Source organism: Indicator indicator, chromosome 26, assembly GCF_027791375.1.
Source record: "Indicator indicator isolate 239-I01 chromosome 26, UM_Iind_1.1, whole genome shotgun sequence".
Lineage (NCBI taxonomy): Eukaryota > Metazoa > Chordata > Aves > Piciformes > Indicatoridae > Indicator > Indicator indicator.
Window position 1 is genome coordinate 15,073,818 of NC_072035.1, and position 113,140 is coordinate 15,186,957.

Genomic DNA, 113,140 nt, shown 5'->3' on the forward strand with positions numbered 1-113,140 from the left:
CCTCATGTTGCTGTGCCACGTGTGGGAGGAGCTGGTGGAGGGTGGTGGCCCATTGCATGGTTCTGGCAGTCACCATGAGAGTCAAATTAGAGCAAATCCCCAGAAAGTAAGAGAAACGAGCAGCCCTTGTCTAAGGAGGAGAGCAGCAGTGGGAGTCTGGCCCGTGGGGGGTGGTGGCATGGAGGGAAGGCTGTGTGGTGGCTCAGTGTAGGAATGGGAAGGAGCCACACAGGGTGATGTGTGGTGTGATGGTGAGGCTGGGAAGCAGGGCTGGCTGCTGGGTGCCATGGCAAGGGGAAAAGGAGGTGAGTGGGAAGTGAGGGCTCTGGGTGAAATTCAGGCCTTGGTGGGCAGGGGAGGTGCCTGTGCCCAAGAAGATCCTGAGCTGCCCCATGGAGTGGGCTGTTGCTTGGTGGGACGTGCAGGAGGGGCTGTGGTGGGCTCTGTGCTTCACTTTGTTTGCAGGGTGTGTCCAAACCGGGTCAGCTGCTGGGACTGCTCCAGGGGTCCTGTTGGGCCTTGTGTTAAAGTCAATATTTTGCATGTACAGAGAACTGGCAAGGAGACAACTCTGCGGTGGAGAGGGCATGGTCTGGGACCAAGGGTTGTTATTTTCCACAGAGTCAGAGCCAGCTCATCCCTGTAAGTGTGGAGAGGGCCACCTGAGCCTCCAGCTGCACCCTGCTTTTGTGCAGGGGATGCATCCTGTGGAGCTGGAAAAGGCACCTGGTCCTCCTTGCCCTGCAGATCCAGCAAGGCTTCCAGGAGAAGCTGGAGCTGCAGCTGCTGCTGCCGTGTGTCCTCTGTTCCCAGGCATGCCTGGTGTGCATGGCAGTGCCTGCTAGGAGGTGAGGGCCTCAGGAGCTTGGGGCTGTGTGTGGCCAGGCTTAGAGAGAGGAAAGTTTTGCTTCCTTGCTTTTGAAGATCGATTTTTTTTTTTTTTGGCCCAGAATTAAGATGTTAAAAACAGCAGAGTGCAGCAATGGGCCAGGATGTCTCACCTGAGCAGTGAGTGTGGTAGAAAAAGGCCACCACTGATAGACACTGGGGACCTTCCTAAGCTGCAGGTGTCTGCTGGGACAGTGTCCCCAAGTACAGGTGCCTCCTCCACTGACTTTCTTCTCCCGGCCAAAAGGGCCTTCTCTCAGACCTAGGGATGTTGTGGCAGCTGATGGGATCTAGGCCTGCAGGGCCCAGGGGAATTGGTGACACCCAGTTCAGGTGTCCTAATGCTGAGCAGGAAAGAAATGACTTTGGCATGGACTCTTCAGAGACATCTGCAAGGCCAGAGAGGGGATTCTGCCCCTCTGCTCTGCTCTGCTGAGACCTCACCTGCAGGGCTGTGTCCAGCTATGGGGCTCCCAACACAAGAGAGACATGGACCTGATGGAGAGGGTCCAGATGATCAGAGGGCTGGAGAACCTCTGCTATGGGAGAGTTGGGGCTGTTCAGCCTGGAGAAGAGAAGGCTCCAGGGAGACCTTAGAGCTGCATTTCAGGATCTGAAGGGGACCTCCAGGAAGGTTGGGGAGGGACTGTTCAGAAGGGGCTGTGGGGATAGGAGGAGAGGCAATGGTTTGGAACTGGAGCAGGGCAAATTCAGGTTGGACATCAGGAGGGAGTTGTGCACAGTGAGGCTGGGGAGACACTGGAACAGGCTGCCCAGGTCTGTGCTTGAGGCTCCATCCCTGGAGACATCCAAGCTCAGCCTTGCTGTGTCCCTGTGCAGCCTGCTCTAGCTGGAGGTGTCCCTGCTGCCTGCAGGAGGGTTGGCCAAGATGCACTTGGAGGGTCCCTCCCAACCCAGTGCAATCTGTGAAGCTATGAATCCATGACAATGGCCCAAGAAAAAGTCCTGAGTTCTTCAAATGGGAACAATATCACTGTTAGTCCAAAAACTCTCTGCAGTAACTGATAATGCCTGTGGAGGACAAAGTTCTTGAGGAAGGCACAGGCCTGTGTTTGCAGAGACAATAAAAAGAGGATTTTACTGTATGCAAGAGCAGTTAAAAAGCAACTTGGAGCTCCAGGACGTGGCCTCAGAAGACCTGTGCTACAAGTGACCAAACTAGAAAAACAAAGCTGCCACAGGGAGGAGATAAGGGATGCAGGACACAGCTGGATTCCTCCTCCTGCCACAGCAAGGAAATGTGGCCAGCAATGGCCTGAGGAACCCTGGCAAGGTCCATGCTCAGTGCTGCAGAGGAAGGTGAAAGCCCCCTGGGGCCCTCTGCCAATCTTCCCAGGGGGTAAAAACTTTCTGCCAGCCCCCAGAAATGTACCCTGAGCGTGTGAGCAAGACCAGCAACCTACCCTAGGGCTGCCCTGGCTCCAGGGTGCACCAGCACTGCCTGATGCCTTCGGTCCTTCCCCTGGAGGTATCACAGGAGCTTCCAAGCTTGGCAGAATACTCCACAAGAGACACACCTGGGAAAGGAGATGGCATTCCCAGTTGCTTCAGGGGACTTGTTGGGTGCTCTCAAGTGTTGAGAGAGAGTGGCAAAAGCCTGCTGATCCCTGCCAGCTCCCAGAAGCCTTGGAGCCTGGGTTGATGGAGCTGTCGCAGAGGTCGTGCAGGCATCTCCACCTGTGAGAGGGTGGAGGCACCAGGCAGTGGTGCCTGCAGAACCTGTTCTCAGCAGAAATCAAGAGAGGGAGGATCATAGGATCACAGGATGTTAGGGTTTGGAAGGGACTTCAGAAGATCACTGAGTCCAACCCCCTGCCAGAGCAGGACCATAGAATCCACAGGTCATAGGTCACACAGGAATGCATCCAGATGGGGCTGGAAAGTCTCCACAGAAGGAGACTCCACAACCTCTCTGGGCAGCCTGTTCCAGTGCTCTGGGAAGCACCAGTGAAGAAGTTCCTCCTCCTGTTGAGGTGGAACCTCCTGTGCTGGAGTTTCAATCCGTGGCTGAACACATGATCCTGAACTGCCTGGTAGACTGGAGATTGGTTGCTGGTGATGTCAGGATGCTGCCATCCTTGCCTGGGAACCTTGAACTGATGCTCATATTCTTGAGCCTTTAGACCTTGGGAACCTGAACTGTGTGCCCAGCAGCCCCAGGGCTGGCTTGAGGCTGGCCCAAGAGGAGGATAGGGCAGTGCAGGAGGTGCAGCTGTGGGAGGCCACGGGGCTGTGGCCCTTCAAAGCCTTGAGGGTCTGGGATTGCAGGACCCAGAGCTCAAGATGTTTCCTGTTCTGGTAACCACAACTGGGGTCCTCAGCAGCTGGCAGCAGCTTCAGCATCTTTAGCTTCTCCATCCTCAGGGCCCATGTTCCAGCTTTCCTTCTCTGAGAGCAAGCAGTAGGTTGGCACCAGAGCCCCTCCCTTCTCTGGCCTAACACCCAGCCCTTGTGGGAGGAGATTCCTTCCCTTTTCTTCTTGCTGGCATTGGGAGTCCTCAGATCACCAGGGCGAGGAAATGGGAGAAGATGCATGGAGGAGAGGCAAGATGCGGGACTAGGGCTTGAGGGGAGGGGTTTAGTGGGGTGGTAAGACCCCCTCTCCGGAGAGTCTGTTTGGGGGACTGGGGGAGGATAACAATAGGCATGGGATGGGCACTTGCACTGGGCACAAGGAAAGAAGATGAGAAGCAGCAACCCTCTCTCCCCACTTCTCCCTTTGGTTGCACTCAGGACTGACTTGGGCAGGGCCAGCAGGGAACAGTGCATGTCTGTGCTCAGTGCTCCACGTGGCAAGGTCTCCAGCTGATGTCTCCTGCTGGAGCTAGCTTGGATTGCAGACTGCTCTGGGAGATGCCCATGTCACTGGGCATCAGTGCTCAGACATATGCCAGGGTCCCAGGCAGGCAACACAAAGCTGCCCCCCAGCACTCAGCTGGAGCAGGAGCCTGGGGCTCAGCAGCGAGCAGAGAGGTAAATCCAGCACCAACAACTGGATGATCTCTGGAGGTCCCTTCCAACCCCTAACATTCTGTGCTTCTGTGTAATGTGCACTGTGCTCTGCCCTGCCCTAGAAGTTTGTGGGTGGCTCAGGCAGCCAGAGCAGAGCCTGTGCCTCTGAAGGGCCCAGAGGGACCATTGGTGGGGAAATGAGGAGATGTGAAGTGGGCCTGAAGGTCTGGCTGCAGATTGCAGGCTTTGAGGACCAAACAATGCCAGGGCATCTCAAGACAAGTGACTGATACTCAGGGGCAAGAGCTCAGGCATTCCTCACAAAGTCCCTTGTAAAACCAGCCAGACCAGATGGAGAGCAGTCCCATGGCCATCGGACTGCCTGTTCTTGGAGAAGATGGAGGTATCCTCTGGTGAGGTATATTCAGGAGCCAGCCTTCTGCCACCTTCCCAGGTGGTTGAGGGGTTTCTGCTGTGTTCCCCTCAGCATGAGCAGCATCCTGAGGGCTTGAGGCCAGGAAGGTCCTGTTGGCTCAGTGTCCACCTTGAGACAGGGATCTGCTGGAAAGAGTTCAACAGAAAGCTATGAGGATGATGAAGGGACTGCAGCATCTCTGCTGTGGAGAAAGACTGAGAGGCCTGGGGCTGCTTAGCCTGGAGAGGAGAAGGCTGAGAGGGGACCTGATCAATGTCTATTAATATCTGAGGGGTGGGTGTCAGGATGAAGGGGCCAGGCTCTGTCTGGTGGTGCCCAGTGACAGGACAAGGAACCACAGGGAGAAGCTGGAACCCAGGAAGTTCCACCTGAACATGAGGAGAAACTTGTTTGGAGTGAAGGTGCTGGAGGCCTGGAGCAGGCTGCCCAGAGAGGTTGTGGAGTCTCCTTCTGTGGAGCCTTTCCAAGCCCACCTGGCTGTGCTCCTGTGTGCCCTTCCCTGGGTGCCCCTGCTCTGGCAGGGGGGTTGGACTGGATGCTCTCTGGAGGTCCCTTTCAACCCCTACCATTCTGTGATCTTATGATTCTGTGACTGGGCAGCCTGCAGGACCTGCCTTCAGTGACCCTGCTTGGAGGGACTTCCCCTTGGCACTCGGGTCACAGTGGGCACTTGGACTCGCTGCCGTCCCCCTTCCCTGCTGTACTGGTGCTGCTGGCTCCTGCCTGCCGTGGCTGGGGCAGGCAGCATCTCTGCTCCCCTGCCCTGTATCACCCACAGCTGCCTGTCCCACTTCTCACGGAGCTTTTCTCCTCCCGCTGCAGGTGGCAGCCGACGCCTGGAGCCCAGCGCGGCCTGAGTGGGCACTCGACCATGCCAGGCTGTGCCCACGCCCTTGCCCAGCTGCCTGCTGCCCATCCCACCTGGCACCATGGGAGGATGCTTCTCGAAGCCCAAACCAGGTGACTGCCTTCCAGTGCCCTGCCCCACCCCACCCTGTCCCGTGGGCAGAAGTAGGTCAGTGCCAGCGGGTGCCAGCGGGGAATGTTAATTCTCGGCTCCTGCGGGGAGGATTAGCAGCCCTTAATCCCCACTCCGCCCCCCCCCCCCCCCAAATTCCTCACTGCTCTCACTTGCCAGGGCAGGGAGCTGTGTGGTGGCTGCAGCAGTGCAAGGGTGGTGGGCAGGCTGGAGGAGAGCTCAGCACATGCCCTGCAACTCTGTCCAAACACCTGCTGCCAGCTCTTCCCTGTCCCATCTCCCAGCTTCACAGAGTGCATCGAGCTGGAAGGGACCCTCCAAGGGCATCCTGTCCAACCTCCCTGCAGGCAGCAGGGACACCTCCAGCTAGAGCAGGCTGCACAGGGACACAGCAAGGCTGAGCTTGGATGTCTCCAGGGATGGGGCCTCAAGCACAGCCCTGGGCAGCCTGTTCCAGTGTCTCCCCAGCCTCACTGTGCACAACTTCTTCCTCATGTCCAACCTCAATCTGCCCTGCTCCAGTTCCAAACCATTGCTTCTCCTCCTTTCCCCACAGGCCCTTCTGAACAGTCCCTCCCCAGCCCTCCTGTAGGTCCCCTTCAGATCTTGAAATGCAGCTCTGAGATCTCCCTGGAGCCTTCTCCTCTCCAGGCTAACAACCCCAATTCTTTCAGTCTGTCTCCACAGTAGGGGTGCTTCCCTTGTTCCATCTCCTATCCCCAGCACCCTCCCTGATTGTGGCTCCCCATGGTGCCTGGGAGCAGAACTGTCCCCCCCCACACCATGTCTCACAGTGGGTTTGTGTGACAGTTGTCCCTGGACAGACGGATGTCTGTGGTTCCAGCACCTTCTTGCTGTGGCTGTGCTGATCTCTGGCCAGTCCTTAAGTTGGTCCCAGCTGGAAGACGATGACCAGGGAAGGACGAGGACCACCTACTACTTGGTTTCTTGGTGCTTTCTCAGTGTCACCACCCAGGCCAAGTCCTGAGGCTGCTCTGCTCTCTGGATTTTATTTTTTTGGTGAAGCTTCTCCATGTGTGTTGCGTCTGGTGGGGAAGGCAGCTGTAGGCACCTGGCCATCAATGTTCCCCTTGCCCTGCATGCTCCTGCCACAGCTGGGCATGGTGGGCTCCCTGCTCTGAAGTTTGGCTAAGGTGGGCACAGGGAGACCTGGTGGGGAAGTGTTGACACCAAGCCTTGTCCTGAGTCCCTGCTGGCAACAGGAGCATAAAATTCCACCATGATCTCTCCAGGGTTCACCACAGCCAGCAGCACCTGCACCACCCCGGTGATGCTCCATAGAGACCAGTGGGGAGGCTGGAGCAGTGGTGAGGACACACCTGGAATATTGCATCCAGTTCTGAGCTCCCCAGTTCAAGAGGGACAGGGATCTGCTGCAGAGAGTCCAAGAGAGGCTCCCAGGATGCTTGAGGGACTGGAGCAGTGCCCTGTGAGGAGAGGCTGAGAGCCCTGGGGCTGCTTAGTCTGGAGAAGAGAAGACTGAGAGGGGATTGAAGAAATGTTTCTAAAGAGCTGAGGGCTGGGGGGCAAGAGGCAGGGGCCAGGCTCTGCTCACTTGCCCCCTGGGATAGGACAAGGGGCAATGGAGAGAAAGTGCAGCACAGGAGGTTCCACCTCAACAGGAGGAGGAACTTCTTCCCTGGGAGGCTCCCAGAGCACTGGAACAGGCTGCCCAGAGAGGTTGTGGAGTCTCCTTCTGTGGAGACTTTCCAGCCCCCTCTGGATGCATTCCTGTGTGACCTGTGCTGGATTCTATGGTCCTGCAGGGGGGTTGGACTGGATGATCTTTGGAGGTCCCTTCCAACCCCTAACAGCCTGTGTGTGAAGCTCCCTTTGGGGAGAGCTCCCATCCTGCAGCTTGGTCTGGCCACATGAAGGGGAGCTGAAGGATGACCCTGTCTGGTTACCTGCTTGTGCCCAAGAGCAAGGGGAACCAGAAAGTGGCACTGATCTGTCAGATCCAGCTGCATCCACACCCAGCCCTTGTGGGCAAAGAGAAAGTCTTTTTTGGGGACTTTTTATTGTCAATTTGTCTTCATTGCCTCAGGCAGCAGGGGAGATTTAGACTGGAGATTAGGAAGGTGGTGAAGGTGGGGAGACTCTGGAACAGGTTGCCCAGGGAAGTTGTGTCTGCCCCCTCCCTGGAGGTGTTCAAGGCCAGGCTGGATGAGGCCTTGAGCAACCTGGGCTGGTGGGAGGTGTCCCTGCCCATGGCAGGGGGGTTGGGGACTGGAGAATCTTTAAGGTCCTTTCCAACCCAACCCATTCCATGAGTCTATGAATAAGGTGGTAGTGTGGAGTAGGGACAGAGCTGGATCCTGCTCTGCAGGTCCTGTAGAGGGATGGATGAAGGCTCCAAGAGTCTCTCTGGTGACAGTAGTCACCAAACCATTTTGTGGATCTATGAACTTCAGGTTGAAGGACTTGAAAGGTCAGAGGGGTCACAGAAGCAGTGACCCCCACCAAGCATCCACTGAGTGAGGTCTTCTTCTTAGGCTTTGCAAGGCATAAGGAGAGCATAAAGCAAGGATTTTGCCCTTGTGCTGTGATGCTTTCTGGGTGGCATTTGGCACTGCCAGCTGCAGCTCTCTTTCATGAAAACCCACACTGCTGCTGTCCTGCTTTGGGATGTTTTAAAAGGGGTGGAAACCCATCCAGGAATCAATGTCTTTGTTGACTGAACTTGTGAACAAAGTCTGCTGGCAGCTTCCCTTCCTTTTGCCTAGCATCAGCAGGATTTGTGTTTAGCCTTGGACTGGTGGAGGCAGGGAAATGCTCTGCTCTGCAGGCACATTTCTCGAGCTGCAGGTTTTCATGTAGGGCTGGATTTGCATAGCCAGGGCCAAGTGCCTGGAAATCCCATCCTGCAGCTAAGGCTCTCCCTGCAACTCTGGGCTTCATTAGCACTCTTCAAAGGCTCTTGACAAGCGTTTCCCTTTCCCCCACCAGCCCCTGCTTAGTGCAGCGCTGACTGTGGTGCTTCCTCCGCAGCCCTGCTGATCAAACCTGCCAAGGCAGTTAGGTAAAGAGAGGCATCTGCAGAGCCCCAACGTGCTGGCAAAGAGGGCTGGGGGATGGTTTGTCCTTCCTGTTTCTTGTAGGAGCTGTGCACCATCACTGGTGGTCTTCTCCAGTTCCAGTGGCATCCTGGTTTGCATCAGAAGTGCTGTGTCCAGCAGGAGCAGGGAGGGGATTGTCCTCTTGTCCTCAGCTCTGGTGAGGCCACAGCTTGAGTGTAGTGTCCAGTTTTGGGCACCTCAACATAAGAGAGGTGTGGAGGTGCTGGAGCCAGGGCAGAGGAGGGCAAGGAAGCTGTGAAGGGCCTGGAGAAGAAATCTGGTGAGGGGTGGCTGAGGGAGCTGGGGATGGTTAGTTTAGAAAGGAGTAGGGTGAGAGGAGACCTCATTGCTGTCTACAGCTATCTGCAAGGAGGTTGTGGAGAGGCTGCTGCTGGTCTCTTCTCACAGGTCATGAGAACAAGAGAGAATGGCCTCAAGCTGCCACTGGGTAGGTTTAGACTGGACATTAGGAAACCTTTTTTCCCAGCAGGAGTGGTCAGGGATTGGAATGTGCTGCCCAGGGAGGTGGTGGAGTCCCCAGCCCTGGATGTGTTTAAAAGTGGTTTGGTGCTTGGGGATGTGGTTTAGGGGTGAACCTTGTAGAGTAGGGTTCTGGGTTGGACTTGGTAATGCTGAGGCTCTTTTCCAACCTGAATGTTTCTGTGACCCTGATTTCTGTTAAAAAGCCACCTGTTGCCTGGATGAAGGAGAAGCAAGTAAGGCAGGGACAGAGCAGAGCTGTTTCCCCCATCACAGATTCATAGAATGGGTGGGAAGGGACCATAAAAATCACCCAGTTCCAGCCCCACCCTGCCATGGGCAAGGACACTCACCACAAGACCACATTGCTGAAGGCCTCATCCAACCTGGCCTTGAACACCTCCAAGGAGAGGGCATCCACAATCTGCCTGGGCAACCTGTTCCTGTGTCTCCCCACCCTCACTGTCAAGAATTTCTTCCTAATCTCCAATCTCAGTCTGCCCTCTTCCAGCTTCAGTCAGTGCTGTTTCGACATGAAAGGAGCATTTCAGGTGCAGTCTGGTGTCAATGTCAAAAACAAATACTCAGGAATTTTTATCTGCTCCATCACTGTGGCCAGCAGGGACAGGGAGGTGACCATCCCCCATGGGGAGCTACAGACAGGGAGGTGACAACCCCATGGGGAGCTACAGACTTGGGGATGTGTGGTTGGAAAGCTGCAGCTCAGAGAGGGACCTAGGGCTGTTGGTTGGCAGTCAGTGCCCAGGAGGCAGCAGTGCCCAGGTGGCCAAGCAGGCCAAGGGCATCCTGGCTTGGGTTAGAAACAGGGAGGGCAGCAGGGACAGGAGGTGACCATCCCCCTGTGCTCAGCACTGCTGAGGCCACACCTGAGGGTTGTGCTCAGCTCTGGGTCCCTCACTGCAGGAAGGACATGGAGGGGCTGGAGCCTGTCCAGAGAAGGGCAAGGAGGCTGCAGAAGGCCCTGGAGCACCTGGGCCATGAGGAGGGGCTGAGGGAGCTGGGGGTGTGGAGGCTGGAGAAGAGGAGGCTGAGGGGAGACCTCCTTGCTCTCTGCAGCTCCCTGAGGGGAGGTTGCAGTGAGGAGGGGGCAGCCTCTGCTCCTTGGGGGCAAGGGACAGGCCCAGAGGCAATGGCTCCAAGCTGCAGCAGGGGAGGCTCAGGCTGGAGCTCAGGAACTCTTTCTGCCCTGGAAGGCTTCTCCAAGCTTGGCAGAGGCTGCCCAGGGCAGTGCTGCAGTGCCCATCCCTGGAGGGGTTCCAGCAGCTGTGGAGCTGGTGCTGAGGGCCGTGGCTCAGTGGTGCCCCTGCAGTGCTGGGTGAGGGCTGGACTGGATGAGCTTGCAGCTCTCTTCCCACTGGATGTTTTCTGTGACTCTGTGATCTTCCTCTATCTGAAGGAGACCCTCAGGCCCCCTGAGCACCCCCAGCATTTCCTGAGCTAACCTTGGCATTGCACACACAACTGCTGTCTGGCAGGAAGACCTTTGGATGAGCAGATCACTGCTACAAGAGCTTTGGGAGGGGTTGGGAATGGATGGGGAGGGGGTAGGGCCCTGTGAGAGTTAATAACTGTGCTGCCTGTACCAGAGGCAGCCCTGCAGACAGGCTGCTGCAGCAGCTCCTGACCCCATCCTGGTATTTAAATGTTTAATGTGGAGCTCGTGTTCCAGCAGCAGGGATCTGCTGCTGCTTCCAGTGCTGCAATCCCGTGATGCCAGATCCTCTTCTGAAGCTTCCGCTTCTCAATCTCTGCAGAGTTTTGGTTTGTTTTGTTTTTTTCCCCCCTCCTGGGTGCATGATGCATAAGCAAGGAGCTGCCAGCTGGCACCGTGTGGGATGCCAGTAGCTGCTCCCAGCCAGGCAGCCAGGCCAGGATGGCATGGAAAAGGAACCCTCGTGTGCCTTGGAGCTGCAGCAGCCCTGTCCCTGCACTGGGCATGGGAGAGGCATTTGAAAAACCTCTGTGCTGGGCATGGGAGAGGGGTAGGCAAAATCTCTACACCAGGCATGGGAGAGGGGTTTGCAAAACCTCTACACTGCGTGACCCTGCTCTGGTAGAGAGGTTGGATTGGATGATGTCTGGAGGTCCCTTCCAACTCCAAGCAGGGTCACCCAGGGCAGCTCACACAGGAACACAGCCAAGATGGCTTTGGAAAGGCTCCAGAGAAGGAGACTCCACAACCTCTCTGGGCAGCCTGCTCCAGGCCTCCAGCACCCTCACTCCAAACAAGTTTCTCCTCATGTTGAAGTGGAACTTCCTGGCTTCCAGCTCATCCCTTTGGCTCCTTGTCCTGTCACGGGGCACCACCAAACAGACCCTGGCCCCTTCATTCTGACACCCATCCCTCAGATATTGATAGGCATGGATCAATGTTTGACAAACCTCTGCACTGAGCATGGGAGAGTCAGGGGGGGTTGGACTGAATCACAGAATCAACTAGGTTGGAAGAGACCTCCAAGATCATCAAGTCCAACTGATCACCCAACCCTATCTAATCAACCTGACCATGGCACTAATTGGATGCTCCAACCCTTACCATTCTGTGATTGATTCCCAAAGGAATCAATAAAATATGTTTGTTTTGGTGCCTTTCAGCTCCTTCAAAGTCGGAGGCAGAATGGCAGCAAAACCTCCATCTTAACTTCGACAAAACTTTCTGTTTGTTCCTGCAGTTGAAGTGAAAATTGAAGTTGTGATACCTGAGAAGGAGAGGAGCAAGGAGGAGATGTCTCCCAATGGGAAAGCTAGCCCCCTGATCTACAAAGTCAATGGCACTGCCCGGCATTACCACCTGGAGGAGCATCCCGTTGCCAGCAATCCCTACCACAACCCAAAGGATGTGGTGGAAGCTTCTGTGTGCCACATGAAGGACCTGGAGAATGGACAGTAAGTGCCTAGAGTGTCTGCAGGTAAAAACCTAAGAGGCCTCACAACTCAAAGTGAATCCCTTCTCCCTGTTCTCTTGAGTTCCTGAAAGTCATGGTTTAGCTTAGTGAAACAATGAAATAAAACAGGGCCACCAAAGATGAGCAGAAGGCTGGAGAACCTCTCTTAACAATGACAAACTGAAAGAATTGGGGTTGTTCAGCCTGGAGAAGAGAAGGCTCCAGGGAGACCTCAGAGCTGCATTTCAAGATCTGAAGGAGACCTCCAGGAAGGCTGGGGAGGGACTGTTCAGAAGGGGCTGTGGGGATAGGAGGAGAGGCAATGGTTTGGAACTGGAGCAGGGCAGATTGAGGTTGGACATGAGGAGGAAGTTGTGCACAGTGAGGCTGGGGAGACACTGGAACAGGCTGCCCAGGGCTGTGCTTGAGGCTCCATCCCTGGAGACATCCAAGCTCAGCCTTGCTGTGTCCCTGTGCAGCCTGCTCTAGCTGGAGGTGTCCCTGCTGCCTGCAGGGGGGTTGGACAGGATGCCCTTGGAGGGTCCCTTCCAACCCAATGCAGTCTGTGAGGAGACCTTAGAGCAGCCTTCCAGTACCTGAAGGGGGTCCACAAGAAAGCTTGGGAGGGACTTTTCGCAAGGGCTTGTAGTTACAGGATGAGGGGCAAGGAATTAAAGCTAGAGGAGAGCAGATTGAGACTGGAGATTAGGAAGAAATTCTTTAGAGTGAGGGTGGTGAGACACTGGAACAGCTTGCCCAGGGAGGTCATGGATGTCCCCCCTTGAAGGTGTTCAAGGCCAGGCTGGATGAGGCCTTGAGCAACCTGGGCTGGTGGGAGGTGTCCCTGCTGCCTGCAGGGGGGTTGGCCAAGATGACCTTGGAGGGTCCCTTCCAGCCCAATGCAATCTCTGAAGCTGTGAACCACAGATAACTGTTCCTTTCCCCCAGAAGTTCTGCCCTTCCCTGCATGATCTGCCCTGGGACTTGTCTCAGGAAGCTGTGATGTCTACCAGAATGGCTGCAGGGGCTCTGCTTAGCTGGCCTCAGGCAGCCCTGATGAGTTTTGCTAGGCCGCAGCAGTGGCACCATGCAGCATGGGCAGCACCACAGAGCAGAGAGGCTGAGTGGCCATCCCTGCTGCAGTGCCTGCCTCTTCCAGATGAGCTCAGCTCTTTCAAGCTGCTCATTCACCAAAGATGCAGCTTTCCCTTTTTTTTTTTTTTTTTTTTTTTTTTTTTTTTTGCTGATGGCAGCAGCTTTCAGTTCTGAGCAGCTTCACCACCCTGATTTCACATCCCTGTGAAGCCTGCAAAGTGCTTGTTGGGGGTCAGGGTGCTTCCCAGGCTGTTTTTTTTTTCCTTTTCTGGGGTAGATGTGGCTTTCATGCTGCATCTTTTGTTGGACTGGTCGCCAGCATCACAGCAGGCTCAGTCCTTCTGGGAAAGGAACCAGTTGGAAACAGCTTTTGTTCCAGTGAGAGAGTGATATCAGGTCTGTGGAACACAGCAGGAGTCTGGCATCTCTTTGCTTTAAACTGAACTACCAATGTTCTAGAATAATCCAGGTACTGCAGCCTCCTTTGGGCTAAACTTGGGGGTGCTGGTTGCTGAGAAGCTCCCCAGGAGCCAGCAGTGCAACCCAGCAGGCAGCTGTGTGCTGGGCTGCAGCCAGAGGAGTGTGGGCAGCAGGGCAGGAGAGGGGACTCTGCCCTTGGCTCTGCTCTGCTGAGACCCCACCTCCAATCCTGCCTCCAGTTCTGCTGTCCCCAGCATGAGAAGAACACAGAGCTGTGGAGAGAGTACAGAGGAGGCCACAAAGATGATCCAAGGGCTGGAGCAGCTCTGCTGTGAGGACAGGCTGAGGGAGCTGGAGGTGTTCAGCCTAGAGAAGACTCCAGGGGAACCTTAGAGCTGCATTCCAGTACCTGAAGGGTTCCTACAGGAAGGCTGCAGAGGGACTTTTCCTAAGAGGGACAAGGGGGAATGGTTTGAAGCTGAGGGAGAGCAGGGTTAGACTACCCTAACACAAGAGAGACATGGACCTGCTGGAGAGGGTCCAGAAGAGGCCACACAGATGATCAGAGGGCTGCAGAACCTCTGCTGTGGGGACAGGCTGGGAGAGTTGGGGCTGTTCAGCCTGGAGAAGAGAAGGCTCCAGGAGACCTCAGAGCTGCATTTCAAGATCTGAAGGGGACCTCCAGGAGGGCTGGGGAGGGACTGTTCAGAAGGGGCTGTGGGGATAGGAGGAGAGGCAATGGATTGGAACTGGAGCAGGGCAGATTGAGGTTGGACATTAGGAGGAAGTTGTGCACAGTGAGGCTGGGGAGAGACTGGAACAGGCTGCCCAGGGCTGTGCTTGAGGCCCCATCCCTGGAGACATCCAAGCTCAGCCTTGCTGTGTCCCTGTGCAGCCTGCTCTAGCTGGAGGTGTCCCTGCTGCCTGCAGGGGGGTTGGACAGGATGCCCTTGACAGGTTCCTTCCAACCAAATGAACTCTATCTGTGATCCCATCATGCTGTGCAAGCAAAGAGCCATCCCAGAGGAGCCTTTCCTCACTCTAAGTAGCCTGAGGGATTTTTCCAAGATGCTTCTCCTGAGTATTGTGCTGGGCAGGGTGTGCATGGCATGGGCACAGCAGTAGAGCAGGGCACTGGCACAAGCCCTCACTCACCTCTGCATGGTGTCAGTGGAATCTGCCAGCACAAGGCACTCTTTCTGCCTACCCTTTCTATCTTTCAAGGTCCAAGGTGGCATCAGCAAAACCTGTAAAAGATACTGGAGGATCAGCTGTAGCACTGCTGTACCCAGGCACCACCCCAGCAGGCTGACTGGGAGAGGTCAATAGCTGCAGGCAGCAAACAGCCCCCAGTTCTCCCTCAGCCCCTGGGCAAAGGTCCTCCACAGGGCACAGCTGAGCTGAGCTGGGGCTTCCCAGTGGGGAGTGGGGCAGCAGGAGCAATTCCCAGGTGAGGAAGTAGCTCAGCAGGGATCAGTAAATCATCATCCAGAGGGAGTGTGGGGCTGGGAGCCTTGCAGGGGGCTGCTGGGAGCCTTGCAGGGGGCTGCCTGCTGCCTTGAAGACCCCACGTCTGGGGTGGGGTTTGTTTTTTTGACCTTCTGGGATCATGCAGTTCCTTGGGTGAGTTGTAAACCTATCCTCCTATCTTATCTTATCTTCCCCTGGAGTTATGGTTGTCATTTAACCCCAGTTTTTATCTGAGGAATGCAGTAGGGCTTGTCCTACTCTAATCCCCTTCTGCTGATGGAAGGTCCTCCAAGTGCCAAGTGTCCTAGGCAGGGAGGGAGCAGAGTTGCAAAGCTGGGGACTGCGGCTGCCAAATTATTGGGGCCAAGTGGCTCCCAAGGGCAGATGTGGTTAGTTCTGCTGCTGGATCACAGGATCACAGGATATCAGAAGTTGGAAGGGACCTCCAGAGATCATCAGGTCCAAGCCCCCTGCCAGAGCAGGATCACTTAGGGGAGTCTGCACAGGAATGCATCCAGGTGGGGTTGGAAAGTCTCCAGAGGAGACTCCACAACCCCCCTGGGCAGCCTGTTCCAGGGCTCTGTCACCCTCACTGCAAAGAAGTTTCTCCTCATGTTGAGCTGAAATCTTCTACGTTCTAGTTTGAACTCCTTGTTCCTTGTCTTATCACTGTGAACCACCAAACAGAGCCTGGCCCCCTCCCCTTGCCCCCCACCCCTCAGCTATTGATAGACATTGATCAGATCCCTCTCAGCCTTCTCTTCTCCACACTAAACAGCCCCAGGGCTCTCAGGCTCTCTTCACAGGGGAGATGCTCAAGTCCCCTAAGCATCCTCCTGGCTCTCTGTTGGATTCTCTCCAGCAGGTCTCTGTCTCTCTTCAACTGGGGAGCCCCAAACTGGACACAGGATTGCAGCTGTGGTCTCAGCAGGGCAGAGCAGAGGGGGAGCAGAACCTCCCTAGCCCTGCTGGCCACACTTTTCTTGCTGCACTCCAGGATCCCATTGGCTCTCTTGGCCCCAAGGGCACATTGCTGTCTCAGGCAGAACTTGCTGTCCACCAGCACCCCAAGGTCTTTCTCTGTGGAGCTGCTCTCCAGCAGGGCAGCCTCTAACCTGTGCTCAGGGAAGATGTGATGAGTCCTGCTGCTGGGTTCACCTGAGGTGGCATGGAAAGGGAGCATTTGCTGGCTAGTGAGATGGGTGATGCAGGTAGAGCAGGCACCTGCATGAAAATTTGCCCCAGGTGGTGCTACAGTAGTGCTGCCAGGCTGAGCACTGGCCTCACCACCATGGCTGCAACAATCATAGAATCCTAGAATGGTCTAGGTAGGGAGGGACCTCAGGGGTCATCAGCTGGGATGCCTCCCAGCTAGGCTTGGGTGCTCAAGGCCTCATCCAACCTGGCCTTGCAAAAGCCACAAAAATCCCCTGGGCAGGTGGGGGAGGCCCTCAGTGGTTCCCAGGCAGGCCTGGGCAGCTGGCTGCTGGGGGGGCAGTACCACCACACTGGTGCAGAGGTGCAGGGCTGCAGGTTGGCTCTCACCTGAGAGCTATGGGAGTTGGAGAGGGTTTGCCAAAATGCTGCTCTTCAGCACTAGTGACATCATCAAGCACTCAGCAGCTGGGGATGCTTCAGAGCTCTTTCATTGAATCACAGAATTGTTTGGCTTGGAAAAGCCCTCCAGGGTCATCCAGTGCAACCAGCAACCCAACACCACCATGGCCACCAAACCACGGCCCCAGTTATCATGGCCACACGTTTTTTGAACCCCTCTAGGCATGGGGACTCCACCACCTCCCTGGGCAGCCTGTTCCAGTCCCTGATCACTCTGGCAGCAAAGAAATTTTTCTTCATCTCCAACCTAACCCTCCCCTGACACAATTTCAAGCCATTTCCTCTTGTTCTGCCACCTGAGAATAGGGGGAAGAGACTAACCCCCACCTCAGCCTCCTTTCAGGTAGAAAGCATTGAGGTCTCCCCTCAGCCTCCTCTTCTCCAGACTAAACCAGCCCAGGTCCCTCAACTGCTCCTCACCAGCCCTGTTCATGTTCTTACAGACAAGGTAAGGTGCATGATCTGCAAAGAGATGCTCTTGGTTGGGACAGGGTGAGCGGAGCCTCAGCCTGTCTTGGCTGCTTGAGGACAAGGTGACTGCAGCTGATGTGACCCAGAGAGCCTGAAAAATGCAGAGCTTTGTGTGTAAAAGATCCCTGCTGTGCTAATCAGCTTTTGTCCAGGGTCCCACAGAGCTGCTGTGGCCTTTCAAAGTGCACCTGAAGCTCTCTGGGGGAAGGCTCAGGGGCTGAGTTGGTTCCTGTGCCAAGCCCAGGGCTGAGGAGGAAAAGCCCCTTGGAGCTGCAGAGCTGGGGCCAGAGGTCCAGCACAGGCAAGCAGGTCTGTGTGAGCTTCCCTCTGCAAAAACAGCTGAGGGAACCAGCAGGGAGGGAGGTGTCTGCTGTCCTGAGGCGTTTGTCAGGAGAAGGTGACACTGGTTGTTGATGCTGGGATGTGGCCAGGACCAGACCCCAAGGCTGGAGTACATAAAAGGTCAGAGCTACTTCTGCTGGGTTTCCATGCTCAGGAATGCTGAATTTGCTTTGAATCAACACAAGACTGGCAGGGAACAGCTGAGCTGCTGAGGCCAGGAGGGGAGGAGGCATTGCAGGAAGCACAGTTAGGTTTCTGGATTCCCACCACATGCTTTATTCTGATACCTTCTCCTGGGATGGAGATCACCAACCACTTCCTGAGCAGCTGGGGAGGTGCTTTGCCTCACCTCTTGGGACAGTGGCAGGTGAAGAAGCTGCCATTCAACAGCCCAGCTCAGAGGCCCCCGGGGTGGGAGCAGCGCAGCCACCTCCTCAGCTGCTCAGTCACAGCAGGGGCTGAGCCACAGCCCTAAGTCCCCTGAAGCTAGTGGTGAGCAAGTTGAAGCTGGTGGTGAGCTTGGTGGGAGCAGGGCTGGGCATGCAGAGCAAGAGGGTGGTGCCTGTTGCCCAGTGGGTGATTCTCTGCTAAGTATTTTCCATGCTCCTCCTCCCCAGGATGCGGGAAGTGGACCTGGGCTGCGGGAAGGCTCTGCTCATCAAGGAGAGCGGCGAGTTCCATGCTCTGGGACACAAATGTCCCCACTATGGGGCTCCCCTGGTCAAAGGTTAGTCTGCATCCCAGCCCAGGAGACTAAGCAAGGGCATCCCAGTGTTGGCAGAAGAGAGCCCAGAGATACAGAATCACAGAATCACAGAATCAACCAGGTTGGAAGAGACCTTCGAGATCCTCAAGTCCAACTGATCACCCAACCCTCACTAATCAACTAGACCATGGCACTAAGTGCCTCATTCAGGCTCTTCTTTAAACACTTCCAGGGACATTGGCCCCCACCACCTCCCTGGGCAGCCCATTCCAATCCCTCTTATTGTGAAGAACTTCTTTCTAAGCTTAAACCTAAACCTCCCCTGGCACAGCTTGAGACTGTGTCCTCTTGTTCTGCTGCTGCTTGCCTGGGAGAAGAGCCCAACCCCCACCTGGCTACAACCTCCCCTCAGGTAGCTGTAGACAGCAATGAGGTCTCCCCTGAGCCTCCTCTTCTCCAGGCTGAACACCCCCAGCTCCCTCAGCCTCTCCTCACAGGGCTGTGCTCCAGACCCCTCCCCAGCTTTGTTGCCCTTCTCTGGACACAGTCCAGCATCTCAATGTCCCTCTTAAACTGAGGAGCCCAGAACTGGACACAGCACTCAAGGTGTGGCCTGAGCAGAGCTGAGTCCAGGGCAGGATGACTTCCCTGCTCCTGCTGGCCACACTATTGCTGATGCAGGCCAGGATGCCATTGGCCAGCTTGGCCACCTGGGCACACTGCTGGCTCCTGTTCAGCCTCCTGTCCCCCAGCATCCCCAGGTCCCTTTCTGCCTGGCTGCTCTCCAGCCACTCTGTCCCCTGTTGACAGTTCTGTCAACAGCTGCCAAGCACAGGGTGGTGCTGTGCCCCATGCTCAGTGTTATCTCAGCAACTTCTCATGGTAGGAGAGCACAGGCAGAGGGCTGGGGGTGGCACAGACCTCCTGGGAGTAGTTTGCCACAGGCCTGGTTTGCTGGTGACCCCAGCTTGCCATTGCTGCTCACGGGGCTGGGGCTTCTTTGGGTGACTTTGAAGCACAAAGTGCCAAGGGCACCATCCAAGTCAGCTTCTGCTTCACTCTCTAGCTGGAGCTGAACCTCTCCTGGGTGGCATGGAGTGGCTGCAGCTCCCTGTCCCCAAGCAAAGCCTGGGGCTGTGGGCTCTGAGGGCTCTGCTTATTGTTTCCCAGCTGCAGCAACAACTCTGCTCTGCCATGTCTCCTGCAGGGGTTTTGTCCAAAGGAAGAATTCGCTGTCCCTGGCATGGAGCTTGCTTCAACATCACCACAGGAGACATAGAGGACTTTCCTGGCTTGGACAGTTTACCCAGGTTCCAGGTGAGACCTTTGCTCTTGCAGCAGCAGAGATCACAAAATTACAGCATGGTTTGGCTTGGAAGGGACCTGTCAAGGCCATACAATCCAACTTCCCTTCAGTCAGCAGGGACATCCCCAAACAGAGCAGGTTGCTCAGAGCTACAACCAACCTCACCTGCAATGGTTCCAGGCACAGAGCATCTCCCACCTCTCTGGGCAGCCTGGAACAGGCTCTCCCCACCCTCAGTGTCAAACATTTCTGCCTTCTCTCCACTACGAGTCTCCTTCTTTCAGTTTCAAACCATCACCCCTTGGCCTGGCACAACAGGCCCTGATCAGAAGTCTGTCCCCAGCTTTCTGAGCAGCCCTTTCAGCACTGAAAGGCCACCAGAAGGTCTCCCTGGAGCCTTCTCTTCTCCAGGCTGAACCAGCCCAACTCTCTCAGCCTGGCCCTGGACAGCAGAGGGCTTCCAGCCCTCCCAGCATTGCTGTGGCCTCCTCTGGTCCCTCTCCAATATGTCCTTGTCTGTGCTGAGGACTCCAGAGCAGGCCCCAGCACTGCAGGTGAGGTCTCAGCAGAGTGCAGCAGAGGGGCAGAATCCCCTCCCTGCCCCTGCTGCCCACACTGCTGGGGATCAGCCCAGGACAGGCTGGGGTTGACAGTGCTCAGTGCTGGCTCATCTCCAGCTTTGGACCCCCAGCACCCCAAGGCCTTCTCCACAGGGCTGCTCTCCAGCCCTTCATCCCCCAGCCTGGACTGGTTCTGGGGACTGTCCAAACCTAGGTGCAAAACCTTTCAGTTTTGGCCTCACTGAACCTCTTGAGATTCACTCTGGCTGACTTCTCCAGCCCCTCTGGATGGATCCCATCTCATCCACCAGAGCACTCAGTTTGGTGTCATCTGCAAGATGGCTGTTTCCATTGGGATAAGCAATGCCCTTTGAAGATGTGGAGCATCTGTTTTCCAAGCACATTCTGTAGTGGCCAGTGGAGAGCAGCACCTTACCTAGCAGTTCAACCTCCTCCCAGCAGCTCCCCTTGCATCCAGCCATGGGCATCAGACACCTCCTGGGAATCACAGGCTCACAGGGTGTTAGGGGTTGGAAAGGACCTCAGGAGGTCAAGTCCAACCCCCCTGCACCAGAGCAGGACCATAGAATCTAGCACAGGTCACACAGGAACACATCCAGATGGGTCTTGAAAGTCTCCACAGAAGGAGACTCCACAACCTCTCTGGGCAGCCTGTTCCAGTGCTCTGTGACCCTTACAGTAAAGAAGTTCTTCTTTATGTTGAGGTGGAACCTTCTGGAACCTGAGTGTGGAGGTACAGCATGGGAGGTGCCTTTAGGAGGAGTGGGGTGGGCTTGAGAACTGAGGCTGTGAGCCTGAGAGAAGTCAGGTTCCACAGTGCCCACCCAGGGCATAGTTGCTGTGAGACGGGAAACAGCCCAGAGCCTCCGACTGGGCTGAACCCTGCCATGACCAGAGCCACCCTGGCAGGAGAGCTGGTGAGGTGGCTGCTCTGTTTGGTAGTGGTTGCACACAGGAAGTCCTTCTCCTTCCCATGCTGGAGGTATTCTCTGTCCTGCAAACCAGCACTGTTGTGTGGCCCTCAGGTGAAGATCGAGAAGGAGAAGGTCTACATCCGAGCCAGCAAGCAGGTGAGAGGGGCCACTGGCATCCCAAAACCAAGGCCAAGGTTTGGCTTTCTGCTCTGTGTGCATGGGGGGTGGGAAATGCTTCCTTTGGGCCCTCTGGGAGGTCTGGGCAGAAGGACACCTGAACATCCAACATGAATGAGGCAAAGATCCACCCAGTCCGGTCCTGTCTCCAGCAGCAACCTCTGGCTGCAGCCCAGCACGCAGCTGCCTTCTGGGCTTCATGAGGGCACTGCTGGCTCCTGGGGAGCTTCTCAGCAACCAACACACCCAAGTCAAGTCCAGCACCTTCTTGAGAGGCACACAAGCTCTGCTTAGGTGCAAGATAAGCTTCTGATGGGACTTCTGCATCTCCATCTCACCTGTTGGCTGCAGAGCCACACCACGACCCCCCAGAGTTGTCTCTGACCCAGCTCTGTCTAGCTGGATGGATTTGCAGAAGGGGAGCAATTTCTTTTTCTTTTGTAGCCTGTAAAGGGGTAGTGCCCTGGGTGGTGGGAAGGTATTTGTATGAGCACAGCTTTGGAGTCCTCGGCTGCAAGGGCCCAGTTGCTTCCCTCTCTCCAAGCTGGTTTATGCCAAGAGTGTTGCTGTCCCCTTTTCTGCTCAGCTACCCAGGTTAAAGGTGAGAAAAGAGAATGATTTTTCCTCTTGTTGTTGGTGGCACAGGCTCTGCAGACACAGAGGAGGACGAAGATGATGGCCAAATGCATCTCATTGAGCAACTACAACCTGAGCAGTACCAACGTGCTGATCATCGGTGCAGGTACCGGGTGGCAGGCACAGGGACTGCCACAGGTGTCCCCTCCTGGGGAGGGTGTGCAGAGAACAGGGGAGCTGTGCCCTGCATCTTCTGTCACTCCTCCTGCATGACTCCCCCACACCAGAGGGGCTTCCTGGGCCTTTTTGTCCTACATGGTCCAGAGGTGTGCCTGTGCCTGTGGTCCATGGAGCTTTGGAGTCCCCTGTCACGGTTCTTTGTAGCGGGTACCCTAAACCCTCTTCCCTCTACATCCTCCCCAGGCAGCCCCTGATTTCCTTTTCACTTGGAGTCTGCACATCACCACCTCATCCCACTGCAGCTGCCTGCAGCTCCAAAGCTTAGCACCCCGAAGTGCTTCTCTGCAGAGAAATTCTTCCACTTGCCCAGAAAATACCAAATCCCTGCAAGAAACTACAAACCTGATGAGCTCCTTTTCCTTCTCTCTTGTCCCAGCTCCATCTGTGTCATGCAGCTTTGGTAGAAAGGTTGATGGGGGTGAATCCCACCTACCAAGTTTGCCTGTTTCTGGAGTATGCTGGATGCCAGGGCTGGACCATGGTGAAAAGGAGGGTGGGAGGAGGACACAAAGTGTCCAGCATTGGAACTGGGACTGGGTGGAGGGAACACTGCAATCACCTGCTCCTCTCATTGCAGCTGGAGGAGAGGGGAAAAGCAGCCAGGGTAGTTTTTCCCCTTGCTGCTGGGCAACATTTTTCCCTTCCTTGTGTCCCTGCTGTTTGTTGACTGAAAGTCAGGGTGTGACATCCCTGCTCCCCAAGGTCAGCTGGGCTGTCCTGCTGTGCAGTAGGGCTGGGCAGTCACCAAAACCCTCAGCAAATGTTGTGGTTTAAGCTTTCCCGGAGTTGAAAAACCCAAATGGAACAGATTTAAGTTTGCCTCCCCTCTCCCTTTTTTTTTTTTCCTGGTAGGGAAAAGCAAATTAGGCAGGAGAAAAGAGAGGTGACATTAGGAAAAAAACAGTCTGGAATTGATTTGGAAGTAAAAAGGTTGAGTTTAACAAAATATAAAAGGCATTTGAGTAAAAGGAAAGTTACAAAGCTTTAAGGAAAAAGAAAAATATATAGAAAGCCAGGCACAGCTGGCAAAGGGTTCTCTGGATGCAAACGCAGATTCTTCTTAGATGCAGTCTGTAGCAACATGGAACAGGCCCCACCACCTGGTTACAGCAACAGCAGCAGGAGGTCTGTCAGGCAGGCGAGGGCAGGAGAAGAGAGAGAGGCAGGAAGTGGCTCCCCCTGAAAAGGCTTTGGGGGCAAGAAGTGAGTGGAATAGACTTTGACTCCCCCACCCTGGGAGGGGGCACCAAGTCTCTTTGCCCTCCTGGGTCAGGTTTCTTTGTCCACCTGGGCGCTAGGTTCTTTTTTAGGCCACACAGCCCCCCTCCCCCCAGCTGCGTGTAACCTGGCAGAGCAAGGTTACTTCACAGGCAATGTTAGCCACTGCTGAAGGAACTTTCTCAGGCTTGCCCAGCAGCTAAATCTCCAGGTCTCCTAAAGACCAAGGGTGGTTCTGATGGGTGGGAAAGGAGATTTCAAAGCTGGGGTTGTGAGGAAGAAGTATTGAGAAGAGGCTGCCAGTCCAGCACTGCATCAAGGACTAAGACCCAGCCATGTTCAGGAGAACGGAGGGCAAGGTCTCATGTGAGGGCTATACTGGCATCAATGCAGCATCAGGCCTGGCTCAGCATGCTCCAGGCAGTGTCCATGGAAGGTCCACCCACCTCTTCCACTGTCCCCTGCCTCCATCAGCAGGGGGGGGTGTTGCTGACACGCTGTATTAGTTTGGGTTAAATTAACGAGGTGGGAATTATAAAATATAGTTATTTTATTTTCCCAAAACCCCCACCCCAAAACTCTGTACAAAACTGATGAAATTATTTACAGGTTCTATTCGGTTGTGAATTCTTCCAGGATGCTTAATGGCAATTTTGACACAATTTAGAGAGTTCAGAGACTGGAAAAGCTCTGACACAAATAGCTTCACCCACTGAGAAACCAAAGGCCAACCAATAACCCTTAGGATGATATGATCAGGCCAGGTTTACTCACAAGCATTAGAGTAGGAATTTGGAGATAGTCCCTAGCTTGCTCTCTCTGCTGACAGGCTCCAGAAATTGTTGGTTTGTAATCGAGTTTGAGGCTCAGGCTTTATCCCAGGGCTCTGGACTAGACACTGGACAGGGCAAGGCAGGACACTCGAGACGACAAGGCTTGAAGTGAGGCAAGGCTTCAGCAGATGCAAGCAAGGCTTCAGCAAGCAACAAGAAAGCAGATCTGAGCAAGGCAGAGCTGAGCAAGGTAGATCTGAGCAAGGCCCCTAAGCTACCTAGCCACTTGTATAGATACAAAATGCCAGAGGTGCCTTGGGCCAATGGGCACTGAAGCTAACATGGAGCCACCCAATGGGAAGCCTCCTGCCAGGCTATGACCATCAAAGGCAGAGGCCAGGACCTGGTCTCTGGGGAAGCTTTTGTGCTCTGACCCCAGCTGGCATCTTTCATTGCTAGGGGAGAAACTGTGACCCCTGCAGCACCCCACCAGTGAGGCTTTCTTGGTTGAGGTCTGGGACTCCACACATGAGCTCTCAAGTCTCCCCAGTTTGACCAGGGAAGAATGGACATGCCCATCAGGCTGCCTGATGGCCTCCTGGAGGGGGCCAGCATGCCCCAAGGTAGATGTTTGCTTGATTTAGGCTTTTTTTCCCCAGGATCAAAGGATGTTAGGGGTTGGAAGGGACCTCAGGAAATTGAGTCACATCCAGCTGGAGGCCAGTCACTAGTGGTGTCCTCCAGGGATCAGTTCTGGGCCCCATCCTGTTCAATATCTTTATTGATGATCTGGATGAGGGGATTGAGTCAGTCATCAGTAAATTCGCAGATAACACCAAGTTGGGAGCAGGAGTTGATCTGTTGGAGGGTAGGAGGGCTCTGCAGAGGGATCTTGCCAGGCTGGACAGATGGGCAGAGTCCAACAGGATGGCATTCAACAAGTCCAAGTGCCAGGTGCTGCACTTTGGCTACAACAACCCCATGCAGAGCTACAGGCTGGGGACAGAGTGGCTGGAGAGCAGCCAGGCAGAAAGGGACCTGGGGGTGCTGGGGGACAGGAGGCTGAACAGGAGCCAGCAGTGTGCCCAGGTGGCCAAGAAGGCCAATGGCATCCTGGCCTGCATCAGCAATAGTGTGGCCAGCAGGAGCAGGGAAGTCATTCTGCCCTGGACTCAGCTCTGCTCAGGCCACACCTTGAGTGCTGTGTCCAGTTCTGGGCTCCTCAGTTTAAGAAGGACATTGAGATGCTGGAAGGTGTCCAGAGAAGGGCAACAAAGCTGGGAAGGGGTCTGGAGCACAGCCCTGTGAGGAGAGGCTGAGAGAGCTGGGACTGTTTAGCCTGGAGAAGAGGAGGCTCAGGGCAGACCTCATTGCTGTCTACAACTCCCTGAAGGGAGGTTGTGGCCAGGTGGGGGTTGGGCTCTTCTCCCAGGCAAGCAGCAGCAGAACAAGAGGACACAGTCTCAAGCTGTGCCAGGGGAAGTTTAGGCTGCAGGTGAGGAGAAAGTTCCTCCCAGAAAGCCTAATTGGCCATGGAATGTGCTGCCCAAGGAGGTGGTGGAGTCACCATCCCTGGAGGTGTTCAAGAGAGGATTGGATGTGGCACTTGGTGACATGGTTTAGTGGTCATGATGTCTTGGGTGATAGATTGGACTTTGATGATCCTTGAGGTCTTTTCCAACCTGTGATTCTGTGAGTGCAACCCCCCTGCACCAGAGCAGGACCATAGAATCCAGCACAGGTCACATAGGAATGCATCCAGAGGGGGCTTGAAAGTCTCCACAGAAGGAGACTCCACAACCTCTCTGGGCAGCCTGTTCCAGTGCTCTGGGAGCCTCCCAGGGAAGAAGTTCCTCCTCCTGTTGAGGTGGAACCTCCTGTGCTGCACTTTCTCTCCATTGCCCCTTGTCCTATCCCAGGGTGCAAGTGAGCAGAGGCTGGCCCCATCCCTTCCTTCCTGACATCCAGCCCTCAAATATTTACAGACAATTATTAGATCTCCTCTCAGTCTTCTCGAGACTAAGCAGCCCCAGGGCTCTCAGCCTCTCCTCACAGGGCACTGCTCCAGTCCCTCAAGCATCCTGGGAGCCTCTCTTGGACTCTCTGCAGCAGATCCCTGTCCCTCTTGAGCTGGGGAGCCCAGAACTGGATGCAATATTCCAGGTGAGGTCTCAGCAGGGCAGAGCAGAGGGGGAGGAGAAGCTCCCTGGCTCTGCTGGCCACACTCCTCTGAATGCCCCCCAGGATGCCATTGGCCTCTTGGCCACCAGGGCACATTGCTGACCCATGCAGAACTTGGTACCCCCCAGCACTCCCAGGTCCTTCTCCATAGGGCTGCTCTCCAGCAGATCCCCTCCTAACCTGGAGTAGTTTCTTCTTCCTTCCCAGATGCAGGAATTCTGCACTTCTCCTTGTTGGTCCTCATTAGGTTCCTCTCTGCCCAGCTCTCAGCCTGTCCAGTCGTGTGTCTGTGTGTGTGTGTCTGTGTGTGTTTGAAAACAAGCAAATAAAACCCTCTCAAAGAGATTGATGCCAAATCCTCTGTGCTGAAGCAGAGAGCCAACTTCTCGGCTGTGTGAAGCAGGGAGGTCTCTCTGCCCTCCATGTGTGGCTGTACCCCCCAACCACCCACTGAGTGCATAGAGGGGAAAGAGCAAGAAGCCTCCCCTGAGCAGGGCAGTGTCAGGGTCTGCGTGGCTACTTGTGGCCATCTGAGCTTGTGCAAGGTGTGCAGGCATTTTGCAGCACTCCTCAGGAGTACTTCTGTCAGCTGAAGGAAAGGCCAGGGCTGATGTCACACTCCACATAGGGTCCACCCTTCTGCCTGCTGCAACCACCCCCACCTGCAAGCTCCTTGCCTTGGGAAGGGCCAGCTGGTGGGGGTGTTACAGTTTGAATTAGATTTCCCTCCTTCCTCCAATAACTTATTCTTTTGGAGATCTGCCTCAAAGAGCTGAATCAAAGGGAGGAGGGAGGGCGTCCTGTGTTGTTGTTAAATTGTGTGTATATGTACATGTATATAAAATACCACAGTATATGAGAGGTTGGAAGGGACCTCCAGAGATCATCAGGTCCAAGCCCCCTGCCAGAGCAGGATCACTCAGGGGAGTCTGCACAGGAATGCATCCAGGTGGGGTTGGAAAGTCTCCAGAGGAGACTCCACAACCCCCCTGGGCAGCCTGTTCCAGGGCTCTGTCACCCTCACTGCAAAGAAGTTTCTCCTCATGTTGAGCTGAAATCTTCTACGTTCTAGTTTGAAGCCATTGTTCCTTGGCTTATCACTGTGAACCACCAAAAAGAGCCTGGCCCCCTCCTCCTGACCCCCACCCCTCAAATATTGATAGACATGGATCAGATCCCCTCTCAGTCTTCTCCACACTAAACAGCCCCAGGGCTCTCAGGCTCTCTTCACAGGGGAGATGCTCAAGTCCCCTAAGCATCCTCCTGGCTCTCTGTTGGATTCTCTCCAGCAGGTCTCTGTCTCTCTTCAACTGGGGAGCCCCAAACTGGACACAGGATTGCAGCTGTGGTCTCAGCAGGGCAGAGCAGAGAGGGAGAAGAACTTCCCTAGCCCTGCTGGACACCTTTCTTGATACACCCCAGGATCCCATTGGCTCTCTTGGCCACAAGAGCACATTGTTGTTCCATGCAGAACTTGCTGTCCACCAGAACTCCAAGGTCTTTCTCTGTGGAGCTGCTTTCCAGCAGGGCAGCTCCTAACCTGTAGTGGTGCCTGCTGTTATTTCTCCCCATATATATATGTGTGTGTGTGAATATACTCTGTGCATGTTTATTGTCCTTTTGTACTGTTCTGTTTCCTTTCATTGGTGAAAACAATTCCATCCTGACTTCCAAATCCTGAGTGTGGTGCGATTTGCTCTCTCTCAGTGGTAGATGTACTGAAAGAGTAAGTTATTGGCACGGAGGAAGGGATGATCTGATTCAGCCCATAACAGGGGGTTTAGGAGCAAGAGGCTCAGCCCCTCCACATTTACAGCTGCCTATTCCCTTCCTCCTCCTCCTCTTCTTCCTCATCCTCAGGGGCAGCTGGCCTGGTCTGTGCAGAGACACTGCGGCAAGAGGGCTTCTCAGACAGGATTGTGATGTGCACCATGGACAGACACCTGCCCTATGACAGGCCCAAGCTCAGCAAGGTTTGTAGCCTATGGCATGTTCCTCCCCAGATCCAGCACTTGCCCTAGGACCTTTCCTCCTGTTCCTCATGGCAGCAGCAGGAGATTTTTCTTCCTCCTTATTTGTCCTGTCTCTGTTTGCCCCTGGAATTTTTTTTCCCCTTCTTTCAGTTTGTTGAAGTAGGGAAACACAAAAGAGTTGTCCAAGCTCTGAGCTGAGAGCTTCTCCAGCACAGAAACAGAGGCATGCTTCAGAAGTCCAGCAAGAGCTGTCTTGGCCATCTTGGACCTGCATTCACACACACACACACACACAGATTCACACACAGTGCATTGGGTTGAAAGGGACCTTCCAAGGGCATCCTGGCCAACCTCCCTGCAGGCAGCAGGGACACCTCCAGCTAGAGCAGGCTGCACAGGGACACAGCAAGGCTGAGCTTGGATGTCTCCAGGGATGGGGCCTCAAGCACAGCCCTGGGCAGCCTGTTCCAGTGTCTCCCCAGCCTCACTGTGCACAACTTCTTCCTCATGTCCAACCTAAATCTGCCCTGCTCCAGGTCCGAACCATTGCCCCTCATCCTATCCCCACAGGCCCTTCTGAGCAGTCCCTCCCCAGCCTTCCTGGAGGTGCCCTGAAGATTTAGAAATGCAGCTCTGAGGGCTCCCTGGAGCCTTCTCTTCTCCAGCCTGCATAGCCCCGATTGAGACTTGCTGTGTCCCTGTGCATCCTACTCTAGCTGAAGCTGTCCCAGCTGCCTGCAGGGGGGTTGGACAAGATGCTCTTGGAGGGTCCCTTCCAACCCAATGCAATCTCTGACTCTGTGAATCAAGAGCTTCACCATCTGTGGTTGAGGCCCTGTGGCGGTTTGAGCTCTGACTGGAGTTCAGGAGCCCAAATGATAATAGATTGAGATTCCTCTCCCGCCCCTCTCCCTTTCTCCCAGCAAGGTGGAGAGAGAGGAAAAGGGAAAAAAAAAAAGGGTAGGGGAGAGAGGAAGTAAATTCATCAAAGAAATAGTCTGAAGTCGGTTTGGAAATAAGAGAAGTAAATTTTCTTTTTTTTTTTACAAAAGGGAAAAAAAAATGTGTGTGTATATATATATATATCAGTAACAGGGGGGGTTCACAGAGGTGAGGGATAAGGGTAAGTGGGAAAATATACAAACCCAAGCCTGGATGGCCTTGTGTTCCCTTGGATGTCAGTGGATTCAGTTGGGAGAAAGGAGGCCCCAGCCAGGTGGTCAGTGCAGGGGGCAGTGGCAGCAGCAGGGATCTTTACCAGCAGACGAGGCAGGAAAGAGAGCAAGCAGTGAGATGTCTGCCCTGTGATAGGCTTGTGGACAGGAAGGGGGAGTGGAAGAGACCACTTTGGAGTCAGGGGACCCCCTTCTCCCAGCAGGGGAGGGGCCAAGTCCCCCCCGGATTAAGTTTCTTTTGTCCACCTGGGGGCTGGGTTCCTTCAGCCCCATCCAGGATGGGTGTAACCCAGCACAAGTCCCAATCCCTGCAGACATCCCACATCAGCCTTGCTGTGTCCCTGTGCAGCCTGCTCTAGCTGGAAGTGTCCCTGCTGCCTGCAGGGGGCTTGGCCAAGATGCCCTTGGAGGGTCCCTTCCATCACTGCTTCAGCTTCTGAGGGACCTCCTGCTGCAGAACTTGGGTGCTTTTGAAGGTGTGGACCTTGGTGTGCTGGTTCTGATGTCCTTTGACTCCTTCAGCTCCCCTTTTCCCTGGCAACTGCTTGTTTTCCAAATAAGGATGCTTTCCTTTTGCTGCAATGAGCTTGTGTGGGTGTCATCAGGACCTGCAGCTAGAGCTGCTTTGAGGACCTTTGGAAGAACTCCCTGGGTGCTGCCTTAGCCGCTGCCATGCCGAGCAGCAGGGGAGGAACCAGAGCCCAGTGCAGCATCTTGTGATGAGGTTTATTGGATCAGGCTTTAATTCCAGCTCCTGGAGACAAACTCTGTCCCACAAGGACTTAGTTGAAGCTGCTGCTGACTGGTGTTGGTGGTGGACATTTCTCCACCCAGCAGCTGACAGCAGGTCAGCTTCTTTTTGCAGTCAATGGATTCCCACCCGGAACAGATCGCCCTGCGCCCCAAGGAGTTCTTCTGCAGCTATGACATTGAAGTCCTGACTGAAATGCAGGTAAGGAGAGTCCTGTGTGCACCTGCAGGCCCTCTGCTGCAAGTGCTGGGACACAGAGGCCGTGCTTAGGAAGTGTGGCAGCTGTCCCCTGCTCTTGGTTCCCTGAGTGCCATGGCAGAAACCTTGGGTGTCCCCCTCCCTGGTTTATGCCCCAGAGCAGAGGTTGCCTGTAGGTTTTCAAAGCCACTGCTGCTGCAGTTTCCTCCACTGGTAGGAAGGACTCTGTGCACACTGCTCGGTGACCATCACTTCTTGCCTGCCTTTTGCAAGCATCCTCCCTTGGATCTGCAGTGACCAGCTGGCCTCTGACTAGGAGGCTGTGCAGACAGCCATGGCTAAAACATCTCTCTCTGCTATTTTATTTATAGAATCAATCACAGAATTGTTTGGGTTGGAAAAGGCCTCTAAAATCATCCAGTCCAAACAGCAACCCAACACCACCATGGCCACCAAACCATGACCCCAAGTGCCATGGCCACATGCTTCTTGAATACCTCCAGGCATGGGGACTCTACCACCTCCCAGGGCAGCCTCTTCCAATCCCTGACCACTCTTGCAGAAAAGAAATTTTTCCTCCTCTCCAACCTCAACCTCCCCTGGCACAATTCCATGCCATTTGCTCTCCTTCTATCACCTGAGATTAGGCAGAAGAGACCAACACCCACCTGGCTCCAGCCTCCTTTCAGGGAGCTCTAGAGAGCAATGAGGTCTCCTCTCAGACTCCTCTTAGAATTATAGAAACAGTCAGGGTTGGAAGGGACCACAAGGATCATCTAGTTCTAAACCCCCTGCCAAGGGCAGGGACACCTCACACTAGAGCAGGCTGGCCAGAGCCTCATCCAGCCTGGCTGCAAACACCTCCAGGGATGGGACCTCAACCACCTCCCTGGACAACCCATTCCAGGCTCTCACCACTCTCATGGGGAAGAACTTCTTCCTCACATCCAGCCTGAATCTCCCCACTTCCAGCTTTCTTCCATTCCCCCTGGTCCTGTCACTCCCTGACACCCTCAAAAGTCCCTCCCCAGCTTTCTTGTAGCCCCCTTCAGATATTGAAAAGCTACAAGAAGGTCACCTTGGAGCCTTCTCTTCTCCAGACTGAACAGCCCCAACTCTCTCAGTCTTTCCTCATAGGAGAGGAGCTCCAGCCCTCTGCTCATCCTCATGGCCCTTCTCTGGACACCTTCCAGCACCTCCAGATCCCTCTTGTAATAGGGGCTCCAGAACTGGACACAGTACTCCAGGTGGGGTCTCAGCAGAGCTGAGCAGAGGGGGAGAATCCCCTCCCTTGCCCTGCTGGCCACACTTCTCTTGATGCAGCCCAGGCTCTGCTTGGCTCTCTGGGCTGCAAGTGCACACTGACAGCTCCTGTTGAGCTTCTCATCCCCCAGCACCCCCAAGTCCCTCTCCTCAGGGCTGCTCTCCAGCCAGTCCCTGCCCAGCCTGGATTTGTGCTTGGGATTGCCTGGACCCAGCTGCAGGACCTTGCCCTTGGTCTTGTTGAAGCTCCTGAGGTTGTCCTGGGCTCACCTCTCCAGCCTGTCCAGGTCCCTCTGGATGGATCCCTTCCCTCCAGCCTGTCTGCTGCACCACACAGCTTGGTGCCATCAGCAAACTTGCTGAGGGTGCACTCAATGCCACTGCCCATGGCACTGACAAAGATGTTGAACAAGCCTGGTCCCAGGACTGAGCCCTGAGGGACTCCACTTGTCCCTGGCCTGCACTGGGACATGGAGCCATTGACAGCCACTCTTTGGGTGTGACCATCAAGCCAGTTCTTTATCCATCTTGTGGTCCACCCATCCAAGCCATGTGTCACCAGTTTGGAGACCAGGCTGTGGTGTGGGACAGTGTGGAAGGCTTTGCTCAGGTCCAGGTCAATGCCATCAGTTGCTCTCCCCTCATCTATTAAGGTTGTGACCTGTTCTTAGAAGGCCACCAGGTTTGTCAGGCAGGATTTGCCCTTGGGAACCCCATGCTGACTGTACCCAATCACCTCTTGACTATTCTTCTGTCTCAGTAGTGCCTGCAGGAGAATCTGCTCCATGATCTTAGCAGGCACAGAGGTGAGACTGCCTGGCCTGCAGTTCCCTGGTTCTTCCTTCTTCCCCTTTCTGAAAATGGGAGTAATGGGAGTTTGCCCTTTTCCAGTCAGTGGGGACTTCCCCAGACTGCCAGGACTTTTGGAATATAATAGAGAGAGGTTGAGCAACCTCCTCTGCCAGTTCTCTCAGTACCCCTGGGTGTATCCCATCAGGTCCCATGGACTTGAACACTTTCAGGTTCTTCAGGTGATCACCAACCTGCTCTTCACTTATGATGGGCTGTTCTTCCTTCTGCTTCTTGCCATTAGCTTCCATGACTATTCCAGGAGTGTGGCTGGAGGCCCTTGCAGTGAAGACTGAGGTAAAGAAGTCCTTGAGAACCTCAGCCTTTTCCAGGTCCCTTGTGACCATTTCACTGTTTCCTTTCTGAGGGGCCCACACCTTCCCTAGGCTTCTTTTGACCATTAATATACCTGTAGAAATTCTTCGTGTTCCCTTTGAGCTGCCTGGCTAGATTCAATTCAAGCTGTGCTTTGGCTTTCCCAAGCAGGTCTCTTGCTGCTGGGGCAGCTTCCTTATATCCCCCCATTCCAGCTGTCCTTTCCTCCACTCCTTGTAGAGTATCCTTTTAAGTGACTGAACACCCCCAGCTCCCTCAGCTGCTCCTTCCCAATCCTGTTCTCCAGGCCCTTCCCCAGCTTTGTTGCCCTTCTCTGGCAAAAAGCCCTCCCTGCTCCAGCCCCTCAATGTCCTTCTTGGAGTGAGGGTTCCAAAACTGATGCCAATGCTCAAGGAGATCTTCAAGGATTTCCTAGTACATATGATAGGTGGAGCAGTACATAGAGGGTGGCTACCAGGAGGATGGAGACTCCCTTTGTACAAGGAGTCCCATGGGAAAGGCAAGGGGTGATGGGGACAAGTTACTGCTGGGGAGATTCCCATTGGACTGCAGAAGAAAATGTTTGCCCATGAGCACAGTTGGACACTGGGATCATCTCCCAAGGGAAGCAGTGGAATCCCCTACACTGGGAAGATTGAAGGCTCAGCTCACCTGAGTGCTGGGCCAGCTCATTCCAGTTCCACCATCACCTGGAAGGGTTGGACCAGATGATTCTTGGGGCCCCTTCCAAGCTGGCATCCTGTGATTTGGGAAAAGGCAACCAGGCATATTTGAGGTCTTGGCTGGCAAAGCTGTGGGTGGGAAGCCAGGGGATGGAAACCCAGCAGATGAAAGTTGGTTGGTCTTGGAGCTCAGTGAATGTCTAGGGTGGGTTTTTTTCCCTCATCCCTTAACTTCATCTAGGAATGATTTCAGGTTGCTGCTGTGGACATCAAGAACAAGACAGCTGTGTTCAAGGATGGATTTAAGATGGAATACAACAAGCTGCTGATAGCCACTGGAAACACGTAAGCCATGGGCATCCACTGGGAAGACCAAGGGAAGCTGTTTGGTCTGAGAAAGGGAAGGAGCTGTGACTGGGAGTGAGGGACTGGGTGTGGTGGTTGGACTGGGCACTGGATTTGTTTGCCAGAGTGCTTGCAGGAAAGGTGAGGAAGGTTTCTTGGATAGGTCTGTCTACATCTGTCTGTGTCTGTACATCTACATCTAGATTTATATCCAGGCATCCCTGCATGGTGGGGGGTTGGAAGGGACCTCTGGAGATCACCCAGTACAACCCCCCTGGCTAAAGCAGGGGCACCCACAGCAGCTTGCCCAGCATCACAATGGCCAGATGGGGTGGAAGCTCTAGAGAGACCTCCAGGAAGGCTGGGGAGGGACTGTTCAGAAGGGGCTGTGGGGATAGGATGAGGGGCAGTGGTTTGGACCTGGAGCAGGGCAGATTGAGGTTGGACATGAGGAGGAAGTTGTGCACAGTGAGGCTGGGGAGACACTGGAACAGGCTGCCCAGGGCTGTGCTTGAGGCCCCATCCCTGGAGACATCCAAGCTCAGCCTTGCTGTGTCCCTGTGCAGCCTGCTCTAGCTGGAGGTGTCCCTGCTGCCTGCAGGGGGGTTGGACAGGATGCCCTTGGACAGGATGCCCTTGGAGGGTCTCTTCTAGCCCAGTGCCAGCTGTGAAGCTGTGAAATGTGGCACCCTGGCTCTCTTGTGCTGCTTCACACCAAGGCACAAAACAAAGCAGATGAAATGCAGCTCCTGCTGAATTGATCACCTGGGGAAGAAATGCTGGAGACCAGCCAGGGCAGGGACTTGTGTTGCACCCTGATGGGCCACCAACAGCTGCAGCATCTCCCAAGTCCTAGAGACTGCTGCTGGGCTGTGCAGTACTGCAGCCATGATGCCACCTCAGCAGCCACCTGGTGAGGTTCAGAAGAGGATGAAGCCTTTAGGCAACACTTTCCAAACCCTTAAGCACAAGCTCCAGGTACTCTGGGTTGATGTTTTGATGGTTCCTAAACGATTCAGGTGACCTGTAACCCATTTCCAGGTGTCAGCTGGCTCTGCAGAGGCCAGCTACTTAAAAATCTCTAGGCTGCAGTCAGTGTGTGGGGAGGCTGGGCTGGAGCTGCCACAGCATCAGCAGCGTGGCCTCAGAGCAGCTCCTGGAGCCTGCATCTGCAGGGCATCATGAAACTTTTACTACCTGGCTCCAGAAGGTCTGCTGGAGCACAGAGTCAGCTTGCTGTGCCTCATGAGGCTTCTGCAAATTCCATAGCATGCCAGCAGTTAAGCACCAGCACAGTATAGCAGCACAGTGCTCTACAGGAAGCTCAGCCCAACCCAGGATGGGGACCTTGAGCATTTCCTGCACCACCTAGGTCTGTGGTCATGCTCTGACCAGTGTGCACCAGCATTGGGATTTTCCCCATGCTACCTCTCCAGCACAGAGAAAGGTGGAAAAAGGAAAGGCTGAGACGCTGCTGGAGCCCAAGGAAAGAATTCTGCAGTCCCTCTTGCCACCATGGCCCAGCTGGCCAAGAAGCCCAACAGCATCCTGGCTTGGATCAGCAATAGTGGCCAGCAGGAGTAAGACAGGGATGGTGCCTCTGTGCTGGGCACTGATGAGGCCAAATCTCAAATCCTGGGTTCAGTTTTGAGCTTCTTACTCCAAGAAGGACATTGAGGGGCTGGAGCAGGTCCAGAGAAGAGCAACAAAGCTGGGGAAGGGTCTGGAGAACAGGGCTGGGGAGGAGCAGCTGAGGGAGCTGGGGATGTTAAGCCTGGAGAAGAGGAGGCTGAGAGGAGACCTCATTGCTCTCTACAACTGCCTCAAAGGAGGTTAGAGCCAGGTGGGGATTGGTCTGTTCTCCCAATGAACAAATGATAGGACATCAGCAAAAGGCCTTAAAGGGAAGGTTTAGGTTGGACATGAGGAATCATTTCTTCCCCAAAAGGGTTGTCCAGGCCTGGCCCAGGCTGCCCAGGGCAGTGGTGGAGTCCCCATCCCTGGAGGTTTTTTTTCCTTTTCAAAGCCCCAGAGATGCGGTGCTGAGGGCCACGGTTTAGTGGTGCCCTGGCAGCACTGGGTTCAGGATTGGGCTTTAGTGATCTGAAAGGTCTTTTCCAACCCAAAGGATTGTGTGGTTCCATGCAGAGCAGCTGCATCACTGCCACTCTGTGCTTTCCAGGCCCAAAGCTCTCAGCTGCAAAGGCAAGGAGGTGGAGAATGTCTTCAACATCCGGACACCCGAAGACGCCAACCGTGTGGTGAAGTTGGCCACCAGCAAGAACGTGGTGATTGTGGGGGCATCCTTCCTGGGTGAGTGCCTGCTGGGTGAGTGCCCTGCAGCTGGGTCAGGGCAATCCCAAGCACTGATATAGGTTGGGAAGGGACTGGCTTAAGAGCAGCCTTGAAGAAAAGGACTGGCTAGAAAGCAGCCCTGAGGAGAGGAACTTGGGGGTGCTGGGGGACGAGAAGCTCAACAGGAGCTGTCAGTGAGCACTTGCAGCCCAGAGAGCCAAGCAGAGCCTGGGCTGCAGCAGGAGAAGTGTGGCCAGCAGGGCAAGGGAGGGGATTCTCCCCCTCTGCTCAGCTCTGCTGAGACCCCATCTGGAGTACTGCGTCCAGTGCTGGAGCCTCTATTACAAGAGGGATCTGGACATGCTGGAAGGTGTCCAGAGAAGGGCCACCAGGATGAGCAGAGGGCTGGAGCTCCTCTCCTATGAGGACAGACTGAAAGGGTTGGGGCTGTTCAGTCTGGAGAAGAGAAGGCTCCAAGGTGACCTTCTTGTGGCCTTGCAGGAGCTGAAGGAGGCTACAAGAAAGCTGGGGAGGGACTTTTTAGGCTATCAGGTAGTGATAGGACTGAGGGGAATGGAAGAAAGCTGGAAGTGAGGAGATTCAGGCTGGACGTGAGGAAGAAGTTCTTCCCCATGAGAATGGTGAGAGCCTGGAATGGGTTGTCCAGGGAGGTGGTTGAGGTCCCATCCCTGGAGGTGTTTGCAGCCAGGCTGGATGAGGCTCTGGCCAGCCTGCTGTAGTGTGAGGTGTCCCTGGCCATGGCAGGGGGTTTAGAACTAGATGATCCTTGTGGTCCCTTCCAACCCTGACTGATTCTATGATTCTATGACTTAGGGGTGCTGGGGGAGGAGAAGCTCAACGTGAGCCTGCAGTGAGCACTTGCAGCCCAGAGAGCCAAGCAGAGCCTGGGCTGCAGCAGGAGAAGTGTGGCCAGCAGGGCCAGGGAGGGGATTCTCCCCCTCTGCTCCACTCTGCTGAGACCACACCTGGAGTACTGCATCCAGTGCTGGAGCCTCTGTTCCACCTCTGGAGTTGCTGGAAGGTGTCCAGAGAAGGGCCATGAGGATGAGCAGAGGGCTGGAGCTGCTCTCCTATGAGGACAGACTGAAGGAGTTGGGTCTGTTCAGTGTGGAGAAGAGAAGGCTCTGAGGTGACCTTCTTGTGGCCTTCCAGTATCTGAAGGAGGCTACAAGAAAGCTGGGGAGGGACTTTTGAGGGTGTCAGGGAGTGACAGGACCAGGGGGAATGGAGAAAAACTAGAAGTGGGGAGATTCAGATTGGATGTTAGGAAGAAGTTTTACACCATGAGGGTGGTGAGACACGAGTACAGGGGCAGGATCACTGACCTGATGTAGTCCCTTGTGGGATCCCCCAGATCTCCCCACAGAACAGTTCCAACACCCCCTTCCCCCTAGGCAGGAAAAAAAAGGCTGCTCCTCCACTGCGGCCGGTGCTGGTGATGCAGTATGGCGCCAGGGCGGCGGGGACCTGCAGCCTCTTGGCCCTGCTTCTGTTCCCCAGGGATGGAGGTGGCTGCCTACCTCGCAGAGAGGGCTCACTCCGTGTCCGTGGTGGAGCTGGAGGAAGTCCCCTTCAAGAAGTTCTTTGGGGAGAGAGTTGGCCGTTCTGTGATGAAGGTGACCTCGCGTTCCTCTCTTTGGGGGGTGGGGCTGGGGACAGGGCAGGCTCTGTTCCTTTCATTTATTGCACCAATGAGTTTGTTACCAGAGCTGGGATGGTGGCAGTCAGCAGGAGGAAAGAATGGGCTGTAGCTTCCCTCTTGTGGTCCATCTGCTGTAGGGCACCTTGGGGACAGAGGTGGTGCCAAATCCCGGGGACCTTGCAAGGGTTGAGGAGTAGCCGGGAGGGTGGGCAGGGCAGTAAAAGGGGGCACAAGGAACATGGGTGACTTGGGGTCCTGATCTCTTCTGCTCTGTCCCATGTCCACCCCCCTTTCCAGATGTTTGAGAGCAACAGGGTGAAGTTCTACATGCAGACAGAGGTGTCAGAGCTGCGGGAGCAGGAGGGCAAGGTAGGGTATGGGCAGGGGCATTGCCACAGCATCCTCTCCACTTTCCCTTCACCACTGGGCTTTTGCCCTCTTCTCTTTCCAAGCCCCTCCCACCCACCCTCTTTCCCCCAGTTCCTATCCCTGGGTGTAGCCCCCAGGAGCAAAGGTGCTCCAACATGGGAGGAGTGTGGTGGTTTCACCACTCCTGTGCTCCTCCTGCTGCCAGTGTAAGGAGCTGCGGTCTCCTTGCACAGCAGAGTTGAAGCTGCTGCTGCTAAGGGGTGGTTGTGTGGGGGCCCTAAACCTCCCCTGATGCTCCCCTGTGTCTCCTGCAGCTGAAGGAGGTGGTGCTGAAGAGTGGCAAGGTCCTGCGTGCTGATGTCTGCGTCGTTGGCGTGGGTAAGGGGGCAGAGCCTGCAGGCTGCTGCCGGAGAAACTGGAGGCAAAGTGGCATTGATGAGGCCCCAGGGGTGGTGCTGGTGGTGCTGTGCCAGCCCTGTTCAGCTGCCACACCTGAAGCAAAGCTGAAAGGTGCCCAAAGAAGGATGATCAGAGGGCTGGAGTAGCTCTCATTTGGAGAGGAGAAGGCTCTGAGGTGACCTTCTTGTGGCCTTGCAGTATCTGAAGGGGGCTACAAGAAAGCTGGGGAGGGACTTTTTAGGGGGTCAGGGAGTGATAGGACCAGGGGGAATGGAGCAAAACCAGAAGTGGGTAGATTCAGATGTTGGGAAGAAATTTTTCCCCATGAGGGTGGTGAGACACTGGCACAGGTTGCCCAGGGAGGTGGTGGAAGCCTCATCCCTGGAGGTTTTTGCAGCCAGGCTGGATGTGGCTGTGAGCAACCTGCTGTGGTGTGAGGTGTCCCTGCCCATGGCAGGGGGGTTGGAACTGGATGAGCCTTGGGGTCCCTTCCAACCCTAACAATTCTATGATTCCATGAAAGCTGAAAAAGGCTTTTCTAGAGCCTCCAGCCCAAAATGCAACTGAAAATGTGGTTGGAAGCTGGCAATGGCTGCTGGAAAAGCACCCATTCAGGCCAGGCTTATCTACTCTGGGTGATGGTTTTTTTACAGACTCCCCAAACTGAAACTTTTTTCCCCTTTGTTTTTCTTTTCACTGACACTGCCCTGGAAGAGAGGATTTTTCTCCTTTACAGTTGGGGGGGAGGGGGGAGAGAAATCCCTTTTCTCTCTCTGTAACCTTTCCCCAGTGATTACAGGCCAGTAAAAAAAAGTGCCAGCCCAAGGTTAATTCTGCTTCTGTTGAGTTCTTGACTGCTCTGGTCTCTGAAGGCTGGAGGGGGAAAAAAAAAGCAGAGAAGGAAAATCCAAGCTGAAGAAAATGTTGAGGGCTGGCTGGAGTCCTGAGGGCTCCTGGGGCCTCCTGTTGGTTGTTTTTTTTTTTTCCCTAAATGCTTGTAAAAGACAAATGGATCAAAAATTATCTCCAAATGTGAGGAGAAGGTGACAGGCAGGTTGCAGTGGTGCTCTGATAGCTTGGAGAGCAGTAGGGACCCCAGGGGTGTGGAGGGTCTGGTGGTGCTGGGGAGTCTGTAGGTGCTTGCTCCCTGCTGCTCCTGGAGCAGCCTGGGGACAAATGAGTTGTCTGGGCAAGGGGACATCTGTCAGCCTTGGAGGCAGCCCCACAGGGCTTCTGTGTCCAGCCCCTGCCTTCTCCCACAGGTGCAGTGCCAGCAACCAGCTTTCTCAAGCAGAGTGGCATCAACATCGACTCCAAAGGCTTCATTGTGGTCAACAAGGTGAGCCTGGGGAGCACCTCCTGCCAGGGGGAAGAGCAGGAGAGAGAAGCTGAGGGATCCCACCTCTGCTGATCAATATCTAATGGGTGAGGGGGGTAGGAGGATGGGGACAGAACTCTTGTCAGTGGTGCCCAGGGACAGGACAGGACACATCTGGCACAAACTGGAAGCCAGGAGGTTCCATCTGAAGAGGAGAAGAAACTTGTTTGGTGTGAGGGTGCTGGAGGCCTGGAGCAGGCTGTCCAGAGAGGTTGTGGAGTCTCCTTCCTCTGGAGAGCTTCCAGACCCCCTCTTGGCCATTGTGATGCTGGGCAAGCTGGGTGTGCCCTTGCTTTAGCAGGGGTATTGGACTGGATGATCTCCAGGGGTCCCTTCCAACCCCACCATGCTGGGATTCTGTGATTCTGCTGTCCTCTGAGACGAGCTTTCCTGGGGCTTCAAGCTGCTGCCTCAGGGTCATTTCATCCACCAAGATACAGAGATGCTGGGCCCTTCATGCTAAGATTATTTGAGACTTTCCCAGCAAGGGAGGGGTTTGCAAATCCCTGCCCTGGATACTGTGGCTTGGATCTGGCTCTGAGATGTCCTGGGAGAAAAGAAATTGAGAAAGATCCATCTTTTCAAGGACCCCAAAGGGCCTCATCTCTCCTCCCTCCTACCAGTGCCTCCCATGGGAGTGGTGATGGTGCTGACGGGGTCATGAGCAAGGCTTGTGTCCAGGGGGCTGGGACTCCCTGCCACCCCTGCATTTATTGCTCATATGTGACATGAGTCGGGCTCTGTTTGCAAATGCCATCTTCTCAGAGGCTCCAGGACACCAGTCAAGGTCTCTTCTGACCAGTAACCCCTTGGCAGTGGCATGCTGCAGGTCCCAGTACCTGAAGGAATCCTATAGGAAGGCTGCAGAGGGTCTTGTCCAGCAATAGGTCAAAGGGAAATGGTTTGAAGCTGAGGGAGAGCAGGGTCAGACTGGAGCTTAGGAAGAAGTTCTTCAGTACAAGGGTGGTGAGACTCTGGAACAGGTTACCCAGGGAGGCTGTGGATGATTCCTCCCTGGGAGTGTTGAAGACCAGGTTGGGTGAGGCCTTGAGCACCCAAGTCTACCTGAGAGGTGTCCCTGCCCATGGCAAGGAGGTTGCAGTAGATGATCTCTGAGGTCCCTTCCAACCTGAGCCATTCTGTGAGCCTCTGAATTTCATAGAGTGATTGGGTCAGAAAAGACCTTAAAGATCCTCAACTTCAACCAGTACCTAACCTCAGCACTACATCTGGACATCTTGTACACTCCTCCAGGGGTGGTGATTCAGCCACCTCCTTGGGCAGCCCATTCCAAGGGCTTGACAGCCTTTTTCCAGGAAGAAGTCTCTTCTAAGGTCCAACCTAAACCTCCCCTGGTGCAACCTGAGGCCATTTCCTCACCTCCTATTTCTTGGTACCTGGGAGAAGAGACCAACTCCCTGTGTGGTCTGCTTGGACAGTGTTCCACCCAGGGCTTCCACAGCCAGGCAGAAGTTGTCTCTGTGTTCCTGGAGACAGTGGAATCATAGAATCACAGAATGGTCCAGGTTGGAAGGGACCTCCAAAGCTCGTCCAGTCTCACCTCCCCACAGTCAGCAGGGACATCCCCAACTAGCTCAGGCTGCCCAGGGCCTCACAGAGCCTCACAGTCAATATCTCCAGGGAAGGGACCTCAACCACCTCCCTGGCCAACCTGGGCCAGTGTTCCACCACCCTCAGAGTAAAGAATTTCTTCTTGATATCCAATCTAATCTGATATCCAATCTAAATTCTCTAGCTTGAAGCCATTGCCCCTCAACCTGTCCCTGCAGGTCTTTGCAAATAGTCTCTCTGCAGCCTTCCTGGAGCCTCTTTCACGTACTCAGGTCTCCCCAGAGCCTCCTTTTCTCCAGGCTGAACACCCCCAGCTCCCTCAGCCTGTCCTCATAGCAGAGCTGCTCCAAGCCCTGAGCATTTTCCTGGCCCTTCTCTAGACCCTCTCTGTCCTTCCTATACTGAGAGCTCCAGACCTGTACACTTTACTCCAGGTGAGGTCTCATAACAGCAGAGTAAAGCTCTAGAGCAGTTCCCTGTTTCTGCTCCTCTAGGGTGAACCCCACCCCTCCCAACCCTCACCCACCACTGCTGCATTCTTCTGCTTCCCCCCCTGCAGATGATGCAAACCAATGTCCCCGGAGTCTTCGCAGCTGGTGACGCTGTCACCTTCCCCTTGGCCTTGAGGAATAACAAGAAGGTGAATGTCCCTCACTGGCAGATGGCCCACATGCATGGTAGGTGCTCTTTGGTCCCTTCACTGTGCACCAGCAAACTGCAGATGGCACTTGCAGCCCAGAGAGCCAAGCAGAGCCTGGGCTGCAGCAGCAGAAGTGTGGCCAGCAGGGCAAGGGAGGGGATTCTCCCTCTCTGCTCTGCTCTGTGAGACCACACCTGGAGTACTGCATCCAGTTCTGGAGCCTCTGTTCCAAGAGGGATCTGGAGGGGCTGGAAGGTGTCCAGAGAAGGGCCATGAGGATGAGCAGAGGGCTGGAGCTGCTCTCCTGTGAGGACAGACTGAGAGAGTTGGGGTTGTGCAGTCTGGAGAGGAGAAGGCTCTGAGGAGACCTTCTTGTGGCCTTGCAGGATCTGAAGGGGGCTCCAAGAAAGCTGGGGAGGGACGTTTTAGGGGGTAGGGAGTGATAGGACCAGGGGGAATGGAGCAAAGCTGGAAGTGGGGAGATTCAGATTGGGTGTTAGGAAGAAATTCTTCCCCATGAGGGTGGTGAGACACTGGCACAGGTTGCCCAGGGAGGTGGTGGAAGCCTCATCCCTGGAGGTCTTTGCAGCCAGGCTGGATGTGGCTGTGAGCAACCTGCTGTAGTGTGAGGTGTCCCTGCCCATGGCAGGGGGGTTGGAACTGGCTGATCCTTGAGGTCCTTTCCAACCCTAACAATTCTATGATTCTAAAGGGCTTTTGTAGATCCCCCTGAAATTCCCAAGCCCTTTAGCAAGAGAATGAGACAGGTGGCAGCAGGGGACCAAGGTGGTGGAGCTGAATGTTTGTAAACATCTTATCCTGTCTAATATCATAGAATAAGAGAAGGGTTTGGGTGAGAAGGGACCTTTCAAGGCCATCCCATCCAACTGCCTGCAGTCAGCAGGGACATCCCCAACTAGAGCAGGTTGCTCAGAGAGTGTCCCAAACCACCTCACCTGCAATGGTTCCAGCCATGGAACATCTCCCACCTCTCTGGCCAACCTGGGCCAGGCTCTCCCCACCCTCAGTTTCAAACATTTCTCCCTTCTGTCCACTCTGAATCTCCCTCTTTGAGTTTAAAACCATTACTCCTTGGCCTGTCACAACAGGCCCTGCTCAAAACTCTGTCCCCAGTTTTCAGATCAGGCCTTTCAGCACTGAAAGGCCACCAGAAGGTCTCCCTGGAGCCTTCTCTTCTCAAGGCTGAACAAGCCCAACTCTCTCAGCCTGGCCCTGGGTAGCCTGCTCTAGTTGGAGGTGTCCCTGCTGACTGCAGAGGGTTGGACAAGATGCCCTTTAAGGATCCTTTCCAACCCGATGCAATCTGTGACTCTGAGGTTTTGAGTCAGCAGGAGCAGTCCCAGCCCAGCCTTGTCCCACACACCACCCTCCCTTTATGGTGCTGGTTGCGCTTTGCTTGGTTTTTAGCCTGAGCAGAAGGTCTTGGTCTCCCTGTCCTCTGGGATTGGAGGTGTTAGATCACAGGATCACAGGATGTTAGGGGTTGGAAGAGACCTCTGGAGATCTTCCAGTTCATCCCCTGTACCAGAGCAGGACCAGAGAATCCAGCACAGGTCACACAGGAATGCATCCAGAGGGGGCTGGAAAGTCTCCACAGAAGGAGACTCCACAACCCCCCTGGGCAGCCTGTTCCAGTGCTCTGGGAGCCTCCCAGGGAAGAAGTTCCTCCTGCTGCTGAGGTGGAACCTCCTGTGCACTTTCTCTCCATTGCCCCTTGTCCTATCCCAGGGTGCAACTGAGCAGAGCACAAGTAACTGAGCACAAGCAAGCAGAGGCTGTCCCTGTCCCTTCCTTCCTGACCCCCAGCCCTCAGCTCTTTAGAAACATTTCTTCAATCTCGTCTCAGTCTTCTCTTCTCCAGAGTAAGCAGCCCCAGGGCTCTCAGCCTCTCCTCACAGGGCACTGCTCCAGTCCCTCAAGCATCCTGGGAGCCTCTCTTGGACTCTCTGCAGCAGATCCCTGTCCCTCTTGAACTGGGGAGCCCAGAACTGGATGCAACATTCCAGGTGTGTCCTCACCAGGGCAGAGAAGAGTGGGAGGAGAACCTCCCTGCATCTGCTGGACACACTCTTCTTAATGCATACCCCCCACCGAGGATTCCTTGCCTGCCTCACCGTGCCCCTCGCCCTTGCAGGCCGGGTTGCTGCTCTCAACATGCTGGCGCACGGCGCGGAGCTCAGCACCGTGCCCTACCTGTGGACCGCCATGTTCGGCAGGAGCGTTCGCTACGCCGGTGAGAGCCTCCCTCCAGGGCTGCCCTGCAAGCCTGCTGCTGCCGCTGCTCTGCCTGAGCTCCGGGGCTGCCCTGCGGCTTGCTGCTGCTGCTGCTCTGCCGGAGCGCCCACAGCCACCTCCCCTGCTGCCGACCTCTGCCTGGGGTCTGCTTCCCTCCCTGAGGACGCCTGAGGGGTTTGATACCTCCTCTGGAGCAGGCGGCCGTGGGCACAGGGCCAGAGGGAGGGCTGTGGTCATGAGGGGTTGGGGGTCAGAGTCTCCCTGAAATGGTACAGGCCCCCTGAGTTAGCTCAGGGCTCTGGGCAACCTGATGTAGTGGAGGGTGTCCCTGCTGAGTGCAGAGGGGGTTGGACTGGGTGACCTTTGGAGGTCCCTTCCAAGCCAGACCATTCTCTGGTAGTTCTCTGAACAAGATGGGGATGCTCTTTGGTATAGCCTCACCTGCTGGTGCTGGTCTCTTGGTAACTGCTGGATGCTCCTGTGTAGCTCTGGGTGGACACATTCTGTCTTAGGGGCTAGACCTGGAGTCAGGGAAGCTGCTGCTGAAGCCACTTCTCTGCCTTCCAGGCCACGGGGAAGGATTCGATGATGTTGTCATTCAGGGGGATTTAGATGAACTGAAGTTTGTGGCATTTTATACCAAGTAAGTGTTTGTCTTCTGTGGGGATCCCAGAGCTGGACACAGCCCTGCAGGTGAGGTCTCAGCAGAGCAGAGCAGAGGGGCAGGATCTCCTCTCTCCAGCTCTGGCCATGCTGCTCTGGATGCAGCCCAGGCAGCCATTGGCCTTCTGGGCAGCCAGTGCCCATTGCTGGCTCCTGTCCAGCTTCTCCCCACCAGCACCCCCAAGTCCTTCCCTGCAGGGCTGCTCTCAATCTCATCATCCCCCAGTCTGGGTTATCGAGGGTTGCCCCAACCCAGGTGCAGGACCTTGCACTTGGACCTTGTTGAACCTCATGAGGTTCTCAGCTACCCCTCTAGCCTGCCCAGGTCCCTCTGGCTGGCCCCCAGCCCATCCTTTGTGCTCTCACTCACACCACTCAGCCTGGTTCACTTGTCTCCTTTTCCATGCTCTGTGGGGAACAGCCTGTGGAGCATCTCAGAGGTGGGCACTCTGCCCTCTTAGAGGAGGTGATCAGGAAGGGGATGTGGAGCAGCACAACAGAGTGTCCCCCAGGGAAGTCCTGACTGCCCACTCCTCTACTTCCCTGCACCTGCTGAGAGCTTTCCTGATGCCCAGGTTTTTGTCCACCACCAGATCCACCTTGGCAGGTGTTTTCCCACAGATACCAGGGTGCCCAGAGCTGTCTCCACCCCATGCGCAACCCCAGTGATGTTTGCCACACAGCATCAGTGACAGCACAGTGGGGCCAGCCCCAGTGCCAGCTCTGAGCCCTCTCCTGTCCCTTGTCCCCCCCTGCCAGCCATGGTGTTTCTCTTTTCTTCCCTCTTCTCCCCAGCGTGTTTCTTTTTGGGTGATGGAGCTGGGGCGGCCTGCGGCTGCCCTAACTGCTCTGCTGTGCTCTGCTCTGCCTTGCCCTAGGAGTGATGAAGTAGTGGCTGTGGCCAGCATGAACTATGACCCTATTGTGTCCAAGGTGGCTGAGGTCCTGGCTGCTGGCAGGACCATCCGGAAACGAGACGTGGAGTGAGTAGAGGGGCTGCAGGCAGCAGCAGTGCCTGGGCAGGGGGCCATGGGGTACAGCACAGGCTGAGCACTGTGAGACAGGACCCCAGCGGGCACTGGGCAGCTCTTTCCTGCTTCTCTCCACTTCATACCCTTCTCACATCTCCCTTTCTGTGCCCCACATTCTGTGCCACTCCCAACGCTACTTTCCAGCTGCCTGCTCTAATGGCATCTTGCACACAGAGAGACTCTTCAACACCAGGATCCAAATTACAGAATCATAGAATCCCAAACTGGTTTAGGTTGGAAGGGACCTGTTGAGGCCATCCAATCCCACCCCCTGCAGTCAGCAGGGACATCCCCAAACAGATCAGGTTGCTCACAGCCCCAGACAGCTTCAGCTGGAACAGTTCCAGGCACAAAGCATCTCCCACCTCTCTGGGCAGCTTGGGTCTTGGCACCCTCAGTGTCAAACATTTCTGCCTTCTCGCCACTATGTCTCCTTCTTTTAGTTTCAAACCATCACCCCTTGTCCTGTCACAACAGGCCCTGCTCAAAAGTCTGTTCCCAGCTTTCTCATCAGCCTCTTTCGCAGTAAAAAGCCACCAGAAGGTTCCCCTGGAGCCTTCTCTTCTCCAGGTTGAACAATCCCAACTCTCTCAGCCTGGCCTCACAGCAGAAGGCTTCCAACCCTCTGAGAAATCCTGACCCAGACATGATGGGGCAGGAGCTCACTGCCATCAAGTGGAGAGGGTGGGTGAGGAGCATGCTGTGATGCATGGAGGTGATGGCAGCCAGGAAGGAGCCTTTAGAGTGGGGGTGAGAGATGAGGAGGGAATATGGGTCCCTGTCCCTTGGGGTGTCCCTGGAACATTCTCAAAAGCTCAGGGAGAGAAGCACTCCTAGTCCCTGGGCAGCCCTGAGCCAGCTCAGACACCTCTGGATGAGGAGCATGTCAAGGGTCCTCTCAGCCACCAGTGCCCAGGGCATGGCTGTGCCAATCACCTCCAGTACACTCTGCAGCGGTTCCTGGCCACCTAGCTTGCTGCTGGGTGGAGGTGGCATCTCATGAGGCAGTCTGGTGGTGAGGGAGCTGCTGTCCCCCCCCCCGCCGTGGTGGGGGCCGAGTGAGCCTGGAGGAGGCTGGTCCTGACTGCCTTTTCTCTCTGTCCCCTGCTGCTCTCGCACGCGTTAGGCTGTTTGTCCGTCACGGCAAGTACGTTGGGTTTGGAATCCCCGGGGGAGCTGGGTGTGGAGGGCTGGCAGGAGGGCCCCTGCCTGGGCTGTGTCGCCAGTTCCTGGACGCTGGGACACTTGGTTACAGCTGCGGGCTCGTTTCAGAGCGCTCCCCGGCCGCACTGCCGCGGTGCTGGGGGTGGTGCCGGTGGTGGGAGGAGCCGCCCCGGGGTCGGACGGTCACCGCTGCTGCATCCCTTGTCCTGCTCTGGCAGAGGGGAAGGGGTTGGACTTGATCTCAGGAGGTCACTTCCAACCCCTAACATCCTGTGATCCCCTTGGAGGGGTTCTGGTGTGGAGATCTGATGGGGATGGGACTCTGCTCAGCTGTGGAGACAACCTCCCGTGGAGGTGGCCTTCCGTGGCTTGGCAGCTGCATGCTAGGAGGGTGTGTGGTCTTACAAGAGCACTGCCTGCACTCCGCTTTGTGTGGAGCTCAGGATCTTCACGGGAGGGTTTGGGCAGCTGTTGTGATCTGAGAGTGAGGGTGGACGATCGGGCACTGCCGTCCTGCCCGGGCTTAGCTGTCGCCTGCCGGGATTGGGACTGCTGACCGAGGCCAAGGGCGGTGCCCGGGCACGGTGTGCACCTGCTGGGCACCACCTCGCAGCGCTCCTGCTGGCTTTTTCCTTTTCCAGAACGGGAGACATGTCCTGGCTCACCGGCAAAGGCTCCTAACTCTGCTGCTGGCCGTGCCCTCCGGATGCCACTCTCGCCAGGGGCAGCAGACGGGATGGCAGCTCCACGGGGACACAGGGGCACTGCAACTGAGCCCTTTCCCTTCGAGACCTGGACGAACCCCGCGCCTGCCAATTGGCGCCACGACCTTCCCGGCAGACCGCCGCCGGCTCCTCTGCCCCGGCGCCTGCCGGGCTGCGCTTCCCGTGGGGCGCTGGAAAAGCAGCCTCCAGCGACAGCAGGCACTGGCAGCAGGCATGGGCGAGGCAGGGGTACTGCTGAAGGGCTGAGGGGTCCCCAGCGGGCGGGTCCCCCCCTCAGCGGGTCCCCCCCTCAGCATGGCCCTCGCCCCCGTAGCCGGCGCGGGTGCCTGTGGCTGCCCCCGGAGCTCTCCCGCATGCTGCTCCTTCCCGGACCTCCTCCGCTGCCAGCAGCGCTCCTCCCCGACGCCGCGGCCCCCAGCTCCGCATGGCTACAGCACCTCCCACAGATCTCCCTGTGCCCACCCACCCTGGGGAGCGCCTCGGGGCGGGGCAAGAGATGGGGGTCGCACCGGGTGGTCTCCGTGCAGCCTGTCGCTGTTTCTCCCATCCTCCCTTCTCCAGGCTGGTGGCCCCCATCCAGCCACCCCAGCAGAGGTGGCTCCTTGCCGAAGCTCTGGTACTCATCAGTGTCGTCGTCGTCCGTCCCCCACTTCCCCCCATCGGCTTCTCCCCCCTCCCAGCATTTCCCTGTGCCAGAGCACAGAAGGGCTGGAGCAGGGAAGATGCTCCCCATCTCTCAGGGACTGGTTTGGACTTTGCAGCTGCTGGTGAGTCCCTGAGGGTGCAGAGGTGTGACAGCCAGCCTGCAGCACCCCAGGCTTGGGGCCACCCTTCCAGCCAGCCTGCAACCCACACCCCACCCCACCCCCCCCCAGGCTTAGTGGCCACCCTTCCAACCAGCCTGGTGCTGCCTCTTCCCTGGAGGGCTGCTTCGGGGGTCAGTGCTGCTTGGCTGAAGGAAGGGCACCCGAGGGTGGATTGCTGGCTGCCCTCTGGCCTCCTTGACCTTCCTCCTGCTGGCTATGGACAAAGCTCCACTTCCCAGCTCAGCTTTCCCTGTCGATGCTTGGCTACTGTGTTCCCTGCCCCTTGCTGGAGGAGGAGCCTCCTCTCCAGCTCAGGAGTGGACCTGGCCAGCCCACAGCCCTGTGTCCATCAGCAGGGCGGAGCTCCGGGGTGAGAACCCCACTTGGAGAGCCTCCAGTGCTCTGTCCCAGGGGAGGATTTTTTTCCCCTCCCCCCTAGCAGTGTTTTAGCCTGAGCCCAAAGCAGAGGATTTCTATTTTTGGTCGATTCACCCCCGTGAATTAAAGCAGTGCTATTCTTGGGGTCTGCTTAATCTCTGATACCTTCCAAGGTTTGGGGTCATCTCTGTGCATCAGCCAGCAGGCTGATCAGGTGAAGGCACCTCTTCTGTGGAGGCTTCCCATTCGTGTCCCCCTCACCTGTGTTTATTTCCAATCCCCACAGAGGTTGTGGCAATAGAAATAGCTGGAATCCAGCCATATCCGGCTCTGGGCTGCCCAGTTCAGGAGAGACAGGGATCAGCTGGAGAGAGTCCAGTGGATGATGAAGGGCCTGGAAGATCTCTGCTGTGGAGACAGACTGAGAGGCCTGGGGCTGTTTAGTCTGGAGAGGAGAAGGCTGAGAGGGGACCTGATCCATGTCTATAAATATCTGAGGGGTGGGTGTCAGGATGAAGGGGCCAGCCTCTGGGTGGTGCCCAGTGACAGGGCAAGGACCAATAGGGAAAAGTTGGGACCCAGGATATTCCACCCGAACATGAGGAGAAACTTGTTTGGTGTGCGGGTGCTGGAGGCCTGGAGCTCCTTCTGTGGAGCCTTTCCACCCCCACCTGGCTGTGTTCCTGTGTGAGCTGCCCTGGGTGCCCCTGCTCTGGCTGGGGGGTTGGAATGGATGCTCTCTGGAGGTGCCTTCCAACCCCTACCCTCCTGTGATTCTCTGATTCTCCTTCTTCCTGTCCTGTGTGGCACACTTTCCCTGTTCCCAGGGGCTGGCTACCCTCATCTCAGCTAGACCTGGTTTGAGCTGAACAGTGATGGCCAGCCACCTCCCAGTGATTCCTCCCAAGCGTGACTTTGGAGGCTGGGAGATGTTTGGTGTTACAAGCTGCAGCTAAACACCCTCCCCAGTCTAGCGGTGACTCTCTTCACCAGTGTCATCCTCAGATGTCATGCCCAGTGTCACACCCACAGGGTCAAATAGACCAGAAGGGCCTCGGGGGGCCTTACTACTCATCCCCTGCCCTCGCTGTGCTCAGGATCCTTGCCCACTGGCAGGGCTCCCAGCAGGGTTTTTCCCACTTCACACAGTTGGTGATGTAAGGACAGGGGAGAGGCTGCCCTGGACCAGGCCATGAGGCCACAGTGGTGGCAGAGCTGCTCAGGAGAGGCTGGGTCCTTGGGTGTGGAAGCCCTTCCTGGACTGCAGTGGTCTCACCACACCTTCAGCCCCAGGTGAGGGCTTTTGGCAACACATGGCAGTGGGCTCTGCAGCTTTGTTCCGACTCTAGCAAGCAGAAGAATCTTCCTTTGATTTGGCTTCTAGTGCCCCTTGCTAGTGCCCGGCCCTTAAGGACCACATTTGCAATGTCCTCTTCATAGTATTGGCAGCAGCTTCTCTGATCCACCTTCTGGGGTGGGTTGGAGGCCAAAGACCATGAAATGAGACTATGCCTGTTGGGTAGGGCTAACCCTGGAAGGCCCCAAAGCACCATCCCCTTTCCCTGCCATTCGCGTCCATCTCAAGCCACACTTGTGTCCCCCACTGCCACCTTCAGTCCTGAATGGGGCCTGGGGCCACTGAGCAGTGGGGAACCCCATGGGGCATTGCCATGAGCTTAGTGTTGGGTGAAATGCTCCATGACTCTGGAGGCTCCAGTGAAGCCTTTCTGTAGAAGGACAGATGGGCAGAGCCCAACAGGATGGCATTCAACAAGTCCAAGTGCCAGGTTCTGTACTTTGGCTACAACAACCCCATGCAGCACTACAGGCTGGGGACAGAGTGGCTGGAGAGCAGCCAGGCAGAAAAGGACCTGGGGGTGCTGGGGGACAGGAGGCTGAGCATGAGCCAGCAGTGTGCCTAGGTGGCCAAGGTGGCCAATGGCATCCTGGCCTGCACCAGGAATAGAGTGGCCAGCAGGAGCAGGGAAGTCATTCTGCCCTGGACTCAGCTCTGGTTAGGTCATACCTTGAGTCCTGTGTCCAGTTCTGGGCTCCTCAGTTTAAGAAGGACATTGAGATGCTGGAATGTGTCCAGAGAAGGGCAACAAAGCTGGGGAGGGGTCTGGAGCACAGCCCTGTGAGGAGAGGCTGAGGGAGCTGGGGGTGTTCAGCCTGGAGAAGAGGAGGCTCAGGGGAGACCTCATTGCTGTCTACAACTGCCTGAAGGGAGGTTGTAGCCAGGTGGGGGTTGGGCTCGTCTCCCAGGCAAGCAGCAGCAGAACAAGAGGACACAGTCTCAAGCTGTGCAGGGGGAAGTTTAGGCTGGAGGTGAGGAGAAAGTTCCTCCCAGAAAGAGATATTGGCCATGGAATGTGCTGCCCAGTGAGGTGGTGGAGTCACCATCCCTGGAGGTGTTGAAAAAAAGGATTGGATGTGGCACTTGGAGCCATGGCTTAGTTGCCAGGAAGTCTTGGGTGATAGGTAGGACCTGACGATCTCTGAGGTCTTTTCCAACCTGGTTGATCCTGTGATTCTGTGAAGGGCACCATCCTCTTCCCCGGGCATCCTAGTGCCAGGGGAGGCTCATGAAGAATTGGGTTGGCACTGCCTGACTGGGATCTGGGGTGTGGTGGAGCAGAGAGCTGCCCACAGGGGTTTGGGGACAGCGCCGTGTCCCTGTCACGGTGAGGGGTAGGACCTGCCGTGGAGAGGAGGGAGCCCGCATCCCTGTGGCTCCCTTGTCGGCTTCATGTCCCCGGGGCCAGGGGGGATTTTCCCTTCCACACGTCCTCCTCCCACCTCGGCAGCCCTGTCCCCGGGAAGCCGCTGGCCAGCTGGCCCTGCGCATAAGCCTGACCTGGCATCCCGCTGCTGACCTCCTGGCTAATCCCGGCTGAGCCGGGCTGGGCCGAGCCGGGCCGGGCTGAGCGGGGCTGGGTGGCCGCCATGGCTGCACGCAGCCCTCTGCCCCTCAACCTGCGCCGCGGGCTGGCAGCCTTCAGCGGCTGCCTCTTCATCAGCAACAAGACGCGGGACAGCGGCGCTGCCCACAGCTACCACCCAGGTACGGCCAGCGCGGCAGCAGGAGGGGCACCTCGGGGGGATGGGGAGGAGGGGGCTGCTCTTGCTTCCTCACAGCGACCCTGCCCAGCACAACACCAAAGTGCCGGCAGCTCCCGAAGGGTCCCTGCACCCTCCCACCCGTGAAGGGGAGACAAAAGAAGGGTTTGCTGCAAGCAGCCCTTCGTGCCATCCAAACACCCCTGCCCCTGGCATGGCAGAGGTCATCACTCTCCCCCTCTGTGAGCTGACAGCCTGAAGAGGCTGCCTCTGGGCAAAGACCCCCGGGGGTGCCCACCCTGACCATCCTGCCCAGCCCACGAGGTGCTGGCCAGCCTGCAGAGGCTGCCTCTGGGCAAAGCCCCGCGGGTGCCCACCCTGCCTATCCTGCCTAGCCCACGAGGTGCTGTCCAGCCTGCCCCTCCAGATGCTGCTCTACTTCAACGTCTACTACTTCCCAGTCTGGTGCCTGGCCGAGGGGATGATACTGCAGCTGAAGGTACTGCTCCAATCACCCTGGGTATGCAGGGGTCATGCTGAGCTGGGCCGAGGTCAGAGGAGAGCAAATGCCCTGGCAGAAGATGAAGTTGGCTGAGAGGATGGTTTGCCTCTGGCTCTTCCAAGTGGGCATTGTGAGAGTAACCCCCGAGCTTGCCAGGCAGGGAAGGATAAACTGGGAGGGCAGAGTGGGCAGGGCTGGGCACCAGCACAGGTGGGAGCTGGGCGTGGGGAGCAGGGGCTGGGAAGCCGGGCATGGAGAGCTGGGCACGGGGTACAGGGGACAAGGCTGGCTGGGACGAGGCTGTGTCCCTGTTGCAGTACCACCTGCTGCCTTGGCACTACCAGTTCCTGCTGGTCACTGCCTTCCTCATCCTCTCACTGGCTGAGTGCTCCCGCCTCTACCTGGGCTACGTGGGGAACCTGCAGCAGAAGGTAAGAGCTGTCCCCTCTGCCCTGGCCACAGCTCCCCTGTGCTCAGTGGGGGAACAGCCCTGCTGGGGAGCTGTCACTCTGCTGGATGGATGTCCCTGCACTCAGGACCCGAGTGCCCATCACTGCCCGTCCCTCCTGGAGCGATCCTGGGAGGGAATCACGAGTGCGGGCGGGAGCTCGCACGGGAGATCCCCTGGCTCCCTACTGCCCTCCTCCCTGTGCTGGGGGTGTGACGCTCCAGCCTCTGACCGGATCCGGACACAGCTCCCCGTGGCAGGGCTGTGGCCGGTCCCCAGCTGCCGAGTGGTTGATGCAGGGAGCTCCTGGGTCTTCCCACCCCACCGTGGCCCCTGCGCTCCAACCTCAGCAGGTTCTGCTCCTGCAGGTGCCCGAGCTGGCTGGGTTCCTTCTGCTCTCCTTCCTGATCCAGCTGCCCCTCCTGCTCTTCCTGCTGACGGACAGCCACGTCCTGGTCCTGCCGCTGGAGGTGGCTGTGCACAGCCTCCTCTTGGCCTTCCTCGGCGCCGAGATCGCAGCTGCCTTCCTTGCACTGAGGACCATGACCAAGCAGCTGGCTATGCAGTTCTACCTGCAGCAGCTCAAGGATGGCAGCAGGGGACAGCTGGCACAGGGGAGCAGAGGAGGGCTGGCAGGTGGGACGGGGTGATGCTGTGTGACCCCCCCCAACCATGTATGGTCAGTCCCAGCACGGAGCATTAAACAGTGCTTGGGCCCCAGGTTGCCTCCAGACACTGTTTTTGAGCTGAGCAGCTGGTGGGGTTCATAGGATGTGAGGGGTTGGAAGGGACCTCTGAAGGTCATTGAGTCCAACCCCCCTGCCAGAGCAGGAGCAGAGAATCCAGCACAGGTCACACAGGAATGCATCCAGAGGGGGCTGGAAAGTCTCCACAGAAGGAGACTCCACAACCTCTCTGGGCAGCCTGTTCCAGTGCTCTGTGACCCTCCCAGGGAAGAAGTTCCTCCTCCTGTTGAGGTGGAACCTCCTGTGCTGCACTTTCTCTCCATTGCCCCTTGTCCTATCCCAGGGGGCAAGTGAGCAGAGCCTGGCCCCTGCCTCTTGCCCCCCAGCCCTCAGCTCTTTAGAAACATTTCTTCAATCCCCTCTCAGTCTTCTCTTCTCCAGACTAAGCAGCCCCAGGGCTCTCAGCCTCTCCTCACAGGGCACTGCTCCAGTCCCTCAAGCATCCTGGGAGGCTCCCTGTCCCTCTTGAGCTGGGGAGCCCAGAACTGGATGCAACATTCCAGGTGAGGTCTCACCAGGGCAGAGTAGAGGGGTTCTTGGAGCATTCCATGGGCATGGACCTGGCTGTCAGCACAGCCTGGGCCAAGCCAGGGTGCAGGGTTCAGCACCCCAAAGCACTCAGGTTCACCCCAGGGCTGCGCTTGTCCTTCCTGAGTGACAGCCTTGGCAGGAACCAAGGGTGCAGGAGCCACTGCTACCCCCAGCAAGCAAGCACCAGCCCAGGGCTGCTGCCTCCATCTCAAGTAGGGTAGGAGGGGGTGGAGGGTGGGAGACCCCTGCTGCTCCTGGGGAAGCAGGCAGCATGCAAGAGGAGCATCATGAACCCTTCACAGCCCCACCCCAGGGCTAGAGACAGGGCAGAGCCACCTCCCACGGAGCAGCTTTATTGCATTGCCCCCTGTGCCCATGGGATGCCCACACTGCCCTGCAGCAAAGTGCTCTGAGGCTGTGGTGCTGGGTGGGGGTCAGCTTCTCCCCAGCAAGCTCCAGCTCCCACCACAGCTATCCAGCATGGCTCCACTCCCTCCCCAGCTGGTCCATGCTGGGAGCTGCACCAGGATGGTTTTGTGCTCCAGGAGCCAAGAAACTTCTGCTGCACGTTGCTCCAGGCAAGGCAGACCCTAAACCCCAGCAGTGGGGACACAACTGAGCCACCTCCAGCTGGACCACAGCTGTGACCCCATCGCATCTGCCCGGAGGTCGCTCTGGAGTTGAAGGAAGCTTGTGGTGGAGGGGCCTGGGTGCCCCTAAACTGCAGCCTCAGCCTTACCTTTAGGAGGTTTTGCCTGCAAAATCAAAAAGGGACATCTTGGGATGCCAGGGCCAAGAGGGACAGCCCAGGCAGGGGGCCCAGTGCTGCTCTGTTCAGGGCCATGCATGCAAGCAGGTGGTTGAGAGTCCCCACACCACTCCTGGTGTCAGATCACAGCCTGGGATCATTTTCCTGCTGGCAGGATGGGAGCAGCTCACTGGAAACTGGGGCATCTCTGTGCTCAGGGGCTTCTGAGGCTTGGCCAGATCAAGTCAAAGCTGACTTGAGCTAAGGCTGGCAGTTCCCCGGCTCTGCAGGGGCCTCCCCACCCATGCCCTGTGACATCTCCTCATTCACCTGGGCAGAAAGTGGTGCCAAATCACAGAATCACAGAAGGGTTTGGCTTGGAAGGGACCTTTTCAGGGTCATCTTTTCCAACCTCCCTCAGCAGTCACCAGGCACGTACCCAGCTAGAGCAGGTTGCTCAGAGCCCCACAAAAGCCCTTCTCCCATCACTGGCCTCCCTGATCAGAGGCAATCCCATCTTTCCTGTGGCCCCCTTTAAGGACTGAAAGGCTGCAATAATCCCTCCCTGGAGCCTTCTCTTCTCCAGGCTGAATAAGCCCAACTCTCTCAGCCTGGCCTCCCAGCATTGCTGTGGCCTCCTCTGGCCCTGCTTCAACAGGTCTGTGTTGTGCTGAGGACTCCAGAGCTGGCCTCAGGACTGCAGGGAGGGTCTCAGAAGAGCACAGCAGAGGGGCAGAATCTCCTCCCTGCCCCTGCTGCCCACATTGCTGGGGATCAGCCCAGGACAGGCTGGGGTTGGGCTGGCAGCGCTTGGTGCTGGCTCATCTCCAGCTTTTGACCCCCCAGCACCCCAAGTCCTTCTCCACAGGACTGGTGTCCAGTCCTTCATCCCCAGCCTAGATTGACATAAAGGATTTCCCTAACCTAGGTGCAGGACCTGGCACTTGGCCTTGCTGAACTTCATGATGCCCACCTGGGCCCACATGTCCAGGCTCTCCAGGTCCCTCTGGATGCACCCTGCCCTTCAGAAGTGTCAGCTGCACTACTCAGCTTGGTGTCAGCTGCAAACTAGCTGGGGCTACCTTTGATCCTGCTGTCTGTGTCACTGATGAAGATACTGGACAGCACTGAAAACAGGATTCATGCAGGGCAGGAAAACCTGCCCCTGAGCTGCAGCAGCAGCAGTGACACCATGCCAGGGCCATGCTGGTGAGCTGCCCACTCTCTACTCAGATCTTGGCCAGGTTCAGCTTGGAAGATGGTAAACAAATGTGGAGCTGGGTTAGGTTTCTACAGGAAGGTCTTCTCAGGGACCTCTTGCTGTCTAACAGGAGTTGAGGTTGTGGCACAGCTTTCCCTGCAGTCCAGGCACTGGCTGGGTCCCTGAGCCTGGTGGCATTGAACTTTTAAGAGTCTAGCTTTTGCCAGGGTCAGTCCAGAGCAGCTAATAAGACCAATATTTGGAGGCTCAGAACTGCTCCACCAGGGCTTTCCCAGATCTTGTGAATTGGGTTTTAACCAAGGCTTAGAAAAGAATTAGACCTGCTTGCAGAAGCTGCCCAGGGAGGTCGTGGATGTTCCTTCCCTGGAGGTATTCAAAACCAGGCTGAAGGAGGCCTTGAGCAGCCTGGTCCAGTGGGAGGTAACCCTGGGTTGGAACTGGATGATCTTTAAGGTCCCTTCCAACTCAAACCATTCCATGGATCTATGCATTTCACTCCAACCTCACCTCTCCCAAGTGGCTCCTTCCTTACCTCCTCGAACTTCTCCTTCCAATAGACATCAGCCTTTGCATCCAGGTAGAGCAGAACAAGGTCACAGACCACCGTGGCCTGGAGGGAGACAAAGGCAGCAGGGTGGGCAGCAGTGAAACCCCCACAGGAGCAGTGCCAACCCTTCTGCCTGGGCTCCTATGAGCCCTCCAGCTGGCTTCAGGCTGAACTGCAGCCCCTAGCCAGTGCTGAGGGAACAAGCCTGACCTGCCTCTGGCCAAGGCCATCCAGGCAGCTCCACCAGGCCCTCTTTGACCCAGCCTGCAGCCATGAGCTGCACAGGAGGTTAAATGTGATCATCTGTGAAATAGGGGTGCAGGGTGAGGGTTGGTCCAGTAGAGAGCATGGCTGGGGGGAAAGAGGGGTTGGGTGGGGAGCCTGGGCTCTCCATCAGTGCCAAAAGGGAGGAGCCACACAAGTGCTCTCCAAGGGGCTGCCCATCTGGATGACCACACCATGTCTGTGCTGCAGCTGGACACTGGCTCCTTTTAGAGCCAGGAGAAAAACACAGAGCAGAAGTGCTCTGTCCAGCTGGCCCAGACCCACCCAGGTTACCACAAACACCACGAGACGGGCCCCCAAGCTGCTCAGGATCCTGGATCTGATGGTGTCATCACTGCTAACAATCCCAAACAGGGGAATGGGAGCTAACAGCCTGCCAGACCATCTCTGGTGCTGGGAGGCACCCTGGAGGTCTTGTGTCCCAGCAGGCAGGGGAAACGACAGAGGAGAGGCCAATCCCAAGGCAGGGGTGGAAGGAGAAGAGCCTGTCCGGAGTACTCACAGCACCAAAGAAGGCAATGCCAGCGCCAAAGCTCATGGCAGCAGGAATGATGCTGAACTTCCCAGCCTGGTGAGAAACAGTGGGTGGAGAGGGGAGACAGCAGAGAGAGGGTGGTGAGAGGGTTGTGAGACAAGATCCCCAAGGCAGCATGCTCAAAGCCAGGAAGGTGCTGGAAGAACCCAGGGTTATTTTTCTGTGCCCAGCTGTAGGAACATGACTGCTATGGCCTGACAGGATCACAGTGCATGAGAGGTTGGAAGGGACCTCCAGAGATCATCAGGTCCAAGCCCCCTGCCAGAGCAGGATCACTTAGGGTAGTCTGCACAGGAATGCATCCAGGTGGGGTTGGAAAGTCTCCAGAGAAGGAGACTCCACAACCCCCCTGGGCAGCCTGCTCCAGGGCTCTGTCACCCTCACTGCAAAGAAGTTTGTCCTGTTGAGCTGAAATCTTCTCTGTTCAAGCTTGAAATCCTTGTTCCTTGGCTTATTAGTGCACACCACTGAAAGGAGCCTGGCCCCCTCCACTTGACACCCACCCCTCAGCTATTGATAGACATTGATCAGATCCCCTCTCAGTCTTCTCTTCTCCACACTAAACAGCCCCAGGGCTCTCAGGCTCTCTTCACAGGGGAGATGCTCAAGTCCCCTAAGCATCCTCCTGGCTCTCTGTTGGACTCTCCCCAGCAGGTCTCTGTCTCTCTTCAACTGGGGAGCCCCAAACTGGACACAGGATTGCAGCTGTGGTCTCAGCAGGGCAGAGCAGAGGGGGAGCAGAACCTCCCCAGCCCTGCTGGCCACACTTTTCTTGCTGCACTCCAGGATCCCATTGGCTCTCTTGGCCCCAAGGGCACATTGCTGTCTCAGGCAGAACTTGCTGTCCACCAGCACCCCAAGGTCTTTCTCCATGGAGCTGCTTTCCAGCAGGGCAGCCTCTCACGTGAACCAAAACTCCTTTGGCTGGTCAAGAAGGGACTGAGGCAGCTCGTGCCTGGGTGGCAGCAGAGGTTTCTGTGACCCCTCTGCGCCTGCAAGCATGGTGGGAGCCTCCTTCCTGCTGCAGGACGCCAGCAGTTGCCACTCATGGAACTTCATCCCAGGAAGAGCAAACATGTCCTGATGTGAAGTGTCCCTCTCTGCTCAGGTGAGTCTCTTATCCTCAAGGAGAGATTTTCAGGTTCCTGTCTCTCTCCTGGCTATTCTCTCCTGCTCCACACCTCTCAGACCCAGTTTCACCACCCAGAAGTTGTGCACCCTGTCCTGCATTGCCTGGTTGGAATCATAGAATCATGCAGGTTGGAAACGACCGCTGGGATCAAGTACAACCATCAACCCTGCCCGAAACCCTGTCTCAAAGTCCCACATCTAAATGACTTTTAAAGACACCCAGGGATGGTTCACCCTATTCATGTGTCAAGCTCACTGCTGAGCATGACAGATCAGCTGTGGACATCTCTTGGGGTGGCAAGTCCTCTCAGCTCCATCTTGCACAGCTGAGCTTGGTAATGATGCTGCAGAGAGCAGTGCCAGCCATGGTCATGCCCAAGCCTTTTCTCCCTGAGGGTACAATTGATCAAGAAGGGATTAGCTGTCCAGGTCCAGAGAAATTCAGGGGATTGAATCCACCCTCAGGACGTTTGCAGATGACGCCAAGCTGGGTGGCTGTGTCCATCTCCTAGAAGGTAGGGAGGCTTTGTAGCAGGACCTGGACAGGTGAGAGCCATGAGCCAAGGCTCCCTGGGTGAAGTTCAACGAGGCCAAGGGCCAGGTCCTGCCCCTGGGTCACAACAACCCCATGGGGAGCTACAGACTTGGGAATGTGTGGTTGGAAAGCTGCAGCTCAGAGAGGGACCTGGGGCTGTTGGTTGGCAGTCAGTGCCCAGGAGGCAGCAGTGCCCAGGTGGCCAAGCAGGCCAAGGGCATCCTGGCTTGGGTTAGAAACAGGGAGGGCAGCAGGGACAGGAGGTGACCATCCCCCTGTGCTCAGCACTGCTGAGGCCACACCTGAGGGTTGTGCTCAGCTCTGGGTCCCTCACTGCAGGAAGGACATGGAGGGGCTGGAGCCTGTCCAGAGAAGGGCAAGGAGGCTGCAGAAGGCCCTGGAGCACCTGGGCCATGAGGAGGGGCTGAGGGAGCTGGGGGTGTGGAGGCTGGAGAAGAGGAGGCTGAGGGGAGACCTCCTTGCTCTCTGCAGCTCCCTGAAGGGAGGTTGCAGTAAGGAGGGGGCAGCCTCTGCTCCTTGGGGGCAAGGGACAGGCCCAGAGGCAATGGCTCCAAGCTGCAGCAGGGGAGGCTCAGGCTGGAGCTCAGGAACTCTTTCTGCCCTGGAAGGCTTCTCCAAGCTTGGCAGAGGCTGCCCAGGGCAGTGCTGCAGTGCCCATCCCTGGAGGGGTTCCAGCAGCTGTGGAGCTGGTGCTGAGGGCCAGGGATTGACCCTAAACTGTGTGGAGGGTTGGCCTGGATGAGCTTGGAGCTCTCTTCCAACCAGATGTTTTCTATGATTCTGTGATCTTTGCCAGGGTGCTCCCACCACAAGACTTTCAAAGCTGCCCACAGGCCTCTCTGCTTGCAAGAACTCACCTTGCCTACAGGGACTTCACAACACCCTTGTCACAGCCTCAATGAGGGGAGCCTCCCCACTCGGCGGTACCAAGCAGTTGCCCCTTCAAATGGGAGAGACCCTTTTGTGCTGCTCTGCTTGGAAAGCTCTGGGAAAGAGGTGAAGAGCTCAGCAGGGTGGGGAGAAGCGATGTCAGCAGGAAGCCATGGGGCTGGCTGCAGGAGAGAGCAGCAAGGGAGGGGTGTGAGGAGCCAGCCCTGGTGCCAGGGCCCGGGGTGGGTACCTGCCCGTGCACCGAGACGTCGAACCGGATGCCGTAGAGCTTCAGCAGGTTCCGGAAGAGCCGTCGCTGGGAGTCCCAGTAGTAGGAGGCGGTTCTGTGGGAGATAGTGGAGGAGCTCAGAAAGCAGTGGCAGCTGTGTGCCAGCAGTGAGGGAAAGGCACTGCAGTGCTGTCTGACTGATGAGGCTGCCAAGTCCCTGTGCACACCCCATGCTCTCCAGCTGGTGAGGACATGGGTGAGGCACACGCTGCCATCCTTGGCATCAGTCTCCACTCAGCACCCAGACTGATGTGTGCCCAGGGCAGGCCAGCATGGCTGGGGGCCCCCACACACATCCCCTTGCTTTCAGGCAAGCAGCATCTTGCAGAGCTCAAAAAGAGAAGGGCAGAAAGGGGCAACAAAGGTGATGAGGGGTCTGGAGCAGAAGCCCTGTGAGGAGAGGCTGAGGGAGCTGGGGGTGTTTAGCCTGGAGAAGAGGAGGCTCAAGGAAGACCTCACTGCTGTCTACAACTACCTGTAGCCAGGTGGGGGTTGGTCTCTTCTCCCAGGCAATCAGCAGCAGAACAAGAGGACACAGTCTCAAGCTGTGCCAGGGGAGGTTTAGGCTTGAGCTTAGGAAGAAGTTCTTCACAGAAAGAGTGATTGGAATGGGCTGCCCAGGGAGGTGGAGGGGTCAACGTCCCTGGAAGTGCCTGGATGAGGCACTTATTGCCATGGTCTAGTTGATTAGTTAGGTTTGGGTGATAGGTTGGACTGGATGATCTTGGAGGTCTCTCCCAACCTGGCTGATTCTGTGAAGAGCAGAACCACAAGGCACCAGGTGGGAGACCTATAACGGACAGCCCCTGGGCTGAGTTACCATACCCGGCTGTCTCCATTGCACTCATCAGGAAACCCAAACTCTCAACCCACTGCTGTCTGCTCCACCCCCAGGCCCCTGTGTCCCCTGTCACAGTGTCCTCACCTGAAGTTGTACCTCCTGTCCTGCAGGCTGAAGGAGTAGTGTGGCTGGCACTGGGCAGCAGGGCGATCCAGGTCGCAGTCCCACTCAATGCGCACGCTGATGCTCCCTCCCTACAGCAGGAGCAGCGTGGCAGGCACGGCTGGCTTGACCTCCACCAAAGCCTGACAAAGGGCTGAGGCTTGCTAGGAGCTGATCTTGATCAGGCCCAGAAGCTCTCAACCTGCCTTTGTGTTGTATGAAGGACTCAGCCCTCCAACTAATCAGGAGCTGAGCATGGCTGAGGGAGCTGAAGTTGTTTAGCCTGGGGAAGAGGAGGCTCAGGGGGGACCTTACTGATGTCTACAACTACCTGAAGGGAAGTTGTAGCCAGGTGGGGGTTGGGATCTTCACCCAGACAACCAGCAGCAGAACAAGAGGACAATCTCAAGCTGTGCCAGGGGAGGTTTAGGCTGGATCTTAGGAAGAAATTCTTCAGAGACAGAGAGATTGCCCCTTGGAATGTGCTGCCCAGGGAGGTAGTGAAGTCACTGTCCCTGGAAGTGTTTAAAATAAGCCTGGATGAGGCACTAAGAGCAAAGGTTTAGGTGACGAGATGGTGTTGGGTAATACGTTGGGCTTGCTGATCTCTCAGGTCTTTTCCAACCTGGTTAATTCTGTGATGCTGTGGTGCTGTGGTGCCATGTTGCTGTGGTGCTGTGGTGCCTTGGTGCAATGTTGCTGTGGTGGTGTGGTGCCGTGATGCCGTGGTGCTGTTTGTACCGTGTTGCTGTGGTGCTGTGGTGCCATGTTGCTGTGGTGCAGTGGTGCTGTGGTGCCATGGTGTCAGGATGCTGTGGTGCCGTGGTGCTGTGGTGCCATGGTGTCAGGATGCTGTGGTGCCATGATGCTGTGGTGCCGTGGTGCTGTGGTGCTGTGGTGCCATGATGCTGTGCTGCTGTAGTGCCATGTTGCTGTGGTGCTGTGGTGCCGTGGTGCTATGATGCTCTGGTGCTGTGGTGCCATGATGCTGTGGTGCTGTGGTGCCATGATGCTGTGGTGCCATGTTGCTGTGGTGCCATGATGCTGTGGTGCCATGATGCTGTGGTGCCATGGTGTCAGGATGCTGTGGTGCCGTGGTGCTGTGGTGCCATGGTGTCAGGATGCTGTGGTGCCATGATGCTGTGGTGCCGTGTTGCTGTGGTGCCATGGTGTCAGGATGCTGTGGTGCCATGGTGCTGTGGTGCCGTGGTGCCGTGCACCCTCGGTAGGGCATCGGTGGAGTCCCCTATGGAGACTTCTGGAGTTGGTCTGCCAGCAGTAAGTGCCCTGGCATCCAGATCCTCTCCCCTTGGACTGGGACCTCATCTAAGAAGCCCTCACCCCAAACTTCAGTGAGTGCTGTTTTGGGTACCCTGAGCAGGGAGATTGTCCCTTTCTGAGCAGTTGAGTGCACAGTTTGGTTCAGCTCTCTACCTCTAGGCAGGCTCACTGAGGTTTGCAGCAGGACCCTCCCAAGTGACAACCAAACCTGGAATTGTGCTTGCCAGGAGGAGTTGCAATAGATCCACATTTGGGGGGTATGGGGGGAGGTGTTGCTGCCTGTCTTCAGTGTGCCTCCATGACAAGCAGGAGAGCAGAGATTTAGAATCAGTCACAGAAGGGTTTGTGTTAGAAGGGACCTTTACAGCTCATCCAACCTCCCCTGCACTCAGCAGGGACATCCCCAAACAGAGCAGGTTGCTTAGAGCCCCAACCAACCACACCTGCAATGGTTCCAGGCATGGGACATCTCCCACCTCTCTGGGCAGCCTGGAACAGGCTCTCCCCACCCTCATTGTGAAACATTTCTCCCTTCTCTCCACTCTGAATCTCCCTCTTTGAGTTCAAACCATCCCCCCCGGCCTGGCACAACAGGCCCTGCATGGGAGATTGTCTCCATTTACTGAGTTCTTCCCTGTTCAGACCTCCACAGATCACTCCTTCCCTCAGCACCTCAGGGATCAGTCCTGTTCCCCTCCCTCCTCCCACCCCCACTTCCTCACATCCTTAGGGAATCTGGAGAAATCTTCCATCCTTTGAAAAACACAAGTACCAGCAGTGCAAGGTCTCCAAAGTTCTCTCCAGCTGCCTGCACCATGTCATGGATACGGAAAACAGGGCAGGAGGGGCTGAAGATTGGATGGTAGGTGCAGCTCTTGAAGTAGCTGGGGTCACTGGTTTGCAAAGCATTGCACCTGAGACAGGAGAGAGAGGCCTTGTCATGGGGCTGTCAGGGAAGAGGACTGGCAAGGTGACCCTCCTGCTAGACTGGGACCACCGACACTCCTGCCTCTAGGGGAGAGAATTGCTACCTCGCCTAAAGCCTCAGCTGGAGAGAGGGGGGAGGGAAACTTGCCCAGAGGAATCCCTCCTGGAGCTATCATCCTTAGCAGCACCTGCCATGGTCCTGCCTCTCCCTGCTCCTCTGCTCCACCTCTGCCTTTGCGCTTCTCTTTCCTCAGCACCCAGCTCCCACCCCACTGCTGTGGGTCCATGTTCCAGCTGGAGGTGAAGCTTTAGAGGTCAGAGCAGGAGCAGTGCAACTGCCCCCAGCCCAGTCCCCTGCCAGAGCAGATCTGGGGCTGTGAATCCAGAGCAGGCCTTCTCCAAGCCTATCTGAAACCATTTTGGGGACTAAAAAGCAAACCAAGCTGGAGGCAGATGAGCCCTTGGCAATGAGAGGCCTTGCTCAGCTCTGTGCTCTAGACAGGCAGAGAGACAGACCCCAGTCCTCTCTTCCAGGTCTCCCCAGTCTATTGCTCTTACATCTGCAAAGTGCTGCTGAAGCAACCAGCCTGCTCCTGAAGGTGCCATCCTGAACCTCAACCAGCCTGCTCCTGAAGGTGCTATCCTGAACCTCAACCAGCCTGCTCCTGAAGGTGCCATCCTGAACCTCAACCAGCCTGCTCCTGAAGGTGCTATCCTGAACCTCAACCAGCCTGCTCCTGAAGGTGCCATCCTGAACCTCAACCAGCCTGCCTGGGTGGCCTGGGGCTCCTGGGCTGCCTTGTCCTCTCAGAGGATCTCAGTGCAGAAGAGGAGCAGGCTGGAGGTGTGACACTTACTTGGAGAAGCTGAATTTGGTGAAGTGAATGGTGTTTTTGATGAAAAGAGTGAAATTCTCTGCCTCAGCCAGAAGAGGTTTCCTGGAAAACAACCACCAAAGGAACTCAAGCCCATGCCCCATGGCCAAGGCTTCTCCCTGTCCCTCTCACTCTGCATTCTCTTCCACCATCCCAGGAGTACAGCAGACATTCTTGGGTAAAGTTCTCTGGGCTTCACTGCCCAGCAGATCAATGCCAAAGACCTCCCCGTGCCTGGCTGCCCCTCAGGCCCCTGGTTAGACAGAGGGAAGCAACCAAAGCTCCTGATGCCTGCTGTCCCCTCACCTAGCACCTTACCTGGGCAGGGTGTTGTTCTCCACAGGACACCAGGCATGGATCTCACAGGTGGAATGGGTGGTGTTGAAAGTCACACATTTCCCAGTTTTTATCCCTAGTAGTGAGACAATGTGCATCATTTACTCATCCCTTTGGGAATGTCTTTGCCTCAGCAACCCTCCTGGGGTATATGCCCTGACCACAGGCTTGTTCTGGCCTCCTCAAAGCCTCAGCCAGGTCTCTCGAAGACTTCCAGACATCCCTCCCAACCCCTAACATCCCGTGACCTTCAGGGTTTTCCCCATCCAACAGCTTCTCTGAGGAACAATCCACCAAAGACCATGTTATGGTTTGAGGCTGGGTGCCTTTAAAAGCCATAAAGTGACAGATCTTTTACATGTCCAGAGAAGGACCATGAGGATGATCAGAGGACCCATGGCAGGGAGGTTGGAGCTGGCTGATCCTTGAGGTCCCTTCCAACCCTCACAATTCTATGACTCTAACTCACCTGGGCTCTGAATATGAATCAACAGGAAAGAAAAGCCATCAAGCAGTCAAGCACATGGCACAGCAGCTCCACCTCCAGCAGCCAACAGCACAAACAAATCAGCCTTGCAGGAGCTTTGCCAGCAGCCTGTGCCCACCCAGCTGGGACAGGGTCACTGCAAGGCTTGCCAGCAGCAGATGGCTGTAGAGCACTTCCATGCACAGGCACAAAAGGCACCATAGCACCAGATCCACCTTTGGGGATCTGTTTGCTATCAAGCACAAGGAGCTCAATGCCTTTGTAGGTTGTTTTTTTTCTTTAATGGAACACCAGGTACCGTTGCCACCAACCACTGGGCTTCCCCTGGGGCAGTCTGCATCTTCTGTGCACTTGGCATCAAGGACAGAGGGGCTCTGAGGAAGACGGAAAGAGGCTGTCACCATGCTGCTCAGCTCCTGAGCCAACCCCAACCTTCACCCATGCTGCTTTGCTGCTGCTTCTCCAAGCCTTACTGAGAGGTCCACCACCTCCAAAAGCTGGGCAGGCTCCAAGCAGCGACAAGAAAAGCACCTCCAAGGTGCAAGTGTTGCCAGCAGAGATCTGTGCAGAGGCACTGGGAAGCTCAGGAGGGCTGAAAGGTCATTCTGCACCCACTTCTCTGTGCCTACACAGAGAGAAAACAACTGTGGGTGCCCAGCTTTGAACAGCTCTGCAGCCACATACCAGGGGCCTGGAAACAAAGGGAACCTTCTTGGAGGGCAAACCACCAGGAGCATCCCATGTGAGCAAAGAAAGCTTCTCCCCAAAGCTGACAGCCCCCTTATCCCCTTAGGACATGGCCCTGTGTTGCTAGGGGTGGGACCAGTGCAGGTGCACATCCTCACGTGAACATCTTGTGAGACCGCCCCCACCTCCAATCCTGCCTCCAGTTCTGGTGTCCCCAGCATGAGAAGGACACAGAGCTGTTGGAGAGAGTCCAGAGGAGGCCACAAAGATGATCCAAGGGCTGGAGCACCTCTGCTATGAGGACAGGCTGAGGGAGCTGGGGGTGTTCAGCATGAAGAAGAGAAGGCTCCAGGGGGACCTTAGAGCTGCCTTCCAATAGCTGAGGGATCCTGCAGGAAGGCTGCAGAGGGACTTTTCCTAAGAGTGTCTGGAGACAGGCCAAGGGGGAATGGTTTGAAGCTGAGGGAGAGCAGGGTTAGATTGAAGTTCTTCAGTCAAGAGGGTGGTGAGCCTCTGGAATGGGTTGCCCAGGGAGGTTGTGGATACCTCCTTCCTGGGGGTGTTCAAGGCCAGGCTGGGATAGTTGAGAGGTGTCCCTGCACACAGCAGGGAGGTTGCAGTAGATGACCTCTGAGGTCCCTTCCAACCTAAACCACTCTGTGATTCCCTGATCCACCAGCAGGATCTGCACCTGGCATTGCTGAGCACAGATGGAAGTGCTGGAGACCACAACTGAAGTGAAATGGTCCCTGAGCCCCAGAGCTTGCACTGGGCAGGGCAGATGCACTCTGCATAAAGCCTTCTGGCTCCAAGTCTGGTTGGAGCATCCCCATTAACCTTCAGGGTACACTGCAAAGAGACGTGGAGAGCTTCCAACCACTCCAAGTATTTGAGATCAGCATTGAAAGGTCTCCCTAAGAGACAAGTCACAGCTCAGCCATGCATCTGAGCTCGACACAAACCCAACCTGCGTTTGGGTGCTGCCTCTGGTCCCACACAGATCTGGAATCCAGAATACTCAGCACTTCCTGTAAAGTCCAAAGCTGTCACTGTTCAATCTCCAAAGCTTTCCAAACATGAATGTCAGCTACAGCCCCAAACTACTGGAGAGCAGCAGAAGGTGAAAGTTCAAAGGTCAAGAAGAAGGAAGCCAGGCAGTTCCATCTGAAGAAGAGGAGAAACTTGTTTGGTGTGAGGGTGCTGGAGGCCTGGAGGAGGCTGCCCAGAGAGCTTGTGGAGCTCTGGAGAGCTTCCAACCCCACCTGTCCACTGTGATGCTGGGCAAGCTGCTGTGGGTGCCCCTGCTGGGGCAGGGGTGTTGGACTGGGTGGTCTCCAGAGGTCCCTTGCAACCCCTCTCATCTTGTGAAGCTATGATGGCTGTGACAGGCACCACAGCACTGTAACATGATGACATCTCTGGATCTTTGGCTTGCACAGTGCAAAAATTAGTGTCCAGAGATACTCCTGGTTGCCTATGAGAGAGCCATGGAATGCTGCACACCCACAAGTCTCCCTGTGAGGATGCTCCTGAAGCTTTCTTTCAGTACTTTAGGAATTCTTAACATTTTTATGAGAGATCATGGAATAGAATCACGGGGTTAGAAGGGATCATTAAAGGTCATTCTTTAACATCCAACCCCCCTACAGTAAGAGGGACATCTTCAGCTACAGCAGGTTGCTCAGAACCCCATCAAGCCTGATCTTGAATGTCTCCAAGGATGGATCCTCAACCACAGCCCTGGGCAGCCTGTTCCAGTGTCTCCCCAGCCTCACTGTGCACAACTTCCTCCTCATGTCCAACCTCAATCTGCCCTGCTCCAGTTCCAAACCATTGCCTTTTTTCCTATTGCTAAAAGCCCTTCTGAACAGTCTCTCCCCACCATTCCTGTAGCCCCCTTCAGATCCTGAAATGCAGCTCTGAGGTCTCCCTGGAGCCTTCTCCTCTCCAGCCTGAACAGCCCCAACTCTCCCAGCCTGTCCCCACAGCAGAGGTTCTCCAGCCCTCTGATCATCTGTGTGGCCTCTTCTGGACCCTCTCCATCAGGTCCATGTCTCTCTGGTGTTGGGGGTCCCACAGCTGGACACAGCCCTGCAGGTGAGGTCTCAGCAGAGCAGAGCAGAGGGGCAGGATCTCCTCTCTCCAGCTCTGGCCATGCTGCTTTGGATGCAGCCCAGGCTGCCATTGGCCTTCTGGGCTGCCAGTGCCCATTGCTGGCTCCTGTCCAGCTTCTCCCCCACCAGCACCCCCAAGCCCTTCCCTGCAGGGCTGCTCTCCATCTCATCATCCCCCAGCCTGTACTGATACTGAGCATTGTCCCAACTTAGGTGGAGGACCTTGCACTTGTCCTTGCAGAAGCTCAAAAAGTTCACCTGGGCCCACTTCTCCAGCTTGCCCATCCAAAACCGGGGTTGCTTCTCCCCTCCTTCATCCCAGGTCAGCAGCTTGCCCACAGGGTTAGCTGGGGAGCAGGATCAGGCTGGGCACAGCACAGCAGGCCACAGCCGAAACCAAAGGGACCATTAGGACAAACAGTGCTTGGCTTGGGCACAAGCTGCCAGCAGCTACTTATCTTCAAAGACATTTGCTCCTGTCTGCAAAGAAAGGTCCAGTCACAGAGTTCTGCTGAAGAGCTGGCCTGAATCCAGCCTTAGAGGGAAGTAAAAGTTGGCTGACTGGGAAACCACCTAGATCTTGTGCCCTGTTCCTCCTAAAAATAGGGCTCCAGGATAGAGAGGACACCAGTCCTGCCCTACAGTAGGGAGCTATGAAGGAAGCATGACTCAGGTATCCAGGGAGAATCAGGAAAACTGGCAGGACAGGGGTAAGAGAATGGAGCAGCAAGGCAAGAAGCCAAGATCACACAGGTGAGACTGGAGGAGAAAGGCAGGTAACATATGTGTCAGCAGGATGCAGGGCTGATGCCAGCTGCACAGCAGAGGGGCAGCCCAGCTCAGCCTCCCCAGAGCAGCCCTAATCCACAGGCAGCAGAAAGCCTGGGCAGATGACACAGGGTCAGCAGCCCTGAAGAGCTGGTGAGGCCCCAGCAGGCTGTGCCCATTGTCTTTCTGGTCAGCAGAAGTGATTCTGGCCAGACTGCCCTGGACACATGCAGGGATGGCAGGGCACAAGGGCAAACGAGGGGGCAGGACCTATGGAGCAAGGAGAAGGAGGGGAATCAGATCTGGCTGGAATAAAATTCCATTTTCCCTTTCTCTTTGGCCTTGCACTGCCTCTGCTGGGTTCCTGGAGAGCTACAGGGCAGCAGTACCACTGGATCAGGCCCCACAACAGCACCACTGGATCAGGCCCTACAGCAGCACCACTGGATGAGGCCCCACAGCAGCACCACTGGATGAAGCTCCACAGCAGCACCACTGGATCTGACCCTATAGCATCAGCACCTCTGGATCTGTTCCCAAAGCAGCAGCACCACTGGATCAGGCCCCACAGCAGCACTACTGGATCTGGCCCTATAGCATCAGCACCACTGGATCTGATCCCACAGCAGCACCACTGGATCTGGCCCCACAGCAGCACCACTGGATCTGGCCCTATAGCATCAGCACCTCTCGATCTGATCCTACAGCAGCAGCACCATTGGGTCTGACCACACGGCAGCAGCACCACTGGGTGTGACCCAGCAGCAGTGCTGGCCCTGGGGACAGCACAGCTCACTCACCTCGGGACAGGTGCCCTGGGCTTGCTCTGCTGTGGCGATGAAGTTGGTCACCAGGAACAGCACACTTCCTCCCTAGGAAGCAAGAAGATGCCTTCAGCAGGGGACTGACCCTCACACCCCCCGCCCCGGCAGCACAGCAGGCAGCCAATTCCCTCCGCTCTTAGCTTTGTCGTTGGAAAAGCTGGTGTCACCTTTCCCTTCCCGAGAAGGGAGTGGCTGGGAGGTGTTTACTGCAGCTCTCTCCAGCCTCCCTCCTCCCGTGGGCCGCAGCCTTACCTGCGCAGGCTGAGCGTAGTCGGCAGCGTCCCACAGCCGCCGTCCCGCGGTCCCCGTCCCAGCCACCGCAGTCCCCTTCAGCTTGGTGACGACAGCAGCGAGGGGGGCACGGTCCGTGTCCTGGTAGCCCTTCCGCACCAGCAGCACCCAGCTGCGGAAGTGCAGCGGAGGAAAGGGGGACGAGGGGCAGGAGAGGGAAGGGGAGGGAAAGGGGACGACGGGCAGCGGAGGGAAAGGGGGACGACGGGCAGCGGAGGGAAAGGGGGACGACGGGCAGCGGAGGGGCAGGGGGCAGCGGAGGGAAAGGGGACGACGGGCAGCGGAGGGCAGCGGAGGGGCAGCGGACGAGGGGCAGCGGAGGGAAGGGGGCAGCGGAGGGAAGGGGAAGAGGGAAAGGGGAGGGAAGGGGGAAGCGAGAGCTCTGAGCGGAGCGCCCCATCACCGCCGGGAGAGCCGGGGCCCGCGGGGGGCGTCAGGACGGGGCTCGCCCTTACCCGAGCAGGTAGCCCAGCACGGCGAGCTGGAGCAGGCGGTGCAGGAGCCCGACCCGGCGGTTCCGCGTCAGAGAGAACTTAAGCGTCTTGTAGTCCAGCAGGTCACGGCACGGCTCCGCGCCCGGCATGGCGCCCGGAGGGGCTGCGGAGCTGGAGAGGCTGCGAGGACTGGGGAGGCTGCGAGGAATGGGGAGGCTGCGGGGACTGCGGAGGCTGCTGAGGCTGGGGAGGCTGCGGGGACCGCAGGGCACGGACTACCCTGAGCACCTCTAACTGTGTCATGAGCAGCGCTGTTACCGCCTCTGCAGCGCTGCCACGCCCCTCACAGCCCTGCCACGCCCCCTCTGCCGCACTGTCACCGTCTCCGCAGCCCTCTCAACCCCTCACAGCCCTGCCACAGTTCTGCCACGCCCCTCACACCCCTGGCTCGCCCCTCACAGCCCTGTCACTCCGTCTGCAGTGCTGCCACGCCCCTACCACACCCCTGCTATGCCCCTCACGGCCCTGTCACGCCCCAGTCACCCCCTCTGCAGCTCTGTCCCCCCCTCACAGCTCTGTGCCTCTCCTCGCATCCCTGTGCCCCTGTCACGTCCAGGCCATGTGTCGCTGTCGCCACCGCAGCAGTGTGGCAGGCCCTGGCCAGAGATGGTGTCGGCAGCGGCCCGGGGGCGCCGGACTTCGGGTGCTTGGCTTCCGCCCAGCCTCCGCGGCGTGGGTCCGGGGGGCGCTGGGCGTGCCCAGGCGGTGCCGGGAGGCAGCAGCCCGGCAGGACGCGGGCCCAGCCGCATCCCCCTTGTGGCGGTGCGGGGACAGCGGCAGCGCGGTGAGGGTGCGCTGGCGCTCGGTGAAACCCACAGCGCTCGCTCCCTGCGGTTGAGGGGAGGCTGAAGGCACAGCGGGACGGAAGCGGCACCTGGCTGCTGGCCGGGCTCGGGCCTGCTCCCGGCCTTGGGCCTGATCCCAGGCTCGGACTTGATCCCAGCCTTGAGCCTGATCCCAGCCCCGGACCTGATCCTGACCTCGGGCTTGATCCCTGGCTTGGCCCTCATCCCAGCCTTAAGCTTGATCCCAGCCTCGGGCCTGATCCCTGTCTCGGGCCTGGTTCTGGCCTCAAGCCTGATCCCAGCCTTGGGTCTAATCCCAGCCTCTGGCCTGATCCCTGCCTCAGGTCTGGTCCTGGCCTCTGGCCTGATCCCAGCCTCTGGCCTGCTGCGGTCACCACCGAGCCCTGCGCTCAGCTGCTGGCACTGGGGCCTGGGACTGCAGGGGGGGCTGGCAGCTGCCGTCACCCACGGCAGGGCTCAGGATCCTCCCAGGGCTGTCCCCCATCGCCCCTCTGTTGCCCTTTGCTGTGATCCTTCCCCAGAATCGGACGCCAGGACAAAGACCACAGCCCAGGGACTGTCAGCTTTGTCTGTGTTACTGATGGGAAGACATCTGTAAGCCCTCTGGGGATCACAGCGACCTGATCCTCAGCTGTCAACAATGCACTGAGGACCCTTTGCCCACCTCACTGCAGGTACAGGGTAGGGGCCAGCGTTGTGCCCACTGAGGTCTGGTGTTCATCAGCGGTGGGGCTGGAGCACCTCTGCTACGAGGACAGGCTGGGGAGCTGGGGGTGTTCAGCCTGGAGAAGAGAAGCCTCCAAGGGGACCGTCGAGCTGCCTTCCAATAACTGAGTTTTTCTCTTCCATGCCATCTGTTCTCCCAGGCAAGCAGCAGCAGAAGGAGGGGACACAGTCTCAAGCTGTGCCAGGGGAGGTACAGGCTGGGTGTTAGGAGGAAGTTCTTCACAAAGAGAGAGATTTGCCATTGGAATGTGCTGCCCAGGGAGGTGGTGGAGTCCCCATCCCTGTAGATGTTCAAGAGGAGACTGGATGAGGCACTTGGTGCCATGGTCTGGTTGATTGGATAGGGCTGGGTGATAGGTCAGACTGGATGATCTTGGAGGTCTCTTCCAACCTGGTCGATTCTGTGATTCTGTCAAATCCACATCCTCCCTGGGTTGTACCTTTATTGAAAAATTCTCCATCTTTTCTCCATCCACTTAATCCTCGCACACCTCACCTCCTATAGCCTTCTCCTTGAACATTCTCCATATCTTCAGTGGGCTTCTGTGGCTCAAAAGAGAGGAGTCAGCCATAATCCTCCTCTCCTCTGGCCACCAGGAACACACCAGGCATTCCCTTGGTTACTTCCCAGTTCTGTTCTGCTTTTTCCCCCCAATTATTTTTACTTTTCAAGGTTCCAGTGGCTGTTTTTCCCTCCACCCCTGTCCATTGCTCACCTCCTGCTGCCTTTACAGTCAAACCAGCCCTCCCCACTCCTCTGGTCTTCAAGCATGGCAAGGGCTTCCTCCTGTGCTTGCTGACAAGCCCATTGCTTTCCTGCCTCATTGGAAACTCACAGAACACTTGGCAGATGAGACTTTACAAAGGTCCAGAAGCTCTGGGAGGGGTTAAAGAGGGAGCAGAGCTGGCTCCTCTGCCAGCAGAACAGGGCAGCAGGCTCCAGGTAGGCTGGAGGCCAGAGCTGGGGCAGAGGGTGGTGACAGACTGTGGGAAGCTACCTGGCTGCCTGGAGTCAGCTTTCAGGCTTGAGAGCCAGGCTGGAGGAGGAGGCAGTGCTCAGCTCTCCAGGCAGGAGCTGCAGGCTGGCTGTGCAATAGGGGTGATTGGATTCTCTCTCTCTCTTTGCTGTTTGCAAGCTGTGCTCAGAGAACACATCCTGGGCATCTGTGCAGCAGCTTCTGGTTTGTGCTAAATGAGGAATCAAATAAAATCATCTCACAGGATGCCAGGGGTTGGAAGGGATCTCCAGAGATCACCCAGTCCAACCCCCCCCTCTGCTGCCAGAGCAGGGCACACAGGAACACAGCCAGGTGGTCTTGGAAAAGCTCCACAGAAGGAGACTCCACCACCTCTCTGGCAGTCTGCTCCAGGCCTCCAGCACCCTCACCCCAAACAAGTTTCTCCTCATATTGAGGTCCTGGCTTCCAGCTCATCCCTGTTGGTCCTTGTCCTGTCACTGGGCACCACCAAAAGAGCCTGGCCCCTTCATCCTGCCACCCACCCCTGAGATATTGATAGACATTGATCAGGTCCCCTCTCAGCCTTCTCCTATCCAGACTACACAGCCCCAGGGCACTCAGCCTTTCTCCACAGCAGAGATGTTCCAAGCCCTTCATCATCCTCTTAGCCTCCACTGATCTCCCCAGCAGATCCCTGTCTCTCTTATGGGGTAGCTTTAATTGCCTGCCCGGAGGTGACACAGAGAAATACCCAAACAAACCTGAGCTTCCTTTCAACACTTAAACTTCATCCTTTCAGCTCTTAACCTTCATGTATTTCTCTTCTGAGGTGAAAACCCTGGAAGGGCAAGTGCAGAAAACCTTGGATCAAAGGAACTTCAAATCAGCTGGAATTCATTTCCCTAGCAAAGGGGCAGCTGCCTCAGCCAAAGGCCTGGGGGTAGGAAATGTTTTCACTCCTATTTTTAAATCCTGGGAACTCACATGAAGCTTTATCTCTTTAAATGAGAGGCAAATGCCATGGTGTCTGTTTGCCTTGGGCCCTTGCCTGTCCAACAGCCACCTCTGGTCTGGGACCAGAGTGTCCTTGGAATGAAGAGAGTAAAACCATCCACTGCCTATTGCCATACTGTTGTGGGGTTGGGGTTTTTTGTGCCTCTCTTTCTAGTTCTTTCCCTTTTTAGAGTGCAAGGTCCTGCACCCGGGTTGGGGCAGTCCCAAGCACATATCCAGGCTAGGTGAAGAGTGGCTGAGAGCAGTCTGGAGGAGAAGGGCTTGAAGGTGTCAGGTGGTGACAAACTCCCCAGGAGCCAGCACTGGTCCCTGGCAGCCCAGCAGGCAGCTGTGTGCTGAGCTGCATCCAGAGCAGGGAGAGCAGCAGCACAGGGAGGGGATTCTGATCCCTGCTCTGCTGAGACCCCACATGCAGCACTGCATCCAGTTCTGGGGTCCCCAGCACAAGAAGGACCTGGAGCTGCTGGAGAGGGTCCAGAGAAGGTCACCAAGATGGTCAGAACCTCTGCTATGAGGACAGGTTGAGAGAGCTGGGGCTGTTCAACCTGGAGAAGAGAAGGCTGCCATCCCAGTGAGGAAGTGTTTCTTGTCTCTTTCCTAACTCTCCTTCATGACAGTTTTAAGTCTGTTCCTTCTTTCCTTGTCTCCTGTGTGGTGACCATTTGTCCTCCTGCCTTTTGTACTGTTGGAGATGAGCCTCTGTTGCTGTGCCTGCGTCTAAGGGAACATTGAGGGCATGCTTGTACAGCTCCTTAGAACATCTCTGCACCCTCTGGTGGGACAGGGAAGAGCTGTGGCTCCCAGGCAGGCTGCAGGGACTGCTGAGATATGAGCACAAGGCCTCCTGTAATGCTTTGGACACCTCTCAGGCTCGGCCTGACTGCTGGCACTTCATGGAGGGACAAGGAGACAACAGGACTCGGGGTTTGTGCTACCTTTTCATGCCCCACTGGCTCGTGGAAGGAGCTGCTGGTATCTCAGGGATGGAGCTTTGTGATTACCTCATCCTCTGGCTGTGCCTGCAGGAGGAGGAGGGGAGGATGGCAGGGGATAACAGAGGATTATTTACAGCCAGCCTGAGCCAGCCTTGCCTTTAGTCTGTGCTGCCTTCAGAGCTGAGGGGGAGGCAGGCAGGGAACATTTAGAAACACAAGGCTGGGGGAAGTGATTTAATTAAGACATCACTGAGCTGCTATCTCCTGGGCAGCAGACAACCACCTTCTTCCAGGACTTGGGGCTACCCTTTTCCTCCCTCAGGGCTCAGATATACAAATAGGTCAGCACCTGCTTATTTCAATCTCTGGAACAGTTTGGGGTGCACCAGCAGCTCCCACCCCCCACTGATCCCAGCAGGAGCTCCCACAGTTTGTGTCACTGTGGCTTGAGTGGGTGACAGCAGCAAGAAGCCTCCAAGGTGATCACAGAACCACAGAACGGGTTGGGTTGGAAGGGACCTTCAAGATCACCCAGTTCCAACCCCCCTGCCATGGGCAGGGACACCTCCCACCAGCCCAGGCTGCTCAAGGCCTCATCCAGCCTGGCCTGGAACGCCTCCAGGGAGGGGGCAGCCACAACCTCCCTGGGCAACCTGTTCCAGTGTCTCCCCACCCTCACTTGAAAGAATTTCTTCCTAGTCTCCAGTCTCAATCTGCCCTCCTCAAGCTTCAACCCGTTGCTCCTTGTCCCATCACTTCAAGCCCTTGTCAAAAACCCCTCCCCAGCTTTCTTGGAGGCCTCCTTCAAGTAATGGCAGGCTGCCAGCATCACCTAGGGTGCAGCTGAGCCCCATTTGGCCATCACTGGAGCTGGGCTGGGTGCAACCCTTCCCTGAGCTGTGCCTCGGGGTGGGGAAGGCGTGGTGGAGGGAACACAACCTGCTGCAGAGTCTCTGCCATTTAAAGGCTGGTGAGCAGCATCCCTAGCATCCTTTTTTTTTTCTCTCCCTCCTGTGTCATTCCCATTCTCAGTTTGCATTTCTCCTTGTCCCCCTTGCACCCCCTTTGTGGGAACTCTCCCCTCCCACGGCCCTTCTGGCTCCTCTACCACTTCTCCCAGTTTGGCAGCCCTGCCCACTCCCAAGCTCTCCCCTGGAGCAGGGATTAAGCATCCCAGGATCACGTTAACCCTCTTAGCCCAGCCCCGTGTGCTGGAGCTGCTCCTGCCCCTGGGCCCCTAAATCCCTTCCAGGTCCCTGCAGCCCCAATTCCCAAGCCACTCTGCCACTGACCTAGATACTGCTGTGTGGTAACAGGATCGATTGCCATGCAGCCAGCCAGGCTCAGCAGCTCACTGCCAGCAGCCCCAGAACATGGAATTTAGCTTTTTTTTCTTTCTTTTTAAATTATTTCCCCCCCTCCCTCTAAAGCTAATTAGGAGAAAGCTGCTTCTCTGGAGAAACAGGGCAGCAGCAGCCACCAGAGCAACCAGTGACTGTCTTCTCCTGCTTCCTGAGTTGCACATGGGAGGTGGTTGGGGTTTAGATCTGGCAGGAGCATGTGCAGGTGTTGTCCAGCTGGAGGGGCTTAGGTTGGATTTGTAAATTTATTTTCCTGTTGCTGATAGGACACAGGTTAGGTGGTGAGGTGCTGGGAGGCAGCTCCAAGGAGAAGGACCCTGAAGGACAGTAAGTTCTCCATGGGACAGCAATGTGCCCTTGTGGCCAAGAAGGCCAATGGGATCCTGGGGTGCATTAAGAAGAGTGTGGCCAGCAGGTTAAAGGAGGTTCTCCTGTCCCTCTACTCTGTCCTGGAGGCCACATCTGGAATATCGTGTTCAGCTCTGGGCCCCTCAGTTCAAGAGGGACAGGGATCTACTTGAGAGAGTCCAACAGGCTATGAGGATGATGAAGGGATTGAAGATCTCTGCTATGGAGAAAGACTGAGAGCTCTGGGGCTGTTTAGTCTGGAGAGGAGAATGATGAGAGGGGACCTGATCCATGTTTACAGATAACTTAAGGGGGGGTGGGGATGTCAAGAAGAAGGGACCAGACTCTTTTCAGCAGTCTCCTGTGATAGGATGAGGGGCAGTGGACACAAACTGGAACCCAGGAAGTTCCACTTCAACATGAGGAATATCTGCTTTACTGTGAGGCTGCTGGAGGCCTGGAGCAGGCTGCCCAGAGAGGATGTGGATTCTTCTTCTCTAGAGGCTTTCCAAGGCTGTGTTCCTGTGTGAGCTGCCCTGGGTCCCCCTTCTCTGGCAGGAGGGTTGGACTGGATGATCTCTGGAGGTCCTTTCCAGCCCCTACCATTGTCTGATTCTGTGATCTGCAGGAACAAATCATCATAGGAAGCTCCCTTGGGAGCCATGGCTGCTGCCACCCCCTCCCCCCCTGTTTGTGTAGGTGCATTCATGGAGAGATGATTTAAAACTCATCACTGCAGGTTCTGCTCCTGCACAAGGCACATCACTGTGACAGGCTGGTGCCTGGGACAGGTGACACCAACTTTGTGCCCCTATTGAACCCCTCAGGGTGTGCTGGGAAGGCCATGCTCACCTCCCAGCCACTGAATTACAGAATCACAGAATGTCAGGGGCTGGAAGGGACCTCCAGAGATCATCCAGTCCAAGCCCCCCCCTGACAGAGCAGATCACACAAGAACTCATCCAGGCAGGTCTTGAATATCTCCTGAGAGGGAGACTCCACAACCTCCCTGGGCAGCCTGTTCCGGTGCCGGAGGGTAATAGGTTGGACTTGATGATCTCTGAGGTCTTTCCCAACCTGGTTGATTCTGTGTGTGTGAAGAGCATATGGCAAGTCTGATCCTGGTGGTTGAGTGGCTTTGAGCCTCCTATGGCTGGGTTTGGCTACAGATGGAAGGGTCTTGTTGGTAGGAGACAACCTGTGGGTCGAGTTCTCTTTTAGTTCTTAGCAGAGAAAATGCACAAGAATCCCAGAATCCAAGAATGTTAGGGGTTGGAAGGGACCTTCAGGGATCACTCTGTCCAACCCCAATGCCAGAGCAGGGTCACCTATAACAGATCACACAGCAACACATCCAGGCAGGTTTTGATTACATCCAGAGAGGGAGACTCCACAACCCCCCTGGGCAGCCTGTTCCAGTGTTCTGTCACCCTCACAGGGAGAGAATTCTTCCTCCTGTTTCCACAGAACTTCCTATGCCTCAGCTTCCACCACTGCCCCTTGTGCTGGCATTGGGCATCACCCAGCAGACCTGGCTCCAGCCTCTTGGCACTCCCCCTGCACATCTTTACCAACATGAATGAGGTCACCTCTCAGGCTGCTCTGCTCCAGGCTGAAGAGCCTCAGGTCCCTCAGTCTCTCCTCACAAGGAAGATGTTCCACACCCTTCATCATTTTTGTGGCTCTGAGATGGACACTCTCAAGCAGTTCCCTGAGGTCCTTCTTGCACTGAGGGGCCTAGAACTGGACACAATAATTGCAGATGTGGCCTCACCAGGGCAGAGTCTCCTGTCTGCCATGACTTACCAAAGATGATGGAAAGTGGTCTGGCAATGACCTCTGCCAGCTCACTTGGGTGCATCCCATCAGGACCCATGGATTTATGGATGTCCAGATGACTTAACTGGAATCTAACCCAGTCCTCATCAGCCAAGGAATTTTTCTCCTTTCTCCTGCCCTTCTCTGGGAGCCCAACAGCCTCCAGCAGTATAGATGGAGATGAAGAAGGCATTTAGCAACTCTGCCTTCTCTGTGTCCTCTGTCACCAAGGCACCCACCTCATTTAGCAGGAGGCCTACATTGCCTCTGGTCCTTAGCTTTTCTTGCAATGTATTTGAAGAAGCCCTTTCTGTTGTCCCCTCTCAAGGCTGAATTCCAAGGAGGTCTTAGCCTCCTTACATCCTCTGACAACAGCCTTACATTCCTCCCATGTGGCCAGCCCCTCCTTCCATGCCCAAGCCTTTTGTATGCAGCCTCCTCACCTCCCCCCCTGCCCTGCCTCCACACCTGCAGCCCAGCAGGAAGTTCTCTGCCTTATTCCAGAGGAACTTTCTAAAACAGCTGAACCATTGCTGGTGAGATCAGGCTCGTTGCACAGCTCTTAGGCCTTGGTCAGCTTCCAAAGAGTCCAAGCTAGACGAGCCTGGCCACATCCACCCACTCAGGGTGGGATGTGATGTGACTACTGTTGACTTTCCTCTGAAAGGGAACAGGAAAGTGCTTTGAACCTCAGCTCTCTCTGCTCTGGTAGGACTCTTGATGCTCAATTGGGACTTCCACAGCCCTGCACTGGGTTCCCTTGCTCCTGGTAGCTCACTTTGGTTCTTTCCAATCATCTTTATCCTGCTTATAACAGAGAGAGTCAGAGGGCAGGGATGGCATCCAGAAAGGTCTTGGCATGCTGGAGAAGTGTGCCAGTGCCAGCTGCAGGAGGGTCAACAAGTCACAGGGCAAGGTCCTGCAGCAAGGCCAGGCCAGCCCCAGGCACAAATCCAGGCTGGGTGCAGAGGGGGTGGAGAGCAGCCCTGAAGAAAAAGCCTTGGGGGTGTTGGTTGCTGAGAAGCTCCCCAGGAGCCAGCAGTGCAACCCAGCAGGCAGCTGTGTGCTGGGCTGCAGCCAGAGGAGTGTGGGCAGCAGGGCAGGAGAGGGGACTCTGCCCTTGGCTCTGCTCTGCTGAGACCCCACCTCCAACCCTGCCTCCAGTTCTGGTGTCCCCAGCATGAGAAGGACACAGAGCTGTGGAGAGAGATGATCCAAGGGCTGGAGCAGCTCTGCTGTGAGGACAGGCTGAGGGAGCTGGGGGTGTTCAGCATAGAGAAGACTCCAGGGGGACCTTAGAGCTGCCTTCCAGTACCTGAAGGCAACCTGGGGAGGAACTTTTCCTAAGGGTTTCTAGACACAGGCCAAAGGGGAATGGTTTGAAGCTGAGGGAGAGCAGGGTTAGACTGGAGCTGAGGAAGAAGTTCCTTGGTACGAGGGTGGTGAGACTCTGGAATGGGTTGCCCACAGAGGCTGTGGATGCCTCCTCCCTGGGGATGCTCAAGGCCAGGTTGGATGTGGCCTTGAGCAACCAAACCTAGCTGACAGGTGTCCCTGCCCATAGCAGGGAGGTTAGAGGAGATGATCTCTGAGGTACCTTCCAATTCTAGGATTCTATGATTTATAGCAGAGCTCAAAAGTGGAGAATTGATAAGGAGAGGTTAATCTCTCTGCCTCCCCAGATAGCTGCTGAACACTTCATGTTTTTAATCAAGAACATCTCTGCTCTCACAGGAAGGAAATGTCCCTTTGTGACAGCAGCAACGAGGAGGGGGTGCCCATGGGTTGTCACAGGTGACCCACACACCAGTTCCCATCATCTGCAGTGGTTCACAAGTTCTCCCAGCCTGGATCTTAAAGGTCTTTTACAGCCTAAATGATTCTGTGTGCTTCAGCTTGTGACCCTTGGCAGCTTTACTGAACCTGGCACTGTGCTTCTTGACATCATCCTCACTGCTGACAAAGGGGCTCAGGACAGTCACAGTTGTGTGCTAGCAGAAGCAGGGCAGTGATGGTGCCCCTGGACGGGGCACTGGTGAGGCTGCACCTTGAGCACTGGGGTCAGTTTTGTTCCCCTCACTCCAAGAAGGACACTGAGGGGCTGGAGCAGGTCCAGGGAAGGGAAACAAAACTGGGGAAGGGCCTGGAGAACAGGGCTGGGGAGGAGCAGCTGAGGGAGCTGGGGGTGTTCAGTGTGGAGAAGAGGAGACTGAGGGGAGACCTCATTGCTCTCCACAGCTCCCTGGAAGGAGGCTGGAGCCAGGTGGGGGTTGGTCTCTTCTCCCTAGTCTCAGATGATAGAAAGAGAGAAAATGGCCTGGAATTGTGCCAAGGGGAGGTTCAGGTTGGAGATGAGAAAAAAAATTTCTTTGCTGCAAGAGTGGTGAGGGATTGGAGAGCAAAGCTGGTCTGGGCTGTTATCAGCTGGATTCGGCAGCTCACTGTACCAGCCTGGCTCTGGAGGTACTGCCAGCAGCTGGGAAACCCAGCTCCCAGCATTGTGCCCTGCTGTGCCCAGGCCCTGCTCTGCCCTGCAGTGCCAGAAAGCAGCCCTAGGCAGAGTCTGCAGGCTCTGAGCAAAGTCTGTGCACCACAGCCAGGGGCTGCATACCCCAGGCAAGGTCTGCAGGCCCTGAGCAAGGTCTGTGCACCACAGCCAGTGGCTGCATACACCAGGCAGGGTCTGCAGGCTCTGAGCAAGGTCTATGCACCACAGCCAGGGTCTGCATACCCCAGGCAGGGTCTGCATACCCCAGGGAGGGTCTGCACATCCTGGGCACAGCCTGCAGCTTCTCTTGCAGGGCTCAGGAGGAACGTGGCTGCAGAGTGGCAGCATGAGGCAGGAGCCTTCCTTTCCCCAAGGCTTCAGGAGGCTTCTTCTGAGCACCAGCTAGGGGAGCAGGTTCCCCACAGGGCCTCTTGGTCCAGGACACATAGCACAGACAAGCAGAGCCATCACAGAACCAGAGTTTATGAGGGTGACTGAGTCAGTCCATTGCTCACAAGCCACTACACATTGGTGCCAAGCAGGGCCACAGCACACTGGGGAGTGGAGCAGCGCTGGCAGACACAGGGGGTCCCCAGGGAGCCAGGGGATGGGACAGAGACACCTCCACGACCCCTCCTCTTGGCCCCACCAGGGAGTGGCCAGAAAGAAGCAAAGGGATCAGCTTGGCCTCAGTCCCTGGCTCCTTGCAGGAGGCAGATGACATTTGGCATGTCCAGCAGGGCTGTGGGGAGTAGGAGTGTCCATGCTGCTAGGCCTGGCAGCTTGACAACCTTGTTCCCTCCACATGGTTCTTCCAAAACGTGGCAAAACTCTCCCTTCACTTCCTCTCCAGGCTGCCCAGGGGCCAACCAGCCAGAGGGCGCTGCTGCAGTGGTGATGAGGACCCCCTCCAATGACCCCAGGGTCAATCTCAGAGCATGGGGATGCTTGCTAGTGAGGGGCAGTACCAGAAAGCACTTGCAGAGCCCATCCTGAGCTGCAGGGAGCCAGGGAGGGGCATCACTGACAGCTGAGCCCCACCCCCCGACCCTGTGCCAGGGTGGGTGACAGTGCAGGCTGAGTTGCTGGGGTGCAGGGCAAGGGAGGAGCTGGCTCCAGGCAGCCCAGCCCAGCCCAGCCCAGCCCAGGGATGCTGCTGGGGATCTCCAGGGTCAAGGCAACAAATTGTGGGTCCTGAGCACCCACACCCAGCTCAGGCCTGGGGCAAAAGTCTAGTCCTGGCCTGACCTTACAGCCAGGCATGGCCCCCAGCTCTACCCTGCCACTGCTGATGGGAAGATGCAGTTGGTCTCCTGCTGTGCCAGCCTTTGCCAGGGTCCCTGCCCAGCCCCTGGCTCTGCCCATGTCCCTTCTCAATCTCATGTCACCAGCTGCTCCTCTGCTCCCTCAGCCCCAGCCTTTTGGGGGTGGGGTCAGCAGGGATGATGCCAGTGGGGGAGGCAGCTTTGGCCCCTGCCTCCTTCTACAGGTGGGCTCAGCAGGAGGCAGGGATGCAGCCAGGATGAGACCCCCCAGGATGGGCAACTCTGGGCTTGCCTGCCCTGGTCCCCGAGGAGCCTCTGCGCCCCCAGCTGCCATCTGGGAAGGAGATTTGCTGCTCTGGGGGAAGGTGGTGAGAACAAAGCTTCTGGTGAGCAGGGCAGGCACTGGGCTGAGCACTGAGGATGAGGATTGGAGGAGCCAGCCCCACCCCAAGCTCCACGAGGAGTAGGGTGGGGAAAGGGCAAGCACCTTCCTCATTTCCAGCTGCAGCCAGACGTCAAAACAGGACCAGGAGGAGGTGGAGGAAGAGGAGAAGAAGGAGGAAGATGTTCTCTGGCCTTGCTATGGGGAAAGGACCTGAATGCTCCCCTAGCCAGGCGGCCCCCATGCCCTGGGGGCTGTCATCTCTTGCCGTCCTCCTCGGTGTGGGTGTCTGGCAGCTCGGTGTGGGTGGCAGGCTCGGCGCTGGGCTGGACGGCCTGGACCCTCTCCTCCAGGCTGCCGCTGGGGAACACCACGTAGCGGGCGCTGAGGCGCTGCGCCCGCGGCTCCCGCAGGTTCTCCTTGCTGTGCCGGATGCCGTAGCCAAAGTAGACCAACAGGCCTGCAGTGGGGAGGGAGGGGACAAGGGGACAGAGAGCTGGCGTGGTCCTGGCTGCCACGGTCGTGGCTGCCATCCCCGGGGGGCGGGGGGAAGCAGCAGAAGCCACCGCACCGGGGTGGCCACCACCGGGGCTTCTGCTGCTTCCCCCCGCCCCCCCGGGGATGGTGGAAAAGGAGGGGGGAGGAAAGGAGCCCGCAGCGTGTGAAGAACAAGGTGGGGGAGGGGATGAGGCATCCCCAGGTTCCTTTTTCCTTGCTGGAAGGATTTCCTGAGCTCCAGGGAGCTGCCTCAGGAGAAGGGCGGTTCGGGAAACCAGAGAGCAGCCAGGAAGATGCTGGGAGACCTCAGCTTGTGTAAGCAAAGGGGAACAGGGGGCAGAAAGGGACAAAAACCCATCATGGGGGGAGGAGAGCTGCTGAAGCAGCCAGGCAGTGCCAGGAAAAGCCCAGTTCCCTCTCCCCAAAGCACCCAGCTGGTGCCAGGACAAGCCCAGCTCCCTCTCCACAAAGCACCCAAGTGGTGCCAGGGCAATCCCAAGCCCTCCCCAAAGGGACTGGCTGATGCCAAGACAAGCCCAGTTCCCTCTCCCTAGAGCACCCATCAGGTGCCAGGACAAGCCCAGTTCCCTCTCCCAAAGGGACTGGCTGGTGCCAGGGCAATCCCAAGCCCTCTCCCAAAGGGACTGGCTGGTGCCAGGGCAATCCCAAGCCCTCTCCCCAGAGGGGCTGGATGATGCCGGGACAAACCTGGTTCCCTCTCCCAAAAGCACCCAGCTGATGTCAGGACAATCCCAGTTCCCTCTCCCAAAGGGGCTGGCTGGTGCCAAGACAAGCCCAGCTCCCTCTTCCCAAAGGGGCTGGCTGATGCCAGGACAAGCCTGGCTCCCTCTCCCCAGAGCACCCAGCTGGTGCCAGGACAAGCCTGGTTCCCTCTCCCCAGAGCACCCAGCTGGTGCCAGGACAAGCCCAGTTCCCCTCCCCAGAGCAGCCACAGAGGCCTGGGGGCACTCACCTAAGAGGAGCCAGATGGCAAAGCGGAGCCAGGTCATGTAGCTGAGCTTCAGCATCAGATAGATGTTGAGGACGATGCTTAGTGCCGGGGAGAGGGGCACCAGGGGGATCTGTGGCAGAAAAGGAGTCAGGGTCGGGGGTGAGACCTGCAGGACCACCTCCCCCATCCTTTAAACCATAGAAACTAAAGCCAGCATGGAGGACAAGGTGACTGTCTCCCTAGGCTGTCTGAAAATTACTTTTTTTATCCCAGGAAAAAGGACAGCTCTGGAGCCAAGAGCTGGGAGCCAGGTTGGCAGTGTGGGCACAGGCTCTGTAACAGCCCAGAGGTACCATGGCAAGGAGTGAACAAACTCTGGGTGCAATCTGGAGCAGATGTGGTCCTTGCTGGAGAAGCCAGGGCAGGGGCACAGCAGGAAGGTGGTGTCACCACTGCTGTCACCATCCACACTACTGCACACCACCAGGCTCCAAACAGGCTGGAAACTGGAGGTGGGGGAGAAGCACAAGAGGCACAGAAGTGGCTGAAGAAAAGAGCTCCACCACGTAGCTCAATGGCAGAGCAGAGGGCGTTGGGACATGCAGGAGGGAAGTGGGGGATTGTAGGGATGGAGCCTGGGACAGGCAGGAGTGATCCTGTGGGATGGACATAGAGCTGCTGGTGATGTCCCCTCCTGGGGACTGTGGCCATGCAGAGTGACACCACAGGTACCAACCACCTCTCCATACCCATTTAGTGTGGAAACAAAATCATAGAATCATAGAATCAGTCAGGGTGGGAAGGGACCACAAGGCTCAGCCAGTTCCAACCCCCCTGCCATGGGCAGGGACACCTCACACTACAGCAGGCTGGCCAGAGCCTCATCCAGCCTGGCTGCAAACACCTCCAGGGATGGAGCCTCAACCACCTCCCTGGACAACCCATTCCAGGCTCTCACCACCCTCATGGTGAAGAACTTCTTCCTCATGTCCAGTCTGAATCTCCCCACTTCCAGCTTTGTTCCATTCCCCCTGGTCTTGTCACTACCTGATAGCCTAACAAGTCCTCCCCACCCCACAGCCTCAGTGGTCAGCAAAGTCCTTGGTGTCCACCCTGACCTCACTGAGCACCACTGTCCTCATGATGACCTTCGTGACCACATAAAGGCCACAGTTAGCTGCCACCATACCTGGTGCTTGTTGACATCTACCTCCAGCAGCTGTGGTGCTTGCAGGAGGCCACTGTGTCTGGGCCCTCCTGTGGGTCCATCAGAGCCACCTCCACCCCACCAAATCCTGGGCAGTGGGACCAGTCCTGCCTGAGTACCTGGAAGGTCTGTGTGCTGCGCTGCTGCTCGTGTGCCCAGATGAGGAGGAGGCTGAGGAAGAAGCCCAGGCTGAAGAGGACCAGCAGCAGGGAGTAGCTCCAGGTGGGCAGGTGGAGGTGGGTGTTGCCGAACACCAAGACGGAGCAGAGGCAGATGGCAGACACCATTAGGGTCACCACAGCCACTGTGACCACCTCCCCCGGGTAGAAGTCGCTGAGGAACTCCAGGTAGGGCTCAAAAGCTGCCTTCAGCTGCCCCGGCTCCCGATGCTCTTTGCTCTTGTCCCTGTCCACCAGCTGGAGTTTGTCAGAGAAGGACTCATACTCCTTCAGCTCCCCGGCAGCTGGACTCTCGTGGGGCTCAGCGCCGGGCCGGCCACTGGCCACCGGGGCTGGGCCAACCACTTTCTGCTGCTGAAAGCGCAGGACGATGATGCTGGCGGCCACAAAGGTGTAGGCCAGCAGCGTGCCGATGGACAGGAACTGCACCAGGGCCTCCAAGTCGAAGACCAGGGCCAGCAGGGCCATGAGCAGCCCGAAGACCACGATGCCAACGACTGGCACCTGCGTGCGGGGGTGCACTCGGGAGAAGACCTGGAAGAAGAGCCCATCTTCGGCCATGGCATAGACGATGCGGGGCAAGGAGAAGAGGTTGCTCAGCAGGACTGTGTTCATGGCTGAGGGACAGGCAGGAGAAGGAGGACCATGTCAGACCCCGTCCTCCTACCCCCCCCCCGCCTCCACGAGCAGGGTGGGCAGCACACCCCACTCCCACTGCCGCTGCCTATACTCACCACAGATGGAGCCAGCAGCCACCAGGAAGCCTGCCCAGGTGTAGCCTCTCCTGTAAAAGGCGTCTGCCAGGGCAGAGTCAGGGTCCAGCGAGTGCCATGGCACCATCAAGGTCAGCACCACCGACACCAGGATGTACGCCCCAGTGGCCAGCCCCAAGGAGAAAGCGATGGCCCTGGGGACAGCCCTCTGAGGGTTCCTGGCCTCTTCACTGGAGGCTGCGATGACGTCGAAGCCCACAAAGGCGTAGAAGCAGGTGGCCGTGCCAGCCATGACACCCGAGAGCCCGTAGGGGGCAAAGCCACCCTCCTGGGTGCTCCAGTTCTTGGGCTGCGCAAGGACGAAGCCCATGATGAGGATGAAGAGGATGATGCCCATGCTGATGGCCGAGAAGACATGGTTGAGCCAGGAGGACACTTTGGCCCCGAAGGAGATGAAAGCGGTGGCCACCAGCAGGATGGCAGCGGCCAGGAAGTCAGGGTAGCGGGCCAGGAACGGCACCTGCCAGGCACCCATGTGGGCCTCAGTGAAGTTCTTTATCTTGTGGTTGAAGATGGAGTCCAGGTAGCCGCTCCAGGCCCTGGCCACTGCGGCTCCCCCGATCATGTACTCCAGCAGCACGTTCCAGCCAATGAGGAAGGCCCAGATCTCACCCACGGAGACGTAGGTGAACATGTAGGCAGAGCCTGTCTTGGGCACCCGAGCCCCGAACTCGGCGTAGCAGAGGGCGGCCAGCAGTGAGGCAAAGCCAGCGATGATGAAGGAGAGGATGACGGCAGGGCCAGCGATCTCCTTGGCCACGGTGCCCGTGAGGACGTAGAGCCCCGAGCCCACCATGCCCCCGATGCCCAGCAGCGTCAGATCGATGGTGGAGAGGCACCTGTTGAAGGACGTCTCCATCATGTCGTCCTCCAAGGTCTTGACCCGGTTGAGCTTCTGGAAGAAGCGAGCCAGGTCGGTAGAGCGCGGCAGCCACCTCGCCATCCTGGAGGCAGCAGGGCAGGGCCTGCCCGCTGGCAGGGGGAGGGCCACAGCAGCCAGACCCTTGCCTGAAGACCTGGCAGAGGAGCAAGCAGATGTCAGCATCCCCTGCTGCAGGGAGGTTAGCAGGCGGCAGGGAGAAGGATGTGAAAGCCGCAGGGGCGCGTCGAAGGTGTCCCTTGCTCCTCAGCACCAGAGTGAGGACAGCCACCCCCACCCACACCAGAGGACAGCCACCCCCACCCTGGAGGAGGACACACTCTTGTGTGCCAGGAGAGAGGGAATTACAGAATCAGCCAGGTTGGAAGAGACCTCCAAGATCATAAAGTCCAACAGATCATCCAACCCTATCTAATCAACCTGACCATGGCACTAAGTGCCTCATCCAGGCTCTTCTTAAACACCTCCAGGGACGTCGAGCCTTCCACCTCCCTGGGCAGCCCATTCCCATGGGCAATCTCTCTTGCTGTGAAGAACTTCTTTCCAAGATCAAGCCTAAACTTCCCCTGGCATAGCTTGAGACTCTGTCCTCTTGTTCTGTTGCTGGTTGCCTGGAAGAAGAGACCAACCCCTGCCTGGCTACAACCCACCTTCAGGTAGTTTTATTAGAGGGCAATAAGGTCTCCCCTGAATCTCCTCTTCTCCAGGCTAAACAACCCCAGCTCCCTCAGCCTCTCCAGCATGCAAGGGGCAGCATCTCCCAGGCTTTTCTTTTTCCACCAAAGCTATGTTAAAGGCCAAACCCAGCTGCTCTGGCCCTGCTGGAGGCTTCTTTGCTTCTTCCTCTCCACCTTATTCAACATCTACCTGACCTTCTCCCTGGTGTGCCAGGAGCCCACCAAAGGACTGCACAGCAGCTCTGCGCTCCCAGCATCTTGCTGCTTCCCCCAGGGAAAGCCCATGGGTGGCTGGAGAGGTGCTGGAGGGGTGCAGCAGGTGGCTCACAGCAGCTCCAGGGAGGATGTGGATGTCCCCAGCCCAATCAGGAAACACCTTCAGTGCCTGAGGACATGCTCCAGCTGGAACCTGCTGCCAGGAGAGCAGGAGGACACAGCTCTGGAGACCTTCATGGCTGCTCTGTGGGGTGCTTGGTGGTTTGGGGGATGTTGCCCCTTTCCAGCCACTCTCTTCCCCATGTCAGGTGCATGTTCCTCACATCCCCAGCTATTGGGTCCCGTTCCCAAGGGCTGGTGCTGCTCGGTGCAGCTGCTTCTGGTCCCTGTCCCTCAAAGGCCAAAGGTCCCTGAAAGGCCACCGTGACCCGATGGCAGCCATGGGGACAAGGAGCCTGTTGGCATCGCCCGTGCTGGCTGAGACGCCTCCAGTCCCGCTCGCCGCCCACATCTGAGTACCCGAGGCGGCGGGGCCGGCGTGTCCCACCCCAGCGGGGCAGCACCCGGAGTCTGATGGCAAACGAGCATCCCTCCGAGGGATCCCCTTGCTGGGGACCCCCGTGTCGGGATGTTTGTGCGGGGGGATGCTCAGCGCGGATTCCTCCCGGAACGGGGGAGCGGAGAAAGTTCCGCCACTGTTCGGCCCAAGCGCGACGCCGGTCCCCGGGCAGTGCCCAACCCCGACCCCTACCCGGCCTCGCTCTCGCCCCCTCCACCCCTCCCCCCGAGCCGCTCCGCACAGCCCCGGGGTCGCTCCCGGTCCACGGAGGGGTCGCCGCTCACCTGTCCGGGCGCGGCCGGGGACACCGCGCGGTTCCTCAGCGGCCCCGGCCCGCACCTGCTCCGCGCCGCCGCCGCCACCGCCTCCCGGCCCCGCTCCGGCTCCGCCTCTCGGCTCGGCGGAAGGGCGGGGGCCCGGCGCGGTGCTGCGCGAGCCTTTCGGGGGCTAGAGCCGAGGCAGGAGCCGCCGGAACCGGGCTGCTCCCAGACCCAGGGCGAGGATGCTACGGGGGCACGACGCGGGCGGTACCGGCGCAGGCGCCCGGTTCGCGTCGCCCCCGAAGCCGGGAGCGGAGGTGGCGGTAACCAGGGGTGACAGATCTTTGGCAGGGCTTCGGTCGCGGTGCGGTGCGGTCCTCACCACCCCCGCCCCTGGGGTGGAGGTGCTGCGCTGGAGCCTTGCAGCGTGAACCACAAAGGAAGGGAAGAGTAGAGGGGGGCGGGGGGCGGGTCCCGCATCACGGCTGGTGGGATGCAGGTCGGGATGGGCTGAAGGGCTGCAGCCGTGCTCCGCTCCTGCTCGGATGTGCCAAGAAAAACCTGGAGAAGCTGCCCCATGCCAGTCTCATGGAGTTCAGCAAGGCCAAGTTCAAGGTCGTGTCTTAATTCAGGCTGGGGATAAAGGGCTGGAGAGCAGCCTTGTGGAGAAGGACTTAGGGGTGCTGGGGCTACAAAGCTGCAGATGAGCCAGCACCGAGCGCTGCCAGCCCAGCCCCGGTCGTGCCCTGGGCTGATCCCCAGCAGTGTGGGCAGCAGGGGCAGGGAGGGGATTCTGCCCCTCTGCTGCACTCTGCTGAGAGCCCCCTGCAGTGCTGGGGCCTGCTCTGGAGTCCTCAGCACAGACAGGGACCTGAAGGACAGATTTAGATTGGATATCAGGAAGAAGTTCTTCACTATGAGGGTGGTGGAGCACTGGAACAGGTTGCCCAGGGAGGTGGTTGAGGCTCCTTCCCTGGAGATATTCAAGGTGAGGCTCTGTGAGGCTCTGGGCAGCCTCATCTAGCTGGGGATGTCCCTGCTGACTGCGGGGAGCTGGGGCTGGACAACCTTTGGAGGTCCCTTCTGGCCTGGATCATTCTATGATTCTCAGGATGAAGTGACTTCTGTTTGGGTCTGGCTTCATCAGAGACTCCACAGCAGCCAAAAGGTTTTTATCTTTCATTTTCTTTTCTGCTCCCAATGTCTCCTTTGATTTTCTGATGGCTCCTAAGGGCTAAAGCTGATCTTTCAGTGGACCCCATCAGTCCTCACCCCAGCAGCACTCCCTGAGTGCTGATGGTGAACTCAGAGCCCATTGAGCTCTCCTCACCCTGATCTATGCTGAACTGACCTCCTCACATGGAGAGGACACCACTCTTGTCCTCCTCAGCCCAAAGTACAGAAAAAAGGGGGAAACAGGACTTGTCCCTTGCTGTTACCTATCATTCACCTTCCTTCAGCTCAGAAGTGAGCACAGAGCTGTAGCTCTTCTGTTGGTCACCTCCCACCAGGGCTGGAAGCTTCAGCCTCTTGTGCATCCCCTCTCCACATTGCTTCTGACACACAAGGGGACTTCAGCAGGAACTTGAGGTCCAGTGCCACCAAAGGGGTCCCCAAACCTGTGTTCCTGGGGTGCTGGTTGAGAGTTGGGAGGCTGAACCAAAGAGCATCCAGCAGTTCTTCCCTGCATGTCATAGAATCATAGAATCAACCAGGTTGGAAAAAAACTCAGAGATCATCCAGTCCAACCTATCACCCAACACCTCCTGACAACTAAACCCTGGCTCCAAGTGCCACATCCAATCCTGTTTTGAACACCTCCAGGGATGGTGACTCCACCACCTCCCTGGGCAGCACATTCCATGGCCAATTCCTCTTTCTGGGAAGAACTTTCTCCTCACCTCCAGCCTAAACCTCCCCTGGCACAGCTTGAGACTGTGTCCTCTTGTTCTGCTGCTGCTTGCCTGGGAGAAGAGCCCAACCCCCACCTGGCTACAACCTCCCTTCAGGTAGTTGTAGACAGCAATGAGGTCTGCCCTGAGCCTCCTCTTCTCCAGGCTGAACACCCCCAGCTCCCTCAGCCTCTCCTCACAGGGCTGTGCTCCAGACCCCTCCCCAGCTTTGTTGCCCTTCTCTGGACACATTCCAGCATCTCAATGTCCTTCTTAAACTGAGGAGCCCAGAACTGGACACAGCACTCAAGGTGTGGCCTGAGCAGAGCTGAGTCCAGGGCAGAATGACTTCCCTGCTCCTGCTGGCCACACTATTGCTGATGCAGGCCAGGATGCCATTGGCCACCTTGGCCACCTGGGCACACTGCTGGCTCCTGTTCAGCCTCCTGTCCCCCAGCACCCCCAGGTCCCTTTCTGCCTGGCTGCTCTCCAGCCACTCTGTCCCCAGCCTGTAGTGCTGCTTGGGGTGGTTGTAGCCAAAGTGCAGCACCTGGCACTTGGACTTGTTGAATGCCATCCTGTTGCACTCTGCCCATCTGTCCAGCCTGGCAGGGTCCCTCTGCAGAGCCTTCCTGCCCTCTAACAGATCAACTCCTGCTCCCAACTTGGTGTCATCTGCAAACTTACTAATTGTGGACTCAATCCCCTCATCCAGTTCTTTGGATCACTCCCCCTCAAGTTAGACCCCAGCCCAACTGTCACCAGGGTTGACACCCTCTAGTGACACAAAGGCTCTTGGCTGGAAAAAAAAATCCCTGTGGGTGCCCAGCAAGGCCTGGGGGGCCCAGCCTGTTTTGCTGCAGGGACATGATGTCGATCCCATACCCCTGACCAGGAGCTACCCCAGGCAACTCTGAAGTCCTTTTCCCACCACTTAACCACCTTTGGCCACCCTGCTGCCACTCACCATGGTGTGGAAACCTTCCTGAAACACAACCTGAGCACAGGCATGGAAAATTGCAGCTGGGGCTGGCTGCCAGAGCTCTCTGCAGCCAGATGGTAGGAGCAGGAAGCCTGTGAGCTGCTGTTGTCATGGTAGTGGTGCTGGAGCAGCCCAACCACCAGCCCCAGCACTGTGACCTCGAGGAGGGATGGCAGCAGAGGCAGTGGGCAGCTCTGCTGCCTCATGGGCAGCTCAGAGTCAAGGTGAGCTCCACTCCTCAGGGCACAGGGCACTGAAGTGGGGCTGAACCCCTCTGGCTGCAATCCTGACCTGTGGAAGGAATTCTTGACAGTTGAGGGGTGGGGAGACACTGGAACAGGTTGCCCAGGGAGGTTGTGGATGCCTCATCCTTGGAAATGTTTACAGCTAGGCTGGATGAGGCCTTGAGCAACCTGGGCTGGTGGTAGGTGTCCCTGGGGATGGCAAGGGAGGTTGGAACTGGATGATCTTTAAGGTCCTTTCCAACTCAAGCCATGCTATGAGCCTGTGAGTAGCTGCCCTCAAGCTTCTCCAGCCACACCATCAGCTCTGCTGCTGCTTCAGCAACACAAGAGTCAGTGTGTCAAGACAGGAGAGTCCTTCTGGGACCCCCAGCACCCAGGCAGACAGTCTCCTTGCCTGTGCCCAGGACACTTCTTTCCTGCCCATTTTCCTCATCCTCATGCCAGGAAGCAATTTCTTTGCTAACAGCTCTGGTCACACACAGATGCTGCCTTCACCCAGTCAGCACCAGAGGCTGCTCTGTCCATGTGTCCTCACAGGTGGGAGGAGTGTCCCCTGCAGAGGGGGAATGCTGCCTACTCCGCTCCTCACCCTTTTAGCAGGGCTCCCAGCTGAGGGTCCCAGCTGCTGAACCACAGCAGTTGAGTTCCCAAAGGGAGGAACATTCACCCATGAATGCAAACAGGAGGAGGATTCAGCCCTGAATTTGCAAAGCCTTTTTCTGGGGGGGGGGGGATCTTGTAGCTGCTGCTCTTCAGCATGTTTGTCTATAGTGATCAGCTTCTCCACCACTCCCTCTTCCTACCAAAAAGGCTGCCCACAAGCTCTTCCAGCACCTCTGCAAGGGTTCCTCACTTGAGCTGGTTTCCCCAGCCACACTCCTGGCTTGATCTAGCCTCAGATCTGCTTTCAAGTGACCACGAGGGCCCCACAGTACCTTCAGATGGTCTGGAGCCACCTCCCAGCCTCAGTCATTACCCACACACTGCATCTTCTCATGCTGCCTTCTGCTGTGGAGAGACTGCAGCAAGAGCAAGGAGCAGATGTCTGCCAGATATAAGCCTTGCCCTGGGGACTCTTAAACGGTGACCCAGCTGTAATCAAAGACCTTCAACACATGGTGGTGAAGTCTTTGAGCCACCCCCAACAGCTTCTTCAACTTGAACTTCACTGATGAAGAACAGAAGAGTTTCCAGATCCTGCCCTGCTCCAGACTGGCAGCCAACACTGTCCACAGCCCTGCCCCAACACCCACTTGAGGCAATTCATAGAATCCTAGAATGGGTTGGGTTGGAAGGGACCTTCAAGATCACCCAGTTCCAATTCTCCTGCCATGGGCAGGGACACCTCCCACCAGCCCAGGTTGCTCAAGGCCTCATCCAGCCTGGCCTTGAACATCTCCAGGGAGGGGACAGCCACAACCTCCCTGGGCAACCTGTGCCAGTGTCTCACTACCCTTACTCTAAAGAATTTCTTCCTCATCTCCAGTCTCAATCTGCCCTCCTCCTGCTTCAATCCATTGTCCCTCATCCTGTCACTCCCAGCCCTTGTCAAAAGTCTCTCCCCAGCTCTCCTGGAGCCCCTTCAGGTACTGGATTCCTTACCAGGTTCTCAGCAAGTGCCCCAGCTCCTGTGCAGCTGGCCATGGCAGTGTACCTCAGCCTCTGAGAGTCATCAGCTCAGCCCCAAGGTCTCAGGAACACTCCAGGTTCCCCCTCCCCCCCCCCTCCCCCCCCCCCCCCCGTTACCCCAATGCCTGAATCCCCACAATTCTGGCATTCCCAAAATCCCCCCCCCCCGCCACACTCCAACGCTCACCAAGCAAGGATGGACCAATGGTCAGGGCAAGCACTGACAGCCCCAGAAAGCAGGACAGGAGGTTTTATTGCTCTCCATTTGGGAAGTGGTTGAAAGCAAGAAAACAAAAAGCCCTCAAAGGCTTCCCAGCTGTTGGAGCTGGGTGGGAACGCTGAGAACAGAGCCCACCAAGGGTGGGCAGAGGCCCCAAACCCTCCCTTGAATAAAGCTGGTGCTGATACCCACCTAGAGGGCTCTCTGGGAAGGGTGTGCCTGTTGAAGAGATTGTTTCTGTCTCAGAACACACAAAAGCACCCTGGAGATAACCTCTGGACTTCTCCCTCCAGCTGCCAACCATCTGCCGTGGCGTGGTGGCACCAGATGGTGAGGGCTAGGTCTGATGTGGCAGCTGCTCAGCTCTGCCAGTCCCCTACCAGACACCTGCACAAGGCCAGGGGAGAGCACATTGCTCCTGCCCAGCTTCTCTTCCCACCTCTGGCTGGGCTGGGTTGGCTGCCTGGCCCCATCTCCCCTGCATCAGCAAACTCCTCCTGGATGCTGCAGATGAAGCCCCATCACATCCCTCATCCCAGCAAGACATCCAGCACCAGCTTGCTCTGAGGACTGGGGAGCAGCCTGGCACTCCCCAACCACCCCCACAGGCTGGGGCAGGGGGGGAGCTGCTCTCCCCAGCTCTAAGATTATCCAAGGGCCTCAGCTCCTCCTTCCACAGCCTCTTCCCACCACAACAGAAAGCAAAGGCATGCCCAGCCTCCTCTTAAGAGGGAAGCCAGAAGAAAAGTGGAAGGTAAGCAGCAGATTTGCTCCTCAGGAAAAAGCCTTCTTGGCCTCAGCTTCCTTCTGCTGTAACTTCCGGATCAGCTCCAGAAGGTTCATCTGTAAAGTCAGCTCCTGCAGGAGGAACAGAAGGCAGAAGATGATCCTGGTCCCTGCTGCAGGGAGCAGAAAAGGGCTGGTTTGTGCCACCCACTCAGGAGTTGCTAACCTTTAGGGAACAAAAGAGTGAGCATGAAGATAAGAAACCAGGGGCTTCAGCTGCCTGAAGCAGCTCTCCACAGTCCAGGGCAGTCAGGTTGGAAGTGACCTCAGAGATATCTCCTCCAACCTCTCAGCTAGACTTGGGTGCCCAAGGCCTCATCTAACAAGGCCTTGAACACCCCCAGGGAGGAGGCATCCACAGACTCCCTGGGCAACCCATTCCAGAGTCTCATCACCTTCAGACTGAAGAACTTCCTCAGCTCCAGTCTAACCCTGCTCTCCCTCAGCTTCAAACCATTCCCCCTTGGCCTGTCTCTGGACACCCTTATGATAAGTCCCTCTGCAGCCTTCCTGCAGGATCCCTTCAGGTACTGGAAGGCAGCTGTAAGGTCCCCCAGAGTCTTCTCTTCTCCAGGCTGAACAAGCCCAGCTCCCTCAGCCTGTGCTTACAGCAGAGGTGCTCCAGCCCTTGGACCATCTTTGAGATCTTAGAAATCTGCTGCTTCAACAACCTGCAGTTGTGCCAGGGGAGGCTTAGGTTGGAGATTTAGAAAGAATTTCTTTGCTGCAAGAGTGGTCAGGGATTGGAACAGGCTGCCCAGGGAAGTGGTGGAGTCACCATCCCTGGAGGGGCTCAAAAAGTAGATGTGGCACTTTGGGGCACAGTCTAGTGGGCATGGAGGTGTTGGGTAGAAGGTTGGACTTGATTTCAGAGGTCGTTCCCTACCTTAATGATGCTATGATCTTCAACACTCTGATCCTGCTCAGGAGAGAAGGATCCCCCAGGAGGGATCACTTCAGGCGCTCTGCAAGTGGGATCTAAGCCATGCACCAAACACTGCAGTGCTGGTGCCTCACATTCCCTTCCACCACCTGCCTTTTGCATGACTGTTACCAAGTGGAGCAGGCATCTCCTGGGCTCACAAACACCAGGTTTGTGTTCCTCACCATCTGCTCACTCTTGACTCACTCAAGCACAGAGACTACGTGGCATAGCAGCGAACACAGCCATGGCTGCTCTGTGGCTCAGGCCGGCAGACACTGCAGTGTGTGGAAAGAAAAAACAGTTTTGGTAAAAAAAAAAAAAAAATCTATCAGCTGCACAAGCAGGCAACTGAGAGATGCTAGGAGGAACCAACAGCTGATGGGAATAGTGGAGAACAGTCCTGCAGCCACTGAAGACAAACTGAAAGAGTTGAGGCTATGCAGCCTGGAGAAGAGAAGGCTCCAGGGAGACCTCAGAGCTGCATTTCAAGATCTGAAGGAGACCTCCAGGAAGGCTGGGGAGGGACTGTTCAGAAGGGGCTGTGGGGATAGGAGGAGAGGCAATGGTTTGGAACTGGAGCAGGGCAGATTGAGGTTGGACATGAGGAGGAAGTTGTGCACAGTGAGGCTGGGGAGACACTGGAACAGGCTGCCCAGGGCTGTGCTTGAGGCCCCATCCCTGGAGACATCCAAGCTCAGCCTTGCTGTGTCCCTGTGCAGCCTGCTCTAGCTGGAGGTGTCCCTGCTGCCTACAGGGGGGTTGGCCAAGATGCCCTTGGAGGGTCCCTTCCAACCCAATGCAGTCTGAGGAGACCTTAGAGCAGCCTTCCAGTACCTGAAGGGGGTCCACAAGAAAGCTTGGGAGAGACTTTTTGCAAGGGCTTGTAGTTACAGGATGAGGGGCAAGGAATTAAAGCTAGAGGAGGGCAGATTGAGACTGGAGATGAGGAAGAAATTCTTTAGAATGAAGGTGGTGAGACACTGGAACAGCTTGCCCAGGGAGGTTGTGGCTGTCCCCTCCCTGGAGGTTTTCAAGCCCAGGTTGGATGACCTGGGCTGGTGGGAGGTGTCCCTGCCCATGGCACGGGGATTGGAACTGGATACTCTATAAAGTCCCTTCCAACCCAAACCATTCCACAATTCACAGAGAGCAGCCAAGGTCTGAGGCTGCTCCCAGCTATTGCACAGGCAAAGAGAAACAAAAGCAGGCAACAGGAGCCCTGCTGTGGGTGGCTGCTGACAAAAATAACATGAAAGAGAGGGGCAGGAGGGCAGAGAGAGAGCTGCTTCCATTGTTCCAGCAGAAGGGAAGAGTAAGAGGTTTGTTTAAGGCTACAGAGGCAGGAATTGTGTGGGCTTTAGGAAATGCCTGTTGGACTGGGGCTTTTTAGTCTGGAGAAGAGAAGCCTGAGAGGGGATTTAAGAAATGTTTATGAATATCTGAGGGCTGGGGGTCAGGAGGGAAGGGACAGAGACAGGCTCTGCTCACTTGCACCCTGGGATAGGACAAGGGGCAATGGAGAGAAAGTGCAGCACAGGAGGTTCCACCTCAACAAGAAGAGGAACTTCACTGGGAGGCTCCCAGAGCACTGGAACAGGCTGCCCAGAGAGGTTGTGGAGTCTCCTTCTGTGGAGACTTTCCAGCCCCCTCTGGATGCATTCCTGTGTGACCTGTGCTGGATTCTCTGCTCCTGATCTTTGGAGGTCCCTTCCAACCCCTAACATCCTGTGAGCCTGTGACTGTGCTTGAGCTGCCTGGTCTCACAGCTGGAAAGCAGTGCTGGGAACAGCCTGACAGCCTCCCCTGGCAGCTTCTCTGGCATCAGGAGACTCTGTCAGCTTCATCTTTGCATTGCAGTGGTGGTGTCAGCACATCAGAGAGGAAGCCAGGCCACAGCTCACGAGTTCTGAGAGCAGCCACTGGGGAAACCAAGCACAATCTTCTGTTCACAGCCTGAGGGCATCATCTTGAGGAAGTCACATGCCAGCATTACCAAGATATCCAATTAAAAAGGCTTCCTGAAAGCAATTTGCAGAGCTCAGCCAGCAACAAAAGTTCTAAACCTCTGCAGCCACTTAGGCTGGGGTTATTCAGGGCCACTTAGGAGTCACAGGACTGCAGGCTGCTGGCAGTTTTCCTTCCTCCAGGCTGGGAAAACCACTGCAGGATGCTGAGATGTTGCCCTGCCTAATAAATTTCTGCTCCTTCATTAGGAACCTGGTACTAGGCCTGTCCAGGGCATGTTGCCCATCAGCTGATGAAGCCCAGGATGGGTCACTGTGGCAGTTTGGGCTGGGTGCCCCCTGCCACTGCTGCATGAGATACACCTCTGGTGTCCTGGGTGCTCACCCAATAGGGGTGGACACAGGAAACGGCGTATTTCTACCCATAAATCCTGCACCCTATAAAGCCATCTGCAGAGTCATTCTCTTCCTCTTTCTTCCCTCTCTGCTCCCATGGGAGATGTCCTCTCTTATCGGGTAATGCCGGGGGAGTATCCTCAAGGCCTCTTAGGCCTGACTAGGCCTAATGCCAGGAGGAGAATGGAGGGGGGGGGGCAGTGTCAGACCTGGCCAGCCTGAGACTTGCCTAGCAGCGGGAGGGGGAAGAAAGAGCCCTGAGGGATTAGGTAGACCCTCAGGTGGGAGGAGGGAAGGATTGGAAGCCTCTGGGAATTGTGTAAGGGACTCTGTATGCTTTAGGATGTTCTTTGCCACTATGCTGTGTAGTTTTCTGTAGTTTCACCAATTGCTTTTCCATTCAAACTTTCCATCACTCTCCAATCTGTTTGCGTGTGTCATTCTTTTGTCCCTTTCGGGGCAAGAGATGTTCTGGCTGGCCTCAAACCAGCACAGTCACTCTCTCTGATCCAGTGAGCAAGAGTTGATTGAGAGCAAAAATGAAGCTATTCACACAAAGTACTGACAGATTTCATAGACTCATGGTTGGAAAGGACCTTAAAGAGCATCCAAACTCCTTGCCATGGGCAGGGACACCTCCCACCAGCCCAGGTTGCTCAAGGCCTCATCCAGCCTGGCCTTGAACATCTCCAGGGAGGGGACAGCCACAACCTCCCTGGGCAACCTGTTCCAGTGTCTCCCCACCCTCGCTCTAAAGAATTTCTTCATCTCCAGTCTCAATCTGCCCTCCTCAAGCTTCAATCCATTGGCCCTTGTCCTGTCACTCCCAGCCCATGTCAAAAGTCCCTCCCCAGCTCTCCTGGAGCCCCTTCAGGTACTGAAAGGCTGCTCTAAGGTCTCCCTGGAGCCTTCTCTTCTCCAGGCTGAACAGCCCCAACTCTCCCAGCCTGTCCCCACAGCAGAGGTTCTGCAGCCCTCTGATCATCTTCATGGCCTCCTCTGGACCCTCTCCAGCAGCTCCATGTCCTTCTTATGCTAGGGGGCACCAGAACTGGAGGCAGTGCTGCAGGTGGGGTCTGAGCAGAGCAGAGCAGAGCAGAGCAGAGCAGAGGGGCAGAATCCCCTCCCTGTGCTGCTGCTCTCCCTGCTTTGGATGCAGCCCAGGCTATGGTTGCATTTTGCATCCCGTGCCTGAATACCAACCTGTGGGTTGGTGGTGATGTAGAAGCCAGACACCCCAGCCTTCTCCAGTGTGCTCTGCTGGTCTATCACTTTTTGGTCCAGTTCCAGGACTATCTTCTCATCCATCATTCGCTGCTCCTCTCGAATTCGTTGTTCCACAGCCTGTAAAAGATAACAATGAAGGGGGGAGGGGAGGGAAAAAAAAGGAAATCCCTGCCTTCTCCCATCTTCTTCTCAAGTCTTACTGAAAGCAAAGAGCTCTTAAAGTACTCCTGCTCTGCTGAGTCCTTCCTGAGCACAGCAGAGGGCAGCAGGACCAGCCCCAGACCTCGCCTCCTCCACTTGCCATGGCTGAGAGAAAACCACTCCAGAAAACACAAGGGAAGGCACTGGGACCTGCCTGCTTTCTGGGTGTTTGGAGGCCAGGAGACCATGACCTTGGCTCCTTGGGACAAGCGTTTCAGATACCGACCTGTAGGTCTGAAAGACTTTTCCCAGCAAGCCAAGGTGTGCCAACAGCTGAAGGCAAGTTCCCCCAAAGTCAGCAGTCCAGCTGTCACCTACCCTTTACAGAACTGGTGAGGCCTGGAAGGGCAATCTAGGTTACCCAAACTCATCAAGGTGCCAGCCTGAATGACTCCCTCAGCCCCCATGGTCCCTAGACACTAACATACAGGGCTGCAGCTGTAAATCACCCCTCAGTGCCATTTATTCACTAAAGGATCTGAATCCCCTCAAAGCCCTACCTCTGCAACTGGAAAGTCAGGTTATTTTGTATGAACAACAGCAAGAGGAACCCAGGAAGTGCCACTTCAACATGAGGAGAAACTTCTTTGGTGTGAGGGTGCTTGAGCAGGCTGCCCAGAGAGGTTGTGGAGTCTCCTTCTCTGGAGCCTTTCCAACCCCACTTGGCTGTGTTCCTGTGTGACCTGCCTTGGGTGACCCTGCTCTGGCAGGGGGGTTGAGATGGATGACCTCTGGAGGTCCCTTCCAACCCCTACCATTCTGTTATCCTGTGACTCTTAGACCACACCTGGATCACAGCTATCCCAGCTGGCAAGACCCTGGGCTCCAACTCTTTGGGAGAACAAAGGACAGACACCAAGAGGAGAGGACCTCCAAGTCAAGATGAGGAGTCTAGGTCTGTGCTAGCAAGACCAGCTAGGATGGCTGGTGACTCCCACCTCTGCAGGGACACACACATATAACATCATAGAATTGGGTTGGAAGGCACTTCAAGGATCATCTTGTTTCAACCCCCCTGCCATGGGCAGGGACACCTCACACTACAGCAGGTTGCTCACAGCCACATCCAGCCTGACCTCAAACACCTCCAGGGATGAGGCTTCCACCACCTCCCTGGGCAACCTGTGCCAGTGTCTCACCACCCTCAGGGGGAAGAATTTCTTCCTAACATCCAATCTGAATCTCCCCACTTCCAGTTTTGTTCCATTCCCCCTGGTCCTATCACTACCTGACATCGTCAAAAGTCCCTCCCCAGCTTTCTTGTAGGCCCCCTTCAGATACTGGAAGACCACAATAAGGTCTACAATACAGTCAAAACCCACTGGAGATATGCTGCTGCAATGCAGCAAAGGGTTTGTGAGCCCCCCTGGGAAGTTTCTTCCCAGCCAGGCCTCCCTCACCTCCATCTCCCGCTGCTGGGCAGCACGGAGCAGTGGCAGGTTGTGGGGTCTGCAGCACTGCTGGGCCTCCTTGTGCCGGTGGAAGAGCTCCTGCTTCATCCCTGTGGCAGGACAGGGACAGGCAGCAGGTCAAGGTACAGCTGTGCCTGCACCCAACGTGCCCCCAGTGCCCACACCACCTGCCCAGTGTCACCCCATCCCCATTCCCTGTCCACCCTTCTTACTGCCTGCTGCCTCCAAGCTGCTCCTGAGCTGCCCTGCCCAGTGTCCCCCCAGTGCCCCAGAACTGCCACCCAGCATTCCCCCACCTCTATTCCAGATCCCTCCTCACCTGCTCCCCCCACAGCATCCCCCACACCTTGCTGGCAGTGCTCCAGGCCTCCCTCTATGTGCTCTCCTCACCCGAGAGATCCCAGCCTGGGATCTCCACCCCCTGGTGCCTGGGCACTACCCCTCCCCCCTGCCCTGGACCTTCCCGAGCCCAGTGCCCCCACACCACCTCCCCTGGAGCCTGTTCCCCCCTCGGACTTGCTCCCTCCCCCCGGTGCCTCCCCAAGTCTGCACCCTCCACCAGCTCTGCTCCTCACCAGTATCCCCTTCGCCTCCCGTGTGCCTGCTTCCTCCCGCTGCCCCCGAACCCTAGCCTGCTTTCCCCCGGTGGCCCCAGAGTCTGGCCTCCACTCCCGGTGCCCTCAGGAGCCTCCTTCCTCCCCGCCTCCCGGAGCCTCCCCGGGCTTGCCCTCCACCTCCAGGGCTGTCCACCCCCCGGTGTCCCCCTCCCCTCTCCCTGCGTTCCCCGCTAATTCGGGATCCGTCCCCTCTCCCTGCGCTTCCCCCGGGGGCGTCCCCTTTCCCGGCGCTCCCCCCGGGTTCCCTCCCCTCTCCCGTCGCCCCCCCCCGCCCCGGGGTCCGTCCCCTCCCCCGGCGTTTCCCCGCCCCGTGCCCGTCCCCACCGCGGTGCTCGCTATGCAGCTGCAGGCGCTGGCTGTAGAGGTTCTTCTCGGTGAGGTGCTGGATCTCCAGCAGGCCCTGCACGATCTCGAAGACGGTCCCGTCCAGAAGCGCCAGAGCCAGGTCGCTCAGCGTCGTGTAGGAGAGACGCTGCTGGCAGGAGCTGCCGGAACCGGCCCCGGGTCAAGCCTCGGCCCCTGGGGCAGCGCCGGACACCCGGTCAGCGCCGGTTCCGGGGCAGCGCTGGCCCCCGGCGCTGCAGTCCCCCCGTACCACCGCACTCCGCTCACCTGGGCAGCGCCTTCACCAGAGTCTGCAGCTCCGACAGGAGCCGGTAGTGCCGCTCCTGCTGCCGAGACAGCTGCTCCGTCGCAGCCTCGTATCCACCCAACCGCTCCATGGCCCCACCGTGCGCGGCCCCACCAGTGCGCGTGCGCGGCCCCGCCCCGCCCCGCCCCGCCCCTTCCGCACTCCGGGACCGCCTCCAGCACCTCCCGGTTCCGGCCGTGGCGGGGAAGCGACGGTCCTCGGTGGTTTGACTTCCCCCGGGGCAGTGTGCGGAGCAGCAGCGATGCCTCAAAGCCTGAGGCACCGCCGAGGTGTTCCCGGCGGTTTCTCCCCATCCCATCCCATCCCATCCCATGGGACGCGCAGGGAGAGCAGCGGCGGGGGCTCGGGAGCCGTCACCGAGGTTCCGAATGACGGTACCGAAAACGTGTCAGGCGGAGGGTGATTTTGAGCTGCCCTCTGGGGTGATTTTTCCCTGGCTGAAGACACGGTGGCCTCGGCGCCACCGGCAGTGGGGGTATCCCGTTCTCCAGGTGCTTGGCTTCATGATTTCGTTCCTGCCGGGACAGCATTTGCGAGGTCACCGGGGAGTGTTCTGCTGCAGAAGGCCTTCATAACACCAGAGCTGCTGAGGTTGGAAGGGACCTTTGAGGTCACCGAGTCCTACCACTCCCCCAGAGCTCCCAGTCCCACCCCTGCTGCTGAGCCACTGCCACTAACCCAAGTCCCTCAGCACCACATCCACACAGCTTGGAAACACCTCCAGGGATGGGCACTCCACCACCTCCCTGGGCAGCCTGGGACAGAGCCTGAGAACCCTTGCTGGGAAGGAATTCTTCCTAATCCCCAACGTGAGCTTTCCCTGGCACAACTTGAGGTGCCTTCCTCTTGTGCTGTCACTTGGTGCATGTCAGAAGAGACCAACCCCCAGCTGGCTCCAGCCTCCTGTGAGGGTGCTGTAGAGAGCAGTGAGGCCTCCTCTCAGCCTCCTCTTCTGCAGACTAAACAACCCCAGTTCCCTCAGCTGCTCCTCACAGGACTTTTGTTCAAGGCCCTTCAGTAGCTTGGTTGCTCCTCTCTGGACACTCACCAGCCCCTCAATGTCCTTCTTGGAGCCCCAAACTGACCTCAGTATTCAAGGTGTGGCCTCACCAGTGCCAAGCAGAGGGGGACAATCACATCCCTGGACCTCCTGGTTGCCATCAGACCTCTTGGCCACTTGGGCATTGCTGGCTCATCTCCAGCCAGCTTTCAACCAGCACCCCCAGGTCCTTCTCCACCAAGCAGCTTTCCAGCCACATACCCCCAAGACTGCATCTTTGCCTGGGGTTGTTGTGGCCCAAGTGCAGCACTCCACACTTGACCTTGTTGAACCTCATCCTGTTGGCCCCATCTCATCCAGCCAGCCTGGTCACATCTCTCTGCAGAGCCTCCTTATCCTCCAGCAGGTCAACCCTGCCACCTGCCTTGGTGTCACCTGCAGACTGACTGAGGGTGCCTGGATCCCCTCAATCAGATCGTTGATAAAGATGTTAAAGAGGACTGGCCCCAGCCCTGAGCCCTGGGGGACACCACTGGTGACTGACCACCACTCTCTGGTCCTGGCCAGTCCTGGGCAGCCAGTTCTTGACCCAACAAAGCCTTTCCCCACCCCTTCACCCCCAAGCCATGAGCAACCATTAGTGCTCTCCATGAGGATGCTGTGGGAATCAGTGTCAAAGGCCTTACTGAAGTCAAGGTAGCCACAGCCACAGCCTTTCCCTCGTCTATTGGGCAGGTCACCTTGCAAAAAGCCAACAAAGCTGTCTTGTGGCTCCAGGGAGCAGAAGAGGAGCAGGAAGCATCTCCAGACCAATGGAGCATCCAAAACACCTCCCTGAAGATCAATAGCCATTTGCCCCCATCCTCCACACTGATGAACTTGAATTTCCAAATCCCGAGTGCTGGCAGGCTCTGGGTGGGCTGACTGCAGGTCCTTCTACCTCTGGGCTGCTTTAGACTTGCTGCCTTGGAGAGTTAACTCCACTGTGCCCATCCAACCTGCCCAACCCCTGCCTTCTTTGCAGCAGTGCCCCCAGGGAAGGGCTGCCCCATATTTCACCAAATCACCCCAACCCCCAGAGGATTTGGTTGCACTGAAGGCAGAGCCTGGGTGGCTGCAGCCTATGGAGCTGCTGAGGAAGGAGAAAAGCTCTTAGATGTGCTGCTAATATATGAGAGACCAGAATAAAAACATCCCTGACACTTCACCATCCTCTGCCACAAAGATCTGACAACAGCTTTCACAGTATCACAGTACCACATCACATTAGACGTTGGAAGGGACCTCCAGAGATCATCCAGTCCAACCCCCCTGACAAAGATAGTCCACACAGGAATGCATCCAGGTAGGTTTGGAAAGTCTCCAGAGAAGGAGACTCCACAAACTCTGGGCAGCCTGCTCCAGTGCTCTGTCACCCTCACTGTAAAGAAGTTTCTTTTCATGTTGAGGTGGAACCTTTTATGTTCAAGTTTGAACCCCTTGTTACTTGCTTTATTAGTGCACTGAGAAGAGACTGGCCCCCTCCACTTGCTCCCCACCCCTCAGCTATTGATAGAAATTGATCAGATCCCCTCTCAGCCTTCTCTTCTCCACACTAAACAGCCCCAGGGCTCTCAGTCTCTCTTCACAGGGGAGATGCTCAAGTTCCCTAATCATCCTCCTGGCTCTCTGTTGGATTCTCTCCAGCAGGTCTCTGTCTCTCTGGAACTGGGGAGCCCCAAACTGGACACAGGATTGCAGCTGTGGTCTCAGCAGGGCAGAGCAGAAGGGGAGCAGAACCTCCCCAGCCCTGCTGGCCACACTTTTCTTGCTGCACTCCAGGATCCCATTGGCTCTCTTGGCCCCATGGGCACATTGCTGTCCCAGGCAGAACTTGCTGTCCACCAGCACTCCAAAGTCTTTCTTTGTGGAGCTGCTTTCCAGCAGGGCAGCCTCTAACCTGTCCTGCTGCCTGCTGTTATTCCTCCCCAGGTGCAGGACCCTGCACTTGTCCTTGTTGAACTCCAGGAGGTTTGCCTGCACCCAGCTCTCATCCTGTCCAGATCTCATTGGATGGCTGCACAGCCTGACAGGGTGTCAGCCACCCCCCTCCCCCTCCCAGTTTTGTATCAGGTATCACCTGAAGCAGGATTTTACTGTCACAGGGTTTTACTGTCACAGGGGTTTGCTACTGCAGGGTTTTAGCTGTTCCAGGGGGGATTCCCTGGCAGAACAACCTGGAATCCCTTTAGCAGCCATGGGTGCTTGGCTATGGTGGTCACAACTTCACCTGGTCCCAGCACAGGATCAGGCAAGCTGCCTGCTCCCAACAGAGCTTCCTGCAGTGTTGAAGGCCTACATGCAGCCTGCCTTGTCCCATCCAAGTGTCACATCCCCATTTGGCATGGCATGGAGCAGAACCTGCCTTGATCTTGCCACCTTCACAGCCTCACTGGGTCTTCTGCTCCCACCTTGGACTATTTCAAGGGGGAATTGAAGCCTGGTGGTTAGCTGTCTTGACCCCAGGTCCTGGGCAGCAACGTCTTGACCTTGACCCTGAGCAGGACCAGACTGGAGGAGAGAGACTGTGCGTGAAGCTCGGGGGGGGAGGAAGGGGAATCAGCAGAGCCATGAGCTGTGCACAGTGGCTGTGGGGGTGCCCCTGCGAACAAAACTGGAGGCTGATGGGGAACAAGGGGCTCAGCCCGGGGTAAGAGGTGGCCACGTTCCCAGGGACAAGCCCCAGCAGTGCCGGCAAAGGATCAAGGCACGATCGGGGGCTGCTGCACTCCTCGCAAAGGCTGAGCTGCGGAGGGAGGGAGAGACGCCCCTGCTCCACCGCGGACATTCCTCTGCCTGCCTTTGTGCTGCAGGAAATCTGCGCTTCCTCCTTTCCCGGCGCTGCTCCCTGCTCAATCGCTACCAGATGTGGCTGCCATGCGCTTCTCATTAGCCCAGCAGGCTCTGGCCGCTGCCTCCCGTCGGCTGCCAGGCTGGGGCCGGCACAGGCAGGACCTGGCAGACGCGGTGCAGGTACAGAATCATAGAATTGTTAGGATTGGAAGGGACCTCAAGGATCATCCACTTCCAAACTCCTGTTGCCACCTCACAGTAGATCATGTTGCTCAGAGCCACATCCAGCCTGGCCTTAAAGCCCCCCAGGGATGAGGCTTCTACCACCTCCCTGGGCAACCTGTGCCAGTGTCTCATCACCCTTATGGTGAAAAACTTCTTCCTAACATCCAATCTGAATCTACCCATTTCTAGTTTTGTTCCATTCCCCCTGGTCCTATCATTACCTGACCCCCTAAAAAGTCCCTCCCCAGCTTTCTTGTAGCCCCCTTCAGATCCTGGAAGGCCACAAGAAGGCCTCCTCAGAGCCTTCTCTTCCCCACACTGAACAGCCCCAACTCAGTCTGTCCTCATAGGAGAGGATCTCCAGCCCTCTGCTCATCCTCATATCTGGTGCAGGTGGCCCTGCTTCGTGTGGGGATGGTGCTGCCTGCCTTGCCACGCTAGGGTGCTGGAGGTGGTGTGGGGTTGAGCTCACTGTGGTGGATGGAGCTTGGGCTGGGCACCTGGTGCTCTCCTGGGATCTGCAGAGAGGACGAAGGGCTTTGAGTTGGAGTGAGATGAACCACAGCAGGGTCACACCCGCTGGGGACAATCTGCAGCCCTAGGCTGGGTCTGGGAGCCATGGGGGAGGTGGGTGGGTGGGTAGCACAAATCGGGACTGGGGCTGGAAAGCATGGGTGAGCCAAGGATGCCCCATGCTCCATTATGCTACAGGTGGTCCAGGCAGGATGTGTTGGAATGTGCACCAGGCCGCTGGGGTGTGGGCTCGAGTTGGGGTGGGGGAGTCCCTGACCAAGTGAACAGTGTCTGCAGTGGAGCCACAAGCAGGTAAGGTGGCACAGCATGGGTGGAGGAAGCATGAGCCCTTCCCATGCTTCCTAGGAACTGCTAGCACCCAGTGGGACATCATGGCAGCTGGACACCCAAGGGCCCATGTACATGGAGTGGTGTGTCCCTCTGGGCAGGATGAGGCCGCATTTGGGTGCTCATGGCCATGGGGGCTCTGCACCAGGGGAGCAGGATGCTCCTTGGAATGGCACATAGGGAGCTAGGGCTGATCCTGGCCCCTGCTTCTTCTCAAACCCCCAAACCCATCCGTGGGGTTTTGGTGCAGAGGTGGGTGGTGAGAAGCAGGAGGAGAAGCACACATTGTGGTTCAGAGCCCAATGCCTCAGCATGGGACCTGCAGGGACATCCTGAGCTCCCACAGGACTCTTGTGTCCCACTGGAGGAACTCACCTGGCCCCTAAGCAAAGGATCCCCCTTGGGGTTCAGGCTCTCAAGGTGGGGAGATTCGCAAAGGTGCCCGTTGAGGGAGGGGATACCTGGCTGCTGCCTTTCCCCCCCTTCCCATCCCCACCCTGGGGAACATTTGCACGCTCAGAAGTGCAGGCAAGGAGCCTCTGCCTGGCCTCTGCCCAGCTCTGCGCGGCGCAAGGCAGTTAGGAGCAACCCTCCACAGAAAGCCGAGCACCAGCTCACGGAAGGAGCTCGCCGCCCCGGCCCGGTGTCCCCGCAAGCTTTGCTGCCACGTCACCAGCGCTCCGCGTCACGGCTCGCAGCCGGGAGCTCCCCCCCGCGGCCGCGCAGCCTCCGCCGAGCGCGGTTCCGGCGGCAGCCCAGACGTGGCCTTACTGCTCCTGCTGCGGAGACAGGGGCAGGGACACGAACAGGAACAGGGTTGCAGCCTCTGGGCTTTGGCCCGGGCGCGGGGTGGGGTTGGCCATGCCGGAGCCGGGGATCCTCCGGCAGCTCAGCCCAAGCCGGTTAGACCCCGGCTGGCGACTGAGCCTGGGATGCTCCTGGAAGACCAACCCCCACACAGGACCAGCTCTTGGAGTGGGTCCTCTCCTTGGGGCTGGATCCTGCTCTCTTCACCCATCTCGCTTCTCCAGCTGTTTCTTGATCCCTCCAAGAGCTGCACCTAGCCCCCTGTACCCTGTACCCTGTGCTGGAGCCCCATCACCTCTACCCCATCCTGTGCTGAGCGCATTAATCACCGTGGTTGCTTCACCACCCATCCCCAGCCTCCTCCCCTCCTTTTTAGGGCTCCTTAAACCTCGTGTCTGAGCTCAGCCTGGTGCATGCTCAGCCCCTGGGTGAGGGGAGCGTGCAGGCAGGGCCATGCTGGAGCCTCAGGGCCTCAGGCTCAACGGATTTATTCCAATTAAAACACTGCACAGCAAAAGTGTTTCCCCTGCTCTGGCCTCTGCAGCCGAGTGTCTGAATGGGAACTTCACCCCTGAGCTGCAGCTAAAATAAGAGCAGTGTGGAGGTGGTCGCTGGGTTTCAGTGGTGCTGGGTGAAACCTCCATGCTCCCTTCCTGACTGCCTGGGTTTTGGTGGGGCTGGGGCAAGGGCTGTTTGGAGAAGCTGGGTTTGACCTGCCAGGAGGAGCATGAGATGCCAGCAGCATGTTGGAAAACATGGCTAGGGTTTGGTTGTCTGTGCTGAGCATTTGTGGGGACTTCTCAGGAGACACTGCACAGAGGCCTCCTGAATGCACGTCCTTCCCTGGGAGGAGAAGCAGATGCTCAGCCAGGACGTAGAGATTCACAGAGTCACAGACTGCATCAGGTTGGAAGGAGCCCCTCCAAGGGCACCTTGTCCAACCCCCGTGCAGGCAGCAGGGACATCTCCAGGTGGAGCAGGCTGCACAGGGACACATCAAGTCTGACCTTGAATGTCTCCAGGGATGGAGCCTCAAGCACAGCCCTGGGCAGCCTGTTCCAGTGTCTCCCAAGCCTCATTGTGCAGAACTTCCTCCTGATGTCCAACCTGAATCTGCCCTGCTCCAGTTCCAAACCATTGCCTCGCATCTGTCCCCACAGGCCCTTCTGAACAGTCCCTCCCCAATCTTCCTGGAGGTCCCCCTCAAGCAGGTCCACATCTGTCTTGTGTTGGGAGCCCCAGAGCTGGACACAGCACTCCTGGATGAATTTGTGTTAGTTGTAGCTCTGCTGCAGAGGAGCTCCTTGTGTTTCCACTCCCTGCAGAGCAGAGGGGTTGTCAGAAGGCCTGTTTGATGAAGGGTGACAGGTCTTTACCACCCCATGGACGACCCACTCCTGTCTGTGTGGCTCTCTGAGGTGAGGCTGGTCTTGCTTTGGGCAAGGGATGGGAGTTGCTTACCCTGTGTGCTGCTAGAGGGTCTCCCAGCTGTCTGGCATGGGGGGTCTTGGGTCACTGCGTTGTGCCCCATACCTGACAGGGAGGGACATGAGGTGAGAGGGAGGAGAAGAGTCCCCAAGCACCTTGCAATCCCTCTCCAGCATGAAATACCTCTGGCACCCCTATCCCTTCTCCAGGCCAGTGCCTGGAGAGGGCTCTCCTTCCCAGCTTTGGGAGCCCCTTGTCTCATGCATGTTTCATTCTGATTGGAGTTTCCCTTCCCAGTTTATTCTTGGCAGGACCTGAAATAGGAACTGGCTCACTGGCAGTGGGCTCCCTTCTGTTGCTGCTTGCTGGCCAAGCCAAAACAAACCTGCTCTTGTCCAACCCCAACTGGCTCCTTCCTCACCTGGGGAAGCTGGGAGCAAAGGGGAAGAGCAGTGTTAGAGTACTGCTGGAGGGGATGATGGCCCAGAAGTGCCACCATGCCCCTCTGCCTTCCCTGGGCGTGGTGCTGCTGGAGAGATTCATAGGTTCCCAGAATGGTATAGGTTGGAAGGGCTCTTATAAAGATCATCTGCTTCCAGATGGGAGGTGATACACCAAACTGAGTGGTGTGGTTGGTAAGGCTGAAGGATGGGCTGGGTGCCATCCAGAGGGACCTGGACAGGATGGAGAGATGGGCTGAGGAGAACCTCATGAGGGGAACCCATGGGTATTTATTAGCTATAGCTTCAGACCTTGCTGAGCCTCCTGAAAGCCTCTTCTGTTTCTCCAGCAGCTCTGTGGTGGAGGGTGAGAGGCTTGGATGACACCCAAGGTCTCACAGGCTATGTGCCTCCTTGGTTGTTGATTTTTGTCTCTGGTGACACCGAGCTGTGTCATCCCCTCCTGCTTCTGCACTGTGGGATAGTCCAGGAGCAGTTTCAGCCATTGTCCTTCACCTTCCCAAGTAAAACCTGAAGGAAAGCGGAGGGAGAGTGAAGGACCTCTGAAGGGTGGCCAGGAGTCTGGCAAGCAAGGCTAACATGTGCTGTGATGTCCCATCTCCAGCTTTTTGCTCTGAGATGATGCTAGATGATGCTTGTCCAGCAAGTCAGATACTGCCAGGCAAAGCTGAGTGATGCTGGAGCCCAGCCCCTGCCTGAGTGCTGGCCTGGGCTGGCTGCAGGACTGGCTCCAGGTGGTCTCATCCCATCCTGGTGTCTACCAGCAGCTTCCATCACCTCTGAGATTGTCCTGTGGTTGGCTTTTTGGTCCAGTCATCTTCTCCTGGTCCATCAGCCCAAACTGTGGGCAGAGCTCAGTGTGGTTCAGTGGTGAGCACCAGTGGCGAGCACTCCTGGCTCCCAGAGGAGTAGAGAACCCTGATTTCATCGCTCATGCCAGGGAGATTTCTCAGCCCTGGCTCTTCCACAGTTTGCTGGTCAGAGCAGTGGGCACTGCAGTCTGCAGGCTGGTGGAGGCTCTGGCTGAAGCTGAAGGAACTTAGCAGGGGCACAGCTGCTGCCTCCAGGGACCCTCAACTGCCACAGCCCTGCAGGCAGCGGGCCCTGGGCATGGGCCAGGACAGGCAGGGTAGCTTTGGGGAGCACCTCTGCCTCCTCCTCTCAGACCCAGGCAGCAGCACAGAGCCCAGGCAGCGTGTGGGCAGTGTGCAGGCAGAGAGCAGGCAGGGCACAGAGAGCAGGCAGAGGTTACAGGGAGTGCAGGCAGCGAGGGTGCAAGGCAGCTCACGGGGCTGCTCCTACCTTGGGCACAAGCTCCTTGTCCCAGCCTTGCTGCAAGGCAGCACTGTGCCTGGGGCTGTGTGCAGAGCCCAAATGCTGCCAGTGTTGGCAGGCCTTTGGCATGGGGTTAGAAAGTCAGGGTCAGAGCCCTGCACCCCACTGCCAGACCCTCAATCCCCCTACATACCAGCACCCTGTGCACCCTGCCAGGGGTGGACTCCCTTTGCCCATCAGCCAGAGCTCTCTTGATCTCAGAGTCCAATCCTGACTCTGCTGGAGAAGGTCTGACCACCAGAAGGGTCTGCCCTGGGGACTTTTGGTGGGTTCAGGAGAATGCTGGATACTGGGAGATGAGAGTAGGGTTGACAACTCAACATGAGGAGGAACTTTACTGTGAGGTTGCTGCAGCCCTGAGCAGGCTGCCCAGGGAGGTTGTGGAGTCTCCTTCTCTGGAGTCTTTCAAAACCCACCTGGATGTGTTCCTGTGTGACCTGCCCTGGGTGATCCTGCTCTGGCAAGGGGGTTGGACTCAATGATCATAGAATCACAGAATGGCTCAGGTTGGAAGGGACCTCAGAGATCATCTCCTCCAGCCTCCCCACAATGGACAGGGACACCTCTCAAAAGGACTTGGGTGCCCAAGGCCTCATCTAACCAGGCCTTGAGCACCTGTCATCCACCACCTCCCTGGGCAACCCATTCCAGAGTCTCACCACCCTCAGACTGAAGAACTTCTTCCTCAGCTCCAGTCTAACCCTGCTCTCCCTCAGCTTCAAACCATTCCCCCTTGGCCTGTCTCTAGGCACCCTTAGGAAAAGTTCCTCTGCAGCCTTCCTGCAGGATCCCTTCAGCTATTGGAAGGCAGCTCTAAGGTCCCCCTGGAGCCTTTTCTTCTCCAGGCTGAACACCCCCAGCTCCCTCAGCCTGTCCTCACAGCAGAGGTGCTCCTGCCCTTGGATCATCTTTGTGGCCTCCTCTGGACTCACTCCAGCAGCTCTGTGTCCTTCTCATGCTGGGGACAGCAGAACTGGAGGCAGGGTTGGAGGTGGGGTCTCAGCAGAGCAGAGCCAAGGGCAGAGTCCCCTCTCCTGCCCTGCTGCCCACACTCCTCTGGCTGCAGCCCAGCACACAGCTGCCTGCTGGGTTGCACTGCTGGCTCCTGGGGAGCTTCTCAGCAACCAACACCCCCAAGGCTTTTTCTTCAGGGCTGCTCTCCACCCCCTCTGCACCCAGCCTGGATTTGTGCCTGGGGCTGGCCTGGCCTTGCTGCAGGACCTTGCCCTGTGACTTGTTGACCCTCCTGCAGCTGGCACTGGCACACTTCTCCAGCATGCCAAGACCTTTCTGGATGCCATCCCTGCCCTCAAGCAAGTCCCCTGCACCACACAGCTTGGTTTCATCAGCAAACCTGCTGAGGGTGCCCCCAGTGCCACTGCCCAGATGTTAAATAGCACTGGATCCAGGACATACCCCTGAGGAACTCCACTTTGTTCTCCACCCGGACATCGAGCTGTGTCTCCAGACCCTGTGTCTCTTCCAACCCCCAACATTCTCTGATTCTATGAGGGTCTGCTCATCTTGTCTCCAAGGCTGGTCTCTGCTGCCAGGTGAGCCTCCCCACCCTGCCTGTCACCTACCTGATGCAAGCTGATCCATCCAAATGGTGTTCCTCAGGGCTCAGGGTTGGGACCACTTCTGGTTTAACATCTTTATTGATGACCTTGATGAAGGCACAGAGTGTGTCAGCAGTAACTTTGCTGATGACCCCAAGTTGGGTGGGAGTGTTGAACTTCATGGGGGTAGGGAGGCTTTGCAAAGGGACTTGGATAGATTGGATCCATGGGACAACATTGATGGGATGAGCTTCATCAAGGCCAAATGCCAGGTCCTGCACTTGGCTCACAACAACCCCAAGCAATGCTACAGGCTTGGGGCAGTGTGGCTGGAAAGCTGCCTGGCAGAAAGGGACCTGGGGGTGACAATGGACAAGCAGCTGAATAGGAGCCAGCAGTGTGCCCAGGTGGCCAAGAAAGCCAAAGGCATCCTGGCTGGGATCAGCAATGCTGTGTCCAGCAGGAGCAGGGAGGGGATTGTCCCCTCTGGTGAGGTCACACTTTGAGCATTGTCTCCAGTTGTGGGCACTCAACACAAGAGAGATGTGGAGGTGCTGGAGCCAGGGCAGAGGAGGGCAAGGAAGCTGTGAAGGACCTGGAGAAGAAATCTGCTGAAGAGCAACTGAAGGAGCTGGGGATGGTTAGTTTGGAAAAGAGGAGGCTGAGGGAGACCTCATTGCTGTCTGCAACTACCTGAAAGGAGGTTGTGGAGAGGCTGCTGCTAGTCTCTTCTCACAAGTCATTACTGATAGAACAAGAGGGAATGGCCTCAGGCTGCCACTGGGTAGGTTTAGACTGGACATTAGGAAACATTTTTTTCACATCGGGAGTAGTCAGGGATTGGAATGTGCTGCCCAGGGAGGTGGTGGAGTCCCCAAGCCTGGGGATGTGTTTCAAGGTGGTTTGGATGTGGTGCTTGGGGCTATGGCTTAGGGGTGACCCTTGTAGAGTAGGCTTCTGGGTT

General features: G+C 56.8%; 5 protein-coding genes across 7 annotated transcripts; 2 read left to right on the top strand and 3 right to left on the bottom strand.

Annotated features, from left to right (window-relative positions):
* The first annotated feature begins 5,226 nt into the window (after positions 1 to 5,226).
* On the top strand, positions 5,227 to 47,492 carry AIFM3 (apoptosis inducing factor mitochondria associated 3). 3 transcript variants are annotated; one of them, XM_054392669.1, is made up of 20 exons: positions 5,227 to 5,271; positions 6,581 to 6,584; positions 11,530 to 11,743; positions 17,775 to 17,884; positions 19,071 to 19,180; positions 20,776 to 20,820; positions 21,487 to 21,583; positions 27,690 to 27,802; positions 29,843 to 29,929; positions 33,290 to 33,381; positions 35,564 to 35,694; positions 37,198 to 37,313; positions 37,637 to 37,708; positions 38,023 to 38,086; positions 39,370 to 39,446; positions 41,617 to 41,734; positions 43,853 to 43,951; positions 44,521 to 44,596; positions 45,495 to 45,599; positions 47,453 to 47,492. In XM_054392669.1, the coding sequence occupies exons 1-20, from the start codon at positions 5,227 to 5,229 to the stop codon at positions 47,490 to 47,492; spliced, it is 1,815 nt and encodes a 604-aa protein (XP_054248644.1). The 3 variants fall into 3 exon arrangements, with proteins under 3 accessions (XP_054248644.1, XP_054248643.1, XP_054248645.1); XM_054392668.1 differs by lacking the exon at positions 6,581 to 6,584 and adding an exon at positions 46,774 to 46,794 and having other exon boundaries at positions 5,227 to 5,257; XM_054392670.1 differs by lacking the exon at positions 6,581 to 6,584 and having other exon boundaries at positions 5,227 to 5,257.
* Positions 47,493 to 51,666: 4,174 nt separating this feature from the next.
* Positions 51,667 to 54,626, top strand: LOC128975607 (transmembrane protein 17B-like). The gene is made up of 5 exons (XM_054392583.1): positions 51,667 to 51,784; positions 52,176 to 52,279; positions 52,600 to 52,713; positions 53,099 to 53,321; positions 54,553 to 54,626. Exons 1-5 carry the CDS (start codon positions 51,667 to 51,669, stop codon positions 54,624 to 54,626), a joined length of 633 nt encoding a protein of 210 aa, XP_054248558.1.
* Positions 54,627 to 55,016: 390 nt separating this feature from the next.
* On the bottom strand, positions 55,017 to 70,306 carry P2RX6 (purinergic receptor P2X 6). The gene is made up of 12 exons (XM_054392584.1): positions 70,179 to 70,306; positions 69,685 to 69,835; positions 69,409 to 69,480; positions 65,338 to 65,413; positions 64,535 to 64,628; positions 64,199 to 64,279; positions 63,187 to 63,328; positions 61,116 to 61,225; positions 60,152 to 60,245; positions 57,312 to 57,377; positions 56,510 to 56,587; positions 55,017 to 55,085 (listed from the first exon to the last, which is right to left on the bottom strand). The coding sequence occupies exons 1-12, from the start codon at positions 70,304 to 70,306 to the stop codon at positions 55,017 to 55,019; spliced, it is 1,161 nt and encodes a 386-aa protein (XP_054248559.1).
* A 12,270-nt stretch (positions 70,307 to 82,576) lies between these two features.
* Positions 82,577 to 87,013, bottom strand: SLC7A4 (solute carrier family 7 member 4). Its single transcript, XM_054392665.1, has 4 exons — positions 85,890 to 87,013; positions 85,096 to 85,772; positions 83,791 to 83,899; positions 82,577 to 82,779 (listed from the first exon to the last, which is right to left on the bottom strand). The coding sequence occupies exons 1-4, from the start codon at positions 86,971 to 86,973 to the stop codon at positions 82,577 to 82,579; spliced, it is 2,073 nt and encodes a 690-aa protein (XP_054248640.1). The 5' UTR covers positions 86,974 to 87,013.
* Positions 87,014 to 93,646: 6,633 nt separating this feature from the next.
* LOC128975766 (protein DGCR6) lies at positions 93,647 to 101,738 on the bottom strand. Its single transcript, XM_054392792.1, has 5 exons — positions 101,629 to 101,738; positions 101,341 to 101,501; positions 100,388 to 100,488; positions 98,763 to 98,903; positions 93,647 to 94,346 (listed from the first exon to the last, which is right to left on the bottom strand). The coding sequence occupies exons 1-5, from the start codon at positions 101,736 to 101,738 to the stop codon at positions 94,263 to 94,265; spliced, it is 597 nt and encodes a 198-aa protein (XP_054248767.1). The 3' UTR covers positions 93,647 to 94,262.
* Positions 101,739 to 113,140: the final 11,402 nt, after the last annotated feature.

Coding starts and splice junctions, on each gene's coding strand:
- P2RX6 (XM_054392584.1), bottom strand. CDS start 70,306: ATGCCGGGCGCGGAGCCGTGCCGTGACCTGCTGGACTACAAGACGCTT. Junction 69,836..70,178: donor GTGCTGGGCTACCTGCTCGG/GTAAGGGCGAGC, acceptor GCACTTCCGCAG/CTGGGTGCTGCTGGTGCGGA. Junction 65,414..69,408: donor CCCAGGGCACCTGTCCCGAG/GTGAGTGAGCTG, acceptor CGTCTTCCTCAG/AGCCCCTCTGTCCTTGATGC.
- AIFM3 (XM_054392668.1), top strand. CDS start 5,227: ATGGGAGGATGCTTCTCGAAGCCCAAACCAG. Junction 29,930..33,289: donor AAGTCCTGACTGAAATGCAG/GTAAGGAGAGTC, acceptor GAATGATTTCAG/GTTGCTGCTGTGGACATCAA. Junction 38,087..39,369: donor TGTCTGCGTCGTTGGCGTGG/GTAAGGGGGCAG, acceptor CTTCTCCCACAG/GTGCAGTGCCAGCAACCAGC.
- LOC128975607 (XM_054392583.1), top strand. CDS start 51,667: ATGGCTGCACGCAGCCCTCTGCCCCTCAACCTGCGCCGCGGGCTGGCA. Junction 52,280..52,599: donor GGATGATACTGCAGCTGAAG/GTACTGCTCCAA, acceptor TCCCTGTTGCAG/TACCACCTGCTGCCTTGGCA. Junction 52,714..53,098: donor TGGGGAACCTGCAGCAGAAG/GTAAGAGCTGTC, acceptor CTGCTCCTGCAG/GTGCCCGAGCTGGCTGGGTT.
- SLC7A4 (XM_054392665.1), bottom strand. CDS start 86,973: ATGCTGACATCTGCTTGCTCCTCTGCCAGGTCTTCAGGCAAGGGTCTG. Junction 85,773..85,889: donor GGCTGCTGGCTCCATCTGTG/GTGAGTATAGGC, acceptor CCTGTCCCTCAG/CCATGAACACAGTCCTGCTG. Junction 82,780..83,790: donor TGCCATCTGGCTCCTCTTAG/GTGAGTGCCCCC, acceptor TCCCCACTGCAG/GCCTGTTGGTCTACTTTGGC.
- LOC128975766 (XM_054392792.1), bottom strand. CDS start 101,738: ATGGAGCGGTTGGGTGGATACGAGGCTGCGACGGAGCAGCTGTCTCGG. Junction 100,489..101,340: donor GCTGCATAGCGAGCACCGCG/GTGGGGACGGGC, acceptor GTCCTGCCACAG/GGATGAAGCAGGAGCTCTTC. Junction 94,347..98,762: donor ACATCACCACCAACCCACAG/GTTGGTATTCAG, acceptor TTCCTCCTGCAG/GAGCTGACTTTACAGATGAA.